Below are 132,651 nucleotides of genomic sequence, written 5' to 3'. Positions count from 1 at the left end.
ATATAGTCATGTGGATGTTTTCTAAAAATGTTCAAAGCCACGGTCAACAAATTTATGGAAGCCCTGAGATGCCAGAATTTATTAAGTCTGCACTCCCCTGGCAACCACTGGTCGCTAGGAAAATTGGCTATTCCCCAACCAGTTGGAGAGCGGTTGCTGTCTGTTGCTGAATGGTGCTAGCTAAAATCAGTCCTTAAATCAGGGTGCTGCACAACAAAACCTTGCAATTGCTTTGGGTGCCAGCAGTTTGCTTGGTTGCCCATAGTTTGCACTGAAGACAGAAACTTGTCTGCCCCCACCAACTAATCAACGAGCAATAGTGAAACTAGAAAAAGTGTGACGCACACTTGTTTCAAAGTAAAAGTGCCTCAATGCTGCAGCCAACGTGTTTTGAAAGGTGAAACTTGCCACCCAATTTTTTGTTGTCATCTAATCTTTAGACCTGTGTGACTGAGGCTGAACTTCCCTGCAGAGAAATGAATAATAACCTCAGATTTTATCAATAAAATGCCTTTCCAGTGGAAATCCATGTACATACAGCATTTCATTTGTTGTTTTGGATTATTAAGAACTAACAAATTATGATTTTTTATGTGTTGTTATGCTTTTTTTAAAGGTCTATTTGTGAACCATATAATTGAATGCAAATGTAATGAGAGAAGATTAAGTGTGTAACGATGAAAAGTAGCATTTATTGCTTTTGTATATCTATAGATGGATTTATTTATAATTTACTGGTGTGGCTCACTTGAGATCAAATTGGACCAAATGCGGTCGGCTTGATAGCCCAACATTAAAAACCTGTATTTCTGCTTTGGTAGCTGCTGTGCTGCATTAAAACCACCACCACCCGCCTGCTTGCGCTGCTTCAGCTCCCACAGCTTGACTGTTGCCTCATCAAGGGATTGCTCTACTAAGTCTAACAGGGTCACTTCTCTTATCTGGGTTTCTTTGTGGTTTGTGGGTTTAATGTGTTGGTCAAATAATTGAACTATGAAGTTACTGGTTTGAATCTTGCTGTGGACCTTTCCTGCATGTGTTCCTTTCATTGCGCTAATATGTTAAGAAAGTATTAATCTGTCTCTAAATCAGCTTCTATTAATGCAAATTCCCACTTTGTATTTTATTTCTTTTTTGTTCTTTGGACTCTGATGATGAAACGTGTGTGCAGCACACAGTATGCTCCCCTGTAGATGGCAGATGGAAGAGAGTGCTGTTTTGCTGCGTACACACTGAGAAAGCGTTGCAGTTAAAAGCCCAAACTTTCTTCCCCAGGCTCTGGCATGTTTGATTCGGCTCGAGTCTGAATCATTGAGAAAAAGTTATTGAGCAACAAGATCTAACCTGCAGAAGCATCGTTAATGGCGGCCTTCCTGGCTGCCTTACCCTTAGATGCTTTATCTTTGAAGCCTAAAGCCTCCCTGTTGTCTGTGTGAGCTTTGTGTCGCTCGTTGTTCTTATTTACTGTTTATTTTGTTTGCTACGTGCTCGTGTGTCTCAGTTGGTTCTGCTTCCTGTAAACTCGCCTGTGACTTGTTAGCCAATCATAGTTCTGCACCTCCCTGTCGGTCTCCTCATGTCTCTGTTTTGCCCCTTGTGATTTTTCTTCCTGCTGCTTTGCTACAACTTTGCTGTACTTTCTAAAACTTTTGCTTTTATGCTGCTTGTATTTTCTGGACTCTTTCCTTTTCCTGTTTTGTCTTGATCTCAAATCTACTTGTCAGCTGTTTTTTTTTTTTTTTTTCACTTTTTTCTCACGAAAGTATTAGCAGATGTTGCCTCATCTTAATATCATAGTATTTCTTTTAAAATTGATTTAGGCTTGTGCGGCGTTTGTGGAGGACTGTGATTGCCATCTTGTGGTGTTTTCATTTTTCCATGTTACCTGCTGAGCAACAAAAAAACCCTTTAGATTTGACAGTCACGCTTTTCTCTTTCTAAAAGAAATGTCTTTTCTTTTTTGTCTTTAAATAAACTTTAGTTACCAACCCTGAATCTAAAAGTGTGCCGACTCTCTCTTGAGACAGTTTCTCTGCTTGTAGTGATTGCAGCCTGAAGTCTTAGTTTACCAGTCGGTCTGCTGGATTATTTGGCTTCAGGCTCTCAGGCTGGTGTGTATTAACGGGATAACCTGCTGAACATCTTCTCTATTACACAGAATAAATGTGAGACCTCGGCGAGTTTAAAACTGTAGAAAAAAATAGAAAAGCAGAAGATATTTTTAAAAATCTTAACCTGTAATGTAAATAAAACTCTTTATCTTTTTATTTCTGTGCAGACGAGTGCTGATATTCTGACCTTGCCTCTGAGCACATTGCACAAAAGTTGTGAGATTTTAGATTCACCTCAGCTGCACATGAAGAATGTTTTTTCTCACTCTCAAATGTGAACAACTGGTGGTGAACAGTGCAGCCAAGTGCACTTACACACACAAATCACAGGAACATAGACTCTGAGTTCAGTTCTCAGCACGCCAGGAGCAAATTGTCTCATTGCAGACAGGACTCAGAAGAAAGCATGACTTGCTGTATTTCTTTCCTGTGTGAGCTGGAAAGAAGTGCAGTGGTTCTCAATGGAGGAAAGGCTGACTCCTGGGGTGCTGTGAGCTGCTACATGTGCGTGCTTTAGAGGACTGCAAGGCTGGGAAACCCGTGTGGGCTGAGAGACGTGGTTATGCTTTACACTTGTGCTGCAGGAGCTACCAGTAGTGAAAGTGTAAGTTAGTGTTGCAGAAGGCTTGAGGCATTATGCAGATGCTTATATGGATTTCTTGCTCTCTTATCCCCTTCAGTTATTAACTGAATTCCTCTCATTATATATTTTGTTTTATATATTTGCTCATTGCTGCCTTCAGTTTGTGTTATTTTGAAAACATCTCACTTTTTCTTTTTGTTTGCGCAGATATGCAATGAAACACTATTTTTGGAGAAAAGCACTTACATGTTTGGTTAACTCCAATTTGGTTTACCCACCCAATGATTTAATTGTAGTAACATGATCCACATTTAGGTTTTTTAGAACCAGAGATGAAGCGATGCAGATCTTGCTGGCAGACATGTTTAAAGTAGCCTTTTAAACCTTCTCCACCTATTGAAGGGCATGCATGTGCATGTATTTGCTTCCCTGCTCCTTTTGTCTCCCAGTATTAAGATGGGTCATTCCCACAAAGAGCTGATTTAGGTATGACTGGCGTTCCCAGTTTTACACTTGGCTTCTTCTTAATTAATTTATTCACTGTGATGTTTTATTTTCATTCTTAAATTTTGCCACATTTGCTCTTCATTTTAAATCTTTTTCTTTTTTTACAGACTTTTAGGACCGAGCTTTGATTTGATGGTCCAACTTCATACCAAGTAATGAATGTGTCACTGAACCATGTTAATCTATAATTAAACTTAAATTGTGGGTGACCGGTGGAGCGAGTGGCACAGGGTCGAACATATCAGATTAGTGGGTGCTTCAAATAGGCTGCCCTTCTATTAAAGAAGCAATGTTGTGCATTGTACTTCGGTTTTTTGTGGTAAGAAATCGTGCAGTAGTAACTGCACCCCCCCTGTGGGAGTTGCAGTATGGCAACACAGCTGTTTTAGCAAGGGGGTTTGTCATTTGAAATAAAGTGATGCCAAACACTTTTTGCACTAATAAAATCCAAAAATGACACCAGTTTAAAACTTGAACTTGCTGCAACTTTTGGGTCATCCCTCAGGACACCTCAAACAATTGGATTACTCTCTGGGAATCCTGTGTGTGTGTGTGTGTGTGTGTGTGCGTGTGTGTGTGTGCGTGTGTGTGCGTGCGTGTGTGTGTGTGTGTGTGTGTGTGCGTGTGTGTGTGTGTGTGTGTGTGTGTGTGTGCGCTGATGAAAGTCACCATGGTAACAAGAAGGCAGTTCGTGGACGACAGGCATCCTGCAGTATATGCAGGTCAAGCCTTGAGAATAACATTGTTTTATATGCACAGCAGCTGTAGAGAGTGCAGAGAGCTGGCCTCATGTGGAAGGATAGATAGGATTGCATTATTTTTTCAAACTTTACAAACACTGCAGCTCCCTGACCCTGTGCTTTGTTTACTGAACTTGCCTGCAGTGGAGTGTTTACTGACATGGGGTGGCTGTAGCTTAGGTGGCAGAGCAGGTCAGCCACTAATCAGAAGGTCGGTGGTTCGATCCCAGGCTGCCTCCTGGCTGCATGCCAAATATCCTTGGGCAAGATACTAACCCCGTGTTTGCCTACTGGTGGTGGTCAGAGGGCCCGGTGGCGCCAGTGTCCGGCAGCCTCGCCTCTGTCAGTGCGCCCCAGGGCAGCTGTGGCTATAATGTAGCTTGCCATCGCCTGTGTGTGAATGGGTGAATGACTGAATGTAGTGTGAAGCGCTTTGGGGTCCTTAGGGACTAGAAAAGCGCTATACAAATGCAGGCCATTTACCATTTACCATGTCTCCCCAATGTGATGTTTGTGTAAAGTTGGTCAGAAGGTTCCTTTGTGAGTGCGCATGCGCCATTAGCGTGCTGCCTGCTGTAACCCCTAATTTCCCTCGGGATGAATAAAGTATTCTGATTCTGATTATTTTACGGGCTGGTTGAGTTATGTGTGATTAGGTCTTTTCAGTTTCCTCATCATTATCAGAACTTTACATAGAGACCTAAAATCCAAATCATCAATCCAATGTTTGTCAAATGTCTGTCCAAATCTGTTTGGCTCTTTACTAAAGCCGTAATAATTTAAATTGAACAAAATCGAAAACAGAAAGTAAGATTGCGCCGTATATTAAAACTGAGGCAAATTTACAGTTTTACGCATGTCTCTGTCTAAACCACAGCATTTTTAAGCTTTGTTAGAGCTATATAGCTACACATCTGGCAGAGTATTTAAATGTTATTTTACTCCATGTACATTTGTGCATTATCTTTAGACAAAGGACAAGACATCTGGAAGCAAAATGCTTTCTGTTTTTTTTTCGTGGTTAAACCAGCTTTGGCTTCATGCGGTTGGACTGTGCATTTGGTGAAGTTCAGTCTCAGAACCACTTTGATAAAAACTGGCAAACAGAACAGGAAGTCTACATGGAAAGCCTGCCTTTAGCAAGGTTAACTCCAGGAACACAGCACGACGTTTGGAGCTGATCACAGCCTCCAGTCGGCCTAGACTGGGTCACTTAATGCTAAAGATTGTATAACATTTAACATTTTTATTGTAAGTATGTATATATTGTATATTGGTACACATATAAAAATAAAATCATCAGTTCATTCTGCTTTACAATATGAAAACCTGTACAAAAATAAACTCTGCCTCCAGAAGAAAGGCTGCATAGATGGCTTAGTGCCTGGTCTTTGAAATGATTTATATTGTTTCCATGGTAATTTGAAACATTTTCATAAAGGCTTTGATAAAGAAATGTTACTGCAGCTCTGTCATTGTATATTACATACATATGCGCTTACTTGCAGCAAAGCTGTTTGATCAATTGCAAATAAGTGCATACATCATTCTCCAGCTGCTTAGCCAAACTGTAGGGCTCTTCTTTGTTTTCTGTCTCGGTATGTTCGCCCGTTTTACTACTGAAAATAAAATAAAAGATTATTATTTGGATTCTCAAGTTGATAAATAAATATGAGATTCATACATTTGTTTACCCTGATCTACACAGACGACAAATAAAAAAGGATAAGCACCACCTACCTGCAGCTCCAAGCCATAACCAAACCCCGCAGGAATGAATGTGCATGCTGGATCTAAGAGTCACTGGACATTTGGCTTTAGTGCGAGGCCAGATCTTTATTCAGTTAGTTTTATTCAGCTTATGATCTATGCATAATTTGGCTAAGACAAGTGTGAATAAAGAAGAACAGCGGGAACTACTTTATGTAGCTGGCCTTTCTACGGACGATGATTTCTTCTTGGTCAGACTGAAAGAAGTATCAGCTTCAGAAAATAATCTTTTCATGCTGTTTTTCTTTCAAATGATAAAAAAGGGGGAAAGAAATGTCAAATGACCTATCTCAAGTTTCTAAGCAGTGCATTTGAAGATAAAAATCCGACTTTTCAGTGAGTCATGACATGTAATGTCCGTGTCTTACGTGACCATAATGCTGTTGATTTAAAGGTGCCTCTGGCAGGAAGTGTCTCATCTCACCTTGTACTCACCTGCATCATCAGTAAATGACATCTAGTGTCAGGCAGGTGCTTTCAGACTGAACAAGGAGCTGATTTTTATCTTACTTTTCATCTCATGACTCAGAAATGTTGTTGCCTGGAGACTTTTCCTACACTCTGATTTTAAAACATGTTTAACATGCAGGACTTTGCTTCAAACTTTCCATCCTTTTCCTCATGTGTTCCAGATAAATATTTTACTACACGAGAATATCTTCTTGTTCTGTTTGCTCAGATGCTGTTTTCAGAGTAAGGCTGATAGAATGCAGCTTGGTGTGTTGGCTGATCTCCTTGGAGCTTCGGAGCTTATCCGAACAAAGGTGCTGGACTTTTCTGCTCTTCACATCATCATTTGTCCCACCTTCTTATCCATCGTGCTGCTAAGGCACATGAAAGCTGCGCAGCATCAAGCCAAACAGGTTCTTTGTTGCTGGTGTTGAGTAGGTATAATTACAGGAGCTCAAGGTCATCCACAAAGTGTCCACTGGATCCCTCTTACTGCTGGCAGTAGACTTCATGATCCGGTCATTAACCAGAACAATCTAAATGGATTGTCTCACTCCTCTGTCTCACGTGCACTGTGAATCACTCTGCACGGCATCCCTTTGTTGTGGATGAGGCAGACAGGCTTCTGGGGATGCCTGAGCAGCTTCAGCCAGTCCAAACTCGTAGTTTACAAAATGACTGTAGAGCAATGTGTTCCAGAGAACATCGTAAAGCTTTAGAAATATCAGACAGCATGAACTCTGTAGATGTCAGAAGATCTTTCCATCCAGTCTTCTGTCAAACCCACAAACCTTTAATGACAAATATTAAAGGCCTGAAAATGCAGAAGCAAACACGGCTGTGTTGAAGGTGTTTCAAACTTGGGACGACTGGATGTTAATGAGGTTTTTTTCCATTGACGTTTGGTCCCAAATATAATTTAATATGCCATTAAAAAGGTCACAAAGTTACAGACTTAATGTGTGTATACCTGCAGACAACAAGTCCACAGTAGACTAAGTCGACTGAGGCTAAAGCTATGAATAAAATTAATCATGCATCTGTGGATCCCTGCAGAAGAGAAAAATGAGACCTTCTCTTTGCATGTTTAGAGCTAAGCAGACTGAAGTATCCAGAGGAATGTGAAAACGGCATGCATTTTCCTTTTTATATAAATCTATGTGAACGTTCACAGTTCATATTTGGACACGCAGGAGTGATTTCACATTCACTTTATTGCAACAGTTTTTACCCAACAAGTGAAAAGAAGGTGAAGTCATGGGTTAACTCTCTGAAGTCTGATATGTTTAAAATGCAGAACACGTGTTATTCTTTGTTTAAATTCTGTCTTATCTCACAGCAACAATGAGGGAATTCAGGGAAACATCTCTTTTTTCCCCCTGGAGTGGTCGTGGGAAGCATCTGTCAGCCGTTTTTTCTTCTGAAGTATTGTACATGCAGCAGGCTGTTTGTCTCCAGTGACGGTGAAGGCAGGATGCTAATCAGAGCGACTGCTTTACCTCTGGCCCACTTCAGACATTTATACAGGTTTTTTGGCACTGGTTGGGGAGTGAATGAAAAATGTGTTACTGTCAGAAGTCCTCTGAGCTAATGGATTCCCCAAACACCGAGGAACAAAAGTACACACAGAGGAAAGAGGAAGAACTCCTGGTCCAACATGGATTTAACTGCTGTGTGTGTGTGTGTGTGTGTGTGTGTGTGTTGTTTTATTTTTTGTTTTTTGCATTTTAGCTTAAATGATCAGGTTATAAACTGTTACGAATAGGGATGGGTACCGGTATCTGATGCCATGATGGCACCGGTTCTGACATAAACGGTAGTAACCAGACCGAAAAGCAGAGCACATTTCGGTGCTTTTTTCCCCCTGAGATGTGATACGCTTTAGATTCTAGCCAATCATTTTACGTTTCCGAGGATAGTAGGCGGGGCCAGGTACATACGTTCTTTTAGAGCAGAGCTACAGATTTAAAAAGCGGTCAAAAGTCTGGCTGTACTTCACAGCAAAAGATGCAAACTCAGCAGCCTGCAACAACACCTGGCGACGCATAGCGTTCTGTTAAAAGCCGAGAAATGTGCTGTATTTGATAGCTTGCTGCGAGACCTCACACCGAGCACATCTACTGCGGTGTGGTGCCTGTTATCGGACCCGGAGTTAGCAACATCCCCCAAAAACCCGAAGAGGAGAGTCCTGGCCCCTAGCCCTGCCAGTGTAGCAGAAATGATGAGGATGATGATGCAGCAGCAGCCGTTCTTCTCTGCGTGAGTAGCTTCATGTTGTTCGTGTGTAATTTACGTTGAGTACTCTAACCACTTTATTATATTAATGCATGTAAGGTAAACTAGCAAACACCGTCATAGCTACATGCGGCTGTCTTCTTGTTTGATGGCAGATACTCCCTTCACCCTGGACAAAAAGGCTAAAATGACCAAAGAAAAAGTGGAAAACAGTTAAACATGAGAGGTTTTTGGACAAAGTTTGTGTTTTTTCCATTGTTTAAGCACTGCTTCCAGCCAAGAGTGATACCATATATGCCCCATAGCTGCAGAAAAGGCTAACATTGTTATCTTTTTACAAAAAAAACAGCTGAACATGAGAGGTTTTTGGACAAAGTGTGTGTTCTCCATTCTTTAAGCACCGGCAGCGATAAAACCTAAACGATACCCATCCCTAGTTACGAATATGTTTGAAGACACACATCCCAACAGTCAAGTCTTTCCTGGTGCCCAGTTATCACCACGTTCCTGAACCGCTTAATTTGTCAGCTTTGATGTTGTATCAGTCTGACTTTCCTTTATACGCTTTTTGCAGCATAAAATCATTTGCAACTTTTCTTGTGAGGATGTTAATCAAATGACGTCTTGTCCTGCACTTATATGTCTTGCGCATGTGTGTTACAGTCTTTCCTCTTTCAAATTCCCTGCATCCACCCACAGTTGGTTTGACTAAACTGTGGTGTCAGGTGACGTGACTCTGGGGGAAAAGAGTGCTAAGACAGAAAAGTGTAGAGCAGCTGAGGGTGAGATGCACTGCAGGGTTATAAAAGTGCACCCCAGGGACGACCCTTAGATCCTGATTATTACAGACAGGAGGGTTGATACAGCTGGAACGTCTACCTCTGCACACCTGACAGGCCTCAGGGCAACAGGTTCATCAGCATCACAAATTTTCTTTCTATCGGCTCATGAATTTGAAACATGCAAACTAGCTCCAACCACAGCCTGTAATATACATCTTGAATGTAGCTCAGTGCCCTTTCAGTTTTCACTAAATAAGGAAGTTGGTGATCGATTTCCCTTTTTTTCTTTATTGGAATAAACTATATGATAAAAACCCAAAAAAAACCAACAGTCTGGAAAAAAAGTCTGGAAACTTGTCGGCTGTTCTGCCGGTTCACAGTTTTTCATTGAATTTGTCACCAGCACATTTTCTTTTGTTTCTTTTGTCACTAAAGTCCACCTGACAGATCACAACGAACAATGTGCCAATTTTCAGCACTTTGACGTCCCTCCACAGACATCCATCACTCGCGAGGCTTTCTTTAGTTGAATCTAATAAAAATGTTAAAGGTAACCGTTTCACAGACATGAAATAAGATTTTAGCATCAACAAGGCGATTCCAAAAGAGCTGTTAGCTGAAAATGTGGCACATCTCTGCATGCTGTGCAGCGTTCCCTTAAAAATCTGAGGAAGTGGAGGGCAAACAAAGAAACGGCAGGCATAAAAACTATCTACAGCAGATGAACAGCATGTGAAAGTCACGTGCTTAACAAATACGAAAAGAAAATCCAGCAAAGACCTGATACGGAGCCTGAGAGATGCATCAGAGCCTTCAGTTCATCCTTCAGCCGAGTGGCTGTCAGGAAGACAGGATCAGGGAGGATCAGGGAGAAAAGACTGAGGTATACCAAATTACACAGAACTGGACTGACAGTCAATGGCAGGGAGTGATGAACCCAAATGAGAAATTTCAGTTTTCTCGAAGCAGTTTTTGATAACTTTAACAAAGATCGGAACAAAAGATATTTCCACAGTACTGTCCTTTTTTTCTTTTAACAAGCTTGGAAATCATTGGGGAGTCTGTCCTCTCAGACACGCTGCCATCTGCCAGAAGGGGTTTTCCTGCGAGGCAGAGCTCGTTCTTTTTTAAACACACACCCACACAAACCAAGAGAGAATTACACTTTCTGCATACTGTATATATTAACTCATACATATCTCAGGGTTGGAGCCTATATCTATATATATAGCACATAGTAGAAAGTGCTTTATATGTCTATATTTTTAACAAAGTGCAGAAAGATCAAAGCAGTGCTGTCTACGGATTGAACATTTTTCCAACTTGATGTTTTTGTGGATATATTTATAGCAGAAATCTGAAAGCTGAAGTACTGTGATGTTTACAGATTGTTAGGAACTAAGAAACAAGAAAGGGATTTTTGGCTTGACAGAGACATTGACAGACATTGAGCTGGAAAGGAGAGCGATGAGTGAGATGAAAAGATGGAAGGAGTACTTTTAGGACTTCATGAATGAGGAAAATGAGAGAAGAGGACAGATGGAGGAAAGTGAATTAGTAAAAAGGAAGCGAGGGAAGCTTTGAAGAGGATGAAGAACGGTAGCTGGTCCAGCTGAATCTCTGTACTTCCACAGGTGTGAGGATGTCTAGGAGAGTGGTTGTTTAACGCAATATTGAAGAATGACAGGATTTCTGAGGAATGGAGAAGAAGTGTGTTGATACTGAGTTTCAGGAATAAGAGAGCTGTGGTAACTGCACAAAGCTGATCAGCCACACCGCGAAGATCCAGAAAAGAGTCCTGGAAGAAAACAAGTATTGAGAAGGTCAGACAGCACTTCACTCTGTCTTTGTGAAAAAAGGACATAACAGGGAGAAGAACTGAGGTAGACACGAGTGGCAGAGAAGTATGTGAGTGTGGTGGACATGGATGAGGACAGGAAGACAGTGGTGAGGTGTACAGTAGGAGTGACAGATGGAGGTTGGCTCACATCAGAGATCAGCTCTGAGCTCATTCTTTGTTTGCAGCAGTGATGGACAGGCTGACCGGCAGGAGTGTCTGCAGACGATGACATTGTGACCTGTAGTGAGAGTAGGGAGCAGGTGGTAGAGACGCATTAGAGGTGGAGGTATGAAAAGAAAGCACACCTCCAATACATGAGTTTGAATAAGAGAGAAAGTTTAAATACCTGGGCACAGGAGAGGTGAAGAAGAGAGCAGGCAGACAAAGTTAGAGAGGTGAGGTTTAGATGTTTTGGACATGTGCAGAGGGCAGATAGTGAATATACTGGACAAAATAAGTGAAATAGTGAGCTGCCAGGCATCTTGGAACATAATAAGAAACATCCGGCTCACTCGTGATGGTGATATTTGGATCTCACAGCTGCCCAGCTTCCTGCCCAGGTGATATTACAGCTTATGTGGCAGGAATCCACTGCAGGGTATCTTTTGAAATGGAAATATCAAAAAACATCCAAGAGACTAATTAATAATTTCACAAGAGGCACCTCAGTCTCGCAGGAAGCCAATTAGACAAGCTCATGTGCAGAACATAACAAGACAGGCGTATTTCTGCTAATACAAACCCTGTTTATAAAATAAGAACGCTGTCAGACAGAATAAAGCTGGTTACATAATAACAGGCAAAAACAGAATGATGCAGCACCGTGTCAATTTTGAAAACAAAAGTCAGAAATACATTTAATGACTTAAGGTGGTGCCACTTAAAACACACATTTCAAGTAGGATGAAAAGCACTGTCGTGTTTTGATCTCCGGTCTAGACTTTTGGGACAGCCGTCCTTGCCTGAGGATTTAAGAGTCTCTGTTTGTTTGTTATGCATGTTCTTGGGCAGTAAGCAGTTACCTCAGGATGTTTGCATTTAGATGAGACAAATCCAGGGACAAGAAGTTGCAAAAAGGCAGACTGTGATGCGGAGCGCAGCGGTTCAATGTCGACCAAAACTACCAAAAGAAAAGGACAAAAGCTGTAACATGGAAAACACTTTAAGCTGTTCTAGAGTCATCATTTCAACCTTTACAGACTCAAATTTAATTTCATCCCAGCTTTGATCACCTTACCACAACAAATTAGCTTAGGGCTTTTTTTCCTACAGGCGCATTCATCTTATCCTTTCAGATAAAGCTGGCAGAAAATACACTGACTGTTTGCAAAAAGAGTAGAAGAAGAAGTAAAATTAGTATGCTGTCTGTGTTCCTGCCTTTGTTGTTCTCCTGGGCCTTGTTGTGTGTGATGGCAACATTTCTTCCAAAAATACTGATTTTAGTTAATAAACTTTAACAGCTGTGACAATGAGAAAAACACATAATGAACATCTGAGGATGCTGAAGCTTTGCTGAAAACAAACAACTGATTAGACCTGCAAGGAATCGATTTGATTACTTCTTCCAAGGAAGTTACGTTTTTTTGTGTGCATGCGTGCATGTCGTTCGCTCTGTAAACACGATAGCTCGAAAAGTTTTCAGCAAATTCTGATGAGACTTTGTGGTGGTGTAGCAGGAGGACGTGTTAACGGTTAACGTGTTAAACTACCAAGTTTGTAAAGGTCAACTTCACAATTTGTTGGTTGAAAACAGACAAAAACTATGCTTCTTATAAGTGTGGTGTATGTTAGCAACATTTGGAAAGTATTGTATAACTAATTAAAATATGTCCCATTTGACCTCTGACCTCTCAGTAGATTGATCTGAATCTGATCTGGTCAAAATGATAATAATCCTATGAAGCTATTTAAAACTATATTTCTTACTGTCATTGTCTGCATTGGCATTACAGAGGCATACAGGGAATGATATATGGAGATTCAAAATATCACATGACCTTGGACCTCTGACCTCTTTTTCAAGGTCAAATAAGATCAAATTTTCTTAAAATGTGTTTGATCTTTAAAACTTAAAATTCCTTTGGTTGTATCGCTGACAGTTAGGAAATGATACTGCTACAAGAGGATTCTAAATATCACATTATGCTTTGTATCCAAATATCATTCCACATTTGACCTCTGACCCCTGATCTGCCTTTTATATTTCACACCTGTCAGTTATGTCAAGTATAATAAAATGGATACTCCAGCTTCCTGCCACAGTTCAAAGACACTCGGTTAGTGGAGTTGAGTTAACTGGCGATTATAAATTTCCCAGAGGTGTAGCTGTCTGTCTCTCTGTGTCAGATTGGAAACCTGTCCAGGGTGCATCCTGCTTCTCGCCCTGTGGTAGCTGTACTATAGTTGTGTCTACTGAAAATCTCAGATGAGTTCAAATCCCAGTGACTTTGGCCTGAAGGTCAGATCACTGATTCGTAGCACTAGTGGCAGACAGTCATTTTTTCCACATTAGCCTCCACTAGAAGCAGCACCATGAACGCTCCTATAAAAGGGCTACAAGCATCACAAAGGTCATAAACTGTTAATTTACTTCCTCTTGCTTCCTTTCGGCGTGAGCTTTGTCTCCTTGTCGTTCAGCGGCTCCAGCAATCTACAGTAAAAATTACCCACGTCGTAGAGTCGCTTTCACGCCGCGGAAAGCTGCTCGCTATTGATAGATGATAAAGACCGAGCCGTCCTTCCTGCTCCTTGGTTCTCTCCCCTCCGTCTCACCCTGAGTAATATTCCAGCTGCAGAGTGAGAAGTGCAGACTCTTAATGAGTTATTATAGTTTGATTAAAACACAGCTGTTAAATCTGCCTCCTGGCCAGACTGTCAATGAACGACCTCAATAACAGCATCGATCTTTGATCTCAATCGAAGAAGTCACCGTGTCTGCAGAGCTGCTGGTTGTGTGAAACCTTTTGTAAGACCAAAGACTGCTGGTTAAAGGATTGCACTGAAAGTGAAGTTTTCTGTATCATCCTGTGTATCAGTTTTCAGTGCTACTGCACCAACATTGTTTTTACCTATTTCACAGTTTGGGGAGTGTAGGAGTTGAATTTGATGAACAGTCCTGCTTCTGTTTATGCTTTCAGTAAAATGCTTTAATGACCGATCGATTCTTTGGTCATCTTGATCATCTTTTTTGTATTAATGAGCTGCATTCAGAAGTCAGGAGGGATTTTGTTACATTACATTTCTGAAGCAAGTTTGCATGACTGATACAAGTGAAGCTAATGTGCAGATTGCAGGACATTCCTGTTGTAGAAAACTACATTCTTATCCACTGTGATGTGTGTGTCAGGTGTGTGTCAGGTGAAAGCATCATCCACCCAGTCTAATCTCATTATAGCCTAATAAAGTGGTTTGTAGCTGCAATGGCTGATGACTGATGTAGTCATTTTAAGCTAAGTGATGATGTACACACTGCTGGCAGAGGACTGATAATCACCTTGTCCAAAGCTGATGATGCACTGGCTCCTGACAAATTGGCTCTTGCATTGTTTTTTTATTTAAATGTCTTTCTGACATTAAAAACAAGCAGAGACATAGTTCAAGGTGAGCATTCACAAGGACAGCAGGAGGCAACCATTCGCTGCATGAATGGTTTTTAGACATATTTAGAGCTCTGATTTGTAGTACTTGTGTCTTGTTTTTGTTTTTAAGGTGCATTTCCATTATCTGCTGTCCTCCAAATATCAGAGGTTGGTGCATAACACTCCCTCCAGTCAGCTGCATTACAATTTATCACTGAATGCATGTTGGCTGCATTTAAAGGTTTTCAAATCCAGTTTGGATGCACCTTCTCATTTAATGTTTTTTCTTTATTTTTACTACTTTCTACACTGTAGCTACAAACTGAAAACATCAGAGCAAGATAAATGGAGCAAAGAAACAATCAATAAATAACTCTAAATGTGTCTCATAGTTTATATTCTCCAGAGTAGCCACGCTTTGCTTTGTTGACAGCGCTGCAAACCCTCGGCCTTCTCTCAATGAGCTTCATGACGTATTCACCTGGAATGGTTTCACGTCACAGCTGTGCCTGTCAGGCTTCATTTGTGGAGTTTCTTGCCTTCTTAATGGGGTTGGGACCATCAGTTGTGTTGTGCAGCAGTCAGGTTGGTGCACAGCTGACAGCCCTACTTGAGAACTGTTAGAATTCATATTACTGCAAGAGCCAATCTGCGAAGTAAAGAGAAACGAAACTATAAGAACTGAGGGTCAGTTCTTAAAGTAATGATGGAGTAAAACGTTGCTAAAATGTTGAACGTGTCCACAAGTGCAGCTGCAAAAACCATCAAGCACTGCGACGAAGTTGACTGCCAAAATTTGAGATCTTTGGTTCCACTCGCCGTGTCTTTGTGTGACTCAGAAAAGGTGAACAGATGGTCTCTACATGCATGTTTCCCACTGTGGAGCATGGAGGAGGAGGTGTGGTGGTGTGGTGGTGCTTTGCTGGTGACACTGTTGGGGATTTATTCAAAGTTGAAGGCACACTGAACCAGCATGGCTACCACAGCATCCTGCAGCGACATGCCATCCCATCAGGTTCGTGTTTAGTTGGACCATCATTTATTTTTCAACAGGACAATGACCCCAAACACACCTCCAGGCTGTGTGAGGAAAAAGTGCAACAAGTGCTCAGCACCTCTGTGAACTCCTCCAAGACTGCTGCAAAACCCTTTCAGGTGACGACCTCATGAAGCTCATTGAGGGAATGCCAAGAGTGTGAAAGCAGTAATCAAAGCAAAGGGTGGCTGTTTGAAAAAATCTAAAAAATAAAACGTGTTTTGAGACATTTCACACTTTTTTTGTTTACATAATTCACATGTGTTCATTCATAGTTTTGATGCCTTCAGTGAGAATATACAATGTAAACAGGCTTTAAAAACATAGAAAACCCATTAAATGAGGTGTGTCCAAACTTCTATCTTTCATTTAATGAAATAAATTTCTTGATCTCTGTTTTATTCATTATTGAATGAGGACGTCCTGAAAACAGGAGAACGGTAAGTGACACACAAACAAGCTGACACAGGCAAATCAAGCTGAACGTATTTTACTTTTCAACAAGAGAAGCATGCTCAGGCTTTTACTGTCCCATAACACATTACGGTTAAATGAATAGGAGCACGTCTACATCTGATTTGCCGACTGATTTTTCTCTGTGAACAATTGAGTCACAACTCATAAGGTTTGGTTATGAGTAAAGCCAAAGGGTTGTGTTCTCTTCCTTTTTTGTTGTGTCGGGAGTTCAGCGTTTCATGTGACAGATCAAAGGATGAGTTCATGTTCAAGATATTCAGTCAAGTGCCCGAGGTCTGAGTTTGTGTCAGTGAAACATCAGGGTTGCTGTGCTGAGGCCTTAGACTGATGTTTGGTTGCACAGTTGGGGGTCCTTTCCTTTGAAGCTCCTGCATGGATCTGTTGATTGATTGTTGTTGTGGGACTAATAAAGGTATATCAAATCAAATCCTCCACCTAATGTCACTGTGCTTCACTGTGTGAGTTCTTTTCCATCATACCTGTGATGTAGCCGTGGTGAGCTTTCATGGTGAAGCAAGGATGTGACAAAAATGACAGCGCGGGCACTTCTGCAGATGCAAGCTTGCTGAGGTCTTTTTAATTTTCACTTGTCTTGAGTTTGTCATATTAATAGAAACGTGTGCCGTCAGGCTCTCTCTCCATCCAGCTTCTCTAATTTATTCATCTGTTCTACTGTGCATGTTCTTTCTTTCACTCTGGCTTCATGTCTGTCATTATGTCCTGTGTCTGAGGGAAAATACCAGCTTATTCTAAAGAAAATGAACTAAGTGGAAACGGTTTTCTGAATGAAAATGAACATCATCACATTTTATGTCAATCAGTGTCTTAAGATGAGTGCAAGATTTTTGCTCCATATCACAGAGCTCAAGTGTTGTGTTATCTCTGCTCTCTTCCTAGAAGGCTTTCTCTGAATGTGACACGTCATCAAATCTGGACTGGAACAGCACATTAACTGCTGCTGTACATTGTAGAATAGCACAAAAGTTTGCAAGTTAACACAAATTTTATTTGCAAAAGTATTCCAGAAACAAATCTACTCCTGTGCCCACTCTGGGGCTTTGCTTTGAAGCCAAGCAGTCATGTTTCTTTTTCTTTTTTTAGAACAGGACGACGTGTCCAAGCAGCAACGGTTTCAATATCTCTCCCTGGAAACGATGATGAAACCATGGAATGGACTGATGCTTGCCTTAAACAAAAGACTTTACCCTAAATTTGACACAATTGATGAAAATGGCAGGAATGCATGTCAGGAGGGGTTTTGCTGGTAAATAGCACCCAGAAATAAAAGCTTAATTCTAGCAGAATTGGAGGAGCTGGAGTTCGGAGCGTATTTCATCTCATATTTGAGTGAAGACAGATTTTTCCAAAGCCAATATGTTATTGTCTGGCGAGCGTCCTCCAAATGGCACATTCAACACTTGAAGCATCGTTGAAAGCCTTTTTTGAGGAGGAATATTGGCTTTTATCAGAAGACAACTTTTTGCATTCAGAGCGGAGGTGTCAGACTCATTGTAGTTAATACGCCACATGCTGCCCACATCGATCTAAAACGAGCCAGAGCAGTGAAAGAGCTGCGTGAAAACACCACTCCAAAGTTTTCACTGTGTTTACCGTAAAGAAATACATTTTTGAAATGTTCTCCTGGGCCAAGATTGTAAAAAATATATATATATTTTTGAAAAGCTTTTGGATCACTGCCTGGTCTTAATTTCATTGTGTGACTTGTTTTCATTTTGGGATGCTCGTACGGGAGAAAAGATCGTCTAAGATCGTCCCGCGGTGCCCCGGGCCATGGACCGGTCTGTGAGAGTTGAAGCTCGGGTGTGAAATTTATGGTTTTCTGGGTTTTTGTCATTAACTCGGTTTCACTGGGCCTTTACCGTGCTGTAGTTGTGTGTCTTATGTTGAAAGAAATATTTACCTGTTACCATAGCGACCAGAGAGCATTAAGGGGAGGAGGACGCTGCTAATAAAGTTACACAATTAAACTGAATTCGCGATTGCTATTATATTTACAAAATACCACAGTTTTTGTCTTGGTCGTGTCATTTTATTTTGTTGTATTCATCCGGGACACATTAAAGGCCGGTCCGTGAAAATACTGTTGGACATTAAACCGGTCGGTTGTGGACCCCTGATAAACCACCTGGGTTTTGGAGTTTCAGTTAGTATGAAGTGAAGCTGCAGTGCTGCCGCGGTCTCTGAGAAACCTTTGGTAACAAGCTTAATGTGGGGGTGTTATTTTAGTAATTCTAGGTTTTGGGTGGAAGCACGAATAAGTGCAACCCAGCATGGATCCACATGTTTGTGTTTTGCTTTTCTTTCCTTCAGTGTAAGCAGAACCGTCTCAGCACAGCAGAGAGGCATTTAAACTAAAGTTTAAAAATGTCCTTCAAGTTATTTATTATTTTTCAGATACAAACTACAGAGAAGCAAAAATGGTTTATGCAATAAATCGAGTGCTTCTCTACAGTGACCCAGAGAGGTCAACACACTTAATGAAAGACCAGAAAGTAGAAAAATGCTGCAAAAGCTCAAAACATGACAGATGTGTTTTTATAAGGTGACAGAAGTGACGAGTTAACAGTAACCAGCAAATGGCAAACTGTTATCGACAGTAGTGATTTGTAAAGTGTGGGCCACCTGGTGGGCAGTGACGGTACTGCAGGTGGGCTTCAGAACAGAAATACAGCTTAAAGGTATGTACAGTTACATATTTCTATAAATTATTTTATTTATATAAAAAGTGAATTAAAACGTGTAATAGCAGGTGGTTAGTCTGTGATATTACTCATTAGTCTGACATAAATTTACTGTTGATTTTAAAGTTTGTGCCCCAGTAGCAGCTGGGTCACACATTGGACTGAAACCCTTGACTATGACTGGGTAGAAATTCCTAGTTTCTAGCCAACAAGTGGTAACAGCTCTCTTTACTTTAGGAATGGCTGATTGTAAATAATGCAGTCAAAATACACATTACCTTGCATCTTTTTCTCCCTGTCCAGGGTCTACCCCGAGCCCTGCTCCCAGGACGTGTCTAGAACAACTCACTTAGGAGGTGCTCAGGAGACGTCGTATTCAGATCCTCAAGCCACCTCAACTGGCTCCGCTCATTGTGGAGCATTCTTCTAATTGCTGGTGTTTTCTTGAGTTGCAGTGCATTTGACCTCTTGGGGCCACCGTACAGAAGCTAGAAGCGAAAGCAGTCTGTGGCTGTTCTAATGTGAAATAGGGAAAGATTAGAAAATCTATAAATACTGGTAACCACATGTTCATCTAAATTTGAGAGCACTGAAAACCTGAGCAGGATAACTGGTGAGGAAAAAACAACCACGCTGTGCTTCTGTATTTCTGTATTACCTCCAGCCAGTTCTGCAGGGTGTGCGCACACGGGTGCTCTCAAGATTAAAATTAAGATGATAATATACAGTGTGATGTTTTAACCACGAGTACTAAAGTTTCTGTCCCATTAAAACAGTGTAATTATAAAAACACTAACACACGCTAATGATGTACTTTCAGAACTTCAGAGAAATTTCTGCTGCCCCAAGGCAATAATCCATCATTTTAACTGAATAAATGTAACATCTGCGCAGCCTGATTCAATTATTTTTCAAGAGCAAACTGTCCGACAGCACTAATGTGACATCTAGGTCTGCCCTCAATGTCATTTCCTCTTTAAAAACGTGTCCTTACCTGTGGTGACTGTAATCCATCCTTTTAAAGCACGTTTTCAGTTTCTTTGGTGCATCAGAAATTTTTCTTGGATGCTTTGAGGTTTCAATTATTTTACAGCTGTGTTAACTACCAAAATGTCTTCAACTTCTTCTTCTCTGGTGCCTTTTCTGTTAATCAGTGTAATAAAGTTGACACACTTGGTAATGAAGTATGCTGTTTTACACAAGTCACCAGAGATCAAATCTCCTGCCAACAAATTCCAGTCCCATATCCCAAAAGTCTGATCCCATGTAAAATGTACATTAAAGACAATGATTTGCAAATCTCATAAACCCGGATTTTATTCAAGATAGAACAAAGAAAAAGTATAAAATGTGTAAACATTTCACTGTTTCCTGAAGAATATTTGCTCCTTTTGATATTTGGGAAAACGGTAATAAAAAGAAACAGTTTTAGGAACATTTTGCACCTAATCAGCTTAAATGGCATCAAGTCAGAAACCCTACTGGGAATAGAAAAAGAACATCTTAGAGAGCATCACCCATCTGCAAAAAGAACTGCATCTATAAACTGTGGAACAATTTCAATATGATGTTAAATAATGTTAAAATTGCAAAGACTGAATATCTCATCATCAGCAGTGTGAGAGTTGATCAGAAAATCAGTCCTGGATGCCCGTGAATCCTGGACATCAGCTCATCATGGGCTCAGGAAATGTTTGCAAATGCAGGTTAAAGCTGAGTCATACAAAGAAGCAGCCATGTGTGAACATGATGCAGAAACACCGCTGTCTTCTCTGGGGCAAAGCTCATTTCAAATTCATAAATGACCTGGACTCTTCATAGCAGAAGGGTCCAGGTGCTGAACTGGCCTGAACAGACCTTTCACCAACCAACAACATTCGGCTCATCATAAAACCAAAAAGCTACAATCGTCTATCAGACAAGAACAGGACACATTCCTCCTCCAAAGGTCCAGCAGCTGCTCTCCTCAGTCCCCAGATGTTTGCCAACTGTTTTTAAGCCGTTTCTGTCACCAAATTTTCAAAATACTGAAATACTGATTTCTTTTTTAAGTTATACATAGTGTCCAAACTTTTTTGGAAGTAGGGTTGTGAATAAAATAAAATGAATGAAAGCTGTGATTTGTTTGTTCTGGTTTTGAAAACTTCTGGAAATACATTATATTATTGGGAGCAGCGGATCTGTGGTTCGGCCCTCAGACTGACAGCTACGTTTAATGTTGAGAAACACTCGGGATTCCCAAAGGATGAATCCTACTAACTGTTGCCTCCTGTATGTTTCCTCTAGTCCTGCTGTGAGGTTGGCACATCAGGGTGAATTTCAGATCCAATGGCGTGGCTTCCTTTGATCAATAGTTATGTAAATCAGTGGCGATATATATATCCTGAAGCTGTAAACATATTTCATAATGAGTCTCTCGGTTTATTCTGTTTATCTCATTTGCTTTTTGTCCTACTTAATTACAGAGATATAAAATTTAATTCTTCTTCAGCTCGTTGACGTGTTTTGCAGCCACACACTTAATGCTGCGAAATGATGAAATGCATCCAAATAAGAAGTAAACTGTGGACTGAGGAGGATGACTCATGTTTGGATGATGCTCAATACTTTTCCATGTTGACACTGACCTAAAATAGCAGCCTCAGAGTTTATCAGAGCATCAGGGTTGTAGACGTTGTGTTTTTGTTGGTCCTCTCTCCCTCGTCCTCGGGGCCCCATCTGGGTTCACTGGACGAGGTGAATATCTGCGCAGCGAGGCAGGCTTAAATTTAGTGATAACATTCCCCCCACTGTCACAGATATAAGCGGCATAAACAAGACAAAGGCTTGTGTCAGGCTCAAGAGTTGTTGTGGTGACAAAGTGGGGGTTTCATGGATCTGGAGCAAAGATGTTACTTAACTGTACAATAATCTCTCCACATAAGTCCCACATCACGCAGACGGACTTCATCAGACTAAAAATGTAAACTTTGCATCCCAGAGGTCATGACACATTTCTCAGTGGTCCCAGAGTCCCGGGCCTGTTGTTTTATTGGTGTTGGCAACTCCTAAAACACAGTTGCTACATAGCGTCACAGGATGGTGCCTCCTTTGCTTTTGTTGTGATGAGTAAGAGGGGAGATTTTACACATCTACATGTTCTCCCATCTGACCAACAGGGAGTAAAAGAAGAATAGATGTGAAGAGAAGGGGTCCAAACACAGAACCTTGTGGCACACCATGATTTCCTGGGGCAGGAGTGGATCAGGAGCCTCCCACTGGTGACAAGAGAGACGGGACTGAAACTAGGAGAATACAGTACCAGTGAAGCCAAGACAGTTGGATAGATGTGACAGAAGGATGGTGAGAGAAAGGTTGATAAAGGCTCCAAAGGTCCAGGAGGATGGGGATGCTGATGTGGCCAGAGTCAGCAGGAATGAGAAGCTTTTAGTTATTTTGCTAAAGTCTGAGCACTGCAGTGTGTATGGAAGCCATACTGGAAGGGTTCATAGAGCCCTTATTGGTAACAGAAAGACAGACAGGAGAGATGGAAACTGAGGATGCTGTGAAGCCCAAAATGTCCAAACTAATTTCATCTGAATTTAACCTGTCAATAAACTAATTGTTGACTGCAGTTAGGTTATAATTGAGCCTTCATATTGTGAGTGACAGAGCAGAGCAAATGAAGAGCTGAGGAGGAAGATTAAGGAAGCTAAGCAGACAACAAAACAACAGCTGAATCATAATGAAGGAAACTTCCTGTAAACATTTCCTCTCCAGTAGGTGTGTGTGGCAAAAACAGCATAAAGGACTGAAAAAAAAAATTGAAGATCAGTGTAATAAAATGTTTTTTTTTTTAATTTAAAAAAAGGATTTTCAGTCTTAAAAGTGTCTAGTCCCATAGATTTGTCACCCTATAACTAGTCCTACAACCTTTCGTTGCAACGAACAGTGGGCCACTTCCTCCAAACATAAAAACATGTTTTCATGTTTGGAGGAAGTGGCCCACTGTGTGGTGAGAGTATTGTAAAGTTGTGTGACGTCATTTACAGCCCATTAATTTTTGTTCTTTCTATCACGGTTGGGTTTGATTTTATTGTGATTTTGCACCTATAATCACTACATTGTAATTTCCTGAATGTTTTTGTTACTCCCAACCTGCCACACAATGAGCTTGTAATTTCCTTAATAGTAGAAAGACGTCCTGCTGCAGCAGGCTTGATTTTCAGTGCTTTTGTACAAAATACTTTAAAAGTTCAGTTCAGTCCTTTTATTGAAACAGCTCGGTTGTTTCAGGGTCAAAGACGTCAATATAACAATTCCACATACAGACAAAGGGCGAACCTGCACTATTGTCAGAAGGTAGTTCCTTTGTGCTTCAAGCCACTGTATAAAAACTGCACACTTAGTTATGTCACTACTGTAAATGGAGAATCAAACCGAGGCTCAAATGCACATTTCTAAAAGAAACGTGCAAACTGAAGCTCGTCCTGCAAATCATTCAGGTCCTAAACCTTGCACTCTGTTGTTGTTTGTCCTTTGTAGTTACAGAACATTGAACCTTGAAATAGCTGTGCTGTAAGAACAACCATGAATTTATTGTTAAATCGGTCACAAAATGTTCCTCTTCTTGAATGCTTCCCTGTCAGTGTTGGTCTGTGTTCACACAACAGTGAAATATCCTGACGTCAGCAGGCAAACACATACTGATTAAGATGTGACAGATCACTCGTGCACTGCGATTAATCACCCGGTTTCCTCCGGTGAAGGGACACAACGTCTTAATAATACAGTTTATGTTTATAGAGCTTATACTCATCCTCTCTGCGGGTATACCTTGTTTTTGTTACTCCCAACCTGCCACACAATGAGCTTCCAATTTTAACACATTAAAGAGAATGAGCTGTTTTTTTATGAGGCTGTGTCAGTTCTCATCATGAAAGTAAAAATGATGAGCGTCGACACTGGACAACAAAGCTTCAGCGTCTGCAAAGTTCAATCAGTGCAAAAATGCTTTAAACCTGCATTCTTTCTCATGGCCAGCAGGAGGCAGCGACTCTGGTTGCAGGAATAAGTCCGATTGTTTAGAAGTCTATAGGAAAAAAACCCTTTAAAGTGTGCCCTTGATCATCACGTTTTTCATGTGTTTATGGTCTCTGATCACTAGCTTTAAAGGCCTTTCACACACAGGATCTGTGTGAATATGTTTAGTGTTAAAAATTCAGTTGAACCGCAGACGTTCGGATGAATTTGCAGCATTTATTTTTTCTGACTAAGGTTGATGCTTTTTTTGTTTTGTTTTGTCGAATGCAAATAAGCAAATCTGACCAATCAGACCGCTGCATTTGTCCACAAATGTGCTTGTAGCTCAAAATGCACACCAGTACTGCATGTACAAAAGTAAAATAATATTATTTTACCCCAGACACACAGCTAGAAGGACTGTGTTATTCGTGTGGGTGGATCCTGCTCTCGCTCCCCAACTCAAGTGTCACCTCTCTTCTCCTGTGGAGCCTGTGCTCATGTTCAGCCACTGAAATCTGCTCGGTTACAACCTGTACTCTGTGCTAAAAGACACCCATCACACCAGTAACACTGCTAAAGGTCCACATGCCACTCCAGGATTAAAATGAGCCTTTTACAATTTTTTTAGTTAGTTAGTTAGTAGGTTAGTTATTTAGGGTTTTTTTTAACTGAGGAACACTATATGATCATTTAGCAACATCTAAATCACGAGGCGACTCTAACGGGCGCCATAACTTACTGAATGAGATCCATGTTGTATTCAACATGACTTGAAAGGAGTGACTGACACCATATGCCATGAAGAAGATGTTTAGTGAGGTCATAGAGCTGAGAGCCATCATTTGCACAAACGTCTGCATAACTGGACTTCTTTTTGCAGCCAGAGGAGTCGCCCCCTGCTGGCCATAAAGAAGAATGCAAGGTTCATGCCCTTGCCTTCACTGTCAGGACATGGCAGCTGCCTCCTCCTTTTTGTTGTATACATCCTATGCAGTGATGGGAATAACGGCGTTACTTTTTTCAGTAACGAGTAATCTAATTACTATTTCTATCGTTACAACGCCGTTACCATTACTAACAAGAAAATGCGGTCGCATTACTATTTTTCAACAAACAGACGTTTGAAGCTGTCTTCAGGTTACCGCATCTTATATCAGCTGCGCGGAGGTTGCTGTCTATGTAAGTAACATGGGACCGCGGTAAAGTGAGCCGTCATTTGTGAGCCGCGGTCAAGCCAGCCGCCTCCTAGCCGCCGCATAAATGTCCTTGCGCTTTTACACCAGTCTTTACGGTAGCGCCTTTTCGCCTTTTCCAGAATAGTTGAGGTCCAACTTTCAACAGATTCCTCAACTACTCAGGATGATTTTTAATGAATTTTCGAAATTTACATAATTGTAGTGTATTGGCTGTATTAAATTGTATATAAATGTCCTTTAATTTCTGAGGAATTTTACAGTGAATCTGGATGAAACTTGGCACACAGGTACAGTAGGTGTCCCAGAGAAGGACACAAAGTTATAATTTGTGTGCGCGCGTGTGCGTGTGACTGTTCGCGCGCGCGCGCGCACGTGTGCGCGAGTCTAGGCTTTCAATCAGGATATAAAGCGAAAAGGCGCTACCGTGAAGACTGGTGTAAAAGCGTAAGGACATTTATGCGGCGGATAGGAGGCGGCTTTGGGGATAGGAGCCACTTTTTTGAAGAAGTAACTAGCAACTATAATTAATTACTTTTTCAAAGTAACTTGCCCAACACTGATCCGATGGACAATCTACTCATTCTCTAGGGAATTCACTAACGGTGAATACATGAGGTGTGCTGGCCCCTCAACAAATCAGAAACAAAATTCAAAGATATGTGAATAAAACTCTCTGAGTTGATGGTATGCTGCTGCTCTTTCCAGGTATTTCCAGTATGAAAATACCTGTAGTGTGTGAAGTGTGAAGGAAATTAACTAATAAATTCTAACTCTGATGTAGTGCCAGTCCCAGTAGATACTGAGATTTCAAACTGTGACCTGTTGGTTTCTGTTTGATCTGCACAGTTTTTGCAGTCACACCATGACCAGGTTTGTGATAAAGTTACTGTTACATCCATGTCTGCTGCACTTTCTAGAAATGTCCTCTTTCATCTGAAAGACGGCTCATGTCAAGCTATGATTTAAGTCTATTCAGCTCATTTAATGGACTTTTTCTTGTCTCTTTCACTTGGCAGCAAACTACCACAATTGCTCACACAGCAATTTAACATAAATTATAGTCTTCAGCTACAAGTCTTGTCAGAATAAGTCTAGCTGTATTTTCCCTTCAACCTGCTTCCAGCTGAATGCAGCTTCATCCTCACCAGTGCTTTTTATCTCTACCACAGCTCTTTATAGCCCCCTAGTGGAAACAGTGAGCAGTTACCTTTTTATAACCTCTGACACAGTATCAAAGTTGACGTGAAATCATGCTTTTCATGTAATTCTGTAATTATCTCTGCATGTCTGCTAATGAACCGGAAGTCCCTGATTACATGGGAGAGCAGGAATCACACATTGCTGATTAGTGCTTTGTTTTGATGGTGTTTCTAAATGCTGATGAGGTGGATAAGCTGCAGCGCCTCTTACACTCTGTGTAGAATAATTAGCTGGCATCTGAGAGCACTGTTGGCCTTTTGTTACAGAGCCAACGGGAGCTTTGAAGCTGCTCTGAAAATGACCTGCAGGTATTTTAAACTGTAGCTGAAGTGACAGAATAGAAGAGCCCTCTATTGTCATCGTACATGAACAATGACATTATGTTGTTTATGGTCAGAAGACAGTTTTGGAAGAAGACAGAGATTGATAACAACTAATGGTTAGATGCAGAGTGGTGTGTAAACACATGGTGAGCAAAAATTAAATAGCCAACAACTACTACTGAGCCTTCAAAAGCACACACACACACACACACACACACACACACACACACACACACTGCTCTTTTATTGAAACATCTGTACTATAGTCTTTAATAGCGTTCAGCTGACAGTAGAGGGAGTTACATAATCAGTAATGGTGAGTAAAATCAAAAACCTGTGCAAAGAGGACCCTTCCAGCACCATCATATATATATTTTTTTACAGACTATTATTTTAAGGTGTTTTCTAGTGAGTGCTTCAGGTCTGCCAGCTTCTTGGTGCATTGCATTATGGGGGATATAGTCCATGAGCACATGTCTAACTGATGAATGTCCTTGAACTTTTTATGTGTCTTAAAGAGATTAAAAGAGATTTTTTAACTAATGTTCAAAAGGCAAAAATGCAAAATCATTAACTGTCCATCACTCAGCAACCATTCACCTCAGACTTTTTTTATCCAGGGTAAAAGTGGTTTCTGATGATTGTTCTGAAGGAAGGTTTAAAGAGCAGTGACTCAGTTATTCAGGTTTCACTTGTTTGTTAAATCACAAAATAGTGACTTAAATTTACTTTAACATAAATAATCCTCAAATAGTTTCAGTTCATAAATGTGACATTAAATGTAATTATGCTGGCTTTTCAATATGGAACACTTTAATTATCCCCAACATCAGACTGACGAGCACTCGAGTGCTGTTTGATAATTCTCTTTATTTCCAATATACATTTCATTTGAAAAATATAAATTCTAAAATAAACAATTTCACCTATTCTAAAGTCACAAAATGTTAATAATAATAAAAAAAAATTGCATCAGTATTCCGAACACTAGGATTAACAGAAGATTTTCACGTCGTGTTGTAGGTTTTTGTCCGACACACTTACACAGAATCACACTTTAAACTAACCACTCCCCACAGAAGATGTCCCGGGCGCTGACTCACATTCGTTTCCACTCGCCGCTGCTGACAGCTGTAAATACTGAGGTGGAATATTAAGTATGTCGTGACTCTTATCTACGTCTTTGAAATCTCTACCGTGGCGATCCGTACAGAGGCCCGGAGGTTTCAAATTAAAATGAAAAAAGTGAGAAAGTGCTTCAGTGCACCCATTAGAGATTCAGTGGGGAGATGGTGTCGATCGCTGTACTGGAGTTAAAAGATAACCGTGGGTTATTTTTAACCTTTCAATGTGGGTCATGCCAACTTTGAGCTCCATCTTCACCACAGAGACAAAACAAAAACAGAAAACAGCATGTAAAAGCTTTTTGTGTCTATTGTTCAGATCAAACTGCAAGAGTGTGTCGTTCAACATTTAAAGCGGCTCTTTTGTGCTGTTGTTGTTGTTTTTCTTTGCTTATGAGAGTCATCCAGTCACTTTCTTCAGATGTGGAGAACTGAGGCTAAAACTACTTGTTTCAAACAGTAATGACTACTGTAAGATAAATATGGATTATTTATCTTACCATGCAAAGGTAATCTGTAATCTCCAGGAATAAGTATGTTAAAGATGCACCTGTATGTCCTGCTATCTGATGGAGTTATTATTATAATTCCCACCAGTTATTTTGATGGGAAATTATATAACAAAGCTGCTAAAGTAAAATGCATGTCAGGTGAAAGTGGGTGTACAGCAGCTCTTTTTACTTAATTACCTGTACCAGGAGCAGAGCACTTTGCTTTCAGTTGTTTCAGTGAGATACTTACTGCAGTTTGGGGGAAATTGTAAAATGTTTTTGCACTGAAGAAAAGAACATTTTTCTTTGTATATACCAAGAAACCTACAGCTGATGCATAATGGGTCAGCTGCAATTTTGTTTTTTCAAACAACCTTTGGAGCTTGTATTTCTCTAAATACAACTTCTGTTTCCTGCCTGATTACTACAACAGAAGGGAAGAGTTCAAAGTTAGCACGACCCACACAGCAGCCACATTCATGTAATATAAGTTCACATAAACCTGAATTATCCTTTATAACTGGCCAAAAACAGACGAGCAGTCAGAGAGATGCACGCGGTCATTCTGTGGGAAACCGTCTGAAGTAAAAACATTGGAGCAAATATGGAGTTTGTGCATCTTCTGCCTCACTGACATGATGTTTTAACAACTGTTTAAAGGATGTGTGTGGGTTAAACATAACACTCACATGCCCTGTGCACACTCTACAAGCTCAGCAAGTTTATTATGGGGGCCAAAATTAAAATGCTTTGCCTGATAATTAGAAATTTGAGTTAAAGTGAAGAAAACTGAGTCAAACACTGACCAGCAATCAGAGATTCAAAGACATGTTTGACAGCTGACGTGCGCACGGGTCTTTGTGTGGATTTGAAGAAGATAGGATTGCATAACACCGACAAATAAGTCTCTGAATGTAAGCACAGATGGCATGTGACCGTTGTATTACAGCCCAAACACGTCCTTATGAAAAACGTCTTCACATCATCAGATAATTCCAAAAACAGCTGAGAAAAACAAAGAAAACCTGCCGTGAACCGAACTGAGCTCGCATGGATTTGATTCCCGTCTCCTCTTTTTCACATTGTTACTTTAAGAATCAATCTCTTATAAGCCACTTAGGTAAAGTACTTTGTGCAGCAAAAGTAATTATTATGATATGCATTTCTAGTTAGAGTTTAAGTTTGGCGGAGGAAAATCGGATGATTATGTCGCTGGATTGTTTTCTACTCGAACAGAAAAAAAATAAGAAATGTTACAAACACACACACAATAAAATCTTTTTTTTAAAGCAAAACAAAAGAAGAAAATGATTTAAATTAAACGAGTAACAAAAGCAAAAGAGTAAAAGATTCAGAAAACTAGAAACTGAAGCAAGTAAAACTGCATCACAAAGTGAGAATAAAAATATTTTCCTCATCTGCACATACAAATGTGCATTGTTAATCTGCTATTAATTTACTTAAATATCTACTGTATTTCCTTCACAAGCTATGATCATAGAGTGAATCTGTGTGAATCATTTCTACAAGAGGACAGAGAGAAAATATCAAAACCCCATCAAAAGTCAACACATTGCAATCATTCATGATAAGCACTGAATCTAAAACAAGAGGTAGAGCTATAAAAACATGATTTTCCTGCTACAGGAAAATGTTATTAGAATAATTCGGTTTATATAAAAACTCAGACAGATGATATTTGTATATGTTTATATAAAAAGAGCAGGTCCATGCGTGGTCAGAGTGAGCTGCAGCCTCGGTCGGTGATGCGTAGGAGGAGTTGTATAGAAGAATATTCAGGGGTTACCTTTGTAAGCAAAGACTAGCTGTGGAGCTGTGAGAGAAACGTGGTGAGGAAAGACCATATAGCGTGCAGCGTAATGCTTCTTCTAAAGCGTGCCGCTCTTCACAACAAAGTCTTGAAGTCATGAAGGAGATCGGAGTTAAAAGAATCACCGAAGGTCAGTAAAAAGAAAAGTTGTGCTGCAGGTTGGTGGAGATCTACAGAGATGTTTCGGATCCTCTGCTCTTCCAGTAGAAAGTGTTATCATCGTCTGGGTCCATGTCTATTCTAATCTGAGGCACAGACTTCAGCGGACTCATCTCAGGACTGAAACACAAAAATAAAATATTTTAAGTACATGTGTGCAGACGTAGTGCGTCGACTATATCATCTAGGTGTTCGGGGTCGATTAGATGAAGCTTCAGCAGACTCGCCTGCTGCATCACTTTTCACTTCAGTTTTTAGGGTGTCTTTAAATTCAGCTCTTTCTTTTCTTTGAAACAACGCAGCATCCTTCTGTTCCTAACACATCATCCTGTCCTTATCAGTATTCAGTAGATATCCAGGAGGATTTCAAAGTTTTCCTGTAATTTTTTGGGAGCAGAGTAAATATGACAAAGATCTGATAGATGCCCACCAAAAAAATCATGCTCACATCTCAAAGGTTGTACCCGGTGATTATTTGGCATTGTTGCTTTTCTTGGTTACTAGTTTATGTTTAGCTGACTTAACATCTCACCTCTAGGTCACTTTATTGTGGTATTTCACTAATACCTCAGTATAGATCTGATGTTTCCTGAGGTCGTCTGAGCTCAAAACAATTTGCCTTCAGTCTTAGTGGGACAGGATTACTTTAACAGCAGGGTCAGCGTAACGTCATTCCTACAATAGATACCCAGGAACGATGCCAGTGATAATAATGAGCATGTAACTATTAAAATGCCTAAAATGTTTTAAAGTAAAATGACATCAAAAAGCACCCAGCTAATTAACCCTGAAAGAAAACAACATGTGACTGAAGAGCACTGCGGCTGTGGCTGCGGACCAATTATGTCACTGGTTGTGGTTTGTTGACATCGCAGATGTCCTGTAATCGCAGCTGCTTTTCACACATTGTGGTAACAGTGATGATGGAAGAGGATTAGTGGGACGACTGTGGGGCAGATGGGGTGATGGGAAGGCAGCTTGACCCTGCATGTGCTCACAATGCGCAGATCCTGGTCATTGTGAGAAGTTGCGGACATGATGGAAAAACATAATCTCTCTTAAGCAGCATAATCTTTGCTATAAATATTTGCACACCAGCAGTTCCTGTCATGCCTTTTTAAGACCGATTGTCTCCTTAAAGCTCTTATCAGTGGAACACAGTGTGCATTTATCATGCAGTATAGACTTACAACATCCACACAGCAGATTGATCTGTGTTCCTAAATACACAAAAACACTACAAAATGGCCTAAGATGCAGCTTTAGATACTAATCTCTTACAAGTCACAGGCAAATTTAAGACGAACCAGTTTAGCTGTTATTCAGCTGGTTGCTTTTGATAATCCTGCAGGTTATGTTCCTGCAGACGTTCAATGAAGTTCAACATAGTCAGACTTTGTTAGCATTAGCTGGCTCGATAAAACCTTAAATCCCAGTCAGAGATGATGGATGTCACAAAGGTGGTTATCAACTTTGTCTGCATGAGAGAAACTGTCGTGAACTGGCTGTGAAAGGACGCAAATGCAGATAACATATAACACAGCGTTATTAAGTAAATGGAAATACAAAACAACAGTGGGAAATGATAAGAACTAAACACATGTGGAGGCAAACAGAATGACACACAACCATGAGGGAGAACGCGACACTGGACAGAGGGAAACACGGGGCTTAAATACACAATAGGATGATGAGGGAACAGGAAACACATGGGGAACACAGCGGAGACAAATTAGACACGAGGAAGCAAAACGAAACACACTGAACATGGAACGCAAGACTTTCACAATAAAACAGGAAACGAACGCAAGACTGACACTGGAGTGGAGAAAAGGCAGATGAGAGGGAGCGAGGGAACACGAGGGAACACGAGGGAACACGAGGGGAACATGGATAAACATGGTAGACAGGGGAACATGCAACAAAACATAAGGAGCGAAACAAGACACAAGGACTCACAAACGGATATAAACAGAGACACAGAGAGCTAAACAGGGAATATAGGAAACTCAAAACAGCACTAGGACTACTAATGAACCAGAACATAAACCATACTACAAAATATTAACTAACTCAAAATGCTGGGTTAAAAGGACCCAGAACCACGACACAGACGTTGCAGACATTTTGTAAATGTTTCGATTTGATCGTAACAAGCACGAGTGAAAAAGTAACTCAGGCTCATATATTTTACCACTCGTTGTGGTGGTGCTGCACATTACAGCTCTCAATCTTTAACTTGTTTAAACATTTGATGTTATTCAGTGTGTGACGAACGCGGCCGTGACTCTGGCAGACGAGCTGAACACTTTCTATGCTCGCTTCGAGGCTGCAGCTAAGGTCTCCAACAATGCTAGTGTTAGCGGCGCTAACGGCTGCAGACAGGAAGATACTGCCAGCACCGGAAACGTGCTCGTCATCTCCGAGCATGAAGTAAGGAGAGCCTTCAAAAGAGTGAACACCAGGAAAGCAGCAGGACCAGACGGCATCCCAGGTCGTATCCTAAGAGACTGCGCATACCAGCTAGTATTTAGTATTTATTTATTTATTGTCATTGTCAAGAACAATGAAATTGCGTTTGGGGCTTCCATACAACCCAAAAAAAAGAAGAAAATAATAAATACCCCTTAAAACCCAAGTGTACATATTTAACCCAGTGTGACTCCAATGCAATAAGACAATCCTTAGCAATAATGTTCGTAGAAATTCAGACAAAGACCTGAGAAACATGACAAAATACAACAATGCAACCCATTCAATATTATTGTACTGTGAGATATGATATCAGATATGATAGTTATCTATTTAAGAAAGAGGGGGGGGGGGGCAGGAGGGGGAAGAGAATAAAGATATGATGCACCAATGCAGACCAGTTCATTGCTATTAAGAAGTTGGATATGGTTATTGTCCGTGAGAGGGGGGCAGAGAGTTCAGGAGCCTCACAGCCTGTGGATACAGGCTGTTGGCCAGTCTGGATGTTCTGGCCTGTATAGACCTGTACCTTCTCCCTGAGGGCAGCAGATGGAAAAGGTGGCGCGCAGGGTGATGTTGGTCCCGCAGGATACTGTGCACCCTCCTCAGACAGCGAGTGGGGAAGATATTACTGATCTCTGGCAGACTTGTTCCAATAATTCTGCCAGCTTCTTTCACCACCCGCTGGAGTGCTTGCTGATCGGCCTTGGTGCAGCTGGGGAACCACACTAGAAATCCATACGTCAGAACGCTGCTGATGGCACAGTTGTAGAAGTTCAACAACTGTGCTCCTGTGTTCACTGAGATATTCAACATCTCTTTATCTCAGTCGGTGATCCCCACATGCTTCAAAGAGTCCATCATTGTTCCTGTCCCGAAGAAACCCCACCCTGCTTCTCTCAATGACTATCGCCCTGTAGCCCTCACCTCAGTAGTGATGAAGTGCTTTGAACGCCTGGTCAGAGACTTCATCATTTCTTCACTACCAGACACACTGGACCCACTACAGTTCGCTTACCGTCCAAATCGTTCCACAGACGATGCCATCTCTCATCTCCTCCACACATCACTCACTCACTTGGACACTAGAAGGGGGAATTATGTTAAAATGCTCTTCATAGACTACAGCTCTGCATTTAATACCATAATTCCCTCCACACTCACCACCAAGCTGGAGCATCTGGGACTCAGCTCATCTATGTGTCAGTGGATCTCCAACTTCCTAACTGGCAGACCACAGGCAGTAAGGATGGGCAGACATGTCTCAGCCTCCACCACTCTCAGCACTGGAGCCCCCCAGGGGTGTGTTCTGAGCCCCCTGCTGTACTCTTTGTACACATATGACTGTGTGGCCACTACCAGCTCCACCACCATCATCAAGTTTGCTGACGACACCGTCGTGGTGGGCCTGATCTCTGATAACAACGAGACGGCCTACCTGAAGGAGATTAGGAATCTGGAGAACTGGTGCCAGAGGAACAACCTCCTTCTAAACGTCAGTAAGACAAAGGAGCTGATAGTGGACTTCAGCACTAAGCAGGAGAGGAACTACCAGACCCCCGTCATCAACGAGTGCCCAGTGGAGAGAGTGGACAGCTTCAAATACCTCGGAGTTCACATCACGCAGGACCTGTCATGGTCCTGTCACATCAACACCGTGGTGAAAAAGGCCCGACAGCGTCTCTACCACCTCAGACGCTTGAGAGACTTCCAACTGCCCTCCAAGGTGCTCAGGAACTTTTACTCCTGCACCATAGAGAGCATCCTGGCGGGAAACATCTTAACCTGGTTCGGGAACAGCACCATGCAGGACAGACGAGCTCTACAGAGGGTTGTGCGGTCAGCTGAGCGCACCATCCGCTCCGAGCTCCCTGACCTGCACTCAATCTACAGCAGGCGGTGCTGGACCAAGGCCAGGAAGATCGTGAAGGACCTCAGCCATCCCAACAACAGACTGTTCTCTCTGCTGAGGTCAGGAAAGCGATTCCGCTCCCTGAAGACCAACACAGAGAGACTGAGGAGGAGCTTCTTCCCGCAGGCGATACGGTCTCTCAATCACACCACCACACAGTACTGACCCACACATATGGTTCTTACACACACACTGGACTTTCTGGACTTTGTTTTGCACAACACTGGTCACTATATTCTTCATTTCCGGTTAATACTTGTACAGCTGCTGTTATTGTGTATATATTTATTTATATTTAGATTTCTTCATACATTCTTATATAGTTCTATATTGTGTATTTTGTTGTACAGTTATTTTATTTTCAACTTTAATTTATATATTTTATCTTATTCCTTCCCAGTTAAATTTACCCTTCATTCTAATTTGTGTTGTACAGTTATTTCATTTTTAACCTTAATTTATATTTTATTCCTTCCTAGTTAAATTTACCCTTTTTAATTTTTCATATTTATTTCCTATCTTATTCATAGCCTTTTCCTTTTTTGTTTTCTTTAGGTCACGAGCAGTTGTCCAAGCATTTCACTACATATCGTACTGTGTATGACTGTGTACGTGACAAATAAAATTTGAATTTGAAAAAATTTGAAATTTGATGTCTGACGCTTTCCCATAAAGATGGGAAAATTAGTGAAGCACACTTTGTTGTTTTATATACTTTTTGCATTGCTACGGCACAGAAACTAAATCACACAAACGGGAAAGTGTGGAAAACTTACATATGACTTTAACTAAAACTCATACAAACAGATGAGTCTCCATGAGACTGAAAATATGGGCTAATTTTGCTTCCAAGTACACCCGTCGGGTCTGAATGCTATAGTTTGGGGCCATAATTATTATGTAGCTTTAATCCTATGCATATTTGCTGAAAATAATAAAGTATTATCTGTGATAATGCAGATTCTGGAGGCATCATTGGCCATTAGAAAGCACTTTGGGTGCAAGTTGCAGCCGAGCATGGAAGATTTCAGTTTGCTGTCTTTCAAAAGGCTTAACGTGGCAGCTTAGGTTAGCCAGCATCTACAGATGTCAGTTAATTTGAGTAAAACACAGACTAAGTCACAAAATGTGTTTAGGACAAACTTTATTTATCTCTAAAGCTGTGGAAAAGTAAACCAAAAACAAAATAAAATATTAGCTCACTAAAAAAGAAAAAGTCTCACTGAAGCAGCTCCTTTGTTTTACTGAAGGAAATAAAATAGAGTAAAAACTCTTTTGTGAACATAGCAGAAAAAAAGCACAGCAAAAAACTAGTATTCAGAAGCCTTTCACTTTTTAGCATACAGCATGCAAACAGCATGACGGGGCAGACAGACGAGCTGGCATATGGCGCCCAGCGCTTTGCTTCCCCTTGAGGAAAATACAGTTTAGCCATAGGTAAGCTAATTAGCCTAACTGACCTTTAAAGTTCAGGCTAGCATTACGCGTGGGGATAGTTAGCGTGCCTTCTGACCTTTTGCCATCTCTGATGCCACTGTCTTTATTAAATGCAAAAGGAAATTGGTGGAGGTTGTTTTGTTTCATTGCCATTTTGTTTAGTCTGGCAGGTGAGCTGCACTGTGACAGTCTGTGGCTCTCAGCTTCCCGTCTGTACACACTCTGATATCCACACACACACATCTCACCTGGACAAGTAGTTGGCCTGGTAGAAGCGAAGCTGCTCAGCACGATGTGTGTCGTTCAAGGAATGATGAGGACTTGTCTCCTACGAAAAAACCCCAAAGAAAACAGCCATTAGCTCACAGATATCCATGTAACTTGTTAGATAGCCTCTGACACACTTTAATGTTTGACATCCTGTGTGTGTCATAGCATCTGTAAGAGCAAAGCAGCGGGTAAAACCAGGAACACAGTGTGGATCAAAGATACTGTAATGAATACATATAGAAACCAGTCAGTTCATTTAATGTTGTAAACAGGCATTTGTTCTAGTATTAAAGGACCAGTGTGTGATACTGGGGTCATTTATTTTTCCCCATCCAGCGTGTATCATACTTTTATCTGCTTCAACAGAGTCTTTAAAGGTTGTTCTAGTATATTTCTACACCAGCCCAGACAAAGCTCAGGAGAGGGTCTGCTGTGTTGTATTCTATTTGATTTTATTAGGTGAAGTGATCCTAAAACATATAATAATCAACACCCTCTGAAAAGCAGGGCCAATCAGTTAGTTCCAACCTCCAATAAATGTAATTAAGTCTACACACTAGTCCTTCAGCAAACACACATTAGTTATATATTAAGGCAAAAGTTAGAATTCAAGAAGACTTTTGTACATAAAACTAAAGTTACTGTTAAATATGTTTAAACAGGCAGGATCCACAAAGTCAGACTTAACAGCACGTAACTGAAAATGGAAACTGATGGGGGGAAAGAAGTTAATTGAGCAGGACGAGGTAGAAAGCGAGCAGCTTTCATGCATGTTTGAAAGGAAGTAAGCACAAAGAATGGCAAAGAAGTGAAGCAAATTTAAATATCATGCAGTTACAGACAAAAAGGCACCACATCTTCACTAAGTACAGCAAGTTAGGCAGGCGCAAGAAGTAGTTTTCTCCGGTGCTGCAGGTAGTTACTCACTGTCAGAAGCCTTATCACTTAAGAAGGGCTCCTGTTCCATCATGTCCATGGGGATTTTAATGCTGGGAATATTCTCATTGTAAGGAAAGTCAGACTGTTGGAGAGAGGAAACATCATCATTGGAAACTTTCTTTTTTCTCTTCACCGGCTTGTTTCCAGCCATATCCAGTTCAGAGCTACAAGAAAATCAGTCATGAGTGAATAATTCAGAGCAGCCTGCCAGAGGGTCCAACTGGGCCCACTGCACATCTCTGCAAAGTGTAGAAATTGGAGCAAAGTCATTCATTATATTTTGAATGCAGCACGACGATGGCGTTAACACACAGGAGTAAAAATATGTGGAAATTTTAACTTGTTTTTAAACTCATGTAGACATAAAATAATATTGTCTAGTTTTTAAAACCAATGTATATGAAGTTTTGTACTTTTTAATGCCCACTGTGATTGTAAATCACAATGTAAATGTCCAGCAAACTCACTGAGGGTGGAAAAACACGGATGCGTCACAGACTCATCTGTTTTTAAAGCGATAGTTCATTAAATGTATTCAAAAGAAAGGGGTGTGGCTGTTTTTCACCTCATTTACTATGCAATCATACAGACTGGGCTGCAGGAGACTCGTTAACTGTTAGTTAACGATAACTGTGCTGAGGTGCACTGTTTAGCCTTTAGTCAAAACTCTTGCAATAAGATCTCTCTCTGTGCTGCAAATATCTAAAAATGCAAAGTGCTTGAATAAAACCCACGGCGTTCTCCGGTCTACACGGTGAAGGTATGATTTCAGCATATGTCGCCTCTTAAACATTCTCATGTTCATTAACTGGAAGAACTACAACCTAAAAATGAAAGAAATGTGCATAAACTCCGAGTTAGGATGAGCTGCTGTAACAGAAAACAAACAAAAAGAGTTAAGAATGAAGAATCTCAAATAAACCTAAGAGTGAGTTAGAAATGTAAGAGATGAACATATCCCAAACTTACGTCGTCAGCGTCGCTGTCTATGCTGCCACGTTTCTTCTTTTTCTTCTTATCATCCTCTTTCTTCTTCTTGTCCTTCTCTGGGATGACATCATCCAGGAAACTGAGGTCATGCTGAGAGAACAGGTAATCCATCCCCTTTCTGACAGCGACCAGAGCGAGGATCTGATTTTGAGATCATTCGTTGACAGAAAGACGTCAGCGTTAATTCTATCGATATTTCTTTTTTAAACATGAGCTGAAATCGACGTAATTTGTAAAATAAAATAATACATTAACCCACATTAACACGTCAAACCTGATTATTTCACTTTGATTCTGAAAAGTACAACAAACTTTATCGTTCAATGAAGTTTATAACAACATCCTGCAATATAACTGTTACATGAAGTACTGGGATGATCTCTGCTGATTTATCACCCAGATAAACTCAAGTCTACGTACACAAAACAAACTTTCGAGAAACGGTTTGAACTTGAACTGAAAATGCATTTCTGGTCACAGCCTCTTTAATTCTGCTTTGGTGAGTGTAATGCTGAACATAGTGCCTGCTTAGCTTTAAAACAGCACAAACTCTCTGTTAATGAACTTTCCATTTAAGCTGTAAAAATGTGTCCTGATATGAAACTTTCGTCACGCCATTATGAATCTGCCCAATACCTATGTACCTAGATCAGAGTCCTTCTGCTGCTGATGCCTGTGATATGACTCTTACAATAATACTAAAAGGTGTTAGTATTACTCACTAATCCCACAAGGTTGATTCTGTTCATCTGGACGTTTTCAATGGGAGAAACGTTTCTCATAAACAGCACATTTGCACAATGACTGAAACCAGCACCACTGAATGAACAAAGTTCTGTGAGGTCAGTTCTTTGATCGTTAATATGTTAACTGTCATGACCACTGATCAAAGCCCACGGAGCATTGATCAAAGAATCGGGGAATGACTGCAATCACAGCATTGTAAGATGGTGACAGATGGACCCTTAGGCCCCCTCCTCCATTCAGAGATGGTCTTTCCCTTTTCACGTAAATGGCCTCCTTGACTCCGCCCTCAAACCAGCGTTCCTCCCTGTCCAGGATGTTACATCCTCATCATTGAAAGAGTGTCCACTGGCCTGTAGGCGTAAACAGACTGCAGAGTCCTGGCCTGACGAGGTGGCTCTTCTGTGACAAAATGTTTCTCACACTGAAAACGTCCAGATGAACAGAATCAACCTTTTGGGATCCACTTACCTGGGTGATTGAGCGTGCGTCAAGACATTACTCACTAATATTAATTAAAACTATACATTCTAGGATGCTGCAAACTTAATTAGCAGCATCTCAATAAAAAGATGTCTCACCATGACAGGGAAGACGATGGCAGCCACGGTGGACTTGAGGATCCAGAGCAGAGCCAAGCAAAGGATTTGCATAAAAGTGAAGAGGTGGACCTTCCGGAGAGGAACGTGTCGCAGGTAAACCAGGTCCGGCTGGTGCTTCGCCGGCATTAGAAGCAGCTTAAGACGATCCATGAACTACAGAGAGACCGTGGTACCAATTAATATGACAGAGCTTCAGTAACCATCACTGCTTTTCACTGCAACTAAAGTAAAGGAAACTATGCAAGTCCTTATTCTGAGACTTTTACTGATATCGGCTGCCGAAGGTACCCAGGCATCATCTGCAGCATGTTTGGATTTTTTATGTTTAAGCGTGAAGATTCAGCCAATCATTTCCAGCTGGTATCCTTAAATTTACAGCATAATGCAGTTTATCCTACACAAGTGCTGAGTGACTACCTCAAAGGGGGGAGAAAGCAGCAAGGCAGCTTGAGTTTCTCTGACTCTGAGCACATCTGTCTGCGCTGATGCACCGATGGTCTTCTATCCAAAGAGCCTCTGCACCTATGGTGTCACAGGCTTGCTTCTCTAACATGAAGGAAACCAGAACAAACATGCAGCAGCTCTGACGCAACAAGCATAACATTACATGTGCTACTTCAAAGCTGGACCATCCTCCACGCTCCCCTTGCCAACTCAGCGCTTCCTGTGTCTGTTTTTACCATTTAACTGTCCATTTCTTAAAAGGAAATGATGGTTAAACAACTGGGTTATATCCCCCCCCCCCCCCCCCCCCCCCCCCGACTAGTCTAATTTGTGGAAATATGGTAATTGTAGTTGTTTTTTTGTTGCTGCTGTTTTGTTTTTTCAGATCAGTTTCTCTTTAGTCAAATTTTTTCTGTGGCTTGTTTTTTTTAAAAATTAAAATGATACCTGCACTCCATTGAGAGAAGCGACCCCCATGTACAAGAAGACTCCATACAGCACAGGCATGGGGATGAACTAGGTAAAGGGGAAAAGAAGAATGCACATCACAGATGATACTTAGATCCTGGTTTGTTAGGAAACACAGAATATGTAAAGGTTAGTGAGCAAAATGAAACCACTGAAACTTGTCTGATTTGTTCTGAATTCGAGGAGTCGCCTATGAGTTGTGTAGTGCTCTCAAAGATTCCCACAACAGCGTGTGGACTGTTGTGCATCACAGCTCCAAAAAGAGAAGTCGTATTACTCCACAGCTGTCGACAGTCGCAGGAAAGAAGAGCAGCTGAATATCATTTAAAAGTCTGAAATTACTTACTGTGCTGCAAAGGGAACCAATGACAGCTTTTTGAACCCAGCTTTCAGAGGTTGAATTTAAAATATGAGGTGAGAATAAGTATATCTAATCTTTGTAATCTAATGATAGATTGGCTGATTTGTATAAATCGAGGGAAAGCTGCATATAAAACTCTCTCAAGGAACTTGGCACGTGTTCGGCATGCAAAAGTCTTTGAGTTATAAAGTTTGTGAACATTTATGAAAGTTTGTGAGAGAGTCTGGCCTCTCGGTGGCCGAAGATCAAAGTTAATGGCGCTGCTGTAAAACTCACTGAGAGACAACTGACGTCTAGAAGGACTTAAAAAAAATTCCACTGATCTTTGACTTCATCCACATAAGTATTTATTGTGTGTGTGTGTTAACTTAATTTTTATTGTATTGAGCGATCTTCTTTTGCACTGAGATAACTGGACCTCAATGTCATTTTTCAGCGCCTCGTTGCTGCAGGGACGATAAAGATTCTGATTCTGATAAGATAGCAGCTTATCAGTAATCAGTGAGTGTATTTATTATGCAGGTTTATGGGCAGCCTGATAAAGAAATCCTTTTATTCTTTTAAATTTAATTTGACCAATGAAAACTATGTTAAAAAGCAGAGAAGTCCGATTTCATATATGTCCTGGTAACTGAAGAACAGGTTAAATACTACAGATCCTCTTCATAATAATATGACCCACCAGCCATATTAGACAGACTATTACCACTTTATTGTGTCGTTGCATTTTGATGCAGATTTGAAAAGTCACGTAAGAGCAACTGGAATTCAAACACATTAAACTGAAATGGGACATATTAGCTAATCGTGTCTGTGAGGGCTCTCAGTGATCCAGGTCATCGTAGCCTAAGGAGGTTGGAAAGAGGGTCCCAGATGACACCTTGGCTCATGTGATTAGGTAGAGGATCAATAAGGGGTCCATCACCCTGTTGGGGACACTCCCATAGGGCTTAAAATCTGGGGCTCTCCACCAGTTGCTCTTAGAACTGAAGAAGCTTCTCGGATGAAACATCTTTAAGAAACCTAAAGACGTCCAGATGCTTTTCTTTCCAAGCTCCTTAGACATTAGCTGTGTTTTGTTTTTGCATTTTTTGCAGGAGCATAGTGTGAAGCAGCATGACTTTTGCTCAGAGATGGCGATGAAGCCAAGTTACACTGCCTTTATATTGTTTAACTTTGTGCAGTATAACTAAAGAGAGCTTTTTAGCATTTTTGTAAATCACATTTAAGCAGTACTTGCATTGTATGTCTCTAGATCTATTAAAAATGTATTGTTGTTTGTTGATTTCTAGTCAGAGGCTTGAAAATAAATTCAAACTCCTCCCCAGAGCTGTTACCAACATGGTTGCTACGTGGTAAGACCTGCTTCTAGAAGGACATTGATTAAACTCATAAACCGTTTAACTGGCATGTCAAGTTAACAAATCAATCACAAGACAAGAAATAAAATCAATATCTGATTGATTACCTTTAAAACTGGAGCCATAAACACAGACAGCCCTGTGAGGATGAACACGCACACACCCGTGACCCTCTGCTCTCTGCAAAGGACAGAAAAATACATTTTACACAAGAACAAAACTGCAGCGTCTGAGCTGTCTGCTTGCTATAAAGTCATGATCTGAAGCAGCCTGGCAGTCAGTTACCAATTCATAAATTAGTTTAGCCAAGAAAAAGAAAACAGCACCAGTGTTTGCAGAGGGTTCAGAGTTAGTGTGGATGTTCTGGTGTTACGGTTTGTTAGCTCAGCTTACAGCTGACACATCAGGAGGCCGGGGAGGACGTCAGACATGAAAACAATCAAAAGCCCCGTAAAACTAAAATGAACACAAAGGAAGAACCAGGCAAGATGCTGAAAATAAAATATGTTAATACTGCCAATAACACAGCTTAATTTAAATACAGATAATCATTAAAAACCTGAGATGATGAGAAAAAAAAGAACATTTGTTAAAGTTGTCTCACGCTGCCTTTTTCTGAAATATTTATTGAGACCAAACACTGAATGAACAATATTGACCAGCTAGGATCAACAAGCCAACAGCAATAAGTGTTTATTGATTATGATTTGAATGATACGAGTGATCGAGACACTTTGTTCAGAGATCGTGTGCACGTTAAAAAGCACAGACGTAACTTCCAGGTCAGAAAAACGAAGCCAGCGTTGACGTGCCTTAAGCCTGCGTTCTATCTGAAGGCCACCAGATGGCGATAGATGCGGTTGCAAAAAAAGACTTTGGTCCTATAGCAGTCTAGGGAAAAACACCTCTCTGCCATGACCTCTGTGAACATGTTGTGACGAGTTTATGGGCTCAGTCACACGTTTGGGGTCATACTGAATAACAAATCGTGGTCTGCTTCATAAATCGTGGTAATAACATGTTTCACAATGGAGGAATACTTGTCAGTTAAAGGTCATTAACAATGAGTATATGGTTTCATATTCAGAGTGATCGGCTAAAGAAATCTGAGGCTTCAAACTGCCTCCCTGATCAGCGGCCACAGCTGCAACATCTGTCATCGAGTCCTTCAACATGAATCTACTAGAAGTAGGCAGGGGTGTCTTTAGCTGCTTATTTGCTAATCAGTTAATAAATTTTAAACTAAGACTAATCAGCTAATCTAACAGTCAGAAATCGAAACAAGTGTGGCTAATTTGAGCATTTCTGGCATGAACAGCCTTCTTTCCAGTGCACATGACATATGTGCTAAGAAAATAAAAGACAAAGTTTAACTCATGAGCCAATTCAACATCTTAGCGTAACTATTTTTGAGGAAGGTTTTTGCTTCTGTGTTCATCACATCTCAAAATGACTCATTGCTGCTGCAACACTCGGGCCATTTGCAGAGCACTTGGTGTTTGAGCAGATCACAGCACGAGTCCTTCTTCATGGACCTTCCAGTTTTAACCACAGCCCTTCATCTGAAAGCACTTAATTCCATTTTCAATTTAGTGCATGAAATATCTGAAAGATTATCCATTTACTGCTCTTTGATGCATGTTGACCAAATCTAACCAAGTGATTCTGCCTTCTTCTTCCTGGAATCTCACCTGCAGATCAGATGTAAAAGCCATTCATTTCTCACAGTCAAACTAAAACTGTCATCGGGCTGTATGTGACCACAGTCCAGAAAGGGGGCGTCTTCCTAACAAGCATTGCTCTTACCTCACACCCAGGAACTTTGGCTGCTCTCCGGGAGCCGATGTTTCAGTCTCCATCTTCAAACTGTCGATGTGAGCGATGGAGATGACGGTGGCGGCCACGTACCACGGCAGACCCATGAAGGAGCAAATTGCTAGCAGAACAGCCACCCAAAACAGATCCAGATGGTAACCTGCCCCTTTCTGGTACAGACAAAAACAAGGTCAGAGGTAACGTGTGTGTATGTTCAGGCAGTAAGCAGAGCACAGCTGCAGATACAGGCAGACCTAAAACCCTGCAAACTGCTCATTTATGGTTTGTTTGCAGAATAAGACAGAAGAACCAACGCGATGCTCCATCATTTATTGTTTAAAGGGGCAAATTACCCCACTGAAAGAATCCTATTGGTCTACTTCAGCAGTTACTGCCTAAAAATAACAGGTAGTACTGTCGTGACATCTCTCTCACCCCTATGAGAAGAATGATGTTTAGCTCCAGTGTGAAAGGATCCAGTGTTCTAGAGCAGGGAGGCCAAACTCATTTTACATCGTGGCCCACTTTGATCTCAGGTGGGCCAGACCAGTGAAACTCGTCTTCATGTCAACATGAAGATGTTTAGATATATTTAATATAAAAAATGTAATTAAATACATCCTGTAATTATAAAACAGTGTTGTTAATTTTTTCATTTTTTTTAACACTGTAAAAATCATCATTTCTATAGCAGATAGTGAAAACACAGGAACTTTCTTGACTGTTTGTCTAATGCTTTTTTACTTTGTTCTTATATGAAGTAGGGATGGACCGATCCGATATTACGTATCGGTATCGGTCCAATACTGACCTAAATTACTGGATCGGATATCGGAGAGAAATAAAAAATGTAATCCGATCCATTAAATATCATGAAAGCACCTCAAAAAACTTGCAACATGGCGTAACTCAGCTCATAACCGTAGCACGTCGGAGCAGTGTGCGTCACCTGATAGAGCGGCTGTGGCGTGCGAGACCTGTCGGTGGTCTGGTTGAGCATTTGGAGCCTCGTTACCAAACTGGTATTTCATCTCCGAGAAAGTGATCCCAGAGAGAAGTAAAGCAAGTGTGTAAGTTCATCTCTGAATGTTTGTAAAGCATTCCAGCGTTAAGCATAACAACAGATATATGGAGCGACTGCCTCTCTCCCTCCCTCTCCTGCTGCTACTTCAATCATGAAACTGATCAATGATCAGCTGTCGCGACTTTTTTAATTTGAGTATGAACTTATACAAAATGCAGCAACATACTAAAAAAACACTTTTATTGATTAAAACTATCCAAATTTATGATATCGGTATCAGACATAAAAAAGTGGTATCGTGCCATCTCTAGTATGAAGGGCCATGGGGGAGGTCTTTATCAGTAGGAAAAGCTGTAAAACCTTTGAAAATACAGAGAAAATGTGAAAATTTGTGCCCTTCTTCACATTTTCCAAAGCCGTCCGGTGCACCAGATTGGAATTTTTGGCAGGCCGATTCTGGCCCCCAAGCCTTATGTTTGACACCCCTGTTATAATAGAGGGACTGTAGGTTGTTATGTGAAACACACTAAAAGTTCCATACATCATAAAAGAGAAACCAAATGAAAAAAACCTCTTATGTTTGCACCTTATGAAAAGCTGTTTTTGTTGGATTTATCAGTATTTACGCAGCAACAACGTTCAGCTTTGTAAAGACGCTTCACAAAGCTCATTCTGTCAGAAGGATTTCTGACTTACCTTTAGCTTGTGCTCCTTCCTGTTGACAATCACAGCAGTAATCTGTTGGTCCATAAAGAGCAGGATGGTGACCAGAAGGGCAGGAAGAGCAGACGCCAGATAAACCCACCAGGGGTTTCCTCCAAATGGGGCCACAAACCAGCCTCGGTTTGGACTTGTTGGCTATAAGGAGAGAAGACACACAGAGTCAGTCCATGAGATTTAAATTGTACATATCCTTGCAAAGGCTTCCTGTCCATCAAACATGTTCATTTAAACTCCAGAAAACCTTTTTTTTGTTAACCTGTCTCTGAAACTGTGTTAAGGTTCATTATGTGCACAATTAGAGTGGCTGCTTTTAGTGAAAGATGAACCTGGTACAAAGTGCTACACCACTGTCTGTAGCTGCTTATGCCGACTGGCCATCTTTTACATACAGTCTATGATGATGACTTGCAGGACAATTTAACAAGAGTTTATTGTTGCCTCAGGTTTCATAAAGCCATGCATAACTAATATGGACTTTAATTTCTCTGGGTGGAGGAGGGCACTCACTTTGAATTCACTTGGCACAAGAAGTTTAGGCGTATCAACTCCTACGAGCATATCAACTCCACAGAAGATAAGAATGGCCAAGATGATGGCAAAGTCACTGATGAGTTTTCGCACCTGAATGAAAAGAAAACACAAAGAGACTCTGGAACCTGCTGATCCACAAACAGGTGGAAATTTCATTTAGTTCCTTCACACATGGCTTGTTCAGTTAAATTAGCTCGGCACACTGACTCACAGTGGTGGGGAAAAAGGGGCTTGTCTTGAACTTTTTTAGACACATGGAGCAGGTGTAAGTGCCAAAGAACAATATGAAGGACATGAGGGTGATGTCTGGGACAAAGTCGCAGCCTTTGCCCACCAGCTCTCCATTATACTTCAAACACTCGGTCCTGGAGAGGGACGACCACGTGGCATTCGGTGGCTGCGTGAGAGAAACAAACAGGTTAAATAAAGTTTGAGATCAAACTTCCAGATTAAATTAAACCAAAATAGCTGCTTGAGAATTTCCATCTTTTACAGTGTAAGAGATTCATAAAACAGTGCCCAGAAACACAGGAGAGAAAACCGAGAGCATCAGTGTTAATGTGGTGACTCTCCTGCAGAGGTTAAGACAGCAAAGCACAGCGAGGGGTTTAGTCGAGAAGGTTTGGTTGCTCAGGTGACTCATCAAAAGAAACTATTAACCTGAAAATGATACATTTTAGTTTGTTTCTTAAAGAGCATCAAATAAAAGGAGAGAGACGCACCAGATCTGTGTTGTTCCAGAACCAGTCTGAAGTGCCTTCTAAAGGATCGCCAATGATGTCTGTGCTGTTTTCTGCAAGAAAACAACAAAACATGTTTCCTCTCAGCATGAGAGCTTTAATACGTTTAAAGGTTTCCAAAGTGACACGACTGAAATCTTATATGGAAAATTAATTTTACAGAGGCCATTTATGACATCTGACAATCAGCCTGGTAAACTCTGGTCAAGGTTAAGATACTTGCAGTACAGTACAAAGCTCAGCTATGACTTAACTTGTTACAGTGATTATTTTGCATTCATTGTGATACTATCTCAATATAAGTATTAGCTATCATGTTAAAGTGCCCTTGGGAACAGCCTTTGTTACCTGAGTGCATCCGAATGTCAAAGAAAATCAGCAGCAATCTGCTAACAATGAACTCAACAGCTACTTCATTTCAATAATGTCCCATCTACACAGAACAGCTTGAAGCAGACATAATAAGTGTTCAGACAATCTGACATTGAGACATCAATGCGTGTAACTTCTTGTAATCTGACACAAAGGATACAAACGTTTTATGCATTTATGTCTGCTAGGAAACTCTAGACCAAGCCACAGAAGAAGCAGCTACAATAAGAGGGAAAAGCATCAATACAACCTGACAGCTATGATTAGGTGCAGGATAAACTCGTTTTTATAGGTTAGCTTTTCCTTAATCTTTACCTTTGTTTTGGGCCATAATTTGGTTGATGTCTGTGTGAACATGTGCATTTAGCTTTAATGTAATATTCAAACTGAAACACTTTATTAATCTGTGTTTTTTAAAGTGTTACACAAATAAAAAGTACAGCTGTAGCAAATCTGATTAAAGAAAATGCACATGTGTACTGCTGCCTTTGCACCATAGACCTTTAGCTATGAATGCACTGCTGGTTTAACTTTATGTCAGTGGACTGGACGATCCACACAACTGTCGTTTCCTCTTTTCTATATTACACAATGCAGCAGCATTACTGTAAGCTGAACACAGAGCTGAACAGCACCAGCTGTGTTAAATTAAACCTCTGTTCTAACTGATAATTAGACATTAAACGCATCATATTGGTTTAAAAAAAGATCTCTGTTCTTATTCTCACAAGAAGATAAATTTCATGCATTGTTCTTAAAGATTCTGGCAAAACCTGTAACATTGAATAGCAGACCGGCTCATTGGCATGCGTGGACAAAACAGGCTGTACAGTGTGTAGATATGCCTTTAATTTAGTAACTACTCACCCAAGACAGTAGGAGCCATGCAGAGGCAGTCGTACTGCGTGACATATTCCATTCTGAAGTCAGGGTTGATTGGATAATGATGAGCTAATTTGATCATCTTCTTGAAGGCATCATAGATAAAGATGAAGCTGATGAGACAGGAGAAGCCCTCCTCAGTGAAGCGGGTGAAGTACTGGACCAAGTAGCTGGCATCAGTCGCCACGAGCAGCAGGCAGAAGAAAGCCGACCACAGGCCGATCCACAGGCGGAACTCCAAGTAGTCAAACTCATTATCTCTAAAGAAAAAAAAAAGGGGGGGGGGGGCAATGAGTCATATGATGGGACGGGGATGTGACTTTCAGAGTAAAACAACAATAGTATTATTGGAATTATAGACACTGAACACAATTTGCACAAAAACAGCACAAAGAACTGTGAATATTGTTTCTTAAAAAGTTATTGCTCAGTACAACATAAGCACAACTTATTGTGCTTTTCCTTATTTTCTGTTGAGTGCTGTTGTCATGAGGTCAGAGCAGATGTACCTAATGTGGCTGTGCAGAAAGCTCTGCACCACCTGCCCTCTACTCAAACCGTTTCAAGAAACAGCAAATGAGAATCGAGCTGGATTAAACAGAGCTAAAAGCCTTATTTCTGAATCAGCTAAGAATTGCACTGAAGCACGGTGATAAGTATAAATAAGGATCATTTTAAACTGTGACTCATTCATAGTCCAAGAATAAAACGCATCGCCTTTAACAGAATCAAAAAGACACAGTGACAGCTGAGATTTTCTAAAACACAGGGCAGTAACCAGGCATCTAAAAAACAGAGAGAATGGAGACCTACCTGCTGAAGTTGAAAAGCAGCCGTTCAAACACCAAAACGGGGCCAGTGCTGCTGAGGATGATGAGAGGCTGACCACCCAGCAGACAGAAAACGCCACCAGCAATGGCTGTGCCCAGAAAACTCTCCAGCACACCCTGCACACATGTTGGAAAGCAGTCAGGGAAACGCTCACAGTGTAAACGGTGAACGCTCTTCAAACCGTCACATGGTGCAAAAGCCTGACCTGCATGTTCTCCGTAGCATCTCCCAGCAGACCACCAAAGGTGATGGCGTTCGTTACAGTTCCCAGGTAAATAAACATAATAGCCGACAGGGCCTGAATGTGAAACGCGTCGGTGAAGTCACTGACAAAGAAAGGCGCTTTTCTCTTGATGTCAAGTTTGAGACCCCCACAAAACCTGAAACAGGACAAAGCAAAAGGTGAGTCGCTGTCAGTGGTATGGACTACTAAAGCCAGCAACTCGTTTTGATGCACCGAACATGACATTCACACACGCGACACTGGACAGTGTCGTTTCACTCAATATTCAATATGTTAGGTAAAAACAGTACAGTGCTCCCAACTATTGCATGCAGATGACATCGCTTTGTTCAAAGTGTCATACTTTCCCGTCTTCCTGAGCTCTTCACCCACAGCATGTCCTCCTCCATGACCTCCATCGTGAGGCATGTCTCCGTTCATCTGAGAGTCGCCTCCTGCATACATGTTTTTCCTGAAATACACATGAAGGCACAGATTTGTTCAGCAGCAGGAAGTCAGAGTACCTGATCCAGGTCCTACAGATACTGGTATGTGCTGGGAGATCGATCGATCATAGAAGAATCATAGAAGGTCAAGTTATTCTAGAGTTACTACATGCCAGCTTTATGTAACCAGCTCTTTCATAATTGAACACTGTTGTCCACCTGGATGCACCTCAGTGATTTTACTCTCCTGGAACATCTCATTTTTCCTCATTTTTCCGTCTTTTATCTACAAACGTCTTCTAATCTCGCACTGGTCCTCTGTGGATTTGTGTTAACATCTAGGCAGACATATTTTCATGCTGCTGGTTATTAAATGGCTCTTTTAGACACAAGCTGCCAGAGTTAGAGCAGACTTTGGGTCACATGAAGTTAGATGAAGTGTTTGTGCTGACACAGGTTTAATGAATGACCAGCACACTAATATACAGCCCCAGGTGTTTAAATCAATCAACTCTTTTGGTTTCAGATAAGATCACAGTGACAACTTCCCTCTGAACCACTAACGCTTATTTTTTAACATATTTTTTTCCCACAAACTCTGATATGACCCATTCTGCGTATCTTCTTTAGTGACAGGCAGCTTTTTCTTCAATCATCAAATCTGAATCATGTAAAACAGACAAGTTTGAGCTCACTGACCTTTTGTCAGAGGAGGGGAGGGATTTTGGAGGCTCTATCCTGATGGCTGGGTCCCATTCTCCAGGAGGAAGCACAATCACCTCATCCAGAAACTCGTCAATACCGGCCAGCAAATCTTGTCTGTCCTTGGCCTTATATGCAATGTCATGAAAGACCTGAACACACAGAGGGGGAGAGATGGGGCATTCAAGTGTAAAAGACACCTGTCAAAGAATCCAGGGTCACGGGGCAGCAAACTGCAATATCAGATCTAAGGATTGTGAACTAATCCCATCTGGTAAATCCCAAAACTCTGGAGGGGGACAAAGATGCAGTTTGTTTTCATCAAAACAATAACTCTCATAATGTACCCCAGCATGAATATAACATTAAAGAGGTGCCTGTCCCATCTAGTTTTATTTAGTTTGCATTTAAGACCTGGTCCCACAAAGCGATAGGTGTTATTCATAACCACTCAATTATACAGTGCTGTAAATATCTCAGTGTCCACAGTGATACAGTACATTAACCTTTCATATTCATGGGAGGATAATGTGGTTCACTGGTTAAGTTCTCCTCCAGACACTGGCATGTGTTTGGAGGGGAGCATGTTTAATCAGGCTTGTTTTATTGAGTGTAATCAGGTGTGGGATAACTGCATGGGACGAGAACCCTCCTGTGTCACTGAAATCAAAGTTAGCTTGCTTAGTTCAGACTGCAGCGATTGTTAAAAAGACCGCTATAGCCTCCAAACTGGTTTCAGGTTTTATTATAAACTGGTTTTTAAACATTTTGTAATAAAACTTTATGATTCATCCAGCACAATATATGTTCTCAGCATGAGCTGCTACTATCGGGTAGGTTTAAGAGCCTGCTGAGGACTTTACAGAGCAGTGTGAAATAAATGAACCCTACATAGGTTACACTGCAGGGTCACTTCTGTGTGATGCCTGTTGTTTTGTTTCAGCTGGGGTTGTGTACCATGTTTATCAGTGGGGACAATAAAGTATCTATTGATTATATCTATCTCAATACTGGCAAATACAAATGTTAAAGAGGTCGATTTTCCTCATTGGAGAGCTTAAAATAATGCTAACTGCTACTGCAGCTAGGACATGTCGCTGCACGACTGCAAAGATTACTGATTCAGCTCGTTCCCCAGACACGATGTCCAAGAGTTCACTTGGCACCAGCACTTTATCCTAAACAGGTTTACGTGAGGATCACATTTTAATGTCTAATATCTAAGATCTTACCTCATCCGACATCAGTGTAGCGATCGCTCTGCCGATCTCGTGGTACGACTTGGCTTTGCCTTTGGGTCCAAGCAAGATGAATAAAAATCTGAAGCCACATTAAAAAAAACAGAGTTCAAATTTAACAAAAAGATTACAGGTTAAAAATATATTTTCTTATTTTAATTAGAGCCTTTTTGGGGCAGTTTGCATTTATTCAGATGCCATGCGCACACTTGGGGTCCCTGTGCAGTTTATAAAACATAACTCGAAGCTCAGAGACATTTTTGTTTTGTTCTGGCTGCAAAGATGCTGCTTTGTATGACAATCATCTATTCAGCTACTCTCCAATACAGATACGAGCAGTAAAGGATGTTGCTCACTATAAGAATAAACAAATGATGATATAATGGATATGACACCATAACTGAGGCCTTGTCGTATAAATACCATGAACTAGCTTTAAATACTTTCACTGAAAAGTACTGAAAGTTAAATTGTTTTATGGCTCCTTTGCTTAAATATGAGAACAGACATCAGGTGTCAGTGATCAAACTTTATGATGCTTGTTTCAGTGAACAAACATCAGGTGAAACACCGTCATACATCTGTGTTTTACAGCTGTGATGCAATACTCTTTCATATTTTACTGTTTGTTGATCATAATAAAATATCCGGAATTATCATATAATCCACTTTTTATTGGATTTTGCAGTGGAGCTTATTTCAAGCTCCACAGTTACTATGTTACTGGTGGACTGTGATGCTACTGCAGCTTTGCATGATTCACAGTTCAACATTATCATCATTTCCCTTTAAGCTAGGTTTATTCTGATTGGCTGCCGCTCTCAAAAGAAAGATTTGAACATCGGCCTCCTGTGCTCGAGCCAGAGCTGTGTGCCTGAGATATCCACTCTGATTCATTCACATTCAGAAGACGTGACAGAAAATAAGGAAAACGTATTAGGTTCCTGTCAAAATGTATAAACAACACATCCAGGTTGCAAACGGACAACCAGGAGTCTGGATTGGACAAAATTTCAGGCACCTTGTGGGAACAGGAACCTCCGTCAGGGCTCCCAGCATCACGGCCTGCTGCAGACGAACAAACGCCACAAAGGGCGCGTCCAGGAAGTCCACCTCCCCCACCAGCACGTTGGAGGCTTCTGCGTCTCTTGGCAACTTCTTCATGAATTTGTTCTTCAGCTGAAAAGCACAAAAGAGAAAAGCAACAGGAGTTGAGAGGTGCTCCGTTCACACCAGCAAGCCGTCTAGAAGCACGCACTCGAAATTAAAAAACCTATATCAAACGAGGCAATCCCATTCAGGTTAAATACCAAACCAGGCGTCCCCCATGGTGCCTAAATAAGAAGCAAGCAGTAAAATGAGCATTTCTTCTCGACGTAATGACACAGACATGCCAGGAGGTCAGCTACATGTGTGTCTTTCATGGGACTTTTATCTGTACGACGGCTCATCCTTATGTCATTAATGTGTTTGCATAGACAGAGAGGGGCGGCAGTAAACCAGTGAGGTGTTAAAGACGGCTTCAGTTTGGATTCGGTCATTTTTCAGAGGTTTGTTTTTTTCATGCTTTTGTTGCAGTCGTGGATTTAATGTTTTCTTTTTTATCCTTTTTAGTGCACTAGAGCAGCGGTCCCCAACCCCCGGGCCTCGGACCGGTACCGGTCCGTGAGTCGTTTGGTACCGGGCCGCGAGAGTTGAGGCTCAGGTGTGAAATGTATAGTTTTCAGGGTTTTTATCGGTTTCCAGCGTTATTTTGTTATCGTTTTTTATCGTTAACTCGGTTTTCCTGGGTCTTTTCACGTATGTTATGAATAAATCTTCTTTTTTTCGGTACCGGTACTAGTTTTATTTTGTTGTATTTATCTGTGACACCTTAAAGGCCGGTCCGTGAAAATATTGTCGGGCATAAACCGGTCCGTGGCGCAAAAAGGGTTGGAGACCGCTGCACTAGAGTTCTTGTTGGCAACCAACAATTATCGGTCCAGACAAGTTTTGAGGCACCAAACTGAGTAACAAATACTATTAAAAGTGACTTGAAAAGCAGCTCTGCCAGCTTGGTGCGGTCAGACTGATGCTGCTAAAAGACGTTAGATAGCCTGCTGTACACACAGACTAACATACATATTCAAATGACAAGCAAATGCAGATGACATACTGGGCTTTCTCAGCGTCTAAGGACTGAAATCCCATAAACTTGTGACCTTCCACTGTTAACAGCCAAACAGATCCAATCACAGGCTGTTGGGCCATCTTGGCAAAGAGTTTGTCTGTAAATGATTCAAGTCAAGAGGTTAAACCTGTGTAACTGCACACCACGGCCTGTGTCCAATCCCAGCTAATCCACACCGCGCTCGTAAACCACGTACACCTGAATCTGTTGTTTACTGCCCTAAGACACAAACGCAATATGCATGGACCTGAAATGTTTATTAGCACGTTTAAAATGAGCCAGTGCAAAGATCAAAGTGAGATCTGAGATGTGACGTGTTAAGAAATTAGAGGCACCAAAAACCCACTAAAAGCATCCCAACATTTTCAGAACTGCGTTTGTTGAATATGATACAATATAATATTTAGATGTTGTTACTCAGGTTCAAATTTAAACTAATACTTGTAAGTCCTTGCAAAAGTAATACACTGTGAAGAGAAAATTAATTATATACGTTTGTAATTCATCTGTGCACCTCGAGTGGCTGCAGTCTCTGTATGTTAATCTGAACAGCTCCCGTCTTTATCTTATCTCTACATTAGCAACAAGTTATCAGTCACGATCGCTCCATGTGGAAACGTCATTATGGTATTTATGGGCTGAGTGGGTGTGGAGGAGCTTCGGTTTAGGAGATTCGTTTCCTGCCTGGGAGTCTCTAATCTGTCCCACAGGAGACTCACTGGGTCCCTCTGACTGGGTCGCTCTGACCTAATTCCTCTCTCCCACAGGCCTCGTCTGGGATGAGGGCATATAAAACATTGTCTGCTGTGAACTGGGGTAACATGACACATGGAATATGACAATACATACAATGAGAATGCATAGAGTACAGTCCAGAGAAGAGCTGCCATTTCAACCCAACATCACAACAAAACGTGTAATAGAAACGCCGGTCCACTGTGTCCATTTGGCACTTTGCTTCTATGAATCGTATGACACGCATGCAGAATTTGCAGTAAGTTGCAGTACTCTGCAGTAACAGCAGGGGGAGATTTTATTTGAGTGTTTAACAGACATTATTATCACATTTATATGTGTATGTACACATTAACTGCTTAAGGCCTTTGGAATGTACTTTTTTTGAGCTTCTGTAGATCTTCACCTCACGGCTTTAAATGTATTAGCGCCCCCTGGTGGTAATGCAATTTCTGCATGCTATGACATGGTCGACTGGTGTGTCTATTCTCCATCTTGCCGTGATACTGGGTTGGATATTTTCATGAGAAAGTAACTCACTGATTAGTTTAGATTAATCTGACTTTGTTAAATCTACTCAGTCTGGAAAATAAAATAATTTGTTCGTTTTAGTAATCAGCACAGCTACAATGTTTTTGCATTTATCCAGTCAGAAGAGTTTACATGTCACATTTCTGACTCACACAGGTAGACTACATGAGAAATATTCCAGGAGCTACACTTTGGTAATAAACAACCTTTGCAGATGCTACTACACATGTTGGCATACAAGTAGTAAGGATAAGATAGCGTGAGGGCAAAGGAGCAGCGTGTCTCAAGTGTGTGGAAGCCTCTGACAAAAGCCCAGAGGAAAACTGTGTTATGTCCTGTGGGCGTGTTAGATGATCTAAATATAGCAACAGCGCCAAGTATTTGCCTCGTTCCCGATTTCTCCATTTTTTGTATGTTTTTTGCACTTAAATGTTTCAGATCAAAGAAATTTTAATATCAGACAAAGATAACCTGAGTGAATACAAACTGCAGTTTTTAAATGATGGTTTCATTCACTAAGGGAAGAAAACTATCCAAACTATCCACCTGCCCTTGTGAAAAAGTCATTGCCCCCTCCACGTAATTCGTGATGAACCCTATTGTTTAAAACCTGGGTTACGACACCTGTCATGTGTGTTTGTTTCTGTCTGAACAGCTCACTGTGTTATGGTAAATCCCTGCTGCGATTGGTGCGTGGAAGTATGGCTCCGGAATGACTGGTTCCAGCTGGAGGACCCGTCTTATAAATATAGCCTGGAGCACCGCCGGCAAGAGAGGTTCTTGTGTTTCCCCTAACGCCTGAGCAGCCACGCCTGTGACAGCCGCCGGGTGCAGTGCTCCGTAACAGTTGAGGAAGTGGGGGAGCGAGTGCCTCATCCATGCTATGACCTGGCCCCTAGACGGGTTGTAACATGAACTGGGGCTCATCCGCACCCGAAGTGAGAATCATTCCTCTAGACTCAGTAACAAATGTCACTGATTCCTGCTAAACAAGACAAAGTAAAGTAGGCTCAACAATCTCAAAATGAAACGCATCATGCCACCATCTACAGCTGTCTCTATCAGTCTAGAAAGGGTTGCAAAGCCATTTATAAGGAACTGCAGTGAAACACAGTAAGAGCCATTATGGAAAAAATAAATGGAAAAAATGAAACCGTTGTGAACCTTTCCAGGAGTGGTGAGCCTACAAAAATTACTCCAAGAGCCCAACAATGACTCATCTGACTCAGCATCCAAAAGACAATAAGAAAGACACAGAGTAAAAATGTAAAGAGAAAAACACCGCAGACCAAACACAATACAAAGACATAGCTCAGATTTGCCAAACAACATCTTGATGATCCCCAAGACTTTTAAGAAAATATTCTGTGGATCGATGAAACAAAAGGTTTCATACCTGTTATATCTGGTGTGGAACTACTTCAGCATTTCATGAAAAGAAAATCACACCAACAGTCAAACATGGTGGTGATAATGTGTTCGCCCGGGGCTGCTTTGCTGCTTCAGGATCTGGAAGACTTGCTGTAATTGATGCAACCATGAATTCTGTTTTCTACCAGAAAATCCTGAAGGAGGATGTCAAGCCATGAGTTTTGCTCAAGTGCACTTGGGTTTTGCAGCAGGACAATAATCTGAAGCACACCAGTAACTCCACCTCAGAATGGCTCAAAAGACAAATAAAGGGTTTGGTGAAGACTCCTCAAAGCCCGAGATGCTCTGGTGTGCCTTTAACAGGCAAATCCCCCCAGCTGTAGCTGAATGAAAACTATTCTGCAAAAAAGATTCTGCCAAAGTTTCTCCACAATCACATGAAAGCCTCACGGACAGTTATCACAAACACCCGACTGCACTTCTTGCTGCCAAGGGTGGCACAGCCAGTAATTAGGTTTAGGGGGCAGTTACTTCTTCACCGAGGGCTGGTAGGAAAAAGTTTTTTAGTCTTTTTTGTCCTCTTAATAAATTAAACCATGATTTGAAAACTGCATTTTGTATTTACTCGAGTAATCTTTGTCTGATATTAAAATTTGTTTGAACTAAAAGTGAGAAATCAGGAACGGTGCAAACACAGTTTAATGGCACTGTAGACCAGCAGTCCCCAACTTTTTTTGCACCACAGACCGGTTTATGGCCAACAGCATTTCATGGACCGCCCTTTAAGGTGTCGCAGATAAATACAACAAAATAAAACCAGTACCAAAAAAAGAAGATTTATTGATAACACGTGGGAAAAGACCCAGGGAAACCGAGTCAACGATAAAAACAATAACACTAAAAACCCTGAAAACCATCAGTTTCACACCCAAGCCTCAACTCTCGCGGCCCGGTACCAAACGACTCACGGACCAGTACCGGTCCGTGCCCCGGGGTTTGGGGACCGCTGCTGTCGACTGTAAGGCTGCAGAGGAAATTCAGTCTCTCTTTGCTGTTGATGACATCATCCTTTATCAGCCACAGCCTGATCCTCACTGCAGTCTAAAGTTGCTACAAAAATTTCCACTTTAACCATCAAAGGAAAAGGCGGGGAAGGTTCAGAGCAGCTACAGCAGGCTGGGTGATAATACCAGGAGCTGGAACAATGCACTTTAGACAATGTTATCTCTGCTGTGAAGCAACAACCACGAAATACTCCGACGGGCCTCCTCAGCTCTGTTACATCCAGCCTACACCATGCAGCTCTGTCATGGAGTCTAGTCAGGCTTTTCTCATCTCTTCTGCCAATGCACTAGCTTGTTTTTAGCCTCAAGCTCGAGAAATCAGACAAGCTGGTTCATTATAAATGTTTCAGAATAAAACAGATTAATAAAAATAATCAAGCGTATTGTTACAACTACACCACCTTAAACTGGGAACTTGGGAATACAGAGATCCATCCCCTTCATTTTCCAGGAAATATAAACCTCTCACCACTGAGTCTGATGGATTGGTGAGGGTTGGTGTCCAGAAACAGTACAGCAGATGCATGAGGGCGACTTACCTGGTCTTTCTCCGGTTTGTCAGAGACGTCATTCAGGCTGGTGGATGTCAGGTTCCTGGGAGTTGTGGTGGGACTATCTGTTCAGACAGGGCAACATTGACTAGTTAGACCAGCTTCACCCCCACTGTGGTCTAAGACTCAAGAGGAAAAGAGGCAGAAACCCAAAGTGGCCCAGACAATTAGCTCCTTACATGCTTTGCCAAAAGAAGAAAAAATCCAACAGAAATACTCGTGCAAGCTGTAGGACAAAAGCTATTGTCTGTGATAAAGTAACTGGCCGATATTTAGGTCTAACCCGTCGGGTATAAAATGTGTGATCAGATCAAATATCAACTTTTTACTTTGAATTTCAAATAAAAGAAGGCAGGAGGTCAAAAACGAAGAGTAAAATTACCATTATTAATGCATCTTTCTTGAGGTTCAATCAGCTTGTTGTGCTTTGATAATAATGAGATCTAGTGTCATCATTCTTACTGTCACATTTAAAGCCTTACTCTGTGGATGGACTTAATGGGTGCAGACACAAAATAAGTAGAAGATGATCCTGAAATGTGACAGCAGAACAGGCTTCAGTCCAGAGATCCGAGGGAAAGAAAAACCTCAAAGAATGCAACAATCTGGTGCCACTGCAGCCTTTCATGCATCTGCACCTTTGGCACTGTTGGTAATAACGTGCATGTCAGTATGATGCAGCCAGATAATTTTTTTTTATAGGTGTAGTGTAGGTGAGAGAAAATATTCTTTAAAAACAACCTGAGCTGACAGGGATTATTCACCATCAAGTACTTGCATCTAGTGAAATTTCAAGCTAGTCGTGACTACATTCAAGCTGCAGGTCATCAGCACAAAGATGCCCTCGGACACAACTTTACGATCCGCTGTCTGTATTTTTAAAAAAGCCTCAGTTTGAGACTAAATTTGAACTCTCTGGTCTTCGTTTCTTTGTCGCCAAATGGAAGCTCACCAGGGGTCTGCAGTGTGAATGTAGACTTCAGTGAACTTACTGAGCCAGTCCATACTGGAACTCCTTTGGGTCTGCAAGTCCTCCATTGAGATGCGACCTGACAGGCAAGTCACAGAGTTCTCGAGAGGACTGCGGGCTTTTAGTGGCAGCAGCAGGTTATCAAAGCCAATCCAGGGAAGCAAAGAGGACGAAAGAGAGATGGAAAGCAGAGTTGACAGAAAAGCCCGCTGAGCCAAAGCAGAAGATTTGTTAAATGCACAAAAGATCAAGTGGCTGTTAAAATATGTGAAGACATGATATTGCTGCAATTGACAAGCCGTGCAGAGATACAGTGAGGAAAGAGGAGGGGCATCATTAAATGAGGACATCATGGGTCTTTGGACAGAAGTTTGACCTGCACTTTAATAAGTCAGAAAATAAACTTTATCCTTGAAAAGATGGTAATCAAGCAATATTTATCAGAGTGGCTCCTTATCTTTGCCGTGATAAGAGGACGAGCACAGCTAGAGCTGGGTCATGAACACAGAAAGCCTTTTCTTTGATCGTCAAAGTTCCTGAAATCTGATAGTGGCTAATAAATAACTTCACTTTCCAAAGGCCCATGACTAGTAACAGATTCATTCCACTGTCAACACAATAAACATTTAGTAAATCAATATTTGACAGACTACTAATCCACATGTTGTTAACATCAGTAAGAGCTGTGTGGTGGGGCTGTCACTTTGAGTTCTTCATCAAGATATTTCTGAAGATTTTGTGCCAGAGTGAAATTTCATTTATCCCGGGACAAATGAAACTTATCCCGGGAGTGAACTAATGATTATTTTTTAAAGAAGAATTTTAAAAAAAAGTTAATTTTCTGACAACTTTCAGCAAAACAAAGTGACAGCTCTGTAAATAAAACATGCATTTCCATGAATTTAATCAAAACTAAGAGTTAATTGATTTGAAACGTTACTGTTAACATGAATCATAAATCTAGAAGATTGTGACCAAAGTAGCAAACACCAGAATCCTATGATTTCAGGTTTATGATTACTCCTGTGGGTCGTGAAGTCTTGCCCCAGCTCACTTCTTCAGAGTTAAAGAGGACCCATTGTTCTCTCTCATATTAAAGTTAAGGTTTACAGAAATGACTTGTTCATGTGACTTTATTTATCAGATGTAAGAACAACTGCAACGGCTATGGTTGAAAAAAACCCTCTTTCAGTTCTAAGGTTTTATGCATGAGGACATAAAAAATCATCTGAGCAGGCTCTAAAATTAACAACAGCTTGTGGAAGAACGTAATAACTCGAAGTAATAATCTTTCTTTATGACTTTATCAGTCTCACATCATCGTGGAGGAATGTTGGCCAGTCGTCTTTACAGCATTGCTTCAGTGCACAGAGATTAGTGAGCATTTTTTTGATGCACAGCTCTCTTTAGGTCCTGCTGCAGTTCTTCAGTCATGTTCAGGTCTGGACTTGTCTTTTTCTGTTTTAATGACCAGTTTGCATGAACAAATTTATATCATGTTTTGGTCATAGGACAGATGACCTCACGTCGGACTGTAGGATACTTCGACTGATCGACTGGTCGAGTGCAAGGTGTCCGGGTCCTGTGACTCAGAAAAATAACCCAGCTCATCACCCCTCCACCAGTGCTGACAGCTGGTATCAGCTGTTTGGTTTTCTCCAAACATGGCACTGTGCATTATGGCCAAATGCATCCACTTCAGTCCAAAGGATATTGTTCCACAAGTTTGCTTGGTCAGACTGAACTTAAACCTGATCTGTCCTGCCATGTTCCTTCTAGAGAGCGGAGCCTTTCTCCTGGCTGCCCTTCCAAACACTACTTCTTTACTTTTTTGTACCATCATGAACTTTGCCATAAAAAGCTAACAGAGGCCTACAGAGTCTGGTCTTGTGTTTTTTTACAGTATCCTTGATCACATGCATATCTCTGTAGAGCAGGGTTGGGGAACTCCAGGCCTCGAGGGCCGCTGTCCTGCAGGTTTTAGATGTGTCCTTGATCCAACACAGATGATTTAAATGGCTAAATTACCTCCAGGATCTAAAACCTGCAGGACACCCTTAAATCCTGGAGTTCCCCACCCCTGCTATAGAGCTACTGACACTTGCTGATGATCATCAGAATTAAGGTTAATTAAGGTTGTCCATCTGATGTTGTATTGAATGAGTTTAAACCTGTTAAGGATACGATTATTTTTTTATTATGTCCTGATACAAAAAACCTAGAATTGACAGAGGGTGCACTTCCTTTATACTTGACTGTAGATGACTAATAAATAGGTCCCCTTTAAACCTCTACCTCTGTTTATGTAGTTAGTACAGTACCCTGCAGTGAGTCCACTTAAAGCGTTAAAGTGCAAAAGACATTTCTGAACTTTACTAATTTTACTCAATTATTCTTTAGCTTTGGTGTTAATGCAGGTCGAGTTATTCAGGTTGGTTCTTTAGTGTTTTCCCTCATCTGCTGGTTCCAGCTGGAACTGTGTTTAAAGCCCCATTAGTGGGTTCATGCAGAGGAGGGCAGCAGTGTGCCCCTTATGACACACTGTGGTATTCCTCAGAACCCACTCTACATCTTTTTCTTCACCTAACAAAATTCAATGTCGACTCCATTCTGCAATTAGTTTATTCTTATAAAATAGCAATCGAGCTTTAATTATTTAAGCTAAGACTGCACCAAACTGGCATCAGTATTACCATTTTCCGGGGTGGAAAACAGCCTACTTGCACTGGACACCGTCTTCCCGATGTCAGCCAGAGAGCGCAGGTTGGACTTCTTGGTCTGGTGGCGATGTTTCCGCAGCAACGTGTACATCACCTTGTCCTTAAGTTCGGCCTTCAGCTGGCCGATCTCTATCTGGTTGTCAGTGATCATCTCTGAAAATGCAGAAAGAGACGAGGCGAGGAAGAGAAGGTGAAAAGCTGAGTTAAAGTTTAAATGCAGGCTTTAAATACTCTGCATTAAAGCAAAGACACTGTGGATGCATTTTTTAATTACTGCTTAATTTCTTGAGCTTTAGGTTTAATTAGGAGCAGAAGAATTCAGAAGAATCCAAAGAAAAAAATATATATATATATATAAACAAAACATGAAATTTAACATGTTAGATTGAATAAACACTTTTTTGCAACATGAACAAAAATAAAATATTGTTTTAAGTTTATTGCAAAGGTGCCACCTGTTTCAAGTTTTATAAATTAAAAGATGAGCACAAAGAGTAAAATTATATTGTGCTGTTCTGTCAAATGACACTTTAATTTGGGGTCTCTTTCTTTCCCCACCCTGCAGCATTTTACTCAAAAAGGTAGACTTGGCAACACTATCACCCAAAACAGGTCACCATAAAAGTCTCTTCATACTTTAAGGACTCAATTAGTGCCTCCCAGACTCTAATGCTCCTCTTTATGGCATCATGAAATGGCTCAATCAAAAGGTCTAGTCTATTTTTGAAAAGAAGGTCAGAAGCCTGAATGCTGAATGAAAGCAGCCCGGGGCAGTTCCTCTTCTTGTGTAAGGGTAGTGCTGTTAATGGCCTATCAGTCAAGTCAGCAGGCCTCAGAGCAAGAGGCCCAGCTCCACTCCGCCCAGTGCAGCTCAAGCAGCACAGACAATTACTTCACATTAATCACTCCAAGTGGTAACTCTTCTTCCTGCTCCCTCATGCAGACAAAAATGTTGGGGTGGTGGCATGAGATAGGAGGACACAGAGATATAATCATCTTAGAGCAACTGGAGAAGGTTAGCTGCCCTCAGATTAGGAAGTTTTTGTGTGGCCATTTAGTCCAAACTATAGTCAACTAGTGCTGTAATGTAAAGTACAGCGTGGCCTGCAACTCAGCTCTTTTCTCGCTCTTAAAAGACGGGAACGAAAAGAAACCTGAGTGTTTTGATGCGCATCAATCCGTGAACCTGCCGACCTGCTCTGCACACGCTGCACATCACACAGCTGATTTAATCAAGCTGGCAGACGGGCTGTTGTTTCAGAGCAGGAAGATGCTGACCTTTAGTATCGTTACGCAGCAGTAAAAAATAGTGATGTGTAAGGGAGAAAAAACGAAACGATCAAACCGCAGAAAAAAATATTCTTACATCAAAGAAATCTGTCAGTTCAGTTCTTTCACACTCTAAAGCACTTTTGTGCTGGACTTTGTTAAGTAATACGATTTTTTAGGGATAGAGATCCAGACGTATTTACATTTTATATTGTATCTCCCAAAAATTCAATTTCTTCATATTCAGACTCAGCAAAAATAATTTTACTTCTAATCATAGAGATAATTCAAAGTTTAGAGTTCATGGAATGGTAAAAAATGAAAAATAAAATTTATTTACTCAAAAAAAAACTTAAAATATTTCCATAGAGGTCGCTCTATTACAGTTCCATGAATGGCCACTTGAGGCTTGCTGCAAAGGTGAGTCAACCCCCATTTACTCCCATGTTAAAACTTTACACCCTGTCGCTACCCGGAGTAGTGGCCTTTCGCACGGTACCGATCGGGTTTCCGGTACCGATCGGGTAGTGACACACCCTGCTACAAAAAACCTTCACGGTATCTGTAGTACGGTGGCCCTGAGAGGTCAATTACACAAACATAATGGAAGTGTTTCTGGGGACACAATAACATGACGGACCAGCTGTGGAAGTGTCCGTCACATTATTGTCTCCCCAAAAACACTTACGTCGTGTTTTGTGTGTTTGTTTTGGGGGCTTTTGGGGTTGTTTGGGGGGTTTTATTGAGCATTGTTCTGTTTTGGCCACCGGACTATAGCCCATTTTGCCCTTCACAACAGCTCTTCAGGGTCTGTTTTTTTTTTAAATAACACATTTGTTTAAATGTTATCGAAGTTAAAAGTTCGCATCACTAATCTCAGCTTTTAAAAGCAGAGTTGAGGTTGAATTTTTCATGAAATTATCTGACAAATGTCATGACTTGGTAAAGTACCATCAGCTAATAACTTTAAATTAAATAACTTAAAAGAGGGCTTCACATGCTGGATGAGATCACCGTGGCTATAGCCATCATTTATATGCAGTCTGAGGTTCCCATCATAGCCCCAACCAGGAGATGAAGCTGAAACATTGTCCACTTATGTATCTCTGCAGTGAGACCACTTTAATTTACATATGAAGTGGGATGAAGACACTTTGGTCCTGCTGCTCCTTCCACTTTAACCTTCTCTCAACCATTGTGGTTGAACTATGTGAACATAACCTTTTAAAGATACAACACATCTATTATTGAAGTAAAAGGTGTTCTACTGCACTTTTAACCTCATAATCACAGGATGAACTGCAGCTTTATATGAATTTGTTACAGCTGTGATTACACATCATGGCGATAATCACTCGATGGGTTAAATTAATTTGTAGCTGCTGGAATTAAAAAGAAAAAAACCAAACAAATTATTTTTGAAGAGATGAGCTTACCAACAACCTGGGGTAGCGTAGAAGCTTCCAGGTCCAGCATGATGGTGCCTTTTTCTATACATGTCCTCAGTTCAAATAGGCTGTGTAAGGACAGCGTCGCCACATGAGGTTTACTCCAGCGTTCTCCACCTTTCTCCACCTTCTCCTCAAACTTGATCCACCTGGATTTAAAGAAAAAAAGACTCAGACAGGCACACGATTTAACATGAAAATCTTTTTATCATAGTCTTGGATAAACATTTACATTATTTTATTTTATAGAAATGTACTAAGCAGTAACCTGCTAACTTGGGGGGAAGCAGGCATACCAAAAACAGGCTGTACAGTCAGGATGCAAGAGGAGAGATATCAGTGTTAGAGAGTAAGTATGGGTGGCTTCGAGGCATCACAAGTCTAATTTTAGCCCAAGCTATTCTCATAATGTCAGAATGTAGAGCGTCACAATGAACAAGAGCCTGGTGAAAAATGCCACCACTAAAAATATCTATGCAAGTATGTATTGCACTTCTACTACTTTGAAGATTAGGCTTCAAACTTTCCTTTTTGCTAAAGCATATAAAGCATATAGTTAGGGCTGGACCAGGTGACCCTGAATCCTCCCTTAGTTATGCTGCAATAGACGTAGGCTGCTGCGGGATTCCCATGATGCACTGGGTGTTTCTTCTTCAGTCACCTTTCTCACTCACTATGTTTTAATAGACCTCTCTGCACTGAATCATACTTGTAATATGTCTTTGTACTCTCGCCCTTCTCTCACCCCATCCGGTCTGCCGGAGGTTTCTTCCTGTTAAAAGGGAGTTTTTCCTTCCTACTGTCGCCAAAGTGCGACATGACCGTTGGGTTTTTCTCTGTACGTATTATTGTAGGGTCATTAACATCCAATATAAAGCGCCTTGAGGCAACTGTTGTGTTGATTTGGTGCTGTATAAATAAAATGTAATTAAACTTTGTCTTGGGAAAAAAAGGAAAAGTAAATATTGTCAAATATATGACAAACTTAAAGGATTATTTCATGCTTTTTGCTCTTTAGTCCAAATTATGAGCCATCAAATGTACGCTTGGTGGACCTGTTGACGAGCAACTGTTTGATGAGGGTCAGCCATTATTTTTTAAATCAAACAATTTTTCATTATTGGGAAAAAAACTGGATTCTGAGTCTGCATTGTTATATTTTTTCTGCCATTCTTCATTTCGACAGCTCAGAGTGAGAGACCTGAGAATCAGAGGTGTTACTGAGCGGCTGTTTCTCTACTGCGGTTTTAATCTGGCTGCCAAAACCGCACTTGGCAGGCAGTCAGCACTGCCCGGCACGTTGCAGAGCTTTTATTCAGTTTGAGTCCTCTGAGTGTACTCGGCGAGATGCTGCACAAGTTCTTAAATTTTGAACTACAACTCTTGCACTGCTGTCCTCAGCCTGTTTTTTTTTTTTCATACAGTTTCTGTATGCTAAAGATTTTTATTTTTAGAGACTGAAAAAATATGCTGCATCCTCTTCTATCAAGTAGAAGCTTTTTTATTGCTTTTTATTAGATTTTTTCAGACGGCTGACATGAAATGATGGGAATCATTACTCCCGAGGCCACACTTACCTATCATAGTGCGTTTCAAACATGTGGTCCAGTGCAGGTTAAATTATGCTGAAGTTTCTCCAGAGCTGACCGAATATGACTGAAGGATCAGCCCCTCATCTGATCCTTCAGTCATATATAATAACTTCCTGTGTGCAGTAGGCACGGGGGCGGAGGCTGGACAATTTTATCGTCAGTCATTAGAAACGCTGGCAAAAAGGCCAAATTTAAAACGACAGTCAACTAGATTTAAAGCAGAACTTAGCAATTAAAAGCTTCACTGAGTTTAATTAAAAGCAATTTTAAAGTGCACTAAAAATGTCAGCAGTACTTCTGCAAACTGTTTAAACAACAGTGAATCAAAACTTCTACAGTATGTCTGAGTTTAGGATAATGAATCGCTGATTGGGTGCCTCGAGCAGCGGTCCAGAGACTCTGTTTCCTCCTGAAAGAACTTCACTCATCCACTGCTAATTATGTATAAACAATCATCCCATCTCTGTCCCAGTGTGTCCCACTAGAGAGCCACTCAGAAGAAACCAGTAAAACTCTGAGCTCAGTTTTAAACTTGGAGCTGTTTTCAAATGTCTGTTCACTGTTTTTCCATAAAAAACAAATATTCATTCCTTTTGAGATAAAAACTTAACGTGAGGCTGGTTTTTCATCATTTTTATTCACATTTTTAGTGACTCCGTGAAAGGATATGATTTTAACAAAGCAGATACACACAAAGAGGATCTTACCTGGCCGTCTCCTTCCACTCCATCTCCTGTCCGTCCACTGACAGGAGCTCATCCAACTCAGTGAAGAGCTGTGGGGGTGCCGGGCCATCGTCGTCCTCACCTAGGATGAAGCGAATCCTCTCTGCTGCTGGTGAGACTGTGGAGAGAGGAAAGATACTGAGGTTCATAGGCTGGCAGTGGTGCCCGTTGGGCAAGGGCTTGGGCACTGGCTTTTCATCCTCAGCTGGACTCTTCACATTGACCTCAGTAGGAGGTGGAAGCAGCGCAGTGTTCACTGTGACCTCCTCTCTTTTATCTTCAGCGTCCTCTTCTTTTTCCTCCTTCTCTTCTTGATTATTGTTGTTGTTGGACATCTTTAAAATCTGACCCCCCTTTGCTCTCCAAGTCAGCTGACACAGCGTTTGCTTAACAGACTGTAGTCTGCAAGTGTCACAGGCTCACCACAGTCCCAAAGCACCAGCTAGACCCTCATTAAAATCTTCGGTGGAAGTGACAGCGGCTCTCAGTTGCCTGCTCCAGCACTTTGTGAAGCAGGTAGGAGGGGGCTGATTGGGTTTAGGGTCCCCCTCAGTGACAGTGGCCCAACAGCTAGCCCCAGTCCACCCCCCCAACCCCCCCTTCACTTTTCAAACAGTTCTTCGCCATTGGCCCTCCAGCCTTGGCAAGCTGTCCTGAAGCCCCTCATTAACAATTAGGAAATGGTTCACAAACTGGTCCATTCTTCAGCTCAGGCTTGGCTTTCCTTCCTCTTGTCTTCTCATTTGAATATTTAGAGAGTGACACATAAGTGAACCCAGCACAGTTCCAGCAGGAACAATAACGGTGTAATACTCCTCAGTATTAAACATGGTGCAAACAGTCGACGTGACAACAGCGTCTTTCACTGAGTGAAACAGACAATATCTGAACATTGCTTCTGAACCCTACTTTTTACTGGACCCACACAACATCACTATAGACACAGACACCAGAAACCTGCACAGTATCCACGAGTGCCTAAAACTGAACAGTGAGACATAAAAAGAGCACAACTACCATTAATAATCACTATTATTTAGTAACTCTGTCCTTTGGCTGGTAACACATGTCAAAATTACACCTTGAACTTTTTTAAAGCAAATGTCACTGAAATTCAGACTCTGTACTGCTCAATGCAGAAGCTCATGTTACATTTAAGATCATGTCTTCATTTAACATTTTGCTGATCTTAAAATTTAACGTTTACTTCAGTATTGTCTAGAGATGGACCGATCCGATATTACGTATCAGTATCGGACATAAAAAAGTGGTATCGTGCCATCTCTAGTATTGTTGTGGCGTGAATAGTGCGGGGCTGTAATTCTAATTTGCTGATATTTTTTGTGCTTGTCTTGGGCTCCAGCTTTTAAATGTTTAAATCCAGAATGAATAGCCCTGGCTTTTAATTAGCTGGCAGCACGCATCGCAGTTAGACAGATAACGTGGTTATTCAATAACCGATTAATGTGGTGTTGGGGGCTTGATTTTACAGCTTCTATTGATCTGTTCTGATGGCTCTCCAGGCTTTCCTGCGACCTGACATGTGAGACTTCAGATTTTAGCCCGGATCCCCCAAAAAAGCCAAAAAAGCAAACATTTGCTCACAAAACTAGTAGATAATACTGTACACTGCAAAACATAAGCTGCGTAAATCAGTAAATACTCTCAATTTAATATATCTATGCTAAATTTTGTACTTTGAATGTGAAGCACTTAAGAAGTCGCATGAACTTAATGGTTTACCAAAGTAAATGGCTTCAAAGTTTAAAGGTAAATGCATTTTATACTACCCTAGTTTGCAAGTGTAAACTCAGGAAAATGTTGCAGTAATTTCCTGTTTTTCATAGCGAGCTAAGTGTTTCTACACAATTATTACCTGTTAAGAAACTATGAACATTTATCAACATTCAGCAACATTAACCCTCAACATTCATCTCTGCAGGCTGTTGCTAGCTAAACCGTCACACAAACTCTTGGAACCACATCACCCACAGCGTCGAAGTCACAACAAAACACAACATAACAGAAACAATGATCACAGCGTGACTGAATTAAGGTTTTGAAAATGAAGTTGTGTATGTACAGCTATATGCAAAACTTAGAAAACTAGTAAATATTAGGAGGCAGTGATTAAAGTTAAATATGGACAGCGAGTTTACTCTGTGACATTACTAATGAGGTGTTCTTGCATCCCTGTTGTTACTAGCATCACTTTGAGTCCCAGGTCTTTTCAGTGACCATTCCTTCAGTGGCTTTTTTGAGGGTTAAGACTTGGATTTACGGTAAAGATCCAGGAATGAATCGCCTTAAGAGCACAGAATTATAACTCTGCTCACACATGTGTGTGTGTCTCTGTGTGATAGCAAAGCCAGCTGATCAGATTACACAACAGCTTGCTAATACTGTAGCACCAGAGAGCTACTACAGTGATGGATATATTTACCATGGAGCATCTTTATTTCTCAACAGGTAATTAGTAAAAATTTGCTTTTGTTTCTTAATCTTCTGAGTCTGTAGGAGCTTCTGAAGCCACCACCATGGTCCAATTACAAGTTAACTATAAGAGTCTGGATTTTACTTTGCAGGACAAATTTAGATGTTGGCAAACACAATTAACATCATATCATCCACCACACTGACTCATTCATTCATTCATGGCCCAATAGTAAAGGGGGTGAAGGGCTGCAGTTTCCCGATTGTGTTTTCTGTGGCACAGGAACAGCAGCAGGTATGAGCCAGACAGGCAGCTGTAAGATTACTAGTTAGGGGATAAACTGTCTGCTGGCACGCACACACAGACATACACACACATACACACACTCACTCATTTCTACAAGCTGCAACTAGCTTAAGACACCACAACCTGTTTAATAACATCTTAGAGGGAGTAAAGCACACGTGTGTTTCACACATTCAGCTGACACTCACATCCAGAGCGATTTAGGCTGATTATAGTAAACATTTAAAACAAGCTTTAAATACCTGTATGGACAAAATTACATGCAAACAATGGCAGGCAGGTGGGTGCAAAGAGCCAAGTGATGCGGCCACACACCGAGGATCTACTGCTGTAATTTTCAGGTACTTCTGGTTAAAAAAAGAAGCGGCAAAAAAAATAATAGAGGAGCAGCAAATGTGCAAAATATTTAATCAAAAATCATCGTGAAATATTTTAAAGTGGCATTAAGTGTAACAAACCAAACTGTGGACAGTAAGTATTTATTTTCTTTCCTGTGAATTCAAAGTAAAGACACTCCAGATGAAGCCAAGCATTATGTTAGGAGAAATCAGCTTTAGCATGGGTTAGGACAAGCTAACAGCAGAGAAATGTCGAGAGAGAGGCATGGCTCTCAAATAATCCAGAACGGAAATTAAGATGGTGCTAGAAGTGCAATTTCTAGGGGGAAAAGCCACTTACATAAAATAAATAAAAAAATACATACAATTCAATTTTATTTTATTTATACAGCGCCAAATCACAACAACAGTAACCTCAAGGCAATTTTTATTGTAGGGTCGACCCTAAAATAATACATACAGAGAAAACTCAAACAATAATATGACCCCCTATGAGCAGCACTTTGGTGACAGTGGGAAGGAAAAACTCCCTTTTAACAGGAAGAAACCTGCAGCAGGACCAGGCTCAGGGAGGGGCGGGGCCATCTGCTGTGACCGGTTGGGGAGAGAGAAGGAAGACAGGATAAAGACATGCTGTGGAAGAGAGACATTCATAACGGCCAACCTCACCTTAATACAAATAAGTTCCCGGAGCAGTTTCAAGATGGCCGCCTAGTGGTGAGACTTGCTTCCAGAGGAATTTTTTCCAACATGCAAGCAGTTGTATACGGCTGTAATCCACTACTATGCCTATCCGCATTTTCAAGTTACAGCCTTTACATTTTGGTTTTACTAATAAGAGCTACATATACATTTATCATCAACTATGTTGCACAAGCAAAGAAATTAACACAAGGGAAACGAAAGAAGCACGTTTGGGTGTGAGGGGGCATCTACAATCCTCATAATAAGGCCAGGAACACATTTTAAAGGGCCTTTTATGAATGGCTCTATTTCCTGTCACACGTTTCCTCGTACAATGGTAAGTGGATCGGTACTTACATAGGGCCTTTCTACTCTAATTGAGCACTCAAAATGCTTTATACTACCAGCTTCATTCACCCAATCACACACATTCATACAACGCTTTTATTCTCCAAACGCCTTGTCTAACATTCATGCACACACTCGCCCTCTAATGAATGCACCAGGGGCATCTCAGTGTTCAGCATCTTGCCCAAGGATCCTTTGACATGCAGTTTGGAAGAATCAAGAATCAAACGGTGATGTAGACCTGAGTAGATGTTCACATCTGGTGACAGTGGGGAGGAAAAAATCCCTTTGGGGAGGAGGACATGCTGTGAGCTGGAAGCTCGGAATTCAGACTGGTATAAAATGCTGTTTCACACAATTCTTTCTATTCTTGGCTCTGCATGATGTCAACAAGAGGGGATACACTTAATATGATCATCTTAGTTCAACCCTCCTGATTATCAGAGGCAGACAATCAGAAGAAAAGTGGCTTAAATGATGAGGCTAGACTGACGAGCTGCACCAGTTCTCAAATCTGGATTATTTTGAGTTGTGATTCACCCAAAGTTACTATAACAGAGTCAAAGAATGCAAATATGTAGCTGTAAATTAGAAGCGTCTTTAAAAATGAATTCCCCAAAGTTTTACAGCTAAATATTCAGCGCGCAACCTAAACTGCTGTTACACAAAAATGTGTCCGAGGATTTTTGAAATTTCTCATGAGAAATAGATGCTGTGATCCAATATAAAAATGAAGAGGTAACACAAATAGTGCTAGTGTCAGAGCAATACCGTCCTACTCGGCCAGTTGCTAAGAGAAAGGTGGGTTTGGTGGGGAGGGTGCGGGTTGAGTCAGAGTGAAAGCAAAGAGGGGTGAGAGCAAGCACGAAAAGGAGGGCTAGAAATGAAAATCCCATCGTTCAAACACAATTTCAAAGCTCTGTGTGCTCTAGCCAAGAGCCATGGGCACACAAAGAGGACTTTGTCCCAGCAGCAAAGGCTCATGGGATAGGGTACGGAGGAAGAATGCTGCCCGGCAGAAAGCTTAGTGCGACTGCCACTAAAGGCCTGTTTAGTCCCATTCTTGACATGCATCCTACACAAATACCTTCCATCTACTCTGACCTTTCTGAAAAGCTCAGTGCAATATAAATGCTACATGGGATGTAGTAACATGCTCATTGTCTTTGGCCACACATGCAATGATATCTGTGTCTCCATTTCACCTCATTCAAAGCAAAAAAAAGTGCAGGACATGTTTTCAAGTCTGACATTCAGTATGCAGAGGAGCTAGCACACAGGCAGCGAGCAGGGACCGGCTTGAATACAGAGTGACACCCTGAGGGTGATTCATTGAGAACACAGTATTTATATCAAGAACATCTAGCTCTGGTATTTTGCTGTGATAGCTGAGGTGGCCAATATAACAAATTCCAGCTGCGGGAAATAACCTGAAATGAAACCACTGTGCTGTCTGCAGGTGTGCTGGATGTAAAAAACATTTTCTCTGTGCCTCCACTGAGCTCAAATGTAAGTTTGATTCCAAGCCACATTCATCCCAAGTAATGTTTAATTCGCATGAAATAAATGTGCTGTTACTTAGTTAGAAAGCTCGATTTCGTGCAGGACCTTCACTCCTGCGTACGACAGCTCAGCTGGGAGCGCGCTCCACTTTGTTGTCATGTTTAACTGATATAAGAAGGCGGTGCTGAGACGCATTACTAAACAGATTGTTTGTTACTTTTTCAAATAGAGACCTGTTTAACCATACGGCTGTCAGTTTAGCTCACTGGTTGATTCAGCCTTACGGCTGAAATGCAGCGGCCTGGGTTGGACTCTGACCTGCGATCCTTTGCTGCTGCTCTCTTCCCCATTTTCCTGTCTACTCTTTACTTTGGATGTTCACATCACTTTTAAATTTGTGGGTGAAAAACAGAATAGGTCTGTAAGAGTGAAATGTGGAGTGCCTGGGTGTTGGGTGGTTGTAAGAGGAGAACGATGCCTGCAGCTCCAGCTGCAGCTGCCACAGTGGAGGAAACTGAAATGAGTGGCAGAGAAGCAGCTGATATCAATCTGCTATGCAATGAAGTAGAGCCTGTGCATTTAAAGGAAGATTTAAAGTAGGCTGCACACTACAACAAAATGTGTTTAAATAATTTTACAAGTTATTAAACCAGATTCCAGCAATGAGAAGCAAGCATCAGCAAAAACAGTTAAAAACCTGCAGGCCCATCAGTAACACTGTTAGGTTACGATACTTCAAACAAACATTTTTGAAACACTGCAGCTTGCGTTAAATGTGGATCATTAAAAAAAAGTCCAGTGACTCCATGTGTGCATGTTTTAGCTAGCTTCAGTAGCTTGCTAACTTATAGCTAAGCTAATCACTATAAGTGAACTAGGCAAAAAGTGCTGAGATAATGACTAAGACAGCTAAAATGAGATAATAATGAGGTTATTGTTATTAATATTAGATATCTGATGGAAAAATTATTAAAGCCATGCAACACTCTTTACTGCAAGCTGAAGGAATCTTTCTCTGTCCTTGTCTCAGGCCTTGTTGTGGCTCCTCTGCTATCTGTTATCCAGATGTCCGAGTTCACTGTGTAACTGAACTGTTTCTCTGCAAGAGTGTCGCACACATATCTGTTACCAGGATAACGTTCAAAGAAGTGTATAAATGAAACTCGTGGGATTGTGTGGGCGAGCATTTACATAGATTATGCTTTTGCTTCCTTGCAAGTAAAATAAATGAGTTGGTACTCGCTGCTCTGTCTCACTTCATTAGACAAGTTCTCTAACAAAATTATACCAAAAGCATCCAAATAAGCCCTCGAATATTCAGCTCGTCAGTGGCCGTTTATGGCATTGATCCCTGAAAAATTACTATGTCACGATAGTTTAATGGCACTTTTGCTCCCTTTAGGGAATTTGCCTCCCTCTCACCTGATCCCCAGCATCCTCCTCTGTCACACCAAACCTCTGCATGTCCTCATGCATGTCTCAGTAGTTTGTGTCAAAAAGTGTAGAAGAATAACTAAAGTAAATAAAATGATAGTGTGATATGTTTCTATCTATAGTTTTCAACATACTTTTGCAGCACTTTAATCATTCAGGCTTTACAGTGAACACACAGAAAAGTACAGTGAAGTGTTCTGTATAGTGTTTCTTTTTAAAAATCATTCTTGTGTGTTGACCAGGTAAGCAAACAGCTGGAATATGTTTAGGATTAAGGTAATCCTAAAGTACCACAGACCATCCTGTGGTGTAAACATAGTTTTTTTGTTAACTTGTTACCTAGAAATGTTTTTGGGATAGCATACATGCCACACATTTATGCTTTTCAGGAATAAGAAGAAAACTTTGCGGTGTTTCTCTAAATCTTTGCATTTATCAAACAGGAAAAGCTCATAAAGGTTTCCATTCTTTCCATTTAGGAATCCGTATACAAAAAACAATTATAGCAATCACAGCTTGCTCTCGGTGACTTTGAGAAACTAAAGCTATTATCTGTGTGCAAGCTAAGTTTCTAAGTAATCCCTATAATCCACATTGAAAGAGCATTTGACCCCAGAGCAGAAAAAGATGAGTAAAAGGTTAGGATTTAAAAGGAAAAACCAAAACTCATCAAAATGAGCAGGGTCAGAAAGCTGTGCAGTGGACATGCACGTAGCCGGGAGGACGCACTTGCAGTCCCTGCAGTGTCCATCTGACCAAACAAGAGGATTTGAGTTCAGAAAGAACACGGCCCTCCCCTGGGGGCAGCCATGTTTTCCACAGAGACAAACATGGAGTGAATAACAGCATGACATTACTGCATGCCTGTCAGTTTTTGAATGCCTGCAGATTTGAGTTTTACAATTGTAGAGGATGACACTTGGGAGGACCCATGTTGTGGATGTCATGAGGTGATGGGGATTCATTTATGGAAAGAATTTAATAAAGTCTTCTTTTTTAAAATTAGGGTCTCTTTAGCATAGTGTCTTTGTCCCGTCTCCCTCTCCTCACCCTCTACTGGTCACAGCAGGCGGTTTTCCCACCTGAGCCTGGTTCTGCCAGAGGTTTCTTCCTGTTAAAAAGGAGTTTTTCCTTCCCGTTGTCACCAAGTGGTTGCTCCAAGATGTTGTTTGATTTGGGGGTTTTCTCTGTATTATTGCAGAGTCTTTACTTCATAAAGCACCTTGAAACAACTGTTGCTGTGATTTGACAGTATATAAAAAAAACTGAAATGACTGCAGGAGAACTGATCATAAGCTTGACGGTGAATGTAGTTAATCTATATGTCGAATGAAATCAACCCTCAAGGTAATTAATTTTTTTTGTCCCGTCTCTGCCCTTTTGTTTAAAATTACCTGTAATTTGTGTTATTTTATCAATTAAAAAATATTGCCGATGGCCGGTGATACAGTATGAATTTCAAATTCCTACATCTCCAACCTCTCAAGTTATCGCATTCACAAGATTTTCAGAAAACTTGACCTTTGACCTCTAACCTTGCGATCACTAAGATTCGAACTCGTACAAGATTTTAAGTAGATGCATCAATCGTATCAATTTGCGTCATTACAAATCGTGTTTGTGTGTGCGTGTTAAATTTGATTTAGTGATAGTCGAGTGTGTTTAAGCTTTTCTGTGTGGAGAGGATTGATTGGAATAATGATGATGATGTCCGCTATCACTGTCAGTCATCAGTAAACACTTAATCTGGCTGATGAATCTTCACGTGGCACATTACTAAGTCTGTACTATTAAGTCTGTAATTAGGCGCCATTCTTCTTATTTTACAGCGTCGTTGTTCAATCGGGGGACACTCTCTGTTGAGGAGAAAAGCCTGAATTTGTTTGTATACGAGGTATCCATTATTTAAATGTCCCGGGCAGTCGAAAAGGAGGCAGAGCTGTCGAGAAATGCTAGCAGCTAACTGGGCGCTGACCGTGTCATTCCAATACATTAAATGTCGCAGTGTTGGCAAAGAGAGGAAGTGAGGTAAGATTTGCACATGCGTGGTACCGATCGGGTTTTCGGTACAGATCGGGTAGTGACAGTGGCAATGCTTTCAACCAAAACAGGTGCAGCTTGATGACATCATCAACATGCGCTATCGCGGTAGAGCGGTATAGTCAAAATCTCTACAGTTGGCCAAATTCATATCGCTTCGACCGTATACCATTTATACCGCCCACCCCTACCTGTAGTCTATCGATCAGAGAATATTTCATGTTATTTCACTATGACGACAATGAAATCTGAAAGTTACTCATATATGCAGCTAAGCTTGACGTTACAATTGGCACTCATCTATGAAGTAATCAGCTCATAACTTTAAAAAGAGAGACTTTTCGCGTGTCGTAGTAAATGGAGCACATCAACACAATGTGCAAAAGTCTGTTTACGTACAATAAAACATAAGAACAGCCGATTGTACAACAACACCAACTGTACCGTATGCTCTGCGTTTGTGGTGTTCCACACAGCAAACAGTGTTGACCGCTAATAAAACGGACATTTTATTAGTGGTCAAATCAACAAATCAGAGTTTCATCTGTTCCCCCATCGAGGCGCCGACAGCACCAGAGTTTTAGGAACAAAAACACAGCCTTCCCTTTCACGAATTAAAACTTATACGAGGGCGATCGTGGCTCAAGAGTTGGGAGTTCGCCTTGTAATCGGAAGGTTGCCGGTTCGAGCCCCGGCTTGGACAGTCTCGGTCGTTGTGTCCTTGGGCGAGACACTTCACCCGTTGCCTACTGGTGGTGGTCAGAGGGCCCGGTGGCGCCAGTGTCCGGCAGCCTCGCCTCTGTCAGTGCGCCCCAGGGTGGCTGTGGCTACAATGTAACTGCCATCACCAGTGTGTGAATGTGTGTGTGAATGGGTGGATGACTGGTTGTGTAAAGCACTTTGGGGTCCTTAGGGACTAGTAAAGCGCTATATAAATACAGGCCATTTACCATATGAAACATGTATTACTGATTGGTGAGCTATCACTGATGATGAAAAATCATAGACTTTAATACATGACACATTCTCTACTTGCAATAAACAAATAAAAACACAAAGCTCTTACTAAACAAACATACCAAAAAAATGAATTCATACACTATAAAAGCCAGTTACAGTTGACTTCAGCCCCATGCTGTTCAATACTCCTAACTGTAATTTAAAAAATATCCCAGAAACCAAAAAAAACACAGTTTTTGCTAAACATGCATGTGGACAGTGACCAGCACCAACCAGATGGGCCGGCTGTAATCTATTCTGTGATTGGATTTATGAAAATCCCTCTCATGGAGTGATGTGGGCACACTGTGAAATCCAGTTTTGGCACACTTTAGTCCTCTTGTCACATCACGCGCATGCAGGCATGTGTAAAATTGCATCATTCTCTGGAAATGACAGCGGTCTGCCTCATTATATGACTTGGCAGAACACAAGAACATCTTAAGCTGTTTTCACGAGGACTCATCAGCGTTATGATGCTCTGTTTCTCCAAAAACTGCCAGGAGAGTCCCATCTTCACCAAACTGTTCATGCAGTTCGACGAAAACACTGAGCTTCCTTTCAGTTTGTTCACTTGACTAAGTCGTGAGCTTTTCTCTTTGTGACTGAATACATCACTAAAGGTTTCTGGTGCCAGAAGGATTTTAGTCTTACTTGACCTGAAACTTTAACTTGAACACGGCAATGACCGAGAAAAATACTGATACCATTAAGAGCTTTGCTTATACTTATGTCACCCAGTATAACCCGCCTCTTCTATTGGTTTCCTCACAACTGGCCAGAGCTGGTTGTCTGAGCATCCACTGATCTCAGCAGCCTGAGGGCGTTTTGCACTTTACACTCCTAAGAAGGTTAAGGCAACCAAAAAACAAACACCAGCACATACAACATACATGCTACCGTATACCCAAAACAGACATATTCCTGTCTAAAATTATGACAAAGCCACGGGACGATTCAGCACTACTGCATTCGCATCTTCACAACCACGACTTCCTAAGAAATTCACTGTCCTCTGTCGAGGCAGACTTGTCACTTAGCAGGACATACAAAGCTATTTCTGGCCACTAAGTGGACTCAGCAACTTTGCTCAGGTCACGCAGAGTCACAGAAGCGTTTTTCTCTGGAAAAGAGAGCAGCCTTCAGCAAAGACAGACGTGAACTCTAATCAGGCCTGACACCGAGTCCATCAGAACTTACTGAGAGGTTTGAGGATGCTGTTGCTGGCCTCGTCGTTGTTTTCTGTCTCCGACTTGTCAAAGACATTCTCCATCAACTTCTCCTTTCTGTCCTTGTGGCCGGTTTTCCGGCGGTGACGCCTCCGACGTCGATAGCTCTTGGGCACGTGCACGCCGATGTAAATGGTGTGGTGACCTGTAAATAAAGCAGAAAGGAAGATGAACTCTGACACGCAACATCCTGACAAATTCACAGCGCCATGATACCGCAAAGACAAACGTCCGAGCTTTCCAGAAATGACAACAAGGCCAGAATATCTATGAAGGCTTGTGCGCTCATAGTCACCCTGTGAATACAGCCCTCAGCTCAACACGTTATAATCATTTAAATGAGGAAAATAGTTACATTGTTATAAAGCATTAAAATAAACCAGATGCACTGTCTGCACTACATACACAGATGTTAAAGCAGTGCTTTTCAAACACCTCATTTCAGGAGCTGATAAAAGTTAAAGCATCCCACCATTTTTATTGGTTAGTGAAAACCAGTTATTCAATTTTAGGTTTTTATTTTTGTAATTCAGGTGTGGTTCGGTGGCTTTCCTGAGGGGATTTGTTCGCTTCATGTCAGCTGTTATTTAACAATGCTCAGTTTTAGTTTTATATATTGACATTTATAGTCATCTTTTTCATTTATATTATATGTCGGGGGCATATTTCTCAGAAGTGCAGAGTAGATCTTAGAATACAAACAAGATTTAAAGGTAGGACTTTGAAGTTCATACAATTTTTATGCAATGTTGAGATAAATAAAGCAAATATTGGCACCCAAAAGTGCTGAAGTTCAGGACACATAGCCTAACAGTGGAGCAGATGTGCCTCTGACCTTTAGATAATACAATTTTAAACTATCAAACATCACTGACAGAAAACTTATTAACCATAATTCTTCATCTCTGATCAACTTCTTATATATTTTCCTGTTTCCTAAACACTATTAAACCCGATGCTTTTGTCCCCATGACAGAACGGAGAAAACCGACTCATAGTGTGTTAAAATATTGACATTTCTTTTATTCAATCATCTTCCGGAAGAGAGAGACCCCTGCACAGCTCAAACGCCAGTTGCAAGAGCTCTAACATTAGAATCATAAACTGTGCTTCATATAGGTGTGATTTTGGTACTTTACACATCACACAGTCTCAAACATTGCTTATATGGCAAGTTCCTCATTTCAGTGTCTTATCTATTAATATGGCTGTGCACTAAAACTTCCTGTTTTTCAGTCTGGCTGAGCACTTAGTTTGGGAGTCAAAAGCGGCCTTGCTCTACAAGCCTTTATTAAAGTACATAAAACAATATAATGAGCAGATACACATTAAAAATATTTCTCTTATCCCTAACAACACACCATAGCATTTTAGCATTCTAGCATTTTTCCCAAGCCTGGTTTTTAATCACTACAATAAGAACGACGAGGAACGAGGAACCTGTGGACTCGATCGGATCTTGACCACTTCTCACCTCAGTTCAAGCTTTCTCACATGGATCAGAGCAGAGCGATGGCACCAGAGCAGCGTAACAGTGGCAGCAGTATGCCATCAAGTCACACTCTGCAGTGAAGCCACCACCGACTGCATGGCTACATCCCTCGTATACAGGCTGACAAGCAGACCATACTGCATGCTAATAACATATTATTTGCATGGATGTGAGGTTCATGCCAGCAGGCTTCACTGTACATCTACACGTGTGCAGAATAAGGCGAGAAACTTTTACATAACTTACTAAACTTAAACTTATTACTAATGCGGGTATGTGAGAATTGAAGCCACACGTACCTGAGTGTTACATTGTGAGTTAAATGGTCATAAAATTAGTTTATTAATTTTGAATCTGATCCTGACACACTTTCTTTCATAGCATCAAACATCGGAAGTGCCCCTGAAGCTACTTTAGTGATAACAGAGTAATAATTTAGTTCTGCACGCTTCATTTCTTGCAGTTTCAACAGATTAGTTGGTGTTTAACGCCACTAATACTTAGCAAATAATCATGAACGCCAGTTTACCAAAACTTTACAAAAAACTTTTTGTTTTTCATTTCAGATGTTTATTCTTTGTAGTAAATTAGTAAAAATGTGAATAATAAGAATAATTCTCATCATCTTCTCTCATACCTGCAAACCTTTAACTTAAGCTAATACAATCTGTTTTATATAATCTATTATTTTCACCAATAAACCCAATAAAAGCAACATCACAGAGCAAACATCAAACGGGCTCCAGGAACAAAAAGCTCTGTGCGATCGGTGTCAAATGTCTCCTTTGGAGCAGGTCGGGCGAAGCTGAGCCAAGCACTGCACATGACCCAACCAGGAAGTGGCTGAACCCCTCAGCACAACAAACAATGACCTCTTAGAAGCACAACAGTGTTCATTATTCACCCGTACCACAACGCCTTGTGTTTTATTTTTAGGGATTCATCTAAATTCAGTGACACCAACAGTTCACAACACCGAGCTGATGCAGGGACGGAGAAAGTCAACAACTGTGAAGGCTTCTGTAAACCAAGGGGACTATTTTAGGTGGTCGGGCGTTGTGCTCCTCTGTCTGTGATCATTTATTACATTTTTCAGATGACGTCCAAACAGAGTGAAGAGCAAATATTACACTGAGCCAGGGGCTGATCTACAGCTGCCCCCCAACGTTTACCTCCGTCACTTTTAGGAGAGCTTGAGCTCTTTCCTTGGCCCGTCGGGTCGGCTGGATGTGGTTTGTTTAAAACTCTTCTTTTTTTTTTTTCATCTAAAATGACAGAAATATGCTTCAACACATCTCTGGTCTTCTGTTTTGTTCTCAGAACTAAACTCTGGCTTCCTCCCACAGTCCAAAACATGCAGTTGGTGGGGACAGGTTAATTGGTAACTAAATTACCCACAGGTGTGAATGTGAATGCGAATGGTTGTCTGTCTCTATGCGAGCCCTGCGGCACACTGGCAACCTGTCAAGGGTGAACCTGGCTCTCGCCCTAATGCAGCTGGGATAGGCTCCAGCAGCCTCGTGACCCTGACAAGCATAAGTGGAAGAGAATGGATGGTTGGTTAAAATTCCACACGGAGTGTTGTTATATTAATATTTAAAAACGTCAATGCTGGGTATCTCAAAAACTTGATGTGCTTAATCAGACCACATATCTGAAGTCAGTGTGGGAGGTGGTGAATAAAAAGCATGACAGAAATAAAAACGGAGACAGAGGAAGACAAAACTGGAGACCGAGCCACCATCACCCACACCTGACCTCCTGCCCTCTGTGCTTTTGGTTCAGCAAAGATGGCACAACTCCCATGTTTACATGATAACATGCAAACACAAGATTAATCTACAACTCTGGGATCCTGTGCCAAGGAGGGGAAACATCCAAACAGAATTCATGTACTCTAAGAAACGAGCCTTCAGCTAAATGTAAACTCTCGTGACACCCTAAAGTTTTGCCCACCCTAAGGTTTTGTGCGTGGTGCTTGGGGTCTTTGAAAGCAGAACTATTAAATACAGGAAGTACAGGTTGAGAAATGAGAAAGCCTGCTATATGATGGAGGGACGACTGGTGTCATTTACTTTAAATATAGTTTTTACTTCCTTGGATTCTTGTGTTATGCATTTAGTTAGTTGTTAGATTTAATTACTGCTAAACTAAAGTAACTATTAAACTGGTGGTTTGGTTGATACCTCTTTGTATCTTGTTTATCTTGTTTGAACAGCAGCAGTGGGGAGGAAGACCATCATTTTAAAATTAGTAGACTTTTAAGAGAATCATGTTCAAGGAGGGACAGCCATCGACTACGACTGGTCGGAGGAAAGAGAACTGAGACAAGAGGGACACAGAGAGACAGGGACCAACACAAACTACAGGAGAGTGAAGACAAAGGTTAATGGCATCCCTGCAGTAATGGCACATAAATGCATCAGGAGTGAAAAGAGGGAGTAGAGAAGAATTCAGTGCATCATGGGAAATCTTCCAGCAGCCTTGGTTACACTAATATGTTTAAGTTACTGTAGCAGCAGATCATTATTGATCTGTTCCTTAGTTTCAGACGGGCAAAAACAGCTGTTACTTCTTTCCAGTCTTCTGGAGATTTTTTTTCCAGCTTTTGCATCCTTTGTGCACAAAATCAGCCCTTCCCCTGCCTCCTTACAGTTCATGTCCATCCATCAATTCTCTTCTTTATCAGTATCAGGGGCTGGAGCCTCGCAGAGGTACCACAGGGTGAGAGGTGGGGTACACTCTAGACAGGGTGCAAATCCGAGGCAGAGCTAACAATGGTTCAAATCTATTTTTAATTATTGATCTGTTATTTATTTATGTTTTTATGCTTGTTTCTCTTATGGAACATGTACAAAAGAAAGGAGAGGAGATGCCAGCATCTGAACAGGAACTCACTTAGCTGCCCGAGTCTGCGTCTCTCCAGCCTAACGTAGCAGGATAAGACCTGCTGTGGGGGAAACCCTGCGATGGAGTCAAAGTCATCAAACTTTTTAAATCTCTTTTTAATCGGTGCATGTATTTTGGGCTGGTGACCACTGAAAATTGTTAAAATGAAATAACTGCCCAGGGGTGCAGGGATGATGCTGGGTGGCAAGACTTGCTTCTAGGTGAATTTCTGTGCCGGCATGCTGGTAGTTGTATAGCAGAGCAAGGTAGCTCAGTTTAACATAACACAGGTGGCATAGGAGAAGATAGCTTGAACCCTGACGCAGTCGTAAACAAGCTTTAAATTCAGGTGAGCTTCCATCTTCAGTGTCAAATTAAAATGTAGTGGAAACACAGCCTACCTGGATACATCAAGTGCAATAGGTACAAGGGAAACTAAAACACATTTCAAACACCTGTGTTTGATGAGCAACTTCAAAGTGTCAATAAATGACAGTTATGTAATTAAACAATTGGATCAATGGTGGATTTGGAGACTAATGTGGAGATTTTCCTGTTGCTGTGACTCAACATGACAGAAAAGCTGAGACACAGATGGCTGAACAGTAGCTAAAAGAGACAGACGGCGCTAATAAAGAACACAGAGCCATTACAGCTGAGAGACGAGCGATAAAAACGAGACGCTTGCATAGGCCGAAGCAGAACAAGAAAGGAGGCGGCTGAATGAGAGGACAGCGATGAAGGCGAAGGAATAAAAAAATAGTCAAGTCAAGGAGCTGGAAGGGAAGATTTGCAGGGAGCCAGAGCGGCTTTGTGAAACAACTTCCTGTTCTTTTTTGGAGGGTGGAAGAAGAACTTCTTTTGGGGTCGCCCATGAGCACAAAGTGAATGAAATCTTGTGTTTGCCAGGAGGTTTGTTTAGCTCGCCAGATTTCTGAGGAGAGGCAAGGCTACAGCCAGTTTCCCCAGTAACAGCACTGCTGGGACATTGCCAGACCAGTGGTGGGGGGAGTGGCAGCACACCACACAGCACTGACAGCATACTAATACTCCAGCCTTTAAACGTGTTGTTGATTGTTGGGCTTCTTTGTCAGAAAGAATACAGATTTGGTTTTGCTGACTCAGCAGCAGGAGAGACTATATGTCCGGCTGTATGTCCGTTTGGCTCCTCTGAGAGAGCAGCACAGAGGGGGGAAACAAAACGTAGCCATCAGATCCGAGACTGACGTGTAAACTCCAGCACTGATTTCACAGTAACAAATACGCATCTTTAAAGTAGATTATTCTGTTGTTTATTCTGGGTCTTGGTTGTTTGAGCTCCTCACCTTAATGAGCCAGGTTTCTTCTCATTGGATGCCACTCACAGACAGAAGGTTTGAATAGCAGGTGGGCGGAGCTTCTGTCCCCAAAGAGTACAATAAGTGGGATATGTAGAAACTGACCTTTTGGATCTCAAAAATGACTTGTTCATGCAGTCAGGTCCATAAATGTTTGGACAATCGCTCGATGTATTTCGATGCCATGACAGGCCGTCGGTCACTCCTTCATTTAATCACTGCTGAAGCTGTTTTTCATTTTTCTTTCACTATTTTGTTTCACTCCTAATTTCACTTCACTTTAATAACATTGCTCCCAATTCCAGCTTCAAGTGAAAAGTCTTCTGTGTGTATTGATAATATACATAAAACTCATGAGATTATTATTATCATTACAGGGCTCTACACTAACTTTTTGCCATGGGCGCACCGGTGCGCCTAACTTGTTAGCATCGCTTAACACCGCAGTTTTACATGTGCACATTTTTTGGGAGGAAGTTGCAGTCCATACAGACAATATTCATTTCTAAATTATTAACTAACAAACTTGTGCTTAAAGTGCTTTGTCAATATTGTAGAAAATGTTAAACATAATCATCATCTCGGCTCCTCTGACGGCCTGTTTGCTGTTGCATGCTGCTGACAGGCAGTGGGGAGAGGGGACACTTGGGCATTTATTGCAGCATATAATGTGTTTTCTGGATACACTGGTGTTTTTTCAGCATTCAGAGGTTGATGGCACCGTGTCAGAGCTGGCTAAAAATATTCTGAATATTGCAGAAAATATTCTGCAATATTCTGTAATTTTGCATAAAAGCTATTTTATTTTAAGTTTAAATTTCTTCAGTATTGAACAACAGAAATGAGGCTTTTTTTGTCCGAGGTCATTTAAGTGAAAAAAAATAAAATAAAATAAAAAGCGGCCGACAGCGCTGTAAACAACAGTAGACTGGTGGGTAATAAGAGAATGAATAATGCAGAAAACAGAGATTTGAGACGAGAAACTGTTCTTGAAGTACAGAGAGAGAGAGAGAGAGAGAGAGAGCTGTGCATGAAGTGTGATTTTTATCGTGGTGGAAGCAAAGCAGCAAAAGTCAGAGGGAATTCATGACGACATTGATCACATGTGAAGCGCAGTTTGCTGCTTCTTTTGCTGCTGGCTCGGTGAATTTTGGTTGGAGAGAGACAAAACCTGCAAAAAGACGTAAACACAGAGCGGACCCGACGCATCAGAATCGCTGAGCTCCGATGGCGTGTCCGTCTACGGGCCGTCGGGTGAGAAAGCCGAGAAAGACAAAGCTGATTCTGATGCGTCGGGTCTGTGTTTACGTCTTTGTGTGGAGTCCGTGTACCTGCTCTCATTTACTGTTTGGTTGTTGTTGAAATAGTTTTGTGAGTTTTAATCTGAGAATCTGGCGTTTCTGGCAAAACACAGTTATATTTAAAAGTCGATTCAGGATTTAATGAATCGATATCGCTTTATTCAAACTACTCACCTCCCTCTATCCACGCTGCACTTTCAACTGGACCACGGACAATCACAGAGGTCCCGCCCCTGACTATCTCTGATTGGTTTAGTCCACGATAGGGGCATAATGTGTGTCTGTTGTTGACCACACGGAGAATTGCAGAGATTTTCTTTTGTTTTTTGTTACCCGAACAGTTGGTCGCACTGGTGCAACCAAATATTTTTTTTAGTCGCACCACTGAAAAATTTGGTCTCATTTGCGACCAAATTGGTCGCACTCTAGAGCCCTGCATCATCATTATTATTATTATTATTATTATTATTATTATTATTATTATAATGTTGACAGCTTTCATTATTGAACAGGTTTATAGTTTTTTAACCACGGGTTAGGTGGCTCTTACATTCCTTGACTCCAGGTGTATTTGTCAGTGTTGGGAAGATTGGTCTTCCTTTGTGCAGCTAGTTCATGGCATGAACTTAAATTACGTAAATATACCCCAATGTCTCATTAGTGGCCCTGGGCAACACAAAACAATAGCAAGGTGGATCACATGCCATACTTTGAAGTTCCTCGATTTAAAGTATTTAAGATTTACTTCATTTCGAATTTAAAATCAGCTTTCATGTATAAAAATTTTTCAGTTCGTCTGTTACAGACACAATCTAAAATGTAACAAAAACAAAAGGCCTTGGCTGCCTGTAATCCTAAATGAGCGCAGAGAGCAGAATGCAGCTCATTCTAAAGTTTTAAAGCTGTTAACTGCCGCATGTTAAAGACGGCAATGCTGAAAGGTTTTCCTGTTCCTGTCCGCTGTCCTGTAGGTCAGGATTAGTGAGGTAAACACAGCGTCACGCGCTCTGTGGTCCACATCTTTCTCCTGCCAGCTCGCTGAATAGCTGAGCATCAGGTTGTACATGCAGGAAGTAGAAACTGGCAGTTTTGAAAAGGCTAAACGACCTCCCTGTGTTTTGGGACTTCTTAAAAAGAATTATATACATATATATATAAAATTCTGTTTTCTTGGTTAATTATTGTTTCTAGGCAAATTGGGATTGTTTTTTACTTCAGAACCTGAGGAACCTCTCAGAAGTTTTAAAAACTGGGAAAAATCTATTTTATTTCTCTTTTTTTTTAGGCAGCTACATAGAAGAACTAAAGAGCAACAGGTAAAACTTACCTTCTACTTCCTCTTCATCACAAAGGTGCTTGAGTAAGGATGCCCCGCGGTCCAGCACCGCCTCATCCTCCATCCTGTAGTAGTAAAAAAGGAAGAAAGACTGTTCACACTTTTCCTCCAGCGACAGCGTGGAGCCATAGCGCTTGGGCTCGTTCACTTGCAGTAAGTTCGGACTGGGGTTCAGTCTGGTGCTGCTGGTGGCGCTCATCTCCACCCATCAAAGGCTCCAGAGTTACAGCGCCTTGAGATGTAATTTTCAGCAAGCAAACTATCCTAACTTAGAGAACACGCGTCGTCCTTCCGGAGGACAAAGTGTGCAGTCGGTAAGTGTGGTGTAATGGATTTAATCTAGAAGAGGGGGGTGAGGGGAGGACAGGAAGTCCTCTAATTGAGTACGATGTCCAGAGTGTCCGCGCTGGACATGCGCGAAAAAATGTCCGACTGACCGAGACTTAAACCCGGTAAAATCCGGATGTGACTTTGGCTTCACTTGACTTTGATTAGAAACAGAATCAAGGTGAAAAACCATCAAAGGGAGCGTCAATAAATGTTGTGTCTAATCAGTTACACGCCCCCACATTACAAAGCCTCTCCATCTGTTTGGTAATGCCTGCCAGCCCCCCCTCCATCACCCTCCACCCAAGAAACAAGTGGGCCATCACATGTCTGTATACTCATCCTCCCTTACAGGATTACACCAGCTTTACTTAAGTGACATCACACTCACACAAGCCCGTAAGAGGCTGGCGTACCGGCGCCTCCGCCACTCTCCAAGAACCTCACAAACGTAACGTTACCTCAAATGGGCCGAACTGTTTCCCAACAAACATTGACAATAAAAAAGGATTCAAATGTCTCTACAGGCTGACTTGCCTTGAAGGTAACAACAGGTTTTGCCTTCTAGATTTTATACTGATCTTTACAGTATGTACTGCCAGTTATGCAAGACGAGCAACAGCAGAAATAAAAACTTTGCTGTCTTTAAGCTCAAATCTATTTTTTGGGGGGTTTTTTTTACACACACACAAAAACATTCACAGTTATAAGTTCCAGATCTTCCTCATAATTCACAAGCGTCCTCACACCCTCGTTTGTCCTACAGTGTGCTTTTCTTCCTGGTAAAAACTTTGATGTCGTTTGTTTTAATCAAAAGATTTCTGAGTATTTTTTTTCCAGAACAATTCTTTTGTGTGCATGTCGTTCTGTCTGTTAACACGACCGATCGAAGACTTTTGAACTGATAAAATTAAGTAGGGGTGCAGAATTCGGTCGTTTTAACAGTCTATTAAAATTCGCTTTTCATCACTAAGATCTTCAAGGTTCACTTAATGATTTTTTCAGTTGAAAAGTGACAGAAAGCCTGTGCCAAACATCAGGTGCAGGGGCCAGAATTGGCCCACCAAAGACTCCAACCTGGGCCACTGAGCGGCTTAGGAAAACATGAAGGAGGACATGAATTTTAAACCTGTATTTTCAAGTTTTACAGTTTTTCTTGATGGTGACTCCAATACCAAAGCAAAAAAGTTGGATAACAATTAAATACCAGAAAGTGCACTGCCTACTATAGAACTGTCAGTTCACTGTAAAAATCATGTAAAAATTAAATATTCTGTCAATTAATAAAAAGTTTCTGGATGCCCCGCCCTTAACCTGCTTCAGGTGGAGGCCACTTCCTGTTATAACTGGCCTTTTCTTTGCCGTTGTTTGTGCTGCTCAAAAGGGAAAGTCTCTGTGGGAGCTTTCTGTCTAACATTGGACAGACTGTGTGACACATCTTGTTGTGATTGTTGGGAATTGGTGCCTTTGCATGATAAACAGGATGGAAACAGATGATAAAAGCATGACATAATGCTTTCCTTAAACACAAATCTTTCCTCATCAGTTCAGTCAGATTCTGAATCTTTTTAAGCCCTTAAAAAGCTTCAAGTTCAAACAAAACATCTGCTGCTGCTGTGAAAACAACACCAGTCGTTTTAGAGGTTTTAATGCAGACACAGACTGTTTCATGTGTTTTGCAAAGAAACAGTCCAATTTTTTCCAATCTGTCTGCAGAATTTAAAAGCCTCCTAACTGTTACCTGCAAAGCAATAAAATATTGAATTCATTTAACATCCGTTTCTTCCACTAATTAATTGATTATAAAGAAAAAAGAAAATGTCTGAAATCTCTTCTTGCAGCTTTTCAAATAGGATTTCTTGCCTTTTCTGCACATCAACGAAATGTTGTCTTCCGTTGTCGAAAGGTCAGAGTGACATTTGAAAAGATTATGAGGCGTTCTTTGAGAAATCTATTTCTACTCAGTTTCTAACCAAAAGAACAAACACGCTAAAAGATGAGAAAACACTAACAAGCTAATTTTCTTTAAGTTAGCAGCATTGTTTCAGCGGGGCATACTTTCAGATCGAACGTTTAAGGTGTTGTAAACAGGCGTACATAAAACAGGCGCTCTGTAGACGTCATTTTGAGCTATTGGAAATGAAAGCACTTTTTTCTGTAACAGTAATCTTAAAAAATGATCAGCAGAGCCTCAGGTAACGGACGTTGAAGCCCCCAAGACAGGAAATATATTAATGATCTACATTTGGTTATTCTGTGTATTTAGGCAATATCAGATAAATAACAACAGCACCTTTAAGGACGTTTTCAACATTTTGAGGGGTTTAGGTCACAGAAGGTTTGACAGTTTGGGGATGAGAGGGCTCAGAGGGTAAAGGTCAGCTACAGAACTGTCAGGAGACTCATTAATGTGTTGTGCTGTGTAATTATCATGCATATAAAATAACATGTTTACTTTTTCTCTTGTTAGGCAAAGTTATAAAGCCAGGGCAGGAAGAAGTGTGTGTTTGCAACAATCCACCAAATGATCTGAGTTACAGAGTCTCTTATCCAGGATTTGGTGATATTACCTAATATTCAGATAAAGGCTGTGTGATGGGCTCCTTCGCCCCGCCATCCTTTTCTGCCTGTCTGTGTGTCTCGCCACAGGTATTGCAGAGAAGTTGTTATTTGTTCTCAATCAATACGCCAGCACACCTGGGCGCAGTGCACCTGTGCCTCACAGCAGCCCTCAGACTTCAGTTCCTGTGGTGCCCTCTTCCCTGAGACACTGCTTCAGCGTTTGCTTGCTCCTGACTGCACTAACTACACATGCACACTGGTTGATTTAACTTCCTATATTTCTTTAATTTAGCATAAACTGTTTCTTAATTGGTGCCCTTTGCCATGCCCATGCAGCCTGGTTTGTGGTTTTACCGGTTAAAGAACAAACTGGAGTTTTGATGTGCCTGAGTCAACTTCTTAAGAGCTTTAAAATAACACTAAGTTTCAGTCACAGCTAAAGCTGTGGTTTTGTATCTCTGCACTTCACTGGTTTTCCTGCTAATGCTGCCGTTCCCGCTTCCTTCATTGCCACCTATGGAACAACCAAGGACATAACATGCAAAACTCCATTCGGCCTCGGCTGACCGCCCACACATGCCTGCACTAAATTTAACATAAGAGAAGAAGAAACGACCTCGTGTTATAAAAAACTAAAAACTCTGTCTTGTATCTGCTTCTACCCTAACTCTAGAGTTTTAAGAGGTAAAGGTTTAATAGATATCTGGCTTCATATTTTGTGTGCATGATATGAAACCAAAACCTTTGAGCCTCACCTTTTAGTACTGGGTTAAACATAATCTGACAGATTTAAAGTGCATAATGAAAAACAAGCAATCCAAACATTCACTGATTCCTCTGCTGAAAGGATGTGTTGTTTTTTTTCTGTACAGTCTTAACTTTTCAGACTTTTCCAAGTTGACTTAAAGACCAGTCTCATGTCATGTGATCTCATGAGTTCATAAAGGTACATTCTTTGCATCTTCTGTCATATGCTTTGCTATTTAGAAACACGAGTCTTATTGTATTTAACAAGTGAGTGACTTATAGTTCATAATGAACTCATTTAAACCAAAAGTGACAGGCAGAGTCTGATTCCAGTCAAGTTTATAGTAAGAAATCATCTTTGTAAAAAGAATGTGTGGCGGCTTATGAGACCAAAAGGGGGAAAAACAATATTACCAAAAAGTGCAGAAGACGATACACTTCGTCCACCTTTACATAACTTTTATTGGGCAGCACTTCAACAGATGTTCCTTCTTTCATACAACAAAAGTTCAGGACTTGACCTTGAACCTGATCTGCTCCGAGTCTGCTGCTAACATAGAAAGCTTTCCATTACCTTTGCTTTTAATGGAAGTTCTGCTAAAATAATGCTATGCTAGCTCTCCAGTTAGAACAAATGGAGAATAAATGCACCTAAAATGCAAATCACATGAACCCTTATGCAAGTTTCATTAATCAATAATTGACACTTTGCATATGTTAAAGATTAGTAACTAAACCTTGAAACAACCCTATTAAAACTGTACAAGCAATCAGAACCTAGAGGGCTGTAACTTTGCACTTACATTGGTGCAATCTGTCCCTTCACAGATAACTTATCAGTCTCTCTGTCTTCACTACAACCTGCATGTAGCGTGCACTCTCTGTCTGTGTCTCCAAACCATGGAAACATCAAACAGCCTAAAGGCATCCACGTTGTGTTGTGGCTGACGGCATCTGCTCACGTGAGAAATGAAAAAATGCATGCAGGTCATGTATCGAGTATCTCTGACCTCTGGTCAGATTTGTAAAGGAAAATCTCCCTACAACACCTAACAACAACTAACAACAACTAGGGCGAAGTAAAAGTCATCACTCTGAAAGCCAAAAGGGTGGTTGTGCAGTAAAAGGATAGTTTTTTGGCAGCTATCACACCTGAAGATTCAAGTGTGGTGTTTAAATAAACGCAGGTGCTGATGGATGTTGAAATTATGGCTCCAATCTTTGTGATGGAACAAACAAAAGATATTCAGACACTTTTTGTGATTCATTTTTGATCAGATTGATTAAATGTAATAAGCTTTGCTTTTATCGTCTCTGTGTTCTTCTTTCTTCTTTGTGTTCTTTATTGGGTTTCTAATTGCAACCTTGAAAAACCCCATCATAAAGCCGCACCAAGATCTGGGTTTCTACAGTTATTTCAAAAACCTTCCAAATGTTTTTAAAATACAAAGATAGATCAATATATCCAATATATTCTGTGATTAATATTTATCAGAGAAATATAGGCGGTGTGTTTAAAGTAGCTTCACCATCCAAACAATTGCACGTTAGGTGACAGAATCCATGTGTGTCAGAGCTTACACTTTCACATCTTTAAACCTAAACTGACCTTAAAGGGCTGGGCCTTTGTTAATGGACGACTGTCCTGCCTCGACATGTGATATTTATTATGGGAGCTACGCTCAAATTGACTGACAGGTTTCTTATTTTAAATGAATCTGAAAGGCAGAGACTAAAAGAACAAATTAAACGCCTGTTTTTACGCTTTTACTTTTTAAATCAAAACATCGTAATTGCTCACAAGTATCAGCAGCTTTTTTTCACACACGTGTGTTCGAATCAATCTTAATATATAAAATGTCTTAACTATGCTGTGAAAAAGCGTCTGACGGGATCACTTACTTCTTGGTGCCACTCATCTCTTCAGCGTGCGATAAATCTCCCTGCTGAGTAGAGCGGATCAGAGGAGCGAGCGGCTGCTGATGTTTGACCTGACAAAGTAACACAGAGAGGTGATTTCCCTGCTTTCACGGACAAGTCTTACACACAGGAATCACAACAATGTGCTACATGTGCTGCTGCCGCTGTAAAAGTTTAGCAAAGGTTAGACTTAAAATCACAACGCAGGAAAAATGCAACATATGGTGCTGACATTCACACCGAAAGATCAAACAAGCGGACTTCATTAACTTTGCACTTGTGTGCAGACCCTCCCAGAAAACACCATCAAATCAAGTTGAACGAGCAAACGGCCTGACCAAAACAACAGCTGCGCATTTTACGCGCAGCCCACTCTTGAGTATTGTGATAATTTACCAAGTTGAGCATATAAAGTCACAAAAAGCAAGAAAAAGTCTACCGGCTCCTGAAGACACCTGCAGAAAAATGAAAAGAAAACAAAGCTGATTTCGTACCAAGGCGTCTTTTTACGCATGTACACGAGGCCGGAACACGTTCCGCTGTCTAAAGTGAAACTGGAGCTGCGGACTTACCTCTGTGTTATTGATCTTTGGCTTTGTGTCTTTGGTTCTTATTGTCCCTCCTTCGCTGGCATGCAGATAAGAGGTACTGCTCCCACTTCTTAGAGTAAGTTTGAATGTGGCATTGTGACAGCAGCTGCGCTCAGCGTGCAGCCTCTATCTCCTGGACCATCCTTCCTTCAACGCCACTCCTCCGGTGGGAGGTCAAACTGCCCCTCCGCTGCACCGTCCTGTTTTTCCCCCAGCTTTGTTTTTGCTCCAGCTGAACCATTGCGCGGTTTGACCGCGCGGGCACGATGTTGGAACGCACGCGGATATTCGCAGTAAAGTCTGTCACGCACAAAAAGAGCGACATTGGATTTAAATCATTCAATTAGATACTCCGAAATTAGTAAATACTTCAAAATCTGGTAATCTGTACTTTCTGAAATCACGTTTAACTTATTACTATTGGACATACTTTTGGCTCACATAACAATCTGTGGATGCTTTCATCAGGCACTTGCAGAGGGGGGTAGCAGAGCACCTGCCCCTTTCCTGATGGGTGCCCCAAGTTTTTTTTTTTTTTTAGGGTTTTCACAGAGTGGATAGTCAAACAAACTGGATCCTCATAAATGCATTCTTTTATATTTATTTATTTATTTTGTCCTTATTACTTTATTATTATAGCACTAGGAATAAATCCTATGGGAAGGATTCTGGATCAGCAACATCATGCAAACTTTTGACCATAGTACGTACAGTATATACTATAAAATGTCACTGTATGTGCATGTGTCTGTGCGTGTTTTATGTGTATAGATTTTTTAAAGTTATTACTCAAGTATAAAAACAATTATAAACGCAATATTTTATAACATTTCTATCATTACTTTATTATGGATTAAGTGCAAGGTTGTTAACTGTGGATAATGAAATCACTTTAGCTTTGAGCCCCCCGCCCCTTCAAACATCTCTGCACGGCCCTGGCTTTCATTAGATGCCGGTAATGTTCAGCATAGCTGCAGCTTCTAAAGAGGACACCTGCTGAAGCTGCTTAGTTCTGCAGCTATAGAGCGCCATCTGTTGGAAGAAATATTGCAAGATTGGCTGAGTCGACCTTCTTACTTGGCTGTAATATCAGCATTATCATCACCAGACGCTTTTCTTTGCAAGCTCCTTTGACTAAATGGAAAGTAAGTTTCATGCCATGGCTGAAAAAAAAGGGTTTTTGTTATTTTTGCTGAAGGTTCTTTTTTACCTGAGTCTTCCTCACACTATGAAATTATTAATTATAGCTTACCCTGTTATAAAAATAATAGTTGTTTGTGGTGTCTTGGTTTGAGCCACTGTTAAAGTCTAAAGCCTAAAGTCTCCCATTCTAAATCAAAACTCTTATCTTATCATCTGCTGTGGTTCAGAAAACTGTTCACTAAGGTCTTTTCTTGGTTTGCAACCCACGTAACAGTTAAATACACCAAATACTTGCAATGTTAAAGTAAGACAATAGCTCAAGTGACTCAAACTGTCACTGTCCTACATCAGCAACATAGCCCAGCAGGTCAGTCTGCTCAGGAATAGCTTGAGGGTCAAGTCTTGACCCATCTTTGCCAGATCCCAAAGGAGCATCTGTGGGATGTGGCAGCACAGACCAAATCCAAGGTGGGCCACGCTGCAAAACCACAGTATCCAAAACATGTGCTGTCAACCACCTGGTCCCAGCAGCACTGATAAAACTGAGGTCTCCTGTCCTTGAGATGACAGGCGACAGCTGGTTTGAAGCGATAAGGCAGACATTGAGTGTGGACTCAGTGTATCCTTGAACATTTAGCTTTGCATCCCTCCCAAATTCTTTTGGACTAAAGAATCATTGATAACCAAAATGGTTTCCAGAGACAATAAAGCTACTGAGAGCAGGAAATCCATCAGCACCAAGTTTCAATTGTGCACATTTAAGAAAAGAAAGGCAGAACAAACTGGTTAATGTTTCCAGACTATTTATGCAGAATCTGGTGGCCAGCCATGGGGTAAAAGGAGTTTTATTAACATTCCACACAGACCTGACTTTCCAGGAAAAGGTGAATATTTAATTTGGAAATAGAGAAACAATTGTCATCACCTTTGCCAGTTTTTGTCGGTGTAAAAACAAAACTAGGGACAAGTTGAAATTGTTAACTAAGGCAGACATAAGGTGTGGATTCAGTCCTTGAACATTTAGCTTTGTATCCCTCTGAGTAAAACTTTCAAAATACACAACTCGAAATCTCTAATTATTAAGTCAAATTGTGATGTTAGCCCGAATATAGATTTTTTTGGCAAAAAAAACATGTTTTCAGTGGCACAAACAAACTTCCATACTAAACAGGAATTTTAATATAAGTGTTGAATGTTTCTGCCTCAGCCAGGTCATTTCTATACAAATGAGTCTGCAGGTATTAGGCTTCTAACATTTAACATTTTCTCTATTTCATTTCCGTTATCCATAAACGGCAGCAGATTCTGACAGCATAAACTTCCACAGGTAATAATCATTTACTTGCGATTCAACATATTTATAACTTTTTTGTTTTGTTTTTTGAAAATATTTCCTCAGAATTAAGCAGCGATTCAAACAATTCTGCCTTAATAAACTCATGTTTATATCAAACTGTTATCAGCTTAAACTTTCATGCTATCCAGGTTTTAACACCAATACTGTAAGTTTTTGTAAATGTATCTTATGTGGAAATTATTTTAACGAACACTCGGGAATAAAAGCATCATTCAGACAATCAGCAGATCAACAGATTGTAGCATTAAGCCAAAAGCATTAAAGCATCTTGTTTAATTGTTATCAGCATGATCTGTATAACACTAATATCAAATGAGGTGTATTAAGTCTCCAGATAATAACGTATGTGTGTGTTAGCTCACACCAGTAGCTCCTGTGTTTCCCATTTGTTTTACTGGCTGTGTGATAAAAATATTTATAGGAAATGATTTATGATGGACGACCAAGCAAACATCCACTTATGCAAATTTAATTCAAATTTTGCATGTACACAGTGAAGACTTCACTATTCAGAGCAGAGTGCACACCACTGTTTATGGCACACTTACGGAGAAACTGTAGGAAAGTTTATGGAAAGTAGCTTCTAATGCCATGAGGTTATTATTGAAGTGACCTGTGTGGCTCAGAGCAGGTTAAATGTTTGTTGCTGCTGGAGTCAGTACATTCAGTGCCTTATTAAGAAGTCTCCCTCCATCCATCAACACTTGTGAGAATGAGATGAATGTGGGCTCAACAAGTATGACGTCTTATATCTGTCTCCACTGTGGACATTGGTCCAGGTGCCTCTTAACGTGGCTTTTGTATTGTTTTATGAGACTGTTTGTTTTTCTGGACCATGATTCTGAAGTAAAGCTTGGTTGAGACTATTTACTAAATTAAACTCAGGGCCAAACACACTGTGAGGGTTCGTGATCACTGGTGAATCCAATTAGCTCTGATGTCTAATGTGTTTGTAGCTTTGTGTTTCTGCCTGTCCCAAAGTCCAGGGTGCTTGTAGCTCTGCTTTCATCTCCACCAACTCCAGTTTTGCTAACCTTTTTAGTAATTGGATGTACGCTTCAGTGGAATCAGTGGGTTTACTTGCCCTTGTTTGATAAAGAAACATTTTACTTTCAGCTGCTGGTTCAGGTTTCATTAGACAGAATAGAATGAGTCATCAAATCAAAGGAATGAATTCAAAGGGTCCAAGAAGCTGCACAGAGCTGCAGAAAACACTTACTAGCCTATTTTTAATATGCTTCAATGAAATGCTGAAAGTTTATTTCAAATTATTTGCGTATCAGTTGCCACATTGTTATTTGAATAAGGTAGGGTGGGCTATTCTTTCAGGTAGTTCAATAGAAATTGTAATGCAAAGCTGCAATAAGATATTCTAGGTGTTTAAATGTTCTTGCGCTGAAAAAGTCCATCCATCCATCTTCTGCTGCTTATCTAGGGCAGAAGTCTAAACAAAGAAGTTGGGACTTCACTCTCCCCAGCCACCTTCTACCTTTGGCATTCCCAAACCAGCTGTGGGACATGATCTCTCTGTAGGTCTCTCACAGACCACCAATCTAAATGCACTTATGCTCAAATACAATGTTTTTCTTTATGAGCAAACTGTTGTTTAGCACAAAAGTCCAACAAACCAAGACCACTTGATCAAGCCTTCTTTGCCAGTCACACTCCACAGGTCACACTGTCATTGCTCACATGAGTGCTGAAGTCCTCGAGCAGGACAGTAGAGTCCCAAGCAGAGATGCCTTCAAGCATGCTGCCCATGCACAAGTCATGGAAAGTGCTGTTTAGAGTCAGAGTCACACGTGTGCACCATTTCTCAAAGGCATAGAAACATTGTCAATGGTCGTAGGGAAGATGTGTCATCGTGCTTGTATTGTCCTTTTTCCCCACTTTACTGGGAATCCTTAACTGCTTTCTGGAAACTTAAACTTGGTTGCTGTATAACCTGTGATTGTTCTCAGAGCTCGTATTTGTCACCTTTAGCCTCTTTACCTATATGCAAAAACAAGAGAATAATATTTAACTTTGAAATTCACTTTAACCTTTCAGGTTCATCTGACACAATCATCAATACATTTTGGAGTGTTGCCAAATCAAAACTAGGACAGGGATTTCTGCTGCCATGGGGAATTTTGGTGTCTGAACATCCAAAGCAATGGGAAAAGAGGAAAGAAAGTACATCTTTGTTACATTATAAACCTTTACATCTCAGGACACAATAACAAAATCATCTGTTTCCCACCAGATTCTAAAAGTATTGAGATGCCAGATGCTGCTAATCAAATACACTTATTAACTGACCTTCAGCAGTGTTGCTGTCCATCACTAATGGGTGTAAGGATATGTCTAAATAATTTGAAGTCCAGCACATGGTGAGGAAGGTTATTCAAAAGTGGAAAATATTCAAGACCGTTCCCAGTATTCCCATTAATGGAAATCCCAGGAACCTCACCCCAAGGTCAGACTCTGCAAGTGCAAAAAAGCAAAAAGACTCTACAGACCTCAGTTAGCGTGCAAATTTTAAAGGTCATGACATTACAATTACAAAAAGCCCAAACAAGTGTGTTTTGTTTGGAAGGGTTGCCGGGAGAAACCGAACATGGCAGCACAGCTTATTTTTAGTCAACGTTGCATCTGAACGATGTCATGTTGACAGACAAGTCCAAAGTGGAGACGTTTGGCCGTAACGCACAGCAACAGATCTGGAGAAAATCAAACACCTCACACTGTCGGCACAGAGGTGGGAGTGAGGAGTTGAGCTCTGGCAGTCATTAAGTGCAAGGCAAGGCAAGTTTATTTGTATAGCACAATTCAACAACAAGGTGATTCAAAGTGCTTTACAGAGACATTAGAAACAAGAACAAATAAAAAGCATGATTTAAAATTGAATAAAACAAGCAAATAAACTAACTAACTAATTAACAAACAAACAAACAAACAACAGTATATAAAATCAAAACAGATAAAATCAAAACAGATAAAATCAGTAGTTAAATGTAAGTTTTGAAATTTAAGCTTAAAGTGTGGATTTGGTGCTTTATTCAAATGCAGCTGAGAACAGGTGAGTCTTCAACCTGGATTTAAATAAACTGAGTGTTTCAGCTGATCTGAGGCTTTCTGGGAGTTTGTTCCAGATATAAGGAGCATAAAAGCTGAATGCAGCTTCTCCGTGTCTGGTTCTGACTCTGGGAACTGATAAAAGACCGGATCCAGATGACCTGAGGGATCTGGAAGGTTCATACTGGGTCAGGAGGTCATTGATGTATTTTGGTCCTAAACCATTCAGAGCTTTATAGGCCAGCATCAGAACTTTAAAGTCTATCCTCTGACGGACAGGCAGCCAGTGTAAGGACCTCAGAGCTGGACTGATGTGGTCCACTTTTTTGGTCTTAGTGAGGACTCGAGCAGCAGAGTTCTGAATGAGCTGTAGTTGTCTGACTGATTTTTTAGGTAGACCTGTAAAGATGCTGTTACAGTAATCAAGCCTACTAAAGATGAATGCATGGACTAGTTTTTCCAGGTCCTGTTGAGACATCAGATCTTTTATCCTTGATATATTCTTGAGGTGATAGTAAGCTGACTTTGTTATTGTCTTAATGTGTTTTTCTAAGTTTAGGTCTGCATCCATCACTACACCCAAATTTCTCGCCTGGTTTGTGGTTTTTAGATGTATAGATTGAAGTTCTCTGGTGACCTGTAATCGTTTTTCTTTGGCGCCAAAGACTATTACCTCAGTTTGTTTTTGTTTAGCTGGAGAAAATTGTGGCACAACCAGTCATTGATTTCCTCAATGCATTTACCAAGAGCCTGTACAGGGCCTCGGTCTCCTGGTGACATTGTGATATATATTTGTGTGTCATCTGCATAGCTGTGATAGTTTATTTTGTTGTTGTTTATAATCTGTGCCAGTGGGAGCATGTAGATGTTAAACAGAAGGGGTCCCAAGATGGAACCTTGGGGAACTCCACATGTGATACTTGTCTGCTCAGATGTGAAGTTACCTATTGATACAAAGTATTTCCTGTTTTCTACGTATGTTTTGAACCAGTTTAGTACAGTTCCTGAAAGACCTGTCCAGTTCTCCAGTCGTTTGAGTAATATGTTGTGGTCAACTGTATCAAATGGTGCACTGAGATCCAGTAAAACTAAGACTGACATTTTTCCACTGTCTGTATTCAGACATATGTCATTAAACACTTTGGTCAGAGCGGTTTCAGTGCTGTGGTTCTGTCTAAAACCTGACTGGAAGGCATCGTAGCAATTATTCTGTTTTAAGAAGTAACTGAGCTGTTGAGAAACTGCTTTTTCAATGATCTTACTTAAAAACGGGAGATTTGAGATCGGCCTGTAGTTGTTCATTTGTGTCTTGTCAAGATTGTCCTTTTTCAGTATAGGTTTGATTACAGCAGTTTTTAGTGATTCTGGAAACACACCTGATAATAAAGAAAAGTTGACGATCTGTAACAGGTCTGACTCTAAAGTCTTTGAGACCTTTTTGAAAAAACTTGTTGGCAGGACATCTAAACAGCAGGAGGAGGAGTTCAGTTGACCTAGGATGTCCTCCAGGTCTTTGCTGTTAATAGGTTGAAACTGTTTCATGGTGTTTAAACAGTTTTTTGGTGGACACAGTACATATCCTGGATCTGCTGTTGATGTACCAATTGCTTGTCTAATTTTTTGGATTTTTTCAGTGAAGAATTTGGCAAAGTCATTGCAGGCCATGGTCGAATGAAGTTCAGCTGCCACTGGCACAGGAGGGTTTGTTAGCCTGTCAACTGTAGAAAATAAGACCCGAGCATTATGGCTGTTTTTAGTGATGATGTCAGAGAAGTAGGACCTCCTTGCATTCCTCAGTTGTAAATTATAATTGTGAAGTTTCTCTTTATAAATGTCATAATGAACCTGGAGGTTTGTTTTTCTCCATCTGCGCTCAGCTTTCCTACACTCTCTTTTTTCATTTTTCACCAGTGTGGAGTTTCTCCATGGAGACTTTTTCCTTCCAGAGATAACCTTCACCTTAATGAGAGCAATAGTGTCCATTACATTTAACATGTTAGCATTGAAGCTATTGACGAGCTCATTGACTGACCCTCTGGGCAGGTCAGGTGTTAATGGGAAGACCTGGTTAAAAATTGCACTACTGTGTTCAGTTATACACCGTTTTGTGATCACTGTTGTTGATATATTTGTGTGGGCTGAGATTTTACTTTCAAAGAAAACACAGTAATGATCAGACAGGCCCACATCAGACACAGTAACCTTTGAAATGCTCAGGCCTTTGGAGATCAGTAGGTCAAGAGTGACCTACTGTGCACCGTGAAGTCCTCTGCATAACAAAGCATGTTAGAGTCAAATGTCAAGCCTTCTGTCTCACAGTGAAGGTTTGACCCAAACTGGGTCACACAACAAGTTAATGATCCCAAGCACAGCAGCAAATGTCCAACAGAATAGCTGAAAAATGAAGAAAGTTGCTGCAACGGCCCCAATCAAAGTCCAGACTGTAACCGACTGAAGTGCTAAGAGAGCTGAACTGAAGCAAACTTCAAATTCCTCCACAGCAATGTGAAAGACTGATCAAGTCACGCAGGAAACAACTATTTCAAGTTTGTGCTGCTAAAGAGTTTCTACAAGTGACTGAATCCAGGGGTCGTCTATGATTTTCACCTGCTGCTTCTGCAGTTTGTCTTGAACAAATGTTGAATCTGCTCAGGACGAGATGTTTGTTTATTTGACCAATCAAATTAATCAAAGATCTCTGTGGATTGTTTTTGTGGCTGATTATGCTTAATTATTGTTTTTAATGTAAAAGAAAATTGTTTTGCCACTCTAGTGTTACTTTTTGACATCTGATCTGAGTCATCCCTCTCATACATGAATCTGTCAAAAGAGCCAATTTTAGCTTTCTTTATTATTTTTTACACAAATCATGATTATTGAAACCATGCAAAAGCAATAATTGTGCATGCTTTGTGTTTCAGTGAACTAACTCTTTACTTTCTAATTTTCTGAAGAATTTTCAAGACAAACATCAGTTTGTAGAAGAATGTGAGTCAATGATACAAGAGTCTGATGTTTTCACTGAAGCTACTTAAATTTTCCAGAAGTTAAAATTTGTTCACAAAACATTGTTTTATGTTTTTATTCACAACACAAAATATTGTTAAGGCTAACATTCATACAGCATATCTCAGACAAGTTGGTATGAGAAGGGCTTTCTCCCTCATGATTGTGTGTATGATGCAGAACAGCTGCTGTTTTACACATTTACAACCACACACGTGTCAGCGTTTCGATGTTTTTCCCTCATGGACGACGAGTTTCATCCAGAGGAAGAAAAAAAAAGCAAAGTGGAGGGAGACGAGAAGCCATAATAACATGAATGTCGTGGATGTCTCTGTTTCATGATCCTCCAGCTTCAGCTCACTTTACATTTCATAAACACAAAGCCTATTAAGTATTTGACTTGATTTTCCCTTTGAAGAAGACTTTGAGGGGTACTTGCTGGGCTTTATGGATGCTTTGTAGTTTGAAGGTGTTAGGCAACCATGCTGCTGTTTTGATCCATGTTGTCTTTAACTTTCTGCCAGCTCCTGCCTTTGATGTGAAATCCTTCCAGGAAATCTAGTCCCCCTCCTTCTTTGACGTCTAATCCTTCTGTGACGTCAAAATGATAAAAAACAAAAGCAGAAGCTATTTATTTCCCATCATAATTGTATAATATTTCTTAGAATACAAAGGTTCTATGTGACGATGTATGTCATTTTAAATAAAAGGAAAAAACCTCCAGTTATTTTCTGAGGGCACTGGCTTGAGTTTATCCAACATTATTATCCCATTTTGACTTGAATCAAAGTGATGAGGGTTTACTTCTGTGATTAATCTGCTTTTTTTCCACCCATGAACCATTTTATGCTGAATTGTTGAGATTTTGTGCTTCAACGTGTTTTCCTCACTTTCACCCTGAAGCATATCTGGGTGAGATTCTGTTAAACACGTTATTGTCTTATTGTATTCCTTATTTGCATGTGTGTTTGCTTTGAGCTATACAAAAAGTGACTGACTTCAAGAACATTTACAATGATGTTTTCAGAGTAAAGTGCATACAAGCCTGGGACTGAACTGCCAAAGCATCTGCCTCTGCCACCTCCTGCAGATGGAGGATGGATGCATGTAACTCACTGGGGCTGAGCCCAGTCAGGCCTCATGGCTTAGCCTCTGAGCCCCATCCTTCAGGCCTGGCTCCAGGCTGAGGTCAGTGTTGCAGATCCGGGAAAGGTTCTTGGTGTCCTCTTCACTTAGTCTGATCCCTAAAGGAGGACCAATTTGCTTTGCCCCTAACAACATATTTCTTGAGATCACATGAGCATAAATCCCTCCGGGGCAGTAAGGTGATGATTCACACTAGTGATGTGTCGGTCGCGAACGAATGATTAGAGCCGACTCTTTGAAGTGAACGACGCGAGCCGGCTCCTTATTGGGAGCCGTGGGTTTTGTTTTTTTTCTTTCTCTCACCCTCTCTCGCACTTTTTTCCCGCTTCACTCTGCACGCGAGCCTTGTGCTTTACACTGGGCAGGGGGGCGGTAGTTACACTCTCAGTAGCACAGGAACAGAGCGGGAGGAAGAGACAGAAAGAAAGCCAGGGACAACAACGCCACATTAGAAAGGTATAGTAATCATCCACAACTACTTTCAGTTTTGGATGATAAAGGATTCAGAAAGTTTATTCATGCAGGTCCATATGACAGAGAATATGCATCTTCTTTTTGTTTTCATATTTTAACTTATATTTAATTGTGTTGTGGTTTGCAGTGTTTTGTGTTCTTTTCACTTTAAATTTGTTTAAAAGGAAAAAGCTGAAAATTTAAATATTTAAAAGTTGAAATGTGAATAGTTGATTTTTGTATTATATGATTTATTTATTACATTTTATGTGGAGTGAATAAATAAAAGTATATTTACGGTGGCCCCTAGAGACAAAGCACGTAAAAACTTCAAAACACTAGAGGTGCTAGAGGCAGTGTTGAGCTTTAGTGGCTACACAAGCCAGCAAGTGCCAACGACCGGATTTGATGTGTGGTAATAACAGGTAAATGAACCTTTTTTATTATTATTATTTGAATATATATGAGTGCTTGTGTATAAATACACAAACAATATACATATGCTTTCAATTGTGTAATTTAAGTGATCTAGGTAGCTGTTTTGGAAGTTCAGTTCATGCTAGAAATGTGTTTTGGAGTTTGTACGTGCTTTGTCTCTAGGGGCCACCACATATATTTATATATGAACATATATACATAAAACCACTTCTTTCTTTTTTTTACATTAGTAATTCCTTTTGTGCATAATTTTATATTATTGTTAATAATAAATTAATTAAAGCAACAAAACAGACGTAATACTCCTCCTGAACACCTGCAATGTGAGACCCTAGTTGGAGAGGCCCAGACCCAGTACAGACCCGGAGCAGACTCAGGATACACCCAGGGTCAGACCTCTTCATTGTTTTGGAAGCATCCCAAGCACCAAATCATTTTTTGTTTGGGGGTGGGCAACCTTCTGGATTGGCTGGGAGGAATGGATGTGGATGACTAAAAAAACAAGAGTATTAACCAAAGATTAGGTCCAAACATTCCCAGTTTATCTTTTAATTTGTTTTATTTCAGCTTATCAATCTCAAAAAGGACACTGAAACAAACACACACTGAGCATCATCTCTTCATTCAGACAAAATCTCTTCACATACTTTCTGTTAGAGTTAGAGTTAGAGAGATGGCACAGTCTGAAAAAACAGCCAACTAGCAGACGACAGCAACAAGTTCTGTAAACATCAATAACCCCTGAAATAAAGCAGGGGGGCAGAAATGCACAGCTGAGGGGGAAAGGAAATGGAGATGGATTAGGAGCAGACTGAGGACATAAACAAATATGACAAGACTGGAGAGCAGGATTAATGTGTGTAGTGATGGTGGATAAGAAAACTTTGAGTTATTGAAGAATTCCGTGCGAGTAAGCATCTGGAATTTCCTTAAACTACGTCACAGGACAGTCTATGTGATGTTTGATGGAGTTATAATAAGGTCATGAATACATATTGTTCTGGTTGGATTTAACGTAAATGCACAGTGTTTATAACATTTTGTCAGCAAAGAGGTGAAAAAGCCTTGATGTGCACCAGAACTGGTGGGCAGATGTTCTCGTGCAGCTGTCTGTGAGGGCAGAAAAGCTTTGGGAGGATCCTGCTCACCAAACTGAACTGACCCCACAAACACAGACTAAACCCTGTATTTCAAATAATAGTAGTTTTAACTGCCTTTTAACATAAAAAAAAAAAAACACCTTTCGATGTCAAATATTTCTGATACCTAGATGAACTGTTTAGATCACCAACAGAGCCTTGGCCAGGGGTCTCAAACATTCAATTCAATTCAATTCAGTTTTATTTACACAGCACCAAATCCCAACAACAGTCGCCTTAAGGCGCTTTATATTGTAAGGTAGACCCTACAATCATACATACAGAGAAAAAAACAAAATCATATGACCCCCTATGAGCAGCACTTTGGTGACAGTGGGAAGGAAAAACTCCCTTTTAACAGGAAGAAACCTCTGGCAGCACCAGGCTCAGGGAGGGGCGGGGCCATCTGCTGTGATTGGTTGGGGTGAGAGAAGGAAGACAGGATAAAGACATGCTGTGGAAGAGAGACAGAGGTTAATAACAGATATGATTCAATGCAGAGAGGTCTATTAATACATAGTGAGTGAGAAAGGTGACTGGAAAGGAAAAACTCAGTGCATCATGGGAATCCCCCCGGCAGCCTACATCTATTGCAGCACTTCAGCCACTGCACAGAGACCTGCCATCTTCAGAAGTTTTCTGATGACTCTGCGGTGGTTGGATGCATCAGCAGGGATGATGAGACAGAGTACCGGGCTGTGGTCGACTCCTTTGTCACGTGGTGTGAGCAGAATCATCTGCAGCTCAACGTGGCAAAGACCAAGGAACTGATCGTGGACTTCAGGAAGACCAGGAAACACTTGACCCCTGTTTCAATCCAGGGGGTCAGTGTTGACATTGTGGAGGACTATAAATACCTTGGAGTACACATTGACAATAAACTGGACTGGGCTAAAAACACCACAGCACTTTACAGGAAGGGCCAGAGTCGTCTCTATTTTTTGAGGCGACTGAGGTCCTTCAACATCTGCCAGAAAATGCTGAGGATTTTCTACGAGTCTGTTGTGGCCAGTGCGATCCTCTATGCTGTTGCATGCTGGGGGAGCAGGCTGAGGGTCGCAGATGCCAACAGACTTAATAAACTGATCCGTAAGGCCAGCAATGTTGTGGGGATGGAGCTGGACTCCCTCAAGGTGGTGTCGGAGAGGCGGATGCTGTCCAAGATAAAGACAATGTTGGATAACACCTCCCACCCACTCCATGACATGCTGGTCAGTCACAGGAGCTCGTTCAGTGAGAGACTGAGATTACCGAAAAGCACCACTGAACGACACAGGAAATCATTCCTGCCTGTGGCCATCTCCCTGTACAACGCATCCACTTAACACACTGTTTGCTGCTACAACTACACATGTTTCTTTTCCAACTATTTATTTATAAGTGACTTATGTATGTATGTATGTATATATATGTATATATTGTACTATTCTTAGTTAGCGTATTGTCTGTCTTGTCTTAATGTTGGTTTAAAATGGAGCACTGTAACAAAAAATAATTTCCCCCAGGGATCAATAAAGTATTCTGATTCTGATTCTGATTCTGATAACTAAGGGAGGATTCAGGGTCACCTGGTCCAGCCCTAACTATATGCTTTAGCAAAAAGGAAAGTTTTAAGCCTAATCTTGAAAGTAGAGATAGTGTCTGTCTCCTGAATCCAAACTGGAAGCTGGTTCCACAGAAGAGGGGCCTGAAAACTGAAGGCTCTGCCTCCCATTCTACTTTTAAATACTCTAGGAACAACAAGTAGGCCTGCAGAGTGAGAGCGAAGTGCTCTAATAGGGTGATATGGTACTACAAGGTCATTAAGATAAGATGGGGCCTGATTATCCAAGACCTTGTATGTGAGGAGCAGGATTTTGAATTCTGGATTTAACAGGAAGCCAATGAAGGGAAGCCAGTACAGGAGAAATCTGCTCTCTCTTTCTAGTCCCTGTCAGGACTCTTGCTGCAGCATTTTGGATTAGCTGAAGGCTTTTCAGGGAGTTTTTAGGGCATATTGATATTAATGAATTACAGCATGTGACATGTGGCGCAGAATCAGTCCACCAAAGTATCCAGTTTGGCCCACAAGATGACTGTAATTGAAATTGAAGAGTGGAAGGTCATTATTTTTTGGAGTTTGGGGTAATAATCAGATCAAAGCTGGATCACCATCGGTTTTAAAGCAACACAGAAGAGAAGTAACACAGACATTAATAGCAGCACTTATCAAGGAACACAGGAGAACTGAGATGTTACCACAGAAATGAGGCGTGAGGAACTGAAACCAATAAAAATCAACTTGAACCAAAACACAAAACTACAAAAGTGAGAGTCATGGCTAGAACAACCATAAACCAAAAGCAGGGGTCAAACACTTCATATTATTACCAGAAATAAAACTCACAGTCTGCTAAAAATGTAAGGAAACCAAAACCAGAATCCAAAGTTCAATAAACAGAAAAACTTCAAACACTAGAATAACAATAAAACCCAAATAGAAATCAAATATACTGACTGAGAATTCTAAAAGCCCCCAAAAGCACTAAATCCTGACTGATGCAGGTCTGTTGTTTCTTAGCCATGTAAAGAACAGGCTCGAGCAGGTTATACAAATATCAGCTTCAAAGTACCGCAGAAACTATCATTTTATAGCCTGCCTAATGAAAAGGTTTTACACTACACAGGGGACATGAATGGTGTGATCCATCCTATTGCTAAATTTAATATCCATAATTTTTATGTTTCTGGCTATGTTTTTTGGTGTTTTAAACTCATTTGGAATCTGGAATCACTTGCATCTGGAAATTGTTTGAAAAACCAAGAATTCATTGATTATCTGGACTGCAAGATGCAGCTTTCTTAATTCAGATCATTCTGATCCAGATTAAATCCCTGGTGATGAGGAATATCTTTTTTATTCTCCAATCCCTGGCAGTTTTATTGGTCCCTAGTCTCCTCCTGTTGTCAGTTATGGGTATCACATGTAACAGTGCTCACCTTTCTTTGTATGAGAACTAGCAAAACATCCTCACGATAAACTTAGATCCTAAATTTAGAGCTCAGACTTTTGGCATGGAGCGGTTTGTTTCTTAATTATCTGACAGTTATTGTAAATTAATCTTTCCTTTTAATTTCCTTTTAATTCTTTCTGATGGATTCCTTTACAAAGCTCACACAGTTATGCCCACATATTACTCCGCAATGCATTCTGCTTATTTACACATTTTCACTGGGATACAACCTTCAACAAGTTTAAGATAAGATGAGATAAAATGTAGTTTATGTATCCCAAAATGTACCCAAAGTTGGATTTTTAAAAAATTTGTTACAGAAGCTAAATAGAAAGTATGGAGCTAAATAAAAATGAACCAAAATATGAAAAAAAATAAGGTAAAATCTAATCTGAAAATCAAGATAAATTAAGTCAAAATTTAAACAAATATATTACTAAAGCAGAATTATCTCACATTCAACAGAACAGCGAAACAATATTAAAATGGCTGAGTGTAGTAAAAACAGGGTACCAAATATTAGATAACATTAAAGTGGATTAGCAAAATAGTGTATCATGCTATTATTTATTACTATTATTGTCTGTGAAGGTTCTCAGTCATCCAGGTCATCGTAGTCTAAGGAGCTTGGAAAGAAGCAATCTTAAGCAACTTAAAGAAGTCCAGACGCTTTTCTTTCCAAGCTATTACTATTATTATTTGTATTTATAAAGCACCATATGACTATTGCTTGTTCTAAACAGTAGAAGCATTTTAAGAAAATATATAAAATATGTGGAAGGTTTTTCTTTCTGTGATTCATTCATTCATAATTTGAACCACTGTACAGCTTTCAGCTATAATCCAGCTTTTGTGTTTTTAGGTTTTAGCTGCCACATCAGTGTTAGCTAAAGTCTTTGTTAGTGGGGAAAATGACAGTTTACTTTTTATCTTCTACAACAAACTGCGCTATTTATACACCTAAATGCTTGCAGGGTCCATTTTTAACCCACTAAGATAAAAATAGAGCACAGAAGAGGCTCCTTTAATGCGACATGTTTCGCAATGTATCATGGGAAACATAGGAGGACGTTCCCAGTCGTGCTTCTGCTGCTGGTGTCAAATCTTGCTTCGTGTATGGGCTCTGTGTATGTAAAAGACAGCTGACACAGCGCCTAAACTCTCGCGAAATTGGCAACAAATCTGACCAAAATGCTGAGGCTTGGCTATTTCCGGGTCATGGAGAGGCCGTGGTGGACAGGACGAAAGGCGGAGTGATTACTAGAGAGGCTTTGCTGGCAAGTGAGTCACTATCCAGCTGTTGCTAATCACCTCAGTGCATGTCTGCAGAAGCTAACCGCAGCTAACTAGCTTGGTACTGCCCGACAGCCCCCCTTCCCCGGTCACATGAGACGAATTTGACCGAAGAGAGGATGGCGGAGCGGGATATGCCGCCGGGAGATCTTCCTCTGCGGTCTTCTCCAGAAAGTTCCGACAAACAAAACTCCTCCGATGAAAACGGACACACTGACAGCCCGGACGAAACTCTCTCCCCGACCTCAGTGATTTACTTCAAGGAGGCTTTAAACTCGTCCAACCTGCGCTTCGCAAAGGCTGGATCGCTGCCGCCCGCTCCGCTTCGACAGTATGACTTCCAGATTGAACGAATCGAATCGAGGCGACGAAGTAAGTGCTGACCAACTTCAAAAAGTACACCTTTCCCTGACAGCTAACACTAGCTTCCTAATACACTGAGAATACCAACTGTAACGCTGCAGTTTGTGCTGCTAGCATTGTTGGCTAACTTTCCAGCGTCCGTAAACAAACACCTTGCTGACACATGAACTCAGTAAAGTACCAGGAGTTATCGGAGCTAAAGCTGGGGAGAGGATAAGCTACATCACATGATTGTTGATTCTCAGCCTCAGATTTCTGTCTGCAAAGTAAAAGCCGCTGTGTGTTCTTCTGTGTTGTTTCTCGGCTAATGTGTCAACATGTGTCATGTGTTTTGACAGGCTTGGTTGACTCACCTTGCTGCTGGTTATTATTGTTGTTGTTGTATAGATTTATCATTTATCTGATTTGGAGCTGCAGAAAGTGACCTCCTGGCTCCTTTCCTAACCACTTGAAAAAAAAAAGTAGAATTCCTAAGGAGTTTTTAAGGAAAATAAGATCGCTCAGAGAATCCAGCTGCCCTTACACCAGGCTGTTTAATACTGTGACAGTGAGTGTTGTTTACATGGGTCTGCTGTGTTGAAACTATGCCTCAAAGATGTACTGCAGATGGCTCATCTTTGATACCTCCTCTAGGGTCTTTGTGTCGTCTTTCATGCAATTAATACAGAAGAAAACTATCACTTCCTTCCCAATGTCCGAATTAAATAATAAAAAGGATGAAAACTTTCCAAATCCTTCCATCCAACTTCTGATACTTATCTGGGTCTGGGTCACGGGTGCAGTAGCCTTCTTTCTCCCCAGCAACCTCCTTTAGCTGTTCTGGGGGGCATTGAGACATCCCCAAGCTAAATGAGAGACATAATCTCTCCATTATCCCCCTTGGTCGCCTCTCAGTGGGACGTGCCCCGAATACCTCAACTTTGAACCTTTTCTGAATGACCAAGCTCCTAACCCCCTCTCTAAGGGAGAGCTAAGGCACCTTTTCAATCGCTATCTAAAGCTGGTGGTTATAGGTCAGGGGGGGATGTAGCTCTACCAGTAAATTCACAGCTACGCTTTCACGTTCATATCCACAACACTGGTGATGTTGCATCAGTCCATCTTTCAACGTCCTGCTTTGTTCCACCCTCACTCATTAACAAGACGATCGAGATATTTGAGCTCCTCCACTGGAAGGTACATCCCATCCCCAACCCGGAGTGGGTATTCCACTCTTTGGTTCTCTGTACTGTTAATATTTATTAACAAACATGATGAGCATCACTTAAGGCTCATGTTGATGATTTAATTTTGTGTGCTGTGGTGAGCTTCTGGGTGGTGTTGTGTACTTTCCTTTCATAAAGGGATTGTCCAGTGTGTCCTCTGTTAAAAGAGGTAATAAAGGAAGCATTCAGACACCTTTCTTTAGTATTTACAGGAACTCTTAAAAGGAGTGGATGTATGTCTTATAGCTCTTATTCTGGCTGCAGATACTTTAGGGTCACTTAATTCAGTTAGAAACCTTCCTGAGGTATTGAGTCTTTGACTGATCCTGTCGTTGGTCGTGACAGAGTTAACCTGTTGTTAAAATACCTGTTTGCTTTCACATCTTCATTCTCTATCAGCACACAGGTCTCTGTGGCATTTAAGATATATAGATCCTTTTTACTTTTAGTTTCCAAAGCTCTTGCAGAGAGACCTTAAATAAATGTAGGCAATAGGTCAGTAATGTCTGTCCATAACGTTACAGTATAAAACTTGAGTAACATCCTATTCTTAATTCATAGGCTTTAATACTATGTTGGCCCACCCTTTGCAGCTATGAAAGCTGGAACTCTTCTAAGGTTTTCCACAAGGTTTAGGAGTGTTTATGGGGATTTTTGATGGTGGTCTCACAGTCTCCCCTCTAATTCATCCCAAAGGTGTCCTATCAGGTTGAGGTCAGGACTCAGTGCAGGCCAGTCAAGTTCTTCTACACCAAACTCTCTCATTCATGTCTTTGTGGACCTTGCATTGTGCAGTGGTGTGCATTCATGTTGGAACAGGAAAGGGCGTTCCCCAAACTGTTCCCAAAATGCTGAGAGCATGAAGTTTTCCTAAATGTCTCGGTATGCTGAAGCGCTAAGAGTTCCTTTGGGCCAAGTCCAGCTTCTGAAAAACAGCCCCCGGCATAATCATAGAAACACCTCTAAACTTTACACTTGGCCCATTACAGTCAGACAAGTACCACTTTCCTGGCAACCGCCAAACCCAGACTCATCCATCGCAATGCCAGACGGAGAAGTGTGATTCACCACTCCAGAGAAAATGTGCCCAATCCACTAGAGTCTAGTAGTATCCTTTATACCACCGCATCTTACATCACTCGGTGATATAAGGCTTGGATGCAGCTGCTCAGGGATGTAAACACATTCCACGAAGCTCTGTGTGCACTGCTCTTGATCTAATCTGAAGGAACGTGAAGTTTGAGGTCCTACCGATTAACTCTGGAGAAAGTTGGCGACCTCTGTGCACTATGTGCCTTAGCATCTTTAAGCTGCCCCCAAAATGCCAATGCAACATGGTAGAGAGGTTCAGTTTGGTTACACTGTAGTCACCTGTGATCAGATGGCTGTCAATCGAAGTAGAAAGCGTATAAAATAATCGTCCCCATAAAGTTGTTACAATATGGAAACTAAGCTGTTTACTGTACATGCTATAAACATGTTTGTTTCTGCTGTAAAACTGAAGGTTTTAACACATCTGTGAGGATTGATTCACTTTTCTAGCCTCATGTGAACATTAAAGCAACTGCAGTTTTTGACTGTATTATACTGAACACATGGTGTTACTTTCTAAGAGAAAACAGAGGTTCGTTTCAGACAAACAAAGCAATCGATTAAAAAAAAAAAAAAAAGTGAAAACTTTCTCAATTAAATTTGTCACATGTTTATTTTTGTTGTCCTCTGATGGCACGGAGTGTCATCCTCTAAAGATGATCTGATTGTCAATATCCAGCTCGATGTTTAAGGTGTTAGGCCCAGGGAAGCTGTACCAGAATGGGTGGGGGATTTAAAAAAATAGATGGCCCCCGCTTACATCTGGGACCTTTGGCCTTATTGCCCTTCATGCTCACTGCTGCTGCTGTTTTTCTGCTGCAGCCAGCTGACAGGCCTGTGTTCGAGACTGGGAGGAGGGCGGATGTTGTTGATGCTTCAGAGAGACACAGGCCCTCTGCTGCATCATTAGCCTTGGTTGGTTACTCCGGGGACCCCCCTCCCCCCCTTATTTTAGCTTCTTTTTTTTTACGCATGCACCATCTGCTCACGTGACAATGTGTTGCTGTACCCAGCGCTGCCGTCAGCCATCTTGGTCAACACCCACCCAGTGCATTCACTGCGGTGCGCAGGCAGTCCAATCACAGAGAACCGGTGCTAAGCTGACCGGAGGAGGGCTGTGATTTTTCAGCACGGTGCTCTCTGTTGCATTTTAAATCCCCAGTCGGCACAAAAGGCGATAACAAGAGGCTGAAGAGGAGGAGGCGGTGGAGGAGTAGAAGGCACAGACAGCAGCCTGTTTCACTCAGTTGTAGCAAGGAGGAGAGGAGGATGCATGCATAAAGAGGAGGAGCACCCTTTCTAACACCTGCTGAAGGCTGCTGTGGGCCTTTCCCGTCTTGTCCTTTTTGTTTCTTCCTCTGATTCTCTTTTCATCTTTCATCCTCTTGTTTTTCTGGCCTTCTCTGGCTGTTGGAACGCAAAGCTCCTGCATCTTTTGTACCTCCCCCCTCCCTTTTCCCCTTCGGTGGTGTTGGTTTTGCCTCGCACAAGCTGAGTCATCATGTCTGATCTGACGCCTCAGAGTGAAACCCCGACTCCCACCACAGACAAGATCACCCAGGCTGCCAGGGAGACCATTTATCTGTGCAACTTTCGCGTCTCTGTCGATGGCGAGTGGCTGTGCCTCCGCGAGCTCAACGACATCTCGCTCACGCCAGACCCCGAGCCGGTCCATGAAGGTAACGTGACAGATTAGCTCAGCGTTTGAGGAAGTGTTTGTGAGCATATTACGTTATGTGTTAGGGCGTGGTGGTGTGCATCGCGGACACCAGAAGCAACATATTTCACCTGGTGAACGGTGTGAGCTGTGTCACGACGGGTTTGATTTCATTGAGGGTGTACGCAGCAGGATGACGCCACTTATAAATAAGCCAGGGGCGGACAACAAAGCAGCCAGGTCCTGCTGGGAGGCTTCAAGTACTTGGTAGCTGTTGCTCCTTACAGAAGATCCCAGTTGCACAGAACAAACATGTTTGTGTGCTGATGATTTTCATTTAGTTTCTCCCACTGACAAAGCGGAGTGCAGCCAATTATAGATTTGGCAGCAAACACAAGCCTGACTGTAAACAGATATCTATAACTGTGTGCTCTGTTTTTATTGTTTTTAAAACTGCCACACCTACTCTCAGCACGAGCAGGCCAGCTGGCAGGCACTCGTAGGCAGTTCAGTTGGCAAATGAAGCGCTGCAGCTTTCAGCCTACACCGCTGAAGAGTCCACTTTAATGACATTACAGAAGCCCATTAACAGACAACAGAAACATCTGCTTTAGGCTTTAGTTCTCTCTCCTCTTCACTCACTTTGCATAGGTTTCTGAGGTTCTTGTTATTGATAACGACAACATGCACAATTTTGTTGCTTAAATCTATCATAGCACTGGTAGTGTCAAACCTTTTTATGGGAGACGTGGCAGTATTTATTTTAATGTTCATACAGTTTATCCACATGGCTTAATTTAACAAGCTGGGTAATCATTTCCATCCTGTTGAACATTTTCTCAATCAGACTGATTCAGATCCACAGGGACAGATACAGGACATCTTATATTTTAAACATATGCACATAATATTTTTATTGTATAATAACTGTTCATGATATGTTTATTATTATTATTGTTAGTAGTATTATAGTTACTATAGACTGTATAAAAAGATGGATGTAGCCAGCGTGACGTCACATATTGGTTGGCGAGATCCTGCCATGTGATTCCACCACCGCTCTTGGTGGTTTTAAAAACTGGAGGTAACAAGTGAGGGCTGGGTCTGAAGCTGAGGGACACTGCACACTTATCAGCCACACAATAGAGCATGCTCTGCTTTATCCACCTTTTTAAGTCTTAATTGTAACATTAAAACAAATGAGCTTCATGTTGTATTTACTAAGACCTGAAACTTGTGATATATCCCATAAGGTTGTTAGAGAAAGAAAGATAAAGGAAGGTTGTTTTCCTACAGACACGTACAGAGTCAAAGACCTTATTACAGCCGCTGGTATCGCCCCCTGCTGGCTGCATTAGGAAGAATGCAGCTTTAAGGAGCTAAAGCGTCGGCGTCACTTTTCAGAGGTGGAAGCTTATGGATCTGTAGTTTCCACTGAAAGCGTTATAAAAGTTCTTCTTCTTCTTCTTCTTCCTCTTCTTCCTCTTCTTCTTCTTCTTCTTAACGATAAATGACAAAGCTTGGCTCTTTGTCATTTATCGTTGGAAGGAAAACACCAGATAGAGATGGTGGAGAAAATGGTTTTAATCAAGCAGACCAGTACCCACTATAAAATACCCAGATAAGTCAGGCCATCCTCCTGAACCAGCTCAGTATTTCTCAGTGTCTCGTTGTTTAGTTGCCTAAATTTTTTTCCCCCAGTTTTCTACAATTTTCTATTTTACTTTCAGCATTAACATTATAATACGAATTTATACAGTTTTAATACCAGCATGCTGAGGATCTCTGCCAATTTGTTTACATTTTGCGTTAGAGAGAATAAGATGAACATGCTGCACTGCAAATGTAAACTTTAAATGTGTAACTGTATTAATAATGTAAACAAATCTGCAGGGCAGCATAGAGCACCTCCACTAAAAACCTCTCTGTGTTAAATGCTGACATAAATAATAGATCAGGCGTGCAGAACGAGTGGACTGTATTAAACTTTCACATTCTCTTAATTGAGACTATTTCTCTTGCAGACACATTTTATAGTTTTATATTAAAACTGTATATAATCTTCAGATTTACAAGGTTTTTCACAGTAAGTCCTGGAGTTTGTCTTCTTTTAGCTATTTGTAATGATGGAGTCTTTGTTGTCTTGCTGTGTATTCTTTATTTCACCTTCCTGGAAACTGACTTTTTTAAAATTTCTGTTTAAGAAATACAGAGCTGACTTTCAAACGAGTTTAGTTCCTGATTTATTTGTGCTGTTAAATTCTGAAGGTGAGAATTATAAGTCTGTTTCCTTTTCTCCGTCTTTTAGATCCCAAGGATCCCATCGCAATCGAGAGGCTTAACTTGATGAACATGGCCAAACTGAGCATCAAGGGCCTGATCGAGTCTGCGCTCAACCTGGGACGCACGCTTGACTCTGACTATGCACCTCTGCAGCAGTTCTTTGTCGTGATGGAGCACTGTCTGAAACACGGGCTGAAAAGTAAAAACTGCATTCGTGTTGTCTTTTATAACTCCTTACAGTTTTTGACAGTGAGATGTGAGAGATTAAAATGTACAGCTGACATAGCTGTAAGGAATATTTAGTCTTAAACTCCTGCTTTAGTTTCCTTTTAACTGTATTGAGGCCTGTGTGTTTTTGCTCTTTCTGTATGCACGCTCTCAGTCTGTCCGTCTCATCGTTGTCTGTCAATCTTCAGCTAAGAAGACCTTCCTGGGGCAGAACAAGTCCTTCTGGGGACCATTGGAGTTGGTTGAGAAGCTGACGCCTGAGGCAGGAGAGATCACTGCCAGCGTAAAAGACCTGCCTGGGCTCAAGTGAGTTTGTTCAACGTTTCCTACAAAAAAAGGCTCTTCTGCTTGGATTTTAATTATGTCATCTGAGCTTTAAACAATGCCAGAACGTGGCTGGAGCTTCTTTGCTAGCTGCCTTAATCTTGTAAAGGCTGTTAGTGTGTGCAAATCTCACTCTTCCCATGTTTGATACCAGAACTCCTCTAGGAAGAGGACGCGCCTGGTTACGACTGGCCTTGATGCAGAAGAAGCTCTCAGACTATATGAAGACCATCATCAACAGAAAGGACCTGCTCAGGTGTGTTTGGATCGTAATATTCACAGAGGCGAAGACTTTATGTGAACAGATGAATGTGGTGTCTCTTGTTGACCACTGCAGTCACAACATCTATCAGTTGGCAGTACAGTCATTAATTATAACAAATGATTATGATTTATCAGGTAATTGCATTAAACTTCTCCAGAAGGCAAAAACACCACAAATATGAAGGAAAGGTTCAGTTCACTGACTTTACTTAGCAGATGAGGAGGCGAGCAGGCAGCTTGCAGCACAATCTTCATTCACCTGTATGTTTAAGCTGCCACACTCCTGATAATGCACAACTTTAACCTTTAATAACAAAGCAAACCTGGTTGCTTAGAGCAGTTATCACCTCGATCAAAGCTGGCTGTGGTCAAACTCAGTCACGGACAGACAGGTGTTGAGGCCCAGACAGCAGCTTGTATTACTGGCTGTGCTGTTTTATGTAAACGCTACTACATAAATCTACATGTAGATTCTGTCTTCTTAGTTTCCCTCCAATGTCACCATTATAATCCCGTGTTCAGTTTACCGCCTGGTCAGCTGGCTCAGGAGGATGAGAGTCCGGCTCCAAAGCGGTGGGTCAGGAGTTTGCGGTGCACTTGCTGCTCATCTTATATCAGCCAGTGGAGCAGTCAGATAGTTCACCTGACCCTGAAATAATAGCAGCTGGTCAAAGTCTTTTTTAAGAAGGATGCTTCAGTGCTTCCTTCATATGATCTCCTATCCAGAGGATGCAGTGAAGCATCCTTTATGAAAGGAGACAATGTTGTCCCACAGTTCATACCACACTCTGTCTGCATGACATGGATCATGTAAATCCTCATTTTAGTGCATTCATTATTTTTATGCCATTTGTTAAAGGTTTTGAATTTTCAACAACAAGCTTTTGAACCTGCAGGTTCAACTTTGAACTTTACACTGTGGTAAAAAAATCTTATCAAGTCTTATCAAGGTGTTTTATCTTGATGAGCTCCCTAAATCCAGATTGCGAGCTGTTTTAATCAAAGTGTGTTTAAGGTGTGTAATCAGTCAGTTTGTATTAGTAATGCCTGTTCTTGGACTTTGGCATCAGCTGGGTCTGGTTCCATCCCTCAGCCCCTGACCCCACCATGTAGCCTGTCTCAAGTGGCCATCTGAGGATCTGCAGTTTTTGTTTTGGTTTGGGGTTTTTTGTTTGTTTGTTTTTGGCTCCGGTAGTATTATATACAAACCTAAAACCCTTCCGCCTGACGTTGTAGCCCTTTCTGTCTCTTCTCTGTAGTGAATTTTACGAGCCAAACGCGTTGATGATGGAGGAGGAAGGCGCCGTCATCGCCGGGCTTCTGGTTGGATTAAATGTCATCGATGCCAATCTGTGTATGAAGGGAGAGGACTTGGACTCGCAGGTTAGTCTGCTTTCACCTTCACCTCTAACTCCACTTAGAGCAGCTCAAACTAAATGAGAAGTAAGGCAGAGGAAAAGTCATCACACTCCCTGGTGTGGCATCGTTTTCTCTCAGCCCATGTAGAACAAGCGCGTCAAATTCAGTTTCACTGATCGCATCAAAGGCCAGACATGGACTTTATGACATGTGTAAAATAGCTTGTTATTTTCTGCAATAACGCCAACAACCTGACATGATACAAGTTCATGTTAAAGGGAAATAATCCATCATTTTATTTGTAAATGTCTAAAGTGGCCTCTTTCAATGATTGAAGCATGTGGTGTGTACTGGCTAGAAAGAGTAAACGAATAAATGTTTGGGAGATCTGTTTATGTTTTCATTTTTCTGAAAGACAAAAAATGTTTCATGCATTAGAATATCATTTTAAAATCACCAAATACCTGTGTGGTATCGGTCTTAAAAATCTGGTCTGTGTCGGCCGGGTTTGGTCCAGATTTGGCAGATGTGGTGCAGACAGTGTCTACACTGTGGTGTGGTTATTTAGAATTATTGAATGAAGTTTGTTTGGCATTCAACTTTTGGCCAGATGGCATTTATATATCTGTATATTTGAACTCTCACTAATGAGTTGTTGTTTCGTTTTTTTCCTACAGTCAGTACTTTCCCTTAAAAATGCCAACAAAAGCCTTTCGTTAAACCAGGCGTGGGGAACTCCAGGTCTCCTGCAGGTTTTAGATCTCACCCTGGGTCAACACACCTGAATCAAATGATTAGTTCCTTACCAGACCTCTGGAGAACTTCAAGACATGTTGAGGAGGTCATTTAGCCATTTGAATCATCTGTGATGGATCAAGGACACAGCTAAAACCTGCAGGACACCGGCCCTCGAGGCCTGGAGTTCCCCACCCTGAGTTAAACCATCTGTTCAGATCATTTAAATATGAAGTACAGCGATGTTTCCTTTACACAGCAGCAGCACAACTGAATTAAGAGCAATGTAAAGGGGCGCAGCGATTTGGGCTCTGAGGCCTGTGTCCCCGCTCTGCTTCATAAACATTAAAATGTTGAGCAGTGCAGCTTCAGGTTGTTCTTGTTTCAGCAGCTCACAGCTTGTCAGTCAGGATGTTCAGCTCTCAGGTTGGGAGTCCAGAGTGACTGTGAGGAATGTTGCAGCTCTTTGTTCATATCCGCCTGAGCTTGGAGACTAAAATATTTCAGCCTGCAGACTCTACACACATACTTTGAATTGTTTTACATACGAGGATGGCTCCTGTCATTTGTTTTTTGCCTTTTTCTTAAAACATCTGCAGGTTGGGGTGATCGATTTCTCCATGTACCTAAAAGACGGTGGACACAGCAGCAAGAGCGTGGAGGGGTGAGTCCTGGCTCCTCTAGTCCCATCAGCAGTAGCTGTGGGCCTGTAATCGGAGCGTGTGTTTTGTTTTTGCTTCACTCCTACCTCTGTCGACTGACAGCCATTTGTCTTGAACTTAATTGACAGAAAGTGTTCTTTTATTTGGACGGCTGGATTGAGCCCCAGCCTTCGGACCATATTTTTCCAATGTGTGGCCTTTAAACTTGAATATTGAAAAAGATTTCCGTTCCATGCCTGAAACACATTTTAGCCTCAACAGTTTAAAAATACTGCACTAGAATGAGATTTTCTGTCAGATTTCTATTGTTTTGTTTGTGTTGCTGTGTGTTTGTGTGCCTGACGGCTAACTGCACGTTTCTCTTTGTGCGTTTTCAGGGACGGTCAGATCACAGCGATTCTCGATCAGAAGAACTACGTGGAGGAGCTGAACAGACATTTAAGGTTTGTCGGGGTGGTGCGCTCACTTTGCTCTCCTCACCTTGTCGAGCTCGGTGACTCACCTGCTTTCTGCCTGTTTACAGCGCGTCGGTAAATAACCTGCAGGCCAAAGTGGACGCTCTGGAAAAGTCCAACACGAAGCTGACAGAAGAGGCGAGTCTCACAGTGATCATCTTCAAAAACTGTCTTTAAATGTCAGCCTTACATGTTTTTAGCCCGGCTGCAGGGACTTCCTGTTTACCAAGCTGCTTTGTTGATTTCTGTCCTTGCAGCTCGCAGTGGCGAATAACAGGATCATCACTTTACAAGAAGACGTGGAGAGAGTAAAGGAGGAGAGCTCGTATCAGCTGGAGTCCAGAAAGGTGAACACTGCTTATCTGCCAGTTTATGCAGCAGCTGACTCGAGCATTTGGAAATTTGTAGTAAAAGCAAGCGTTCCTTTTTTCTTCAGGCATTAAGAAGTGATTCAGCAGCAGACGGACAAGCGCTGGGGGAAACACGCAAGCAGCTCAAAGAGGAAACTTTGCTTCGACTGGTGCGTTTCAGCTGTTTGACAGTCTTTGTGTAGCTTTAAGTCGTTGAAGCGTTGATACCAGCGAGAGATTATACATGTAGCCGTGTCATCTGCTGACAAAGTTTGTAGTTAATAGTAACAAATGTGCTTGGCCTGTTTAGTGTTTTCATTTTTAGCTGCCATTTACACAGAAATACACAAAGCTTATGTGGAGAAAGACAGTCAGCCCAGTCCAAATTCAGTCCATTTAGCTTAGAGTTTAATTATGACATTCCTGCTTATATTTTTCTAACTGACAAAGTCTGACTTGTGTGCAGGATGTGGAGAAGGAGCTGGAGGTGCAGATCGGGATGAAGCAGGAGATGGAGCTGTCCATGAAGATGCTGGAGAAAGACGTCTGTGAGAAGCAGGACGCTCTGGTGGAGCTCAGACAGCAGCTGGAAGACCTTCGTGCCATCAACCAACAGCTAATGCACAAGTCACAGGTGAGGCGGTGCTTCTCATGTCTGATTATGAGGACACTGCTTTTAAAAGGCTCACATCCACTTTTGTCTCTCAGGGCTTCACTCGTAGATTTCAGCTTTTCCCAGAAACTTGTAGGTGTTTAATTTCACTATTAGCTCTCTGTGAAATGATAAAGCATCACTTCCTGTCTAGAATAACTTGCAGTCAGCAGTAGATACTGACTGACAGTAAGAACTTGGCTTTTTTTTTTCAGTTAAGGCAGAAAAGAGGAGGCCACTTCAATGAGAAAGTTCAAAGGTCTGCTTAACTGTAAGAAGACTGAAACTGTTCCACAAAGCAAGAATAAAATGGACGATAGCAATTAGTTTACTGGAACACATTGAAAATATTAGGCGGAAAAAGTTTTCAACCTGGCCTCAGATTAAAAGGTGCACAGGTGATCTTCACTTTTGCTCTGAGTTTAGTCTCTTAATTTGGATTTCTTGCCGTCTGATCAACTAGGGATGGTCGCATTTATCACATATTTCATCCGTCCACCTGTCCTTCCTTTTTCGGACCCCTATCCTGGTCTTCACAGCCGCCTAATCCCAATCCTCCACCTGCTGTTCTAGGGATGACGAGCAGGTGGAGGATTAGATCCCCAAAAATATCTTTTCACACAAATCCGAGTGTATATGGAGGAAAGACATCAGTTGACTAGTTTGGATCATCTTCTGCAGAGTGCCGATGCCAGCTCGAAACAGAAGAGTGAGATCATCGTTCGCATGGAGGAGAAAATGAACCAAATGTCAGGGACCATAAAACAGCTGGAGACCAGGTGAGGCTAGTTTATTATTATAGCACGATATGTATTTGGTGCTTCCAGATGACATTTCTTATGTTCATGGATCCATTTTCTTTCTCTTCACTTTCTTTTTCTTTAATTTTTTCCATCATTTGTTCGTCTGTTGTTTTGAAAAAAATCAGTGACAAACATTTGGCGAAGCAGGCCCGGAGCCTGAACTCTGCAGCGGGGAAGCTGCTGCAGCTGCAGCAGTAGCTGCCTGCTTTCACGAGTCTGAAAACAAACATACAACCCTGCCTAATATAGAAATAACCAAACTAGGATGTTATCTTTTCTGTACGATGCTCCTTTGTTGTTACAAAATAAAAACCATCTTCTTACAACCTCCTGCAGCGGCGCTCCAGCATCAGCTTTTAGTGTGGACTGAATGGATCCTTTAGCAGCCCCTTAATCCTCGTGTTTTCTGCCAGATGTGTTCGCCACATCAGATTTCTACTTCAGATTTCCGTTTCTAAAAACTGCCCCGGTAATGCTTTAGTCAGACATAAGATGAGTAGAGGTGCCTGATGGACTGATGTGCCAATAAACCCATGCTGAATACTTGACAGTTGCTGTAATGTGATTCGTCCTCAAACCTGAGGCTGTCAGATATTCTCAACTGACAGAGAGAAGTGGCGTGTGGCGCCAGATATCAGAGGGGTTTGTTGAAGTCGAACGTCCAGCGCAGAAGAAGGAAGGGGCAAAATTAATGAATAATTTAAAATTGTATGTGAACATAAGTTTGGTGTCAACTGTAGTAATCATTAGGCTAATAAAACGCTAAACAAACAGAGTCTGCTTCATGGTCTTTGGTCACAGTGTCCCAGGTTGCTCTTACATTTTAGTTTGAGTTGATCTCTCTTCCAAGCCACGTTTCCCTTCATCACATTTTTATTTTTCCATGAGTTTATGTTAACCCGCTCACCCCAAACCCAGATGCAAGCAGGCGGAGAAGGAGAGGGACCTGGCTTTAGAGGCGAACCGGCTCTTCAAGCAGGACTTTGGAGACAAAATCGAGAGTCTGCAGGTGGAGGTGGAGCAGCTGAGGAAGCAAAGGTAAAGTCTGGCGCCTCACTACTCCTGCTCCATCTGAAACACTGAGATGACCAAAACAAAGAGGAAGAGGACAAATCGCTTCCTTATTACTAAAACAGATTCTGAAGTACGATTTCACTACCTCATCTACACGAGGCGTTTTGTAGAAGCTGTGAGCCGTGGCAGTTGGCAAATCCACATTTTGAATTTATGCTGAAAATGAACATTTTTTCTTAATGTGGCCCTAATACTCCTTTCTATTTTATCACTCTTTCTTTGTTAAAACAGTCAGACTCTCACTCTGTGGTCTCAGTGCTCTCATTGAGATCTTTTAGACGTTCATCACAGACTTGTGCGAGCGCATTTGTAACCATAGAAACGTACAAATACTAACGATATGTAGCCCATCAAACCACATCGATACAGAGAGTGGTTTCTAGAAAGTTTTGAGTAGCGACGTTTCACACAGATTTCAGTTACACAGGATGTATAACATGCAGGTTCTACCTGACGAAGGGACAAACACAGGTCAGAGGCCTGGCAGGAAACTGCTGGATGCACGGCTGTTAATCAAAGCTGCCATCAGAAGAATCTTATTTCTACTGTAACATTGGGCTTTCCTACCTCTTGGAGGTTCCCCTTTACCATAAACGTTGTTCCTTTTTCTGCTCCAGATATGTTTATTAATTACTGTCGTCACTGAACTATACGTTTCTATTCTTTGGCTTATTTTGCTGTTTCAGGTCTAATCTGGAGCGTGAGCTGAGAAAAGGTCGCGATCGAAAGAGCGAGCATCACCTCAGTGCCTCCTCGGTACCTCAGTCCAGCACTCCGCGGACCGACAGGAGACAACCAGGGGATGTACCAACAGTACGTGGATTCTCACATTAACGATATGTCCGACGAACAGCTGTCAGCTGTGGTTTGGTGGCTTATGACTGTGTTCTTAACAGCAACTCCCAGAATCCCCGTCAGTGAAGGAGAAAGACCAGTTCCAGAGTGGCCTGGAGGACAATACCAGCCTGTAGGTATCTCAGAGTTTCAAAAAATAGTGAAATTTATGGAAAAATAATTCTTTTTCATGTCCCGTCTTTAACTTTGAAGGTCCCTGTCGCACCACGAGGATGAGCAGGTGAGATTTGACTTTTTACCTGTGTGAAAGTTTGGCCTTTTAATAAGTGGATGCTGAAGCAGTCAGCACGTACTGATGGCAGTGTGTCTTTGCACTGTTCAGAGACTCATGCATTTATTTCTTTTTGTTGTTCTTCCTCAGGAGTCGTTCTTGGAGATCAGCGAGCCTTCCATGTGTACGATGTGTGAGCAGGCCGACTCCCTCCTCAAGACAAAGGTACAAATTACTGAGGATCATTTTGAACTTGAGTTATCAAGAATATTTTTCTGTTTGGCATTGAAAGTTTACAGCTTCTTTAAATAGTTGACTCCTGTTTTTCTTGGGTTGAACTTCCTAAAGCTGTTACGGCTGTTCCAAAACTTATTTTCTGTATCAAAAAAAATATCAAACATATGCAAATAGTCTGGTTCAAATCCTGATTGTGGGGGATCCATTCCCATCTCATCCGTTTCCAGGCTGAGCACAGGTGGTGGAACTCCTCTTGTCCCCACACTTTTTAAGGACTGCCCACATCAAAGATCAGCATGATCATCTCAAAGGGCAAAGTGATTATTAAGACTCACAGATAGTCAGCATTTTGGATCAGTGGTCAGTAAACTGCCCCGATCTCAAACCAATCAATGATTTATGGTCAGGCTTTAGAAGGCTGAAGCGGAGTCTTTGATTGGCCGGTTCTGGCCCTCAGGGTGGGTGCTGAATGGGGAGCTAACGTGGACTGCACCAAAGCCCAATATGAGATGAATATGATCTGTGAGTCATGCAAAGCTACTCTCATAGAACCAAAAAGTAAAAATAAGGCGCTGTAAATGAGCAGAATGGAGGAGAACTCGTGTCCCCAGCTGTGGTTTCCTTTAATGGAGTTTTTCTTCTTCTCTGCAGAAACAGTGTAAGAACTGCAGCGGCGTTTTCTGTGAGAGCTGCGTGTCCAAAGAGCTGCCTTTACCTTCCTCCATTCTCCCAGAGACGGTCTGCACCGCCTGCTACTCGCTGTTACTCCAACAATACGCTTCATCACCAACATGAACCCACAATCATCACACACAGCAGAGACGCGCGAGTGTAACAATGGCACCTAAAAACCAAAAAATCCCAACTTCCTGAGACATCCTAAGAATCACGGGGTCTGTGAGCTATTTAAATCAGTCGTGTGTGTGTGTGTGTGTGTGTGTGTGTGTGTGTGTGTGTGTGTGTGTGTGTGTGTGTGTGTGTGTGTCCTTAAAATAAAAACAGCTGACGCCATTTATCTTCCTTTTCTGGTTCGTGTTGGTGATTTAGGCTTCTGTCGGCACTTTTAAGCTAAACTTGCTCTCCCTCACATGGCTGGATTTAAACAAATAAATAAAAGAATCATCTCATTTATGGACACTAAGTGATGAAAAGTTTAACTGACATTTTTATCCCCAGTGTTAACAGATAAAAAAGGAAAAACTGGAATTCAAGGCTCGGTGTTTCGATTCAGAGATCAGGATACGGAGTTACTCGTACCTTTATGCACTTTTGTGATTAAACTGGCGTCACATTCAGGGAAAATCCTGACAAACTCGGTCAACAAAATGACCAAATGCTGTCATGTTGTGTGTCATTACTTCCTTAAAGACGGTTTTAAATAAAAAATAAAAATTCATGCAATATATATAAAAAAAAAAAGTTAGTGTTTATTTCCAGAGTGGAGCGGATTCTGGGAATTATAAACTGGAATGAAAAATCAGATCACCAAAAATCCACAACGATGTTGTGAGACTTAGAAGCAGTTATGATTATTCCCTGCTTTCACAGATAAAAGATGAAAACGCTGGTATCTATTGTCTCTATTTGCTTAAATATGACTGTTAGAGTATTAGCATAAATAACCAAATCCACCATAAGAGGTCAACATGCCAATTTGAGTTTACAGTGTTGTGTGCTGGAAACTTGGACATTGATTCAAAGTCATTCACAATAAAAATCAGTATCACCATTAAATTCTTCATCTAAGAAACTCAGCTTCATAGAAGCTGAGTTTGTCTCTTGTCTTAATATTGGTAAAGCTTTAAAAATTGGAGACCAATTTAAAGCCGTTCATGGAGACTCAACCTCAACAAGTCGGTGAAAACAGCACATTTCAGTCCCGGTGCTCTGTTCAGGAACAGCTGCTCCCGTCAGCGCGGGGAGCTTTAGATGCAGTGTTTCATTTTTGCAACGTTGTGTTAGTCGGCACTCGTTTCCCTTCTTTATGCTAAGCTCAGCTAGTTTCATGTAATGAGAAATAATAAATGTATTTTGCAAATGATCACCTGATTCTTAAGGTCACAAAGCTGCTTTTTCTTTCCTGCTGTTGTGTATTAGAAGTGTCATTAACAAAAAGGCTTAAAATCAGTCATGTAGCATGAAGTCACATCTGAGTCTGGTGTGTTTTAAACTGTAGCAGGTGAATCATACATTTTTAGACCGAAGGCTTTTTGCTCTGGATAAACTGAATGTGTTTCAGCACTTTTGATGCACGGCTCTGCCTGGCTGAGGTAAAGTGAAGACAGGTTTATAACTTATGTTCTGTTGATTTAAAAACTAAATCTTTATTTTTTTTGTGGCTGATGATGATTAACAGGTGAAGTGGAACAGCTTCTTGGCTTACAATAAACATGAGCATTTACAAGTGTTCGCCTCTTTCTTTCATTTTAAAGTGGAGATGCAAACCTCCAGAATAAAATCAAAAAAGCATTACAGGAATATTACATTTGATTAAATAAAGACCGACTGCTTTGTCTTTGACACCAGGAATGTTTATTCGATGTCCACGTGAGGCTGGAAAATAAATATGGGAATCCTGTGTGTCAACGTTCACCTGCAGAAGAGGGAAAAACAAAACGCGCTCAGTCAAGGCAGCTTAAGTTTTTCTCTGGGTTACACTCAGTAATACGTGTTTAACCTCTTTATATTTTCTAATATTAGTTTTACATGTAAAATCAGTCGATCCGTCCATGAATAAGAAACAAGAAGAGGGAAGGATCGTTGTACGGACCTCAGAGCAGTTTGTCTACGACACATTTGCATCCTTTCCTCTCCAAGACTTTGAGACCAAATATTTTCTCAGAAAAAGGAAACGGCACTGTTGGACTCTAGTAATTATTGGTTTACACAAATAGGGCCACTCCACTGTTTTATGCATAACTTGGTCTCTTTTAAAAGTAAATTAACTGATGGTAGATGTGTTTCCTACCTGCCGTCACCGTCTGCAACAGAGTTGAGAAATAACTCGATGTATCGCTCGCCTGAAAGAGAAGAACCAAACAAAGTCAATATGCCACCGATCAGTAAGCAGCAAAGACACGCTTTAGACATTTAGGCCAATATTATTTGGATCACAGAAAAATATATAAAGAGCAGAGAAGACTCAAATTATTCTTGTTTTTCTGATTTACGACGTTATCACAGACATTCAGGAGAGAGAAAAGGGGGGCATGGGGTGTACTAGACCACATTAATTTCAATACTTTCGTAGCATTTTTCATATTGAAAGAGAAATAATATCAAATACTGTGTTAATTAATTATTGTAATATTTAAACATGTAAAAATAAAAGCTTTTTTTCACAATTCCATAAAAATGCACGAGGGCCATTAAGCTCGCTGACCTGAGGGTTGTTGGTTTGGACGCTGAATTATTATTAATATAACATCTGTTTTCAGCAGCACAAAAACTTGCCTCCTATTAACGTCAGAAGGTTTTCCAAGAAGACTGAGTAAAGATAACGTTTTTATGCCTTAGTTTAGATTGCATCTATATCTTATTTCATTCAAGTTTGACATTTGACTCGAGATCATTTCCAGAGTTTTGCATTTAAAAATGTTTTAAATGTAATTTTAATACGAGGCGTACGATCAAAGAGTTTATTTCGGGGTTTTGACAGATGTTGTATGCAGTTAAACTTTAAAACATTCAAGTTTCTAAAATGGAAATCAATGAGAAGTTCATTCTGAACTCATCTTTTGAAAATGTATTGTGGCTCATTTATAAGACAAAAGTATTTCTTATCCGATTACTCAATTAGTTGATAAATTACTCGATTACTAAATCTATCGACAGCTGCTGCCCTGGTAAAGAGTTGAACTAAAAGCAAAAATAAACAACGCTGTGAAAAGCTCACCAACGGGCTCACCTATGTTCATCCTGTCTTTGGACATGGCGGCCACGGCGTCTCTGTGGCAGTGGAAGTAAACGTCAGCCTCTCCGCTCGGCCTGCCGTCGGGACCGCATTCGATCAGGATCTTACACACGGCCAGAGGACAGAAGAACTGCGAGAGAGAAACACCGACACGTGAAATCACCAAACTCAGCTTCATTGTCTCAACACGTGAACAGCTTTACCTTCACTATGTCTTCCCCAGAAGCCTGGAAAGGAAGTCCCCTCACGTGGATGTAGTGTAGCGGTACGGTGGAGCTCTGAAGGTGAAGTGACGGAGGAGGCGAAGCAGGTGATCTGTTTTCAGGGGCTAAAACAGGACCCATTACACTGCTGTCTGTTAACCAGGCTCATGTATCATTTGGGCTTGAACTTCCATAAATGGCTGAAATATCATCAAATATTCACTGGAGCTATTAAAGCTTGAAATGTATGTCAGAACATTCACATTACACATGCTGGGAAAGGAATGTGACAGTGACACTGAAATACATTTAATCTATACCCCCCTCCCCCGATGAGTCTTTATCAAGGTAGCAGAATTAACACGCCAGAGGGACGGGCCACTACCAGCACCTGTTGCACCGTATTGAACCCATAGAGGGCGCCAACTGTGTTGTATATGTCAGGTCATTTAAATGCTTTCTACCCTATAAAGCAGCGGTCTCCAGCATTTTTTGCGCCACAGACCGGTTTATGCCCAAAAATATTTTCACGGACCGGCCTTTAAGGTGTCGCGGATAAATACAACAAAATAAAACTAGTACCGGTACCGAAAAAAAAGATTTATTCATAACACACGTGAACAGACCCAGGAAAACCGAGTTAACGATAAAAACGATAACAAAATAACGCTGAAAACCGATAAAAACCCTGAAAACCATACATTTCACACCTGAGCCTCTACTCTCGCGGCCCGGTACCGGTCCGAGGCCCGGGGGTTGGGGACCGCTGCTGTAAAGAACAAGAAAGTCTTTTTTAAAATATGGCTTCTAACATTGAATTGGCACGTGTAAGAGTTGTCCACATGAAGAGTTTTAACTCCTCTCTGTGTTACCTGTTCGTTACATCCTAAACTTGTCTTATCACATCTTAAGTGTAATTTATTTTCCCATAAATGTATCCGTCTACCGAATGCCGACTGATCGACAAGTAGGCTGGGATTGGGAAAGGAGCTAGAGCAGAGTTCACTGGGAAACACTGGTCAAACTAACACGTGTACACAGGCAGACGCATTTCCAGAACCATAAAACACGCTTTATTCCCACCAGAGATTTGAGGAGAGGATGTGAGGCGAGAGGGTGTTTGGCTAACTGAGACACCGAAGCCTTTGAGCCTCTTTTCAAAACAATGTTAAATATGATATTTTGCAGAGCCACATCACAAATGTTTTGTTGTAGCCACTCCTGCTGTGCTTCTTTTTATTTGTTTTATGTTTATATTCATATTTTAAGTGTAAGATTTGCACGTTTTTCCAATTCCAATTAAAATTCCTCACCACTCCTCCGGTCCACTGACTGAGGCCCGGACTGAGACGGAAATGGACTCGTTCTCTTCCTCCAGGTCGAGTGAATCTCATCTCTTCTGCTGGGAAACACCTCGATGTATCTGCAGATATTAGAAACAGCACAACAAGCAACAAACATGACAAAAAAATAAAAGAGTGCACTTCTTGGTCACCAGAGAAACATCCAGGTGAATTCGAGAGTCAGTGAAGCTTCCCACCTGCTCCCTATGATCTCTCGGTCCCTCTGCAGCGCTTCATCAGCTGCTTCCTGAGACGTGAACTGCACATAAGCCACTCCAGACTTTCTTCCCCTGGAGTCTGTGACCATGGTGATCCCGTTCGCCATTATCTCCAAACCTGTGAAACACAGCTTGTTAAGATAAAGTAGTTATAATTCTTTTCCCCTTGCATACTTTCACCTTTTCAAAAGGCTCAGTGCCAGTTTTCTAACTGAAAGCCGTGTGCTCAGCTGCTCATGTTGGGAGGTGAAACAAATGAATCCTACGAATGTGATTTACCAAGTTTACCAAATCATGCATGAATTTATTAAAAAATAAATAAATAAGCAGGACACTGCCAAGACTGTAAGTGATAACATTTTATTTAGCCACAGACGATGAGAATTTTACTTTAGTTTTCTTGTCTTCAGACTAATAAGAAACCAAAATCATTACCAAGCTCTACTTACATTCAATAGCTAACGTTTATTTGGGGTTTTTTGCAACTAAATCTACTGAGTTTACACTGACAAGAGTCCCATACTGTAGCAACACAGTGTACCTGAAAAGAAGTGGACAATGTCATCCTCAGTGCAAGTGAAGGGGAGCCCTCTGAGCAGCACCACGCCATCAGCTCCTAGAGGCTGGGTGGCTTTCTTCAGGATGACTTCAGCGTCACCGTTTGTCACTTCATACACTGAGACAGGACAGGAGAATGTGTTCTTGTGAGTTAAGCAAACATGACTGCTTCTTATTTATTATAAATAAATGTCTGTTGTCAGGACCCTGAAACTGAGTTTCCCTTCAAACCATCAGTCTTTGTCAAGGACTTCCTGTTTGGAACAAACCTTCAACATATCGTGGGCCGAGGTACTGCCGGTGCTTCTCCAGTGCTTTGCTGACGTCCTCCTCGTGCTCCATCTCGATGAAGGCTCGTCCTGACGGCCTCCCCAGCCTGTCCAAAGTCAAGTGGATGCCTTTCACCCCATCACGTATCCTACACTCTGGTACATGGTAATTGCAAAAAATAATAATCTCATTTAATTTATTCATATACTGTGTAGTTACAAAGTAAAGGTGTGCCACTCCTCAGACTCCCACCTGAGAAGAACTGCAGAAGGTCCTGAGTGGTGCAGGACCATGGGAGACCTTTCACCTGCACGATGTAAACCTCCCTGGACTCTGGTTTTGATTCAGGATGATAGGCCGGCAGAGGTGGGTAGTCATCCTCATAGGTTCCTCCTGTCTGGAAGATGTAGAGTCAATTAAATCAATATATCAGTGTGAAATGATCATACATGCTCGTTTTATCCACTGATACAATTTTAACTGTATGTGATTTTATATTGTAAAGGACTTTGTCACTTCTGTATTTGCATCTTTCTGGTCACTGCTAGGTTAGGTCCTACCTGCACCAGGATCAACTGTATTATATGAAAGAGATGCTGCAGTGAAAAAAAATTAAAGGAACCTTTTTGAGAAAGAAACGGTGGTGAAAGAAACAGTGGTGGTAGACGTCATTTGGATGAGTGACAAAACGTTTCTCCCAATGAAAACTCTACGTTAAGATGACCAGAATCAGTCTTTTGGGGTTCTGTACATACAGTTTTTATACCCCTTTTAGTGAAAGGGAAATGAAAGTTAATTTAGATAATGCTTCAGGATAGCTGCCCAAATAAGTGCCTGGATGTGTTTCAATGACAACGACATGCTGCTAGAAGGACCATGTAGTCATCAATTCAAGTTGATGCTGCTCTTCAGTAACACCTGTCAAATCCCACAATTATAGCAGCTTTATAGTGACTAGGAGTCGGAAAGCAGCCACGATAGCTCAGGTAGAATAATTGTATGTACTGTAGAAGGCAGGTGGTAAACCTCAGAACCAGCTCAGGTCAACTGACCATAGCCAGACCACAGAGACATAGCTCACATTAGAAATTACTTATTCTTTTTTTCTGATAGTCATTTCCTCCACTGCTCTCCTACGCCGGAACTAAGGAACCCCCACACTAGCCCCTGCCAGAGTGGGTTTGGTACAAGTGCTTTCCTTTACATGAACAGGGATATTTCTGTCCTGGAGTTTCGCATATAAGGGACACATTTCTAGATGAAAGTTCATAAAAAGCACGAATTTAAGTGTCTGATGCTCCCCAAACAAAACATACGCCCGTGGCGTTAATAAACTCTTCTAGAAGCATCTTCAGAGCAGTTTTAAAGTATCTTCTCGGTCTTTAACCGTCTCTAGTTGCCTCTGTGACCCAAACACATGCTAAACCACGCGGGGCTGCTCTGAGACTAACCTTAGTACAGAAGCGGCTCTGGCTGCTTCTAACTGCGGGCTGCAGCTCGCACAGTCTCTGGAAACAGGCTGTCCGGGCCGCCGAAGTCAAAGTTCGCTGCTGAGTGAAGCCGCACATGCGTGAAGCTGTCGGTACCGTTAGCTGTCTGACTGCGACACACCGCCGCAGTAAAAACCACAGAGATTTACCGCTGCAGGACATCGTAGCCGAACCAAGCCGGAAGTCAGGTCAATAACAAAAAAGAAATGAGGCGCCCGAACGGTGTGAGACCGGGTTTCTCTTAATGTAGTCGGTTAGCTTAGCTAACTACCGGCTTAGCATCACGATAACCTGTAAATGAACACACTCACGTGGGTCGGTGACAGTCAAGGGCAGAGCTCGAGAACGTGAAACTGATAGTTAACAGTTTCACATTCTCAATATCCGGTTTGGATTTTCACAATAAAGGTCTATTTCAAGGGCAGGACGCTGCTCTTTCGTCATAATTCTATTGTATGGTTAAAAAAATCTTCAGCTTTGGTTTACTTTTTCTTAGTTCCAATATGGTATCTGACAGGAGAACCTTTTTTTAGAAATCACAATAGAAATTACGACATGAATGCAGCTTTTCAGAAAGCAGTTGACTTGGCCATGTGGACATCTCAAGTCTTTATTTTATTATTTGTGTTAGTGGATTTTATAAGTTTAATAATCTGGCTAATAACTGTTACAACTGTTGTTGTGTTTTTATTATTTTTTTCAAAATGTATTTTTTTAAATTAAATGTTATTCATATAGCACTAATGCACAACGAAATCACCTTAAAGCACTTCATGCTTTACGTTAATGACGTTAAAAATAATAGAGAGAAACAACCATAAACCCCCCCTATTAGCAATACTTGGTGAAGGTGGGGAGGATAAGCACACTTTTATCAGGAAGAAAACTCTGGCAGAACCAGGTTTTGGTCAGTTGTGATGCAGCAGTAAAAATTTTAAAATATTAAAATAATATTTGTCATCATTCATGACTGAATTATAGAAAAACAAGTGCAAGGGATGATTAACATATTAGTAAGACCTGCTGTGATGTATGGTTAGGAGATGGTGGCACAACTGAGTGGCAGAGTTGAAAATGCTCAGGTCAAATAATCTAGAGACCACAGAGGAGATTCAAGGATGTAGTGAGAACATGCAGAGGGCTGGCGTCACACAGAGGAGGATGCCAAGGACAGGATGAGATGGAGGCAAGTGA

General features: G+C 41.2%; 3 protein-coding genes across 11 annotated transcripts; 1 reads left to right on the top strand and 2 right to left on the bottom strand.

The window, feature by feature from the left end:
- Positions 1-27,384: 27,384 nt before the first annotated feature.
- Positions 27,385-92,752, bottom strand: slc4a4a (solute carrier family 4 member 4a). Of its 7 annotated transcripts, none has more exons than XM_085295583.1 (27): positions 92,611-92,752; positions 92,021-92,109; positions 86,474-86,547; positions 78,099-78,272; positions 66,795-66,930; positions 64,484-64,644; positions 61,752-61,931; positions 59,081-59,176; positions 58,077-58,153; positions 52,688-52,845; positions 51,661-51,748; positions 50,426-50,580; positions 49,645-49,752; positions 49,263-49,437; positions 49,040-49,173; positions 48,212-48,486; positions 46,955-47,025; positions 46,444-46,629; positions 46,209-46,322; positions 45,675-45,836; positions 43,946-44,124; positions 42,247-42,319; positions 40,397-40,465; positions 39,485-39,658; positions 38,139-38,300; positions 36,209-36,288; positions 27,385-30,259 (listed from the first exon to the last, which is right to left on the bottom strand). In XM_085295583.1, the coding sequence occupies exons 2-27, from the start codon at positions 92,035-92,037 to the stop codon at positions 30,151-30,153; spliced, it is 3,387 nt and encodes a 1,128-aa protein (XP_085151709.1). In that variant the 5' UTR covers positions 92,038-92,109; positions 92,611-92,752; the 3' UTR covers positions 27,385-30,150. The 7 variants fall into 7 exon arrangements, with proteins under 7 accessions (XP_085151709.1, XP_085151712.1, XP_085151707.1 ...); XM_085295586.1 differs by lacking the exon at positions 59,081-59,176 and adding an exon at positions 37,158-37,251 and having other exon boundaries at positions 61,779-61,931; XM_085295581.1 differs by lacking the exons at positions 92,021-92,109; positions 92,611-92,752 and adding an exon at positions 37,158-37,251 and having other exon boundaries at positions 86,474-87,017.
- A 15,676-nt stretch (positions 92,753-108,428) lies between these two features.
- rufy3 (RUN and FYVE domain containing 3) lies at positions 108,429-125,866 on the top strand. Of its 2 annotated transcripts, XM_085295575.1 has the most exons (19): positions 108,429-108,641; positions 108,729-109,025; positions 115,279-115,452; positions 115,670-115,787; positions 115,960-116,061; positions 117,329-117,452; positions 118,763-118,827; positions 119,203-119,268; positions 119,349-119,418; positions 119,538-119,627; positions 119,717-119,800; positions 120,097-120,264; positions 120,964-121,061; positions 122,004-122,123; positions 122,846-122,972; positions 123,056-123,126; positions 123,207-123,234; positions 123,376-123,450; positions 124,114-125,866. In XM_085295575.1, the coding sequence occupies exons 2-19, from the start codon at positions 108,773-108,775 to the stop codon at positions 124,255-124,257; spliced, it is 1,977 nt and encodes a 658-aa protein (XP_085151701.1). In that variant the 5' UTR covers positions 108,429-108,641; positions 108,729-108,772; the 3' UTR covers positions 124,258-125,866. The 2 variants fall into 2 exon arrangements, with proteins under 2 accessions (XP_085151701.1, XP_085151702.1); XM_085295576.1 differs by lacking the exons at positions 108,429-108,641; positions 108,729-109,025 and adding an exon at positions 112,336-112,992.
- Positions 125,867-125,971: 105 nt separating this feature from the next.
- grsf1 (G-rich RNA sequence binding factor 1) lies at positions 125,972-131,762 on the bottom strand. 2 transcript variants are annotated; one of them, XM_085295577.1, is made up of 10 exons: positions 131,419-131,762; positions 130,220-130,364; positions 129,967-130,122; positions 129,681-129,815; positions 129,119-129,257; positions 128,892-129,001; positions 127,579-127,703; positions 127,370-127,505; positions 126,431-126,482; positions 125,972-126,055 (listed from the first exon to the last, which is right to left on the bottom strand). In XM_085295577.1, exons 1-10 carry the CDS (start codon positions 131,617-131,619, stop codon positions 126,052-126,054), a joined length of 1,203 nt encoding a protein of 400 aa, XP_085151703.1. In that variant the 5' UTR covers positions 131,620-131,762; the 3' UTR covers positions 125,972-126,051. The 2 variants fall into 2 exon arrangements, with proteins under 2 accessions (XP_085151703.1, XP_085151704.1); XM_085295578.1 differs by lacking the exon at positions 125,972-126,055 and having other exon boundaries at positions 126,427-126,482.
- Positions 131,763-132,651: the final 889 nt, after the last annotated feature.

Source organism: Mchenga conophoros, linkage group LG12 (genome assembly GCF_057382185.1).
Source record: "Mchenga conophoros isolate Kocher_MC1m ecotype Shallow Benthic linkage group LG12, M_conophoros_male_GT1.1, whole genome shotgun sequence".
Taxonomy (NCBI): domain Eukaryota; kingdom Metazoa; phylum Chordata; class Actinopteri; order Cichliformes; family Cichlidae; genus Mchenga; species Mchenga conophoros.
Note: the sequence above shows the minus strand (reverse complement) of the source record. Positions and strands in the feature narration are given on the sequence as shown.

What these genes read in the sequence shown, in the direction of transcription:
- slc4a4a (XM_085295580.1), bottom strand. Translation starts at nt 86,681, where the DNA reads ATGAGCGCCACCAGCAGCACCAGACTGAACCCCAGTCCGAACTTACTG. An exon ending in GAGGTTCCTGTTCCCACAAG is followed by an intron (nt 51,749 to 52,687) that starts GTGCCTGAAATT and finishes ATGTGGCTTCAG; the next exon opens with ATTTTTATTCATCTTGCTTG. An exon ending in CCAAAGTTCCTGGGTGTGAG is followed by an intron (nt 42,320 to 43,945) that starts GTAAGAGCAATG and finishes TGTCCTTTGCAG; the next exon opens with AGAGCAGAGGGTCACGGGTG.
- rufy3 (XM_085295575.1), top strand. Translation starts at nt 108,773, where the DNA reads ATGGCGGAGCGGGATATGCCGCCGGGAGATCTTCCTCTGCGGTCTTCT. An exon ending in AATCGAATCGAGGCGACGAA is followed by an intron (nt 109,026 to 115,278) that starts GTAAGTGCTGAC and finishes TCCGTCTTTTAG; the next exon opens with ATCCCAAGGATCCCATCGCA. An exon ending in ATCAGCTGGAGTCCAGAAAG is followed by an intron (nt 119,628 to 119,716) that starts GTGAACACTGCT and finishes TTTTTTCTTCAG; the next exon opens with GCATTAAGAAGTGATTCAGC.
- grsf1 (XM_085295577.1), bottom strand. Translation starts at nt 131,619, where the DNA reads ATGTCCTGCAGCGGTAAATCTCTGTGGTTTTTACTGCGGCGGTGTGTC. An exon ending in CATTGTCCACTTCTTTTCAG is followed by an intron (nt 129,258 to 129,680) that starts GTACACTGTGTT and finishes TGTGTTTCACAG; the next exon opens with GTTTGGAGATAATGGCGAAC. An exon ending in CGAGAGATCATAGGGAGCAG is followed by an intron (nt 129,002 to 129,118) that starts GTGGGAAGCTTC and finishes TAATATCTGCAG; the next exon opens with ATACATCGAGGTGTTTCCCA.